General features: G+C 44.8%; 2 protein-coding genes across 3 annotated transcripts; both read left to right on the top strand.

Moving 5' to 3' along the window:
- Positions 1 to 10992: 10992 nt before the first annotated feature.
- LOC120926855 (cell cycle control protein 50B-like) lies at positions 10993 to 66562 on the top strand. 2 transcript variants are annotated; one of them, XM_040337122.1, is made up of 8 exons: positions 10993 to 11122; positions 44771 to 45000; positions 47633 to 47740; positions 49455 to 49562; positions 59812 to 59902; positions 60140 to 60286; positions 60639 to 60848; positions 66319 to 66562. In XM_040337122.1, exons 2-8 carry the CDS (start codon positions 44788 to 44790, stop codon positions 66498 to 66500), a joined length of 1059 nt encoding a protein of 352 aa, XP_040193056.1. In that variant the 5' UTR covers positions 10993 to 11122; positions 44771 to 44787; the 3' UTR covers positions 66501 to 66562. The 2 variants fall into 2 exon arrangements, with proteins under 2 accessions (XP_040193056.1, XP_040193055.1); XM_040337121.1 differs by lacking the exon at positions 10993 to 11122 and adding an exon at positions 11143 to 11350 and having other exon boundaries at positions 44767 to 45000.
- Positions 66563 to 82849: 16287 nt separating this feature from the next.
- Positions 82850 to 121057, top strand: ZMPSTE24 (zinc metallopeptidase STE24). The gene is made up of 10 exons (XM_040337119.1): positions 82850 to 83084; positions 87868 to 88014; positions 89643 to 89729; positions 89940 to 90056; positions 92832 to 92984; positions 93065 to 93206; positions 102463 to 102626; positions 105196 to 105306; positions 118854 to 118997; positions 120377 to 121057. The coding sequence occupies exons 1-10, from the start codon at positions 82983 to 82985 to the stop codon at positions 120599 to 120601; spliced, it is 1392 nt and encodes a 463-aa protein (XP_040193053.1). The 5' UTR covers positions 82850 to 82982; the 3' UTR covers positions 120602 to 121057.
- Positions 121058 to 130184: the final 9127 nt, after the last annotated feature.

Below are 130184 nucleotides of genomic sequence, written 5' to 3'. Positions count from 1 at the left end.
AGGCTGCAAAGCCGCGGCCTAAATTACTGGGCTGCCGCGATCACATGGGGGTGCACGGAGACACAGGATCCTGTGCCTCCGTGCGCCCCCACCTCCCGCGACGGCTGGTTATTAAAGCCCGCGGCCTCAACCACCGGCGGGCGCCAGGTCACAATTTTCTTGTCGCAATTGCAACCTGGCGTGCGGATTTTGTCGAGGCCTGATGTACACACCAACAAAATCAACCAAATTACCGAAGTTGGACGTCAAGATGGGTAGGCCTCGTCTGTAGTGGTATACAAGCCATCTAATCCTCCAAGAAGTCCTACCTCGATTTCAGTGCACACCAACTGACAATTTTACATTATAAATAAAGGCTGGGATGGGAAAGATGACACCCCATGGTGTCTGAGAGGTGGTGACCCCACAACAAAGAATAACCTGCATGTTAGCAAAAGGATACCTATTCATCTTAAAGCGGAGGTTCACCCTAAATCTAAAGTTTTGCTTAATAAATCTTTCTAAGTGTACTTTAAAATACTTTAAAAAAGCATTGCAATACCTTTCTCTGGAGTCTGTAACAGACACTTCCTGCTTTGCCTCCCACGGGAGTGGGCGTGTCCCTTCATCTCCCAGCGCAATGTCTCCTGGGAGCACGATTCAGAAGACAAAACGAGGATGATTTGCATGTCGTCACAACGGGGCGTGAACTTTTCGACGCCAGCCGTTGTGATGGCAACGGAGAAGTGTTGACGGCGCTGCTCGCCGTCAACACTGCAGAGCAGTGAATGCTGGGATATCCACATTCCGCTCCCGGACGCATTTGCTTGTGGGCTTCACGCTGCAATTCGAACGTTCTGGTGCGAACCGAACCCGGGTATGTTCGGCTCATCCCTACTGGTGATTATACATGGCAGCACACAATCCATGCATGAAGGCACCAGGAAAGGAGCTTTGAGACAAAAATCACACCTGTTTTGCCAATCAGCCTATTTCAGCTGCAGCTGTCAAAATCTGTCGCATGAAAAAGTAACAAAAAACAAACTTCAAAATTTGAAAGTAATTTTATTGGTCAACAAAAGAAGGAAAGCGAAAACAAACAAAAAAAAATCAAACAAAAATAAATAAATATAAAAAATAAAAATAAACATAGGTTCATTTGAGACAGTAAACAGAATATGGTTTAGGCTTTGGAAATATAACAGGATAAATAGACCCACAGACATCTATTAAGGATTGAAACTTTAATTAGTCACGGTCTTCTCCTGCGCTGTGTTCTCTGTTGCCTCTTCTGCCGGGCTCCACCACGGGGCCCGGTGTTCTCCTGCGCTGTCTTCTCTGGTGCCTCTTCTGCCAGCCCCTACCGCAGGGTCCGGTCTTCTCCTGCGCTGTATTCTCTGTTGCCTCTTCTGCCGGCCTCCACCGCGGGGGGCGGTCTTCTCTTCCAGCGATGTTGACACGACGAACTCTCCCGCTGTAATGCTGTGTAAGCGATGCGCAACGACTTATATAGGCATGGGGTGTGGTCACCGGATGATGCCACCCGGCGACCCCACCCCTTGTTACATCAGATTCCCTGGACATGATGGGAATGTGATGTAACAAAGGGTGGGGTCGCCGGGTGGCATCACCCGGTGACCACGCCCCATGCCTATATAAGTATTTGCGGAACGCTCACACGGCATTACAGCGGGAGAGCTCGTTGTGTCAACATCGCTAGAAGAGAAGACCCGGCCCCCACGGTGGAGCCCGGCAGAAGAGGCAACAGAGAAGACAGCGCAGGAAAAGACCGGACCCTGCTGTGGAGGCCGGCAGAAGAGGCAACAGAGAAGACAGTGCAGGCGAAGACCGGACCCCGCGGTGGAGCCCATCAGAAGAGACAACAGAGAAGACAGCGCAGGAGAAGATCGGATCCCGTGGTGGAGGCCGACAGAAGAGGCAACAGAGAAGACTGCCCCCCCCAGAAAACGACGAAGACCGGGCCTACCCCCCCTTGTAAAAGAGCTTAAAGAAGAAAGGGGGGGCCCCGGCAGAAGACCCCCCAGCTGACTAATACAGTAAATTACTTCAAAAATCTGTGTAGTGTGTTTTTTTAACTTAACACTTTTCCCCCAGTTGAATGGGTAGGGGTACGATGTACCCCATACTCATTCACATAGGGTGGGGGGCCACCTTATAAAAGGGGGCTCCCAGATTCTGATAAGCCCCCGCCCACATACCCCGACAACCAACGGCCAGGGTTGTCGGGAAGAGGCCTTTGTCCCCATCGACATGGGGATAAGAGTGCTTTGGGGTGGGGGTGCCCCCCTGCCCCAAAGCACACATTCCCCCATGTTGAGGGCATGCGGCCTGGTACAGCTCAGGAGGGGGTGGCGCTCGCTCGTCCCCACCCCCATTCCTGTCCGGCCAGGCAGCGTGCTCGGATAAGTGTTTGGTATGGATCTTGGGGGAACCGCCACGCCAGTTTTTCGGCGTAGGTTTTCCCCCTTACTATCCAGACCAAACCTAAGGGCCTGATGTGCCCCTGGAGGGGAACCCACGCCATTTAAAAAAAAAAAATTGAAGCGGAGTTCCCCTTCATGGTCAGCGTAAGCTGAAAACGATTCGGGCATTCACATGCGCCGCTTCAAGCCGTGCAAAGGCAGCTACGCCGCTTGGTATTTACCAATATTTTGCCAACGTAGTGAAGCAGCGTGCGTAAGTCCCCTAATTTGCCGCTCACGCATGCGTAGTACTCAAATAAAACTCCCGCAGGTTTACATGTACTTGCCGGCGTAGCCGCTTGTTTTCACAAAAAACACTTTGGCCCGGATTCACAAAGCACTTGCGCTGACGCATAGTGGGCGCATATTTACGCTGGTCGCATGTGGCGCTCCCATTGATCTTCTATTCAAATATGCAAATGAGGGACATACGGCGATTCACGAACGTACGTGCGCCCGGCGCAGTGCGCGTAAAGTCATACGTCCATCGTAAAGTTATGCCCCATAAAGGAGGTGTAACTCAGCAGCATCCATGCAAAGGGCTGCACCAGGGAACACAAGCCGGCGTATTTTACGTAGTTTACGTTGGACGTGTGTCTGGCTGGGCGTAGGTTACGTTCACGCCGTAAACAGTGATCCGACGTATATTAGGCAGTTGTTCCGACGTGATTCTGAGCATGCGCACAGGGATGCGTCCACGGGACGCCGCATGCTCCGTTCGTTATAAGTATCTGTCTGACACTCAGCCCATCATTTGCATTGGGTTCACGCCTCATTTGCATGGCTCACGCCCACTTTCACCTACGCCTGAGAAACCCAGCGCAGTTTTGGGAACAATGGCTTTGTGAATTCCATACTTGCCTCTCTGCGCTGCGTCGGTGAGCGTATCTTATTTGCGCTACGGCGGCGTAATGTGTGCCCGCTCTCTGTGAATCCGTGCCTTTCACTTTAAATTCGGCGCGTAAAAGTTAAACAAACACATGTCACTACACTTCCCCCCCCCCCCCCCCCCCCTAATAAACTCCCTCCCAAACACTTTTTATTTACATTTCTAAATGCCGTGTGCCAGGTCCATAGAGGCGCACCATGCGCCCCCTCCTGAGCGCACTCGGCATTATAGTAAATAAAGAATTGTGCTGCATTGGCAGCACATTTCTTTAGTAAATGTCAAAACGGCTGTTGCTCCAGCCTTTGCTCCATGAATCATGGTTTCTTGGTATTTACTACAGAGGGAGGAACTGTGAGCGAAGAAAAGAATACAGGCCTTTTGGCCCGCCTAAGACGTAATGTCCAGATCCCTTTTCCATTTATGATGACACTGCATCTGTCTCTTCGGCAATAAAATCTATTCTGCCTGCATGCAATATTTCGTCCCCTGAAGTGCGTTGTTAAAACAGTTCTATTGTTAGTTGCTTGCCACCAACAGTAAAACTAGTACTCAATTATCAAAAAAAGATTGTTGTTTAAATACTCATAACGTTGGCTTAAAATCCTTTCAATGGCAAAACTGATATTCGCTGTACTGCCCTCCCCACAATGGCCTGGATTCACAAAGCACTTACGCCGACGTATCTCGAGATACGCTGCTTAAGTGTAAATATGCGCCGTCGTATCTATGCGCCGGACTCTGAAACCAAGATATGCCTGAAAATTGGCTTCATTCGACCGACGTAACTTTCCTACGCCGGCGTAGAGTGGGCGCATATTTACGCTGGACGTATTTGGCGCTCCCATTGATTTTCTATTCACATATGCAAATGAGGGAGATACGCCGATTCACGAACGTACGTCCGTCCGGCGCAGTGCACGTAAAGTCATACGTCCGGCGTAGTTATGCCCCATAAAGCAGGTGTAAGTCAGCAGCATCCATGCAAAGGGCTGCACCAGGGAACACAGCCGTCGTATTTTACGTTGTTTACGTAGTACGTGAATAGGGCTGGGCGTAGGTTACGTTCACGCCGTAGGCAGTGATCCGTCGTATTATAGGGAGTAGTTCCGACGTGATTCTGAGCATGCGCACAGGGATACGTCCACGGGACGGCGCATGCGCCGTTCGTTTTAAGTACTTGTATGGCACTCGGCCCATCATTTGCATGGGGTCACGCCTCATTAGCATGGCTCACGCCCACTTCCACTTACGCCGAGGGAACCCAGCGCAGTTTGGGAGGCAAGGGCTTCGTGAATTCGGTGCTTGCCTCTCTGCGCTACGTCGGGGTAGCGTATATTGGATACGCTACGCCGGCATTAAATATGCACCAATGTATGTGAATCTGTGCCATTGTATTCTTCTGTATCTTCACAGCCAACCAGTGCACCCCCTAAGACCCCATTCACACTTGAGCGTTTTGTAGCCTGAAGCAAAAATGTTACCATCTTTGTCCCTTTCAAAAGTTTTCCCTTCACTTCCCTAGAGATTTAAAAAGTTTGTATTTTCCCCTCACTTAGTTTTAGTGATAATGGCTGCCAGAACTACAAAAGATTGTTTGATCTCTAGGGACATGTACAATAATAAAAGGGTTTTAAAGCTCATTATACACTGTTTTGTTGGGCTGAAAAAAAAAAAAAATTGGAACAGCTTCCTCTATTTACAAAAAAGGGGTTGGATTAACAGCTTGCTGACCGCCACACGAGTATTTACGTCGACAGAATGGCACAGCTGCGCAAATGGACGTGTATATATATGCGCACGCAACTCGATGTCCGCTGAAAAACGGGGAGATGTCAGTGTAAACACAACATCTCCCCGTTCTTCCTAGTGACATGTCACTGATCGTCTGTTCCCTGTCATCAGGAACAGCGATCAGTGATGTGTCACGGCAAGCCACGCCCCCTAACAGTTAAAAGCACTCCCTAGGTCACACTTAACCCCTACAGGTTAACTCCTTCCCTGCCAGGGTCATTTTTACAGTAATCAGTGCATTTTTATAGCACTGATCGCTGTAAAAATGACAATGGTCCCAAAATGGTGTAAAAAGTGTCCGATGTGTCCACCATAATGTCGTAGTCACGATAAAAAAATCGCTGATCGCCGCCATTACTAGTAAAAAATATATATATATTTTTGTAGGCGCAAACCAATCAATAAAGGCTTATTGCGTTTTTTTTACCAAAAATATGTACAAGAATACTTATCGGCCTAAACTGAGGAAATGATTTTTATATATATATTTTTGTGGATATTTATTATAGAAAAAAGTAAAAAATATTGAATTTTTTTCAAAATTGTCGCTCTATTTTTGTTTATAGAGCAAAAAATAAAAACCGCAGAGGTGATCAAATACCACCAAAAGAAAGCTCTATTTGTGGGAAAAAAGGATGTCAATTTTGTTTGGGAGCCACGTCGCACGACCGCGCAATTGTCAGTTAAAGCGACGCAGTGCCGAATCGCAAAAAGTGCCCTGGTCTTTGGCCAGCCTAATCGTCCGGGGCTGAAGTGGTTAAGGAATCTCACCCGTCAGGACATTGTGTTCTAACAACAGTACCCGAAGCTGACAAAATATATTGATCAGCTGTAGCCACTGATTGAGAATTTTCCTGAATGTTCCTTCAACAGGGACAAATGAACGACTTCTGTCAAGCGTGACAGTGATCAAACTTCAGCTGGTCTCTGTTGAACCAGACACTGTCCGATTCTGTCAATCAGTGTATGGCCAGTTTAAGCCTGTAGATACACTTTAATTGTTCCTAAAAAAGTATTAAATCTATACAGCTAAAATAAGTACTGTACCTACATTTGCCTTGGTATCAAGTCAACTTAGTCTGGCCATACATTACACAATCTTCTTGTACAATTTTCCTTTAGGGCCCTTTCACACAGGCTTTCCAATAAGGTCCACCTGTCAGTTTTTTTGGCGGACCTGATAGGACCATCTATTAACCCCCATGGAGCGGCGGACATCAGCGGTGACACGTCTGCTGACACCTGCTGCTATTCGATCCAATCCTGTCTGCAAAATCCAGACGGATAGTGGTCCCTTTTTCACTTCCTTCTGGTGAATTGGATATTATCTAGTGCAAATGGACAGGCGGACAGTTTTCACCCGATCTCCCCATAGAGGAGAGCGGGACTGTGTCCGTCTCTGCTCTATACAGTGAGCGCAGACGGACCTGTCATCTGCCTGCTCAGTGGGGGTTATCATCACACCCCCCCCCCCCTGCTAAGCAAGTGGATTCCGTCCCACAGAGGCGCCCGTGTGAAAGGGAACATAGATTTAATACCTACAAATAAAAAAAATATGAGGTCAAACCTAAACACTTTTAATATGTATGTTGTCAGGCAAGCCCTTGCACTAAAGAGTTGAAGGTAAATCCAAAGGAAATTGAATAAGAACGTTGTATAATCTTTGACCAGCCTTAAGCTGGATACACACTATACAATTTTCTTTAGATTTACCAAAACCATATAATATAGTTACATAGTTAGTCAGATTTTAAGTACATCTAGTTCAACAAAAATAAATAAATACAATCCTATATACACAATCCTTTACCCACAGTTGATCCAGAGGAAGTTAGAAAAACCCCATCAAAGCATGATCCACTTTGCTATAGCATGGGAAGAAATTCCTTCTTGATCCCCCGTGAGACAATCGGATTTTCCCTGGATCAACTTTACCTATAAATGTTAGTACCAGTGACGGTTGGTGCTCCAATTTTTTTTTGGGGGGGGGGGCAAACAAACGAAAAAAAACAATTGCAGTCTCACTGTGCCCATCAAATGCAGCTACTGTGCCCATCAATTGTCGCCACTGTGCCATGCCAATTGTCGCCACTGTGCCATCAACTGTTGCCACTGTGCCATGCCATCAATTATCACCACTGTGCCATGCCATCAAATGCAGCCACTGTACCATGCGATCAAACGCAGCCACTGTGCCATCAATTGTCACCCCTGTGCCATGCCATGAAACGCAGCCACTGTGCCATCAATTGTCGCCACTGTGCCATCCATTGTCACCACTGTGCCCATCAATTGTCACCACTGTGCCATGCCAAATGCAGCCACCGTGCCATCAAACGCAGCCACTGTGCCATGCCATCAAACGCAGCCACTGTGCCATCAATTGTTGCCACTGTGCCATCAATTGTCACCACTGTGCCCATCAATTGTTGCCACTGTGCCTGGTAAAATGCTGCCAGATTGCCCCCGCCCGGCACTTACCTTTCTGGGGTCAGCCATCCTCCTTCCACCGTCCCTCGATGTCTTCTTCCGCCCTTGATGACGCTTCAGCCTATCAGGCTACCGGTAACCAGAACGGGCGAACCTGATTGGCTGAGATGCTGACTCTGATAGGCACTTCCAAAGCCAACCAGCTGCCGTTATTCAGATGGCCGGTGCTCACCCGGGGGCCGATGTAATGTCACATTTTGCTCCCTATCACAGATTGCTACGGAAGTGACGTTCCATCGCCGCCATCTTGCTACACCCCACACCATTGCACAGTAATGATAGAGTGTGAAGGGGGCAAGCGGACATCTTGTTCCACCCACCGGAGTTTTAGATTTCACAGTTATTTTTAACACAAAACGAAGCTTATATGTTTAAATACAGTATTTGTAAATCCGACGGACTGTTTACATGTTAAATGTGAAAATCTGAGGTGTTCTGTCACATTAGCAAGCATGTAAGGTCAGCAGGTTTGCTGCTGCTTTAAGAATTTAACATGTAAACAGTCCGTCGGATTTCCAAATACTGTAGTTAAATATATAAGCCCCATTTTGTGTTGAAAATAACTGTAAAATCTAAAACTCTGGTGGGTGGAACAAGATGTTCGCTTGCCCCCTTCACACTCTATCATTACTGTGCAATGGTGTGGGGTGTAGAAATATGGCGGTGACGAAACGTCACTTCCTGAGCAATCTGTGATGGGGAGCCGAATGTGACAACACCCCGGCCATATGAATAGTGGGCGGCACCAACAATACATGGATTCATGTGTGGATTAGTGTATTTTGGTTATATGAATCAAACATATTTCTATATTTTTTTGTGGATCAAGTTAGCACAACCCCATTGCGCAACATGTCTGCTTGACGAACGGACGCTCAGAAACGAACAAAATTGCACGAAACTGAAAATCGCGAGTGCACACAGACGAAACCTCTACTAACTCTCGATTAGCAGAAGGAGCCCAAAGGGTGACGCCGGAGAATTGAACTTCCTCTTTTCGTCTTTTAAACTCTCGTCAGTACGTTGAAACGTCACTACGTTCGTGTTTGTTGCCGAAAAAATCAGAGCGTGTGTATGCTATGGGTGTGACCGGACAACTTCCTTTGGACAAAAATCCAAGGGAAAGTTTGTTTGAAGTCCGATCGTGTGTACGAGGCTTAAAGCGGGGGTTCACCCTATGAACGGAATTTTTTTTTTTTTTTTTTCTACTACCATAAAATCAGGCATTGTAGCGCGAGCTACAGTATGCCTGTCCCGATTTTTTTACCCCCGTACTCACCTTGTACTCGTACATCGAAGATACCGGGGAATGGGCGTGCCTATGGAGACGGAGAATGATTGACGGCCGGCTCTGGCGCGTCACGCTTCTCCGGAAATAGCCGAAATAGGCTTGGCTCTTCACGGCGCCTGCGCATAGCCTGTGCGCAGGCGCCGTGAAGAGCCGAGACCTACTCCGGCTGTCTTCGGGGAGAGTGACGTGCCAGGGCCGGCCGTCAATCATCCTCCCTCTCCATAGGCACGCCCATTCCCCGCGGGAGCCGAAATCTACAATGTACGATTACAAGGTGAGTCCGGGGTTAAAAAAATCGGGACAGGCATACTGTAGCTCGCGCTACAATGCCTGTCTCGATGGTAAAATCATGTGGGTGAGGGTGAACTACCGCTTTAAGAAGAAGAGTGGCTTTTTTTTTCAGTAGGTAACCGGCAGCAAGAAAGAATACAGCTTCGGGAGAAGACAGCACAAAGAGAAGACAGCACAAGGAGAAGACAGCTCAGGTCTTAACATTTCACTGCTTTTTGGGGTAAATGGTACAATGTACCCGATACCCATTCACAAAGGGGGGCCTAGGATCTGGGGGTCCCCTTGTTAAATGGGGCTTTCAGATTCCGATAAGCCCCCCGCCCACAGACCTGACAACCACAGCCCAGGGTTGTTGGGAAGATGCCCTTGTCCCCATCAACAAGGGGGCAAGGTGCATAGGAGGGGAGCAGACCCACCAAAGCACCCATCCCCCATGCTGAGGCCATGAGGCCTGATATGGTTCAGGAGGGGGGATGCCCGCTCGTCCCCTCCCTTTTCTGACCTGCCGGGCTGCATGCTCAGATTACAGTCTGGTATGGGTTTTTTCCACGCCCAAAAAATTGGAATGGGGGTCCTCTTCCGAATCGATACTAGATCCAAAAAACCACCCCATTTTTCGTGAGACATTTTTTATGGCAATTTTTTTATTTATGTTTTTCATTCAGCTGTCAGTGGGGAACCCTGCTGATAACCAATGACTCATCGGTTGTTAAGGATGTGGCGACAGTCTTCCCTGGCCCCCTCTATAGTAACCAGTCATGTAATGTAGAGAAAAAAACAACCCGTAAAATTCAAAATGCATGAAAACTGCATGCAAAAATGCATAAAAAAATGCAAAACGTGCCTAAAAAACGCATCAAGCACAGCTGCATAGACGTGAAGCTAGACTTGCCCTGATCATCAGTGCCTCCTCGTCAGTGCAGCCCCATCAGTGAAGAAAAAAAAATTACTATTTTGTAAAATTGTTTAACAAAAATGAGGAAAAAGTTTTTTTTTTATTTTTTACATTTGATTCGTTTTTTTATTTAGCAAAAAAAAAAAAAAAACCCAGTGGTAATTAAATACCACCAAAAGAAATCTCTGTCTCAAAAAAATTATACAAATGTCGTATGGGTACAGTGTTGCATGGTCGCGCAATTGTCATTCAAAGTGCAACACCGCTGAAAGCTGAAAATTGGCCTGGTCAGGAAAGGGGTGAAAGTGCCCAATAGGCACGTGGTTAAAAATAAAAGTTACACGTGGTCTAGCTCGTGGAGGAGGTGAACTACAGTATGTACAATGATGTCGAGGTCTCTGTATCACTGTATTCCTTATCTAAATAAAGAATTTACAAAAAAATGTAATAGAAGTTAAATAAATAAAACAAGCATAGATAAACAATTGCAAGATTTAGTAGTGTAAACCCCTGTGCTACCAAAAAAAATCTTAAAGTGAATATAAAAAATACTTACAAAAGAGAAGTATAAGTGCCTTCTGATTGTCTGTCAGCCACTGCTATACCACCCTCTGAAATATAATCCACCGCAGATCACTTTTCAGAGAGCAGTAAACAACACTTTGGTAGATAACAATATTTTCTTATCTATTCATTTAATTTGTTTGGTGCATTCCCTGTGTGTTCCCTTTGGCTCACACATAGCGTAAATAGCTTATTGATGAGTTTCCTTGTCGCCTTTGATAATCATATTTATTATAAGGTTTTGTGGTGTTTACATTGTTAGACACACGGCATGTGTTTCTGGGTGGGGTTTAATGAGCTGAACATGTTTAGCCTGTGACTGAGCAGCCACTATGGAAGTATGAGTAGTAGGTAAGACAATCTGAGTGGGATAACTGGTTTCTCTAGGTGTCTACATATAGGAGTGGCTCCACCAGACTTCTCTCATCCTGTGTCTGCGGGTCTATGTGGTAAGTACAGGAAAACATCTTGCTGTATTTCTTTTGCCTTTTTCGGGTCTTTGCTATGTGGAATGGCAGGGTTTTATTTTTCAGAATAGACCTGACTGGAAATGGTATCTTTAAACGGCTGATTTCTAGAGAGCAAAGTCCAGGGCTGACGCCTTTTTCCTGAGCGGATATATCAAGCACGTAAAGTCATTTCATCTGGTGTGATTAAAGGAAGCCTAACTAGAACAAGAAAAGTATTTAAACCAGATCTAAAAGTACAAAAAAATGAGTTGCTCGCTAAAATAAAGAGTATTTGTGTGATAGAGACTTTATGGCAGGAAATAGGCTGCATTATGTGAGCAAACCTATATTCATGCAATCACTTTGCAGTGTGTGTGTGTGCGCGCACACGCATAAATGGATATGAAACTTAGTAACACTGTCAAAGTAGATCAATAGTCAGACTTTTTATCAGAGTAAAACACTAAAAAGCATTGCTTGGTTACTGCGTTTTTGACTGCTGAAGTTCTAAGCGTCATCACAGGAGTCAAAGGCGATATATCTGATACCTACTCGATCGTTTAGACGCAGGATGAAACTGGAAAGTTAGGGTTACTGGTAACGACTGTCCTAGAGGCACCAAACATTTTGAAAAATGTAGTTGACGGACCCCAGTTTTGAGGAACCATGTTGTCTAGTGAACAAGCCTCCTGCCGTTTACTTAGCACTAAAAGCGGACTATTTGTCAGTAACCGGTTAGAATTAAGCCTAGGGATACGCTGGTGATGAAACCGCTAATGAGAGCTTGTTAGATGACGGTTATATCATTATCATTCCTTTGATTTTTAGCATTTCACAAAGAAGATGTCACAAGCAGCAGCAATGAGGTTTAACCAGTGTCCAAAATTCTTGGTACTGATAGATTTAACACTTAACCACTTAAGGACCGGACCAATATGCTGCTAAATGACCCAAGGGGTTTTTACAATTCGGCACTGCGTTGCTTTAACAGACAATTGCGCGGTCGTGCGACGTGGCTCCCAAACAAAATGTGCGTCCTTTTCTTTCCACAAATAGAGCTTTCTTATGGTGGTATTTGATCGCCTCTGCGATTTTTATTTTTTGCGCTATATACAAAAATAGAGCGACATTTTTAAAAAAAAAAACAATATTTTTTACTTTTTGTTATAAAAAAAATATCAAATAAACTAAATTTTAGTCAAACATTTAGGCCAAAATGTATTCAGCCACATGTCTTTAGTAAAAAAAAAATCGCAATAAAAAAAATAGCTACCTAGCGAGAACAGCGACACTAATACAGCGATCAGAAAAATGATTGCTTAGTGACACTGGCAATAGGGAGTGAAAGGGTTAACTAGGGCGGTGATCAAGGGGTTAAAACTTTATTTGGGGGAGTACGGGGGCTACCCTAAACCTAACACTAACTGCCTGTCACACTGACACTAAATGCAGTGATCAGTACATATATGATCACTGCATTCAGTGACACTGTGACAGGGGGGGTGGGGGGTTAATGTGCCTATGTGTAGTGTGTGTCAGTGTAGTGTTGTGCAGACTCACTGTGTGATGTGATCTCTCCTCAGCGGCGGTTGAAAATACCGCTGAGAGGAGAGATCACATCACTTCCCTCTTCCTGTGTTTACACAGGCAGAGGAAGTGACACACGGGGGAGCGCGCGGATTGGCTGGAAGCGATCCGGAGGGGGCGGACAAAACAAACAGCCGCCCCCTCATCTGGGATCGCTCGGACAGCCACGGGAACCGCCGCATGTACCGGGGGGGGGGGTCCTGATCGGACCCCCGACCCACGTCTAGGCAGGGACGTACAGGTACGTGGATGTGCCTGTCCGTGCCATTCTGCCGACGTAAATGTACATGCGGCGGTCCTTAAGTGGTTAATGACAGTCACCACATTAAAGTAGAACTATGGGCAAAACATTTTGGATAGAGTATTATAACCCCTGTCAGATCATTTATTTATTTTTTGCCACCTGTGTCCTGTTACGAAGATTTTACTTCCTGTCCCATTGCCAAACAGGAAGTCCCTTCAAATTGAGGGAATTTCTTGGGGACCAGAACTAGTGTCCCCATTGGAACAATTCCCCTTTATTACTTTTCTGGAGACAACCCAAAATATGGGATTTTCTTTCAATGATAATGGTTAACAGGATAAATAGAGAGGGTAACAGTTCTAAACAGGCGCACAGACAGCAATAAAAACTGACAAATGTTCTAATCCCTCTCCACTCCAATCCAAAACTAAAAAAAAAGTTTTGTCTTTTAGTTATACTTTTAAGAAGGTTTCTTTGTGCCCACCCTGAAGCCTGAAACCGTATGGCATGCTTTGTGTGGCTCTCAGGGATCCTGAAAGCAGCAATGCATTGAGCTCAGGTTCACACTGTGCTGCAGGAATGAAGCTGTGCGAGTTCAGCTGCTTTCTGCACAGATGTCAATGGAAATCTCACCCCAAAATCGCAAAAAGTAGTACAGAAACTACTTTTTGAAATCGGTGTGACGCCGCAAATGCGGTGTCTCACCGATTAGGATGGTTCCATTGCCGCCTATTTGACATGTGAAATCGCATGTCAAAACGCACCAATGTGAACGAGGGCTCAAGGCATCAAAAAAAAATATCTTTTACACTGACCACTAGTATTGGTAAATGGCTTGGTTTATTTCTTTCGCACTACCTTATTTTTTGTGCTGTGTATACTTTTCCCCCCCTATGTTTCTTTCATTCCCCTCTGCTGATTTTATTCATTTTTTTTTATAAACTTGCAGAGAGAAATATCAAATGTGGAAAAAGTAATTTTGTGTGAGCTTTAAGGAGTACAAATGTGTGGACGTTGATTTGTAAATGAGCGGTATTAGCCATGATATCTAGTTCACATCAGAACGCTGTGCAGGAAACCCGTGTTCCATGCCAGTTTCTCACATCGCACTGCCCTTGCAATTTGCAGTGGGTGTCAAAGTAACCGACGCTACAAATGCAAGGTCGCAGACCACTGCATTTGCCTGCACTGGATCGCATGGTAAAAAAATGCCATGTGATCCAGATTTCAGCCCATTCATTTTAAATCTGCACTGCATAGAGCTGTATGTGAATTGCACAGTGTTTCACATGTAATTTCTTGTGTGAATGGGCCCTTAAGTGGTAACCTTAATCTGATTTTTAAAACCTCAAGTATGTCCCAGTCTCTCCAACACGTTCAGTAGCAAGTGATTTGATTGCTAGTAGTAATTTATTGTTAAACAAATATTGATGTATGTTAATTGCTACAAGATGCTACTTGCATACCCGGTTTGCCAACCACCAGAAAATTTACTGACAGTTTGTAAAAATCTGTGATTTTTTTTTTTACAACTGCCAGTAAATATCAAAGGCTGATAATTTCATGCTGTGTTGACTTTTTAAGTGTAGATCAAGCAAATGACTTTGTATTAGGTATTGTCAGTGTTTCCATATCATGTTTATACTGTTCAAACTTCAAATATTCACTGTGTTAATTTTCAATAGGAGTTCTGTAATTTCTTAAGTTGCCAGTAAAAAATGTGCTCGCCAGTAAATTTTCCATGTTTGTCAGTAAAAAATGCTGCTGGAGGTTGGCAACCCTGCTACATACTACTCGTGTAGCTAATTCTACAGCCATTTGTTTCATCTGTCTAGTAATCAACTGCTTTTCCTAGCAACTAATTGCTAGAGATTGTATTTGCAAAATTGAGCTACTAATAATCTTTTGTGTAACTCTAATCTAATGATATGGCTGCTAGCAAGTGGTTAAATAGACTAGACGTATTTTTTGTTTTTGTTTTGCTAACTATCTCAAAAGTGTGCCTGGAGGGAGAGACTCCCTTGCATTGTTTTGTTTAGTGCCCTGCCCTTTTGCACGTCTCTCCTTTTTTTGCTAGCTTCAAACTCGGCTGCGTTGTAAAGGTGTTGTCTAGGCTTCTACTGTGTTGTACCCTTTAAAGTGGAACTTTTGCTTATCCGTCTCCCCCACCCCCCCTTTCTCCGGTGCTACATTTGGCACCTTTCTGGGGGAGAACAGGTACCTGTTTTTGACGGGTACCATTCCGTTCCCCAGTCTCCTGGAAGTTCGCCCCCCCCCCTCCTCCGCCGCCGGACCAATTACAAAGCGCAGTGCGCATGCGCAGTAGGGAGCCGGTTGTGAATCCAAAAGTTGGACTAACATTGTCTCATTGTTGGTAATTTTAGGGGAAGAAATGGTGCCCCATCATTGGAAGGAATAGAGCCTTGCAGTTGGTGTCAGTGGGAGCAATGGTGTCTCATTATTGGTGTCAGTGGGAAGAATAGTGCCCCATCATTGGGGTGATTGGTAGTAATAGTATCCTATTGTTGGTATCAGTTGCAGGAATTTTGTCCCACTGTTGTTGTAGAAGGAATAGTGCCTTGTATCTGTGGCAGGAATAGTGTCCCGGGGGCCTGATAAAGACAAGCAAAGGCCACATCCGGTCCTCGGGCTGCAGTTTAGAGACCACGGCTCTAGGACTTTCACACAGACTAAATAATATACACAGATTTGGGTTCTTTTTACCCATGAAATACAGCAGTATAAATGTTGTACTAACTTTAATGAAGAAAAATTATTATTTGCAAAAATGTTTAACATCTAAGAAAAACATCTTGTGATGTGTGGTGTTTTTTTATTTTATTTTTTTTATCAAGATTTCTTTAAATTTTTATATAGTAAAAAATCCAAAAACGAATGCGTAAATAACAATATTCAGCGAGTAGAAGCCAACATTAAAAAATGTGTCCCCACAAAACAGACTAAATATAATAAATGTGGTGCCATCTCAAACAAATGACAGTGCAATAATAAGATGGTCAAAATTACACATATGAAAAGGCTTAATTCAATCAAGTCCAAAACTGGGATCCAATCCAATCAGTAAAATCAGTCCAAAAAAGTGCAACATAGAGCATGTGCAAAGATTCCTCAAAATGTAAAGCTAAAAAAAAGCACATGTGCAGACAATATATTTCAATATTGAAAGTAGAAGTGAAGCAATCTTGTGCAGAAAAAACATACATTTTTAAAAGTGTAGTCCCACTTGCATCCACAATCCACCAGGAGTGTACCCCGCTTCTGGTAAATATAATGGTAATCTCTGCTCCTTTCTTCTTCGTTGGAGCACCAGGAAAAAGTGTAAGGCAGTAGTTGGGGATGGTAGATAAACAATAATATCCCACTGTGCCAAGTACATCCTCAGCCTCCCCCATTCTCCTCCCAATCAAGGGTCATATAAGATAAAGGAGATCTCCATAGTGCAGTAATTTTGTATAAAGACATTTTATGAAAAGCAGCAACTTGCATATAAAATCAGACAATTCAGCATCGATAATTCAAGGACTTCCAGTCTCGGCCACGTCCGGAAGTGACGTCACCTGGCTCCTCTCAATTCGTTGCATCAATGATCAAGTTTTTCAAAGGGACCTTGAGAGATTATATATATATATATATATAATGTGTGTGTGTGTATATATTGATTTGGTTTGTGCAAAAGTTTTAGCGTTTACAAAGATTGTGATATTTTTTATTTTACTAGTAATGGCGGTGATCAGTGACTTTTATAGCGGGACTGTGATATTGCGGCACACATTTGGGCATGGACTGACTCTTTTGACACTTTTTGACACTAATACGTGGATCAGTGCTAAAAAAATATTCATTGTCACTGTACTAATGACACTGGCTGGGCAGGGGGTTAACATCAGGGGCGATCAAAAGGTTAACTGTGTGCCTAACCAGTGTTTTTTAATATACTGTGGGAGGTGCTTTTACTAGGGGAAGAGATGGAATTTGATCCCTGCTTTAGGCTCGATTCACACCTATGCATGTTGCTTTTGAGCGTTTTTGCAGTGCTTTTTGCGGTGCTTGCTGCATTTTTTGACTTGCGTTTTTACCGCAATTTGCATTTTAATTTTTTTTTTTTTACATCAATTTAATATTTTTTACATTTCTTTTAACAACCAGCTATAAACAGGTTAAAAAAAAACGCAAATCGCAGTAAAAACGCGGTACTTGCGTTTTGGATGCGGGTCTATTGAATTCTATTACATGCAAAACGCTGCTTTTTTGCAGGAAAAAAAGTCCCCGACCTTTTCCAAAACCGCAGAGGCACAAAAAAGCATTGATGTGAACATGTTCCATAGGAACCCATGTTAAAAAATTTCCCTGCTTTTCTGCAAAATGCACCAAAAAACGCATTAGTGTGAATCGAGCCTAACAGGAAGCAAATCCCATCCCTTCCCTCCTGTCAGAACGGCGATCTGTCTTGTCTACATAGACAGACTGCCATTCTGCCTCTCTGCCTAATGATTGGCGCGTGCTGGTGGACATAGAGTCCATGGTATCTGCCGATTGGCTCCCGCTGTGATTACATACAGCGGGAGCCTTTCGTCGGTGCGCATGCACGTCCCCTACCCAGAAGAGTCGGATCACATGTACAGTAAGGGGAAAAAATATTTGATCCCCTGCTGATTTTGTACATTTGCCCACTCTATAATTTTAATGGGAGGTTTATTTTAACAGTAAGAGACAGAATAACAAAAAATATCCAGAAAAATGCATTTAAAAAAGTTATAAATTGATTTGCATTTTAATGAGTGAAATAAATATTTGACCCCTTCACAAAACATGACTTGGTGGCAAAACCCTTGTTGGCAATCAGCGGTCAGACGTTTTCTTTTAGTTGGCTACCAAGTTTGCCCACATCTCAGGAGGGAGTTTTTTCCCCACTACTATTTGCAGACCCTCTCCAAGTCATTAATGTTTCGAGGCTGACGCTGATGTTTGGTAACTCGAACCTTCAGCCCCCTCCACATTTTCTGTGGGATTAGTGCCGGTGACTTGTCGGTATGGTTCCCCTATCGAGATGGTTCCTGTAAGGACTGCGCAGGCGCAATCCTTGCCAACGGAAATCTCCGAACCTCGGCCGGCATCCAGGCTCATTCCTTTACATCCCTGTGGATTGGAGGATGTAAAAAAAAAAAAAAAGGAGCCAGGAGGCCGAGCGAGAGTAGCGAGCCATCCGAGCGAAGCGAGGCCGACTGGCCACTTACCTCAAATTCCACGTCGCCCTGGAGGTTCGGTGATTTCCGTCGGCAAGGATTGCGCCTGTGCAATCCTTACAGGAACCATATCGATAGCAGGAACCATATCGTCAGATCACCGGTACACACTACAGCAACATGAAAGTTGGCACGACTTTGCGATGCAACTTTGAGTCACCTCCAGGACAGGCAACTAAACAATAATCGGCTCTGTGGGAGGGAGGGGTTTGCCTGAGAAAATTATTTTCTCTTTCTGTAAAGTTGCTTCATTTAAAACACTGATCCGACTTTGGAGGCAACTTCCATTGAAATCAATGGGTACAAGTTGCCTAGAAGTCGCCTTGAAGTAGTACAGAAACCTTTTCTGAAGTCGGAGCGACTTTAGTAGTGTACATTAAGACGCCTCTAATTCACTTTAATTTCTCATGTGGGGCGACACAAGTCAGATCCCAAGTCGCGGTAGTGTGAACGGGCACTCACGGCCTGAAAAATACCTAGGCCACTCCAGGACCTTAATGTGCTTCTTCTTGAGCCATTACAATGTTGCCTTGGCTGTGTGTTTTGGGTCATTGTCATGCTGGAATGTCCTGGCTGAGGAAAGGAGGTTCTCACCCAAGATTTTACAGTACATGGCCCCATCTATTGTCCCTTTTGATGCAGTGAAGTTGTCCTGTCCCCTTGGCAAAAGAACACCGCCAAAGCATAATGTTTCTATCTCCATGTTTTATGGTGGGAATGGTGATCTTGGGGGGCCATAGGCAGCATTCCTCCTCCTCCCCCAAACACGCTAAGTTGAGTTGATGCCAAAGAGCTTGATTTTGGTCTCAACCTACCACATCACTTTCACCCAGTTCTCTGAATCATTTAGATGTTCATTAGTACACTTCAGATGGGCCTGTACATGTGCTTTCTTGAGCAGGGGGACCTTGGAGGCAGTGCAGGATTCAGTCCTTCACAGCGTGTTAACAATTTGTTTTCTTGGTGACTATGGTCCCAGCTGCCTTGAGATCATTGAAACGATTCTCCTGTGTAGTTCTGGGCTGATTCCTCACCGTTCTCATGATCATTGAAACTCCACGAGGTGAGATCTTTCATTGAGCCCCAGACAGAGGGAGATTGACAGTTTATTTGTGTTTTATTTCCTTTGGGAAAAATCGCACCAACTGTTGTCAATCTCTCACCAAGCTGCTTGGTGAAGGTCTTGTAGCCCATTCCAGCCTTGTGTAGGTCTACAATCTTGTCCCTGACATCATTGAACAGCTCTTTGGTCTTGGCCATGGTGGAGCGATTGGAATCTGCCTCTGTGAACAGGTGTCTTTCACACAGGTAACAAGCTGAGATTATGACCACTCCCTTTAGGCTGGGTTCACACTTGTCCTACAACGGTCCTACATTGGGAGCTCATGTAGCATGACGTGTGAAAATCAATGTTTCCCTATGAAAGCCGTCTTAACTGGTCTGACACAAGTCGGTCCGACTTTGAAACTACTCCCTGTACTACTTTGGTCCTACTTTGATCCTACATCAGCCCATTGAATATCATTAAAGTAGGATCAAAGTAGGAGCCTTGTCCTAACCATCCGACTTTTGACATCCGACTTGTGATTACAGCAGCAGTAAAAGGAATTTATCTCACTCTGGGATTGTTTTGATTGGTCAAAGAACAAGTCAGACTATCACAAAGTCGGATCAAAGTAGTATCCTGTTCATGAAAGTAGGATGGATGTAGGACCAATGTAGGATCAATGTAGGACCAATGTAGGATCAGTGTAGGACCAATGTAGCAGAGCAAAGTAGGATCAAAGTAGTGTAGTAGTGTGAACTCAGGCTGGGTTCACACTACTACACTACTTTCATCCTACTTTGCTCTGTGTTCAATGTTTCCCTATGAGAGCGTCTTGTAGCGTCCTACACAAGTCGGTCCGACTTTGAATGCTCCCTGTACTACTTTTGGTCCTACATTGATCCTACTTTAGGCCCATTGAATATCATTGAAGTCGGACCAAAGTAGTATCCTGTTCATGAAAGTAGGATGGATGTAGGACCAATGTAGGATAAATGTAGGACCAATGTAGCAGAGCAAAGTAGGATGAAAGTAGTGTAGTAGTGTGAACCCAGCCCGAGGCTGGGTTCACACTACTTTCATCCTACTTTGCTCTGCTACATTGGTCCTACATTTATCCTACATTGGTCCTACATCCATCCTACTTTCATGAACAGCATACTACTTTGGTCCGACTTCAATGATATTCAATGGGCCTGAAGTAGGATCAATGTAGGACCAAAAGTAGTACAGGGAGCATTTTCAAAGTCGGACCGACTTGTGTAGGACCAGTTAAGACAGCTCTCATAGGGAAACATTGATTTTCACACGTCATGCTACATGAGGCTCCCAATGTAGGACCGTTTGTCGGACAAGTGTGAACCCAGCCTCAGGCTGGGTTCACACTACTACACTACTTTCATCCTACTTTGCTCTGCTACATTGGTCCTACATTTATCCTACATTGGTCCTACATCCATCCTACTTTCATGAACAGGATACTACTTTGGTCCGACTTCAATGATATTCAATAGGCCTGAAGTAGGATCAATGTAGGACCAAAAGTAGTACAGGGAGCATTTTCAAAGTCGGACCGACTTGTGTAGGACGCTACAAGACGCTCTCATAGGGAAACATTGAACACAGAGCAAAGTAGGATGAAAGTAGTGTAGTAGTGTGAACCCAGCCTTAAGCCCACATTCACATTGGACAGATTTTAGCAAGCGTTTTGACATGTCAAATCGCATGCCAAATCGGCAGCTATTGCTGGCAATGACCGAATCGGAGCAGTGCCACACAGATTTCCAAAAGTAGTTTCTGTACTAATTTTTGGGGGCGATTTGAATAGACACCTGTGCAGGAACCCACACAGATGTCGGTTAAATCGCCCCTGAAGTCAGACTACATTGCCGATTTTTGAAATCATGAGAGTTCAGCTGAACTTGCACGATTTCAAACCCGCATTAGTGTGAACCTGGGCTTGGAGAGTGCTCAGCTTGTTACCTGTATAAAAGACACCTGGGAGCCAGAAATCTTGCTGATTGATAGGGCATCAAATACTTATTTCACTCATTTAAAATGCAAATTGATTTTCTAACTTTTTTGAACTGCGTTTTTCGGGATTTTTTTTGTTGTTGTTCTGTCTCTCACTGTTAAAGTGGTTGTAAACCCACTATTTGGACTTTTACCTACAGGTAAGCCTACAACATGGCTTACCTGTAGGTAAGGATAATATCTCCTAAACCTGCACGGTTTAGGAGATATTACCCCCGCAATGCGGGCGGCGCATGCGCAGGGGGGACTCCACGGCTGAAGGACCGGCATCGCCGGACCCTGCCGATTTTAAATCTCCCGCGCGCACGCGCGGGAGTGACGTCATCGCCGCTCCAGCCAATCACAGCGCTGGAGCGGCGATACCCGGAAGACACGCCGGAGCAAGATGACATCCTGCTCGGCGTGGACCAGGTAAGTGGTACACACCTCGTTCCGAGGTAAGTATTTCATAATAGGCTAGTATGCGATGCATACTAGCCTATTATGCCTTTTGCATTGCAGGTTTGGGGGGAAAAAAAAAAAGTTTATGCGGTTTACAACCGCTTTAAAATAAACCTACCATTTAAATTCTAGACTGATCATTTCTTGGTCAGTGGGCAAACGTACAAAATAATCAGGGGATCAAATATTTTTTTTTCCCTCGCTGTACATATGTGATCCAGCACAGACGTGCCGCCCTGTAGCAATAAGCGGCTATAGGGTGGACCTTAAGTGGTTAAAGAATAATGGTGCATTAAAACAAAGTGCCCTTATCCCCTCTTCCCCCCTAACCGTACCCACCCTCAACCTCCAGACGCACACTTGCCTTGATCCAATGGCCACGGTTCCTTTATTTGATAAAAGTCTAGTAGTGCAAGTGTTTACACTCCTAAAGCTTTCTATGGGACCATCTCCAGCCTCAAGACAGTCGATGGCAGTGGTTCTCAACATCAGTTCTCAAGTACCCCCCCCCCAACGATCCCCATGTTTTCAGGTTTTCCTTTACTTTGCTGCTTTAAATCAATATCAATGACCTGGTATTGGAGCGCTATTTAATCTAAGGGAAGTTCCCAAAACATGGCCCGTTTGGGGGTACTTGAGGACTGAGGTTGAGAACCAATGGTCACTAATGCGCATGTACGGCTAGGACAGTGAAGTCTTGTGCCACTGAATGCAAACAAAAAGTGGAAGAGTGGCCACTGGACTGAGGCAAGTATATATATTTGGTTGGGGGTGTTGGTGAGGTTATGTCAGAGGAAGGGGGTAAAAGAAGATAAATAGATTTTGTTTTAAGGTACCCTTCTCCTCTAATGGGGTGGTTCATCTTTACCAAAAACTGCTTCTGCAGCTAAGGGGCATCTGTAGACTGTGACCAAATTTGAAAAATGGCTTTGTTGTAGGTGTAAGCTATTTTTGTACTTCGTAAAGCATGGTGTTGCGGTTCATCTTCACCATTACAGGAGCAAACTCTCAAATGCTAAAGCCCAGAGCTACTGCATCGGGGGAGAGAAACTGGTGGTGAAGGTGAACAGTAACACTGGGTGTCTCTTGGAAACCTCCTAGAATCTTTTAAAGCAGACCTTTACTTCCTCAATCAACACAGGCTATTTTTAATCTTTATGTTGCTAGCATTAGTGAATAGATAGGGAAGTGTATCATATTGTTTTAAAGCAGGGGTCTCCATACTTTTCAAGCAAAGGGCCAGTTTACGGTCTTTCAGACTTCAGGGGAGCCGGATGGAGTAGAAAATGCCCCAGGGCCGAGCATCAGTGAGAATAAACATGGCCCCAGTGCTGGTGGGCAGGAGGAAGAGGAATAGTGCTCCATCATTGCTATTAGTCTAAGAAATAGTGCCCCATCGTTGGTGCCATTGAAAGGAATAGTGCCTCATATCATTGGAAGCAATATTGCCCCAAGGGCCGGATGAAGGCTAGCAAAGGGCCACCTCTAGCCCTCGGGCCGCAGTTTGGAGACCCCTGTTTTAAAGGGATTGCAAAGACTCATGGTTTTTAACCTTAAAGGGGTTGTAATGGTTAAATAAAAAAACAAACAAACATGTCATACTTGTCTCCAGGGCCGCTGATAGGCTGTACGGGGTCCCATGATTTCTATCTGGTGGGGCCCCCTTCGCAGTCCCACCCTCAACTTCGCCCCTGGCCCCTCCCCTCCTTGAAACAAAGTGCAGGAACAGGCTGTATGAAGTACATATATGTGATCCAGTCTGCCCGTGCCACCTTGCTGCAGTAAATGTACTGAGGGTGGGCAGCAAGCAGTTAAAAGGAAAAGGTTGGGTCTGTTCTGAGCCTCCCATCACTACTATAGAGCGATGGATCTAAACCAGGCGTCTCAAACTGGCGGCCCTCCAGCTGTTGCAAAACTACAAGTCCAATGAGGCATTGCAAGAATGACAGTTACCAGCATGACTCCCACAGGCAGAGGCATGATGGGACTTGTAGTTTTACAACAGCTGGAGGGCCACCAGTTTGAGACCCTTGATCTAAACGGACCTGTGTCCATTTACACCTGCCTACCTCTAATCCGATCTGCTTAAAGTGGAGATTCCACCAAAAATCTAAAAAAAAAAAAGTTTTTTTTTTTTTTTTTTACTCACCCTAAATAGCTGTTGCAATGCAAGTGCCGAATCTGCCTCTTCATCCACCGCGGTGGATTCTCTTCCTCCTCCTACACTGGGTGTCTTCTTGTGAATGGGGCACGCTGCATTCTGGGAACTGTGTGTCCCCCAGAAAGCAGCCGGCCCATTCATAAAGCGCCGCGCTGCTCACGCATACGCAGTAGCGCTTCACTGCCTGTTTCCCTTACTGTGGATGGCGGCGCTTGGAGCTGCTTGGATCAAGGATCGGCCTCGGCGGGGGCAGACATCGCTTGTGACTAGGACGGGTAAGTGTCCTTATTAAAAGTCAGCAGCTACAGTGTTAGTAGCTGCTGACTTTTAATTTTTTTATTTTTTTTTGTAATGGAACATCCGCTTTAACAAAACGGAAAGGGATGTATTCCCTCTGCCTAGATCGGATTGGAAGGCAGTCGGGTGTAAGTGGACAGCTAGTTTGTTTACACCAACCTCCCTTAGAGTAGAGTGGGCTGTGTTCATGTCTGCTCTGCATAAGCTGAGTGGACATGGACCTGTCAGCCCACTCATCTCAGTGGGGGAGCAGTGGACAGATTCCCCGCTGAACAAGCAGATTCTACTCAGTGTGAAAGCCTTCATCGCAAACAGCAACACAGGGAGCTTAAAATCATCAGCATTATAACACTCAGGCACACTCTATCATGGTTGGCACTGTTACAGTGTGTTACATGACATGGCTTTTGGGTGCTGACCTTGTTAACTTATGACCAATAAGCTACAAAATCGGCACCCAACAGCCATGTCATGTAACACACTGTGAGAGAGAACCTGCTGTCTGCGTGTGTTATACATGGTGATATGGATGGTGACATTTAAGGAATGTAGAGTGCACTGCAGTATATCGTTATATTCACCCACCCCCTGCAGGAGCCACGAATTCTGGCTTCCTCCTCTGCCTCTGGACCCTGTCAGCTGCCTGCCTCTGCCCGCCTCACACTCCCTGTCTCTTACGGGAGGGGGAGCTGAACAGACGAAGATCACTCGGCAGGAAGGAAACGAGCAAACGCATCGGCAGGCTGATGGCTAATACTTTAACCACTTCCCGACGGCCGTACGACTTTGTACGGCCGCAGCGTGGCTCTACATCTCTGGGAGGCCGTGTTTTTATGGCCTGCGCGTGCAGCCAGCGGCGCGCGCGCGTCCGGCGGAGGCGTGCGCGCGCTCGCCGCATCGCTGAGATGCCGATGCGAGTGCCTGGCGGCCGCGATGTCAGCCAGGGACTCGCGATCGGCGGCTACAGGGACAAGACATGGAGCTCTGTGTGTAAACACAGAGCTCCACGTCCTGTCAGGGGAGAGAGGAGACCGATCTGTGTCCCTTGTACATAGGGACACGGCATCGGTCACCTCCCCCAGTCACCCCCCTTCCCCCACAGTTAGTAACACAATTCAGGGTACACATTAACCCCTTCCTCACCCCCTAGTGTTAACCCCTTCAATGCCAGTCACATTTATACAGTAATTAGTGCATATTTATTGCACTGATCGCTGTATAAATGTGAATGGCGCCAAAAATGTGTCAAAAGTGTCCGATGTCTCCGCCATAATGTCGCAGTCACGAAAAAAAATGCTGATCGCCGCCATTAGTAGTAAAAAAAAATAATAAAAAATAATAATTCTGTCCCCTATTTTGTAAGCGCAATAACTTTTGCGCAAACCAGACGCTTCTTGCGATTTTTTAATTTTTTTTTAACAAAAATATGTAGAACAATACGTATCCCCTAGACTGAGAAAAAAATTATTTTTTTAAAAAAAATTGGGCAATTTATTATAGTAACAAGTAAAAAATATTGTTTTTTTTTCAAAATTGTCGCTCTATTTTTGTTTATAGCGCAAAAAATAAAAACCGCAGAGGTGATCAAATACCACCAAAATAAAGCTCTATTTGTGGGGAAAAAGGACGTCAATTTTGTTTGGGAGCCACGTCGCATGACCGCGCAATTGTCAGTTAAAGCGACGCAGTGCCGGAAGCTGAAATTTCACCTGGTCAGGAAGGGGTATATGTGCCCAGTAAGGAAGTGGTTAAGCAGTGCGCATGCGCCCGAATGTGAGAAAAAAGTCCCTCCACTCCCACATGAGAGAAAAGGGGCCCAGAAGATCATAACAATTTTACACCCCCCTAAGTTAATGGGAGCGGCTTAGCGGGGGTGTAATTCAGCGGGTTTTTTTTTGTTTTTTTTTTATCTGTGAGGCTGCCTGGGCCCCCTTTGCAGAGCTGAGGACGTCGGGCCCGGTACAACAGGGCTGGTTGTACTGGTCTATCAGCGGCCCTGCTTGCCTCCACTGTGCAGTTTGTTTTGCACAGAGTGGCTCCCAATCCTCGTCTTCGCGGCTGTCCCCTTCTGGGATGCACTCTCCCAAGGGGGTGAGCTTGCGGGCGCACTCCCATGTGATACACTTGGCGGCTATGGCCTCCACTGTATCAATCGGCCCTGCCCCCTGGTGCGCCGCGTCATTGATTTGATTAACAGCAACTGGAGCCAATGGCTGCGCTGCTATCAATCTCCAATCAAGAACCACCTCAAGCTGGGGCAAACCATCAAGGCCTCACGCCCGTGGAGTTTTGTGGCTCAGGTAAGTAAAACGGGGGGGCCTGAGAGTGCAAGGTGTTTTTTCACCTTAATGTATGCATTAAGGTGAAAAAACACAAAGCTTTACAACCTCTTTAATGCATATGCATTAAGGTGAAAAAAACATCTATGCTGCAGTTGCCCCCCAGACCCCCCCTTTTTCTTGCCTGAACCTATTTGTTATAGTGACGTGCACAAGCTTATAATCTCCAACCGCTGTCTCTATAATAATTTCTTTAGTTGCTTCCTGGTTTCCAGGCCTAGGAAAATTATTTCCTACATCACAGGAGTCTTCAGTAAGGGTTTTCCCAGTGAAGCACACCCTCCTGCCTACATGCCTGAGCTAAGGGCAGTTGGATTCCAGAAAGTAAATGGTACATGAATCATCTGTGTTTGCCTAAGATGGCAGCAGACTGAAATGCTAGGGGGGCATTTTACAAAGTGAGTTCTCCACAAAATAAAGCATGGAGGGATGTTTGAGTTTGTTTTGAATATTAAAAATGAATTAAATGGCATTTTTAGATTTGTGGTGCTCGGATGCAGTGTAGTGCTGTTTTAAGTCAGCCTTCATCAGGTATGTAAATTGCCTACACCTATAGCAAGGGAATTTTTCAAGTTTGGACAAAGCTGCTTGTTTTGATCTACAAGTGTCCCTTATATGCATAGACTGGTTTTTGGTATATGTGAACTAAAGGTGGCCATAGATGGTCCGATTTTCTTCCCAGCAACCACGGGTTGCACAAAGTAAAGTCACTTTTGGTTTCCCCATCAACAGTCAGTGATGGTGGAATCCCTCCTACGAAGCTATTGTGGACACTGGCAATAATCACATGAAAATCCGACAGGCTGGTTTTATTCAGCCTGCCAATACGTGGTCCCTGCTGAACCGGCCGAGATTCAATTCTGTCTATGGCCAGCGCTGCCCTGCATACTAGCTCATTATGCCTTTGCCTTGCAGGGTGTTTTTTTTTTTGAGTGGGGGAGGAAACACGTTGATCAGTGTATGTCTAGGTTTAAGATTACTGTTCAAAGTAGATGTGATTACAAGTTGAAACCTGCGTCATCAAGGCATCTCAAGTATGTAAACGAGGTATAAATAGCATAGGAAGGACAAGTTTACAAGGAAGTTGTGTTAAATTGTTATTATTTAAGTGACAAAGTGTAAAATATGTTTCATTTAGGACGGGAAAACATTGCTTGTAACACACACACACACACACACACACACACACACACACACACACACACACGCGCTACTTGAACATTAGTGGAAAAATCAATATATTCCTTTCTCTGAAATACACGTTCTACTTCAGACAAGTCCTTTAACCTGGGGTTAGGCCCCATGCACACAAGACGCTGGTAAACGCGTGTTCAGAGGCATTTGGACAGCTTTTATAGGCGTTCTTAAAGTTGACCTATTTTTTTTTACATTCGAAATCTAAAAAATTATGGCAAATGATGAAAAACCATTAAAAAACCTGTAATTGGGGGCGTGACCGGAAGCCAGCCTGGAAGGAAGCATCCCCTGAGAGCTCCTCTCCAGCCCGCAGCTTACAGGCAAAAAACCGGGGGTAATCGCCGCCATCCATGGGCGGATCGCGGACCACCAGATCCAGCAAGACAAGGGGATCGTCCCAACCCCCGCCAGGCTCCGCTGCGACCCTCAAGGACTACTTTAAACCGCCCGACATGCCGCCGGGCGGAGGAGACAAGATGGCGCCGGACGCGGCCACCAACAGAACGGAGGTCTCTCCGCCTCGCTCCCTCCTGCCTCACCATCCGGAGCCATCCCCGACGCGAGGGCAGTCCACCGCTCCATCCCTGAGCCAGGATGGCTCGCAGCCGTGGGTGAGTGAATCTGTGCACCCCCACCCCCCCGCAGCGGACCACGAGTCACAGGCCCCAGCCCTCACTGCCTCTCTGGAGCGGGACACGCAATGCACAGGGGCCTTCCCCCGCCTGCTACGAACGGCCCCGGACCCCGAACAGCACGGCGGATCACAGCTCTCCCCCTCCTTCACGCTTGAGGAGGATTTTCCGGCCCTGCAGGCCTCCGCATGCTCCCAGGCCTCCATGGGCCTTCCAGAACGCAGCAGCTCCTCTGCTACTACTAGGCCGGGTTCCACCTCCCCGGCAGCTCAGAGACAGACCCAAACACCTACTCACCTGGAGCCTGGGGTTCAGCTGGGGATCTCTCCCCCCTCATATGCCTCCATGACCAGCACCAGCGCTCCCTGGCACGGGAGGGCCCACACCCCACCCGGGGATCAGGCTGAGGCCTGGTCCAACCCATGGGAATTACCCCAGCAACCCCCCCGAGAGGCTAGACAGCACAGGGACCCAGCTTCCGCTCGCCACCTATCCCCCACTGACCCACTACAGCCCACCTATGATGCCAGGGGACCCCCCTACCACCCCCCCCCACCATGGCAGTCCTACTTGCAAGCCATCCCCACTAAAGATGATTTCAAACAGCTTGTGGAGGACGTTAAGGCGACATGCCGCGCTGAAATTCAAGTCCTCCAAACGGGCCTCAAACATTTGAACGACAGAATGGAAATGGCAGAGGAGGAGATCCAAGAGACTAAACTAGCAGTACATCGCACCCAGACTCAGGCGTCAGACCACCGTCTCATGTTAAGGGACATGCAGCGGCATGTTGAAGACCTGGACAACAGGGGGCGCCGCAACAACATCCGCATACGCGGCCTCCCTGAGGCAGACGGGGCAGAAGATCTGCAGCTCACCCTTCAGAATTTATTTAACGAAATATTGGGGGAACCAACAGACAAGACCATTGAGATGGACAGAGCCCACCGAGCCCTTAAACCAAAGGGCCCAGCCTCCAAACCACGGGACGTCATATGCCGCATAAACTCCTACCCGCTGAAGGAAAACATAATGCGCAAAGCCCGTCCCATGCGCAACCTCCGCTTTGACAACAACCCTCTACAGCTCTACCCGGATCTATCTTGGATCACATTGCAGAAACGACGCCTACTACAACCCCTGCTCCGCACCTTGCAAGACAAGGACATTGTGTACCGATGGGGCTTCCCCTTTAGCCTGTCCGCCAACCACCAGGGGACCTCAGCCACCCTACGCTACCCAGAAGACCTGGATGACTTCTGCAAAACTCTGGACATTCCCGTCCCCCGGCTACCGGATTGGGACCTCGTGGCCACACCGCCCCCCCCACCAGTAGTCTGGCAGAGAGTCCCGCCGCCTAAACGTCCCAGGGGCCGGGATCCTGCCCGCAACTCCCCCAGGCACAAGCACTCCTAAGTTGGTCGCCCCGGCCACGAAATTCGCCTCGAACACTGCTGGAGACTCTCCGGTCCTGTTGCTGTTTTTGGACTTTTGCTTTTTTCTGTGCTCTTATCCCACCATTCACCCCCGGTTGCCCTAGCCTTACCCCTACGCCACACATCGGGCCTATCTCGGATGAGAAGTCGAAGAGGCTGTCCTTTTGATCACGGACCCCCCCATGGCTGATAGCCTAAGAGTTCCTATTCCCCTAACCCCCACAGTGGAGTTCCTCCACGCCACCCCCCTGCCCCCCCGACCTATGCCTTCGGACTTTTTGGTCGGGAGGTCCTTAAGGAACTGTTGGGACCTGAGGGCCCTCGGGCCATTCGGGCCCCCATTGTTGATTGTTGAAGTGTTATGTTTTGTCTTTGTTCTCACTCTTTTCTCTCTTTTCAGACACCTATCTCTCCTCTCCCGTGCAGGCAGCACCCGACAGCACGCCTTGGTTGCTGTCGTCCCGGCGGTCTCCCCACTCGCCCTCCCAGAACCAGATGCAGCTCGACCAACTCCAGCTAAGTACAAACCACGATCTCTCCACCCACAGTATGGCTAAGTTGCTATCTCTAAACGTACACGGGCTTAACTCTAACAGAAAACGTCACCTAGCACTTAGGGAATTCAGGCAAACAGGGGCAGAGATTATAATGGTACAGGAGTCGCACTTTTCCAAGGGCGATTCCTTTACCTTTGCATCCAGGTATTTCCCCTTAATATACCAGGCCTTCAGTCCACGCAAACGGGCAGGGGTTGCAATCCTGATCAAACGGGGCACTCCCTTCACTTGCACAGACTCCTACATCGACCCCCTGGGCCACTTCATCATTCTGAGGGGGACATGGCACTCTCGAGACATAACTTTATGCACCTTGTATGCCCCCAACGCACATCAGCATAGATTTCTAAGCCGGGTTCTGACCCGCCTGGCTAAATCCCCCCATGACCTACTGGTAGTGGGGGGGGACTTCAACTTGCCCCATTCGGCGACCTGGGACCGCCTGGTGGTGAACCCCCGAGCCTCTCAAACAAAAGCCCTACGGGACTCTAAACTATTCCGTCAGCTGACGAGGAAACATGCTCTATTCGATGCATGGAGGGCGCTTCACCCAGGGGATCGCCAGTTCACCTTCTATTCATCCCCCCACCATACGCACTCACGTATAGATTACTTCTTAGTCAACAATACTACATTGCGTGTTACTGACTCCGCACAGATCCTGCCCATCTCCTGGTCCGACCATGCCCCCATAACCTTGACCATTGACCTCAACACCCCCACCCGCAGGCCCTATAACTGGCGCCTGAATGACTTTCTCCTAAAACACACCCCCTCCAAAATGGAAATAGACTCCACCCTGCAACTTTACTTCAGTGAAAATGACACACAGGACGTCTCCACTACCACACTGTGGGCCGCCCACAAGGCGGTAATTAGGGGACGGTGCATGGCCATATCCTCGGCCCTTAAGAGGAATGTCGAGTCGGCTAGAAAACAGGCGGAAGCGCAGCTCCGGGCCCTAGAGATTCGCTTACAGTCTTCCCCCTCCCTGACGCTACTTAAACGTATCGCCCTGGTACGCTCAACACTCCGGGACCTTGCGTTGGGTCGAGTCGAGAAAGCTCTAGTACGCCTCCGCCAGGTATACTATGACAAGGGTAACAAGGCACAGGCGCTACTGGCGAGGAAACTAGCGGACCGCTCACTCGCGTCCACCCCACACCAGGTCCAGGACGGCTCGGGCAATATTATATCACACCCACAGAGTATTGCGGATACTTTCGCAGCATTTTATGCCGACCTGTATAACAAGCCAGAAATCCCACATGACCCACCCCCCCCCGACCTGCTAGACAGGATGACACAATACCTAACTCGGGCGGGCATTTCCCGGCTACAACCGGACGACCTAACCTCCCTTAACGCTCCCATTACAGGAGAGGAACTGACCGCGGCCATTAAGTCCCTACCCGCCCACAAATCCCCAGGCCCTGACGGGTTTCCATACGAATACTATAAGACCTTCCTCCCCACACTCCTCCCTCACATGACGAAGCTCTTCAATGCCTTCCTACAGCAGACCCCCATCCCGCAAGACATGCAGCGCTCATTCATCACCCTCATCCCCAAACCAGACAAGGACCCCTCACTATGCGCTAGCTACAGGCCGATAGCCCTGCTGAACTCTGATCTCAAGATCTTCACAAAGGTCCTCTCCCTCCGCCTAAATGTAGTTTTACCCTCTCTGGTCCATAAAGACCAAGTGGGCTTTGTCCCCCTCCGCCAAGCGGGGGACAACACGAGGAAGGTGATTGACCTAATTGACGTGGCGAGCAGGGAGGGACCGGAGTCTTTGCTCCTGAGTCTGGACGCAGAAAAGGCGTTTGACCGCCTTGGCTGGCCCTTCATGCTCGCCACGTTAAGGCATATGGGATTTAGGGGACCTTTCCTCCGGGCGGTCCGACACCTCTATACCAACCCGATATCGCAGGTGAAAACGCCCTTTGCCACTTCATCCACCTTCCCCGTTACTAATGGAACACGCCAGGGGTGCCCCCTATCCCCCCTCCTCTTTGCTCTCTGCGTCGAGCCCTTAGCAGCGACGATCCGAGGCAACCCGGACATCCGAGGAATCCCAGTAAGGGGGAGGGAATTTAAGATCTCCCTCTTTGCCGATGACATCATCCTGACACTAACGCGCCCCCGCATCTCCCTGCCTAACTTACACAGGGAACTAGAGCGCTACGGGGCCCTCTCGGGATATAAGACTAATACGTCTAAGTCTATGGCCATGCCGATCAATATGCCCGAACCAGAGGCCCTACACCTGCAGTCTGTCTTCCCGTACCACTGGGAGAGCACCTCCCTGAAATACCTGGGGGTCCAATTGACCCCAAGCTTTGCATCCCTGTACCAGGCCAATTTCCCCCCCCTATACAGCTCAATAAGGGCGCTGATCCACAAATGGAAGCCCCACCAGATATCCCTATTGGGCCGGATAGCGGCAATAAAGATGGTTGTCCTCCCAAAACTACTATACCTCTTCCAGACCCTCCCTGTCCCGGTCCCCTGCGCACATCTGCGAACCCTACAAGCTGACCTCCTCCGGTACGTGTGGAACTACAAACGCCACAGGATCCCACGTTCGGTTATGACGGCATCACGAGCCGAGGGAGGTCTGGCCTTCCCAGACCTGGTCAAATACTACCAGGCCTCGCAGCTCCGGGCGGTGGCATCATGGTTCCCCCAAAAGTCTTACAATAGATGGACGGAGGTGGAAAAGATCTGGCTGGCGCCGATACACCCCAACAACCTCCTGTGGAACGCAGATGCGGCAGTGGAGCCCGTACGCTTACTGGGCTCCATGCGGCAGCTTCAAAGTACATGGAGGAGGCTAGCCCGAGACGGTCGACTTAGGTCCGATAGCTCCCTACTGACCTCTTTCCTCTACAACCCTAAAGTACCGACCAGTCTCACCCACCAGATGTCCTGGCCCTGGGCTTCACGAGGCCTATTCCACTTTGGTCATTTAGTAGACCCCAGATCCCGCACCTTACACTCCTTCACTGATCTCCAAGCCAAACATGACATTCCACGGCAAGCTTTTTTCAGTTACCTACAGATCAGGCACTACGCCCAAACAATCGCTCCCCGGCTCCTATTCTCGAAACCGACCCCATTTGAGCGAATCATTCTCGAGGGCACTGCCCGAAGGGGTCTCATATCAGACATTTACCAAATCCTTAATGAATACCCCATACAAACCAAAGGTAAACATACATATATGCTCCGATGGGAGAGGGAGCTGGGGGAGGTACTCTCGGAGGACGAGTGGGGGGCAGTTTGGAGGCAGGCGGCCAAGAGTTCAATCTGCACCCTTTATAAGGAAAACATGTATAAAGTGCTGTTCTTTTGGTACCTGACACCGGACGTCCTCCATAGGATCTACCCCTCCACCTCTGACCGATGCTGGCGCTGTGGCCAAGCCAAGGGCACACTGTTCCATATCTACTGGACGTGCCCCCTGATTGTCCCATTCTGGACTCAAACGCAAGAGCTCCTATCTCGCCTCCTGGAGGCGCCCATACCCTTCTCCCCGAAGCTGTTCTTGCTAGGCCTATCCCTCCCTCGCATAGCTAAACCCTACAAGAAACTGCTGAGACACATAACCACAGCTGCGAGGTGCTTGATAGCGCTTCATTGGAAGAAACCAACCCCCCCATCACAAGAAGCCCTCTACGCTAGGGTCAAAGATGTAGAACTCATGGAAAAAATGACGGCTAGGATCCAGGATAGGTTGGATGCCCACGATCTGGTCTGGGAGAGGTGGCATGTGGTGGAGGACCCGCCGTGAGTCGACAATGGGCCGCCAAGGTACACTGCTCACCCTGACAATCTTGCCTGCCTCCCCCCCCCCCCCCCGTCTCTCCTGTCCCTTCTCCTCTTTACCTTTTTCCTTCTCGCTTCCCTCTCCGTCCTGTCCCCCCCTCCTCACCCCACTCCCTCCTTACATCCACCCCCTCTCTTTCCCTATTTCTTCTTTTCTTTACTCTTTCTTTTAGATCTCCAATTGGGCTACATGTCACTGATAGCAGACATAGATACGGAGCCACTGTGTAAGCCCACCTAGCTGGAATTTTGTATCTCCGCTCCTCTTCTATACTTGAACTGCTGCTATACTCTGTACTGAAATTTTTTTTGAAAAATAAAAAATTGTTATTTGAAAAAAAAAAAAAAACCTGTAATTGCTTGCATTGCATTGTGGACAATCCACAACTTGTGGTAGGTGACGTGGCCAGGTGACGTGACCAGGTGACATGGCCAGTGGACAATCCACAACTTGTGGCCAGGTGATGTGAACAGGTGACGTGGCAGATGACGTGACCAGGTTAAGTGGCAAGTGGACAATCCACAACTTGTGGCAGGTGACGTGGCCAGATGACATTGCCAGGTGATGTGGCCAGTGGACAATCCACAACTTGTGGCAAGTGGACAATCCACAACTTGTGGCCAGGTGACGTGGCCAGGTGATGTGGCAAGTGGACAATCCACAACTTGTGGCCGGTGATGTGGCCAGGTGACATGGCCTGGTGACGTGGCAAGTGGACAATCCACAACTTGTGGCAGGTGACGTGGCCAGGTGATTTGGCAAGTGGATAATCCACAACTTGTGGCAGGTGATGTGGCAAGTGGACAATCCACAACTTGTGGCAGGTTACGTGGCCAGGTGACATTGCCAGGTGACGTGGCAAGTGGACAATCCACAACTTGTGGCAGGTGACATGGCCAGGTGACGTGGCAAGTGGACAATCCGCAACTTGTGGCAAGTGGACAATCCACAACTTGTGGCAGGTGACGTGGCCAGGTGATTTGGCATGTGGATAATCCACAACTTGTGGCAGGTGACGTGGCAAGTGGACAATCCACAACTTGTGGCAGGTGACGTGGCCAGTTGACGTGGCAGGCGACGTGGCCAGTGGACAATCCACAACTTGTGGCAGGTGACGTGGCCTGGTGACATGGCCAGGTGACGTGGCCAGTGAACAATCCACAACTTGTGGCAGGTGACGTGGCAGGTGGACAATCCACAACTTGTGCCAGGTGACATGGCCAGGTGACGTGGCCAGTGGACAATCCACAACTTGTGGCAGGTGGCGTGGCCAGGTGATGTGGCAAATTACGTGGCAAGTGGACATATCACAACTTTGTGGCAAGTGGACAATCCGCAGCTTGTGGCACGTGATATGGCAAGTGACACGCTAAATACAAGTACACTGCTGCTCTCTCAGCTGCTACTCACTCTGGTCTCACAAAATGGCTGAAATGGTTAAATAATACTGTTTTTTTTTTTGAGCTGAGGGAGGGTCTTATGATGTTTCTTAACTAAACGCTTATAAATGCAAACGCGACATTCGCGGCAAAACGGGCGTTTTAAACGCCGTTTTTTGCGTTTGAAAACGTGTGTTTAGATGAGTTTGCATCTGCGTCTCGTGTGCATGGGGCCTTAATAATGTAAATTCAAATTTCAGATGGAGATTGTAGCATTTTGGATTGCACTCAAAATGTAAATAACCACAGGGCAAAAAGTGTCCTAATCCTTATTCACTATGTAAGATTACTATATGTATAAAAGTATTTATTACAGTTAGATAAGAATAATGGTAGGTGTAATGGCGCTAAAAACACTAAAAAACTTAAATACAATAAATAATCCTCATCACTAGACCCATAAAATAATTAAGAAAGTTTCGTGGTGAATCCTCCAATGGATGTGAATAAAATGTGTTCCACTCTGGGTCAATCCTGGAATACCATCCGACATCAACAAAAAATGTGGAGGGTATTAGTAGTGGTAGATAATAATACGTAACTAATGATTAGTGAACAGCTGTGCCAAACCACTGCACAATGTTGCATCAATACAATAAAAAATGAATACTTGGTAGCATAGTGAACATAGATGATAGTGAAAAACAAATCCAGTATAATTAAAATCACCAAAAGCAGTAGTCCATTAAAGTGCAGCGTGCAATGATTAAAGTGCAAAAATTACAAAGTGATCCGAAGTAATTTAAATGACATGCACCAATGAGCATGAAAATGAAATCTATATGTGAAAAAATGTCCAGTGAAAAAACAATATTGAGATGGTAACAATGTCTCAAATAATCCACCAATTGAGGTTAAAGTAAAAACAAGGTGATATTGGTAAAGTGTCCCAGTGCATATAATAATGAAAAATAAACAATCATGAATGAATGTTCAGTGAAAAAAATGTGCTCCAAATCACAGATCCTTATATCCAAAGCGTTCAGTGATCAATGCTGGATGTGCATGCATGCTTATACTTCCACCATCAGGCTTCCCAGAAGTGTCCGACAGACTAGGTGTTCCAGCCCCTTACCTCAGAGCGGCTTGTAATCAAGCCTAAATGGATATCTCACAGGCAGTCTGCTGCTCATCCACTCCCTCAATCCCACGACTCGGTCACAGATGATTGCAGTCTCTCAGAGGAAATATAAAGCAAGGGGAGCCTCCATAGTGTAGCAACATTAAAACATTTTATTTAAGAAACAAGTAGTCACTCACATTTCAAGTAGTAAAAAGTCGGCGTGTACGATCTTTGTGTCCCCCGTTCTGCGGCCGCGAGCGGGTGACGTCACCAGCAGCTCCTCCACGTCCTCACGCGTATCGCAACTGTTTCACGTTGCTTACTCATAGGATGGCTGGGAAGCCTGATGGTGGAAGTATAAGCATGCATGCACATCCAGCATTGATCACTGAACGCTTTGGATATAAGGATTTGGAGCACATTTTTTTCACTGAACATTCATTCATGATTGTTTATTTTTCATTATTATATGCACTGGGACACTTTACCAATATCACCTTGTTTTTACTTTAACCTCAATTGGTGGATTATTTGAGACATTGTTACCATCTCAATATTGTTTTTTCACTGGACATTTTTTCACATATAGATTTCATTTTCATGCTCATTGGTGCATGTCATTTAAATTACTTCGGATCACTTTGTAATTTTTGCACTTTAATCATTGCACGCTGCACTTTAATGGACTACTGCTTTTGGTGATTTTAATTATACTGGATTTGTTTTTCACTATCATCTATGTTCACTATGCTACCAAGTATTCATTTTTGATTGTATTGATGCAACATTGTGCAGTGGTTTGGCACAGCTGTTCACTAATCATTAGTTACGTATTATTATCTACCACTACTAATACCCTCCACATTTTTTGTTGATGTCGGATGGTATTCCAGGATTGACCCAGAGTGGAACACATTTTATTCACATCCATTGGAGGATTCACCACGAAACTTTCTTAATTATTTTATGGGTCTAGTGATGAGGATTATTTATTGTATTTAAGTTTTTTAGTGTTTTTAGCGCCATTACACCTACCATTATTCTTATCTATCTTGAGTGTGAGAACACTTTCCGTCGTGGCTGCTATTTATTAATTTTAGCTTCCTTTTAGTTTAGAAATACCCTTGATTAGGTGGATTTGCGCATTGGTTCCCCCTCTTATCACATTTATTACAGTTAGTAATTGACAGAGTATAGGATATATACTATTGATGGTCCTAATCTTGATCCTAATCTTGGCTTGTATTTGGCAGTTGCAGTATATATGCTGTGTCTCCTTGTAGGAGGGTAGGCTCATCCTTAAGCCTGCCAATGGAAGGCTAGAAAAGACAGTCTATAGCAGTGATGGCGAACCTTTCTGAGCCTGAGTGCCCAAACAGTGATACAAAACCAACTTATTTATTTCAAAGTGCCAACACAGAATTAAACATACCAGCGGCTCTGTACAGAGGATGGGACTGATCATCCCTCTGAAAGGGACCAAAAACCTACAATTATGCCAGTTTCGCTCAGAATGCTGGGTTTCAGGAATGCGCTGTGCTCATAACGCAACATGCGCTGGCCTACCTGACCATTGCGCTGGCCTACCTGACCATTGCGCTGGCCTACCTGACCATTGCGCTGGCCTACCTGACCATTGCGCTGGCCTACCTGACCATTGCGCTGGCCTACCTGACCATTGCACTGGCCTACCTGACCATTGCACTGGCCTACCTGACCATTGCACTGGCTTACCTGACACATACTTCCTGCACTACTCACCCCCCACACACAGTACAATGTAGATTGGAGGATCCATTACCCTCCATGGCCTCATCGTCCAGCTCTCCCCAGCACCGGGCAGGCAGCATTGCAAGAGTCCCTGCCATCCAGCCGCTCCTTGGTATCCCCTAGTCGGCTAGCAACCACTGCACCTCCCCATGGCTCCAAGCAATACCCCTCCACTGTTCCACAGGTCGCAGTGCCAGAAGGACAGGCTGGACCAAAGTAGTCTTGGGGCAGGGGTAGCTGGAATAGGTTGCCGCAGAGAGGAATGCCCTAAATGTCTCACCGGAGGTGTAGGGGTCCGGGGGAGGCAATAAGCTGCAGCACAGACCCTTGGGATGGCGGAGGAATAATTTTCCAACCCCCCAAATGTCCCACTTGGGGCAAGATGACTGGCTGCCCACCACCCCTGCCGACGCCACTGGCACTGATGCAAGGAAGGTGTAATTGACTGCCTGGCTGGTGGTTTCCCCCCCTATTCTGGCGGCGTTGGCTCGGTAAGCTGGCGTGCCCACAGAGGGCACGCCAGAGAGGGCTCTGAGTGCCAGCTGTGGCACGCGTGCCATAGGTTCGCCATCACTGGTCTATAGGAATGTTTTTGACCATTCTTTCAGAAGCACATTTGTGAGCTCAGGCACTGATGTGGATGAGAAGGCCTGGCTAGTAGTCTCTGCTCAAGTTCACCCCAAAGGTGTTCTATTGGGTTGAGGTCAGGAGAAATAGAACTTCTTGATATTATGTTTTGAATATGAGCTTCTCTGCATATAGCATAGACTAAGGAATACATTTATTTTGTTTAGGTAGGATGACTGGATCTGTTTTCATCCAAAGTGGCTTTGCTGTTTTGCTAACATGGAATGTGTATAGGGATTATGGCAATAAGCAAGGTTTGCGTTAGCTCACTGTAACATAGTTTAGCTCCAGGGAAAGGAAACCTCCTCCCTTCCCAGTCTTTTCTTCCTTGCGCTCAGGCGGTCTCAGATATTCTGATGTTATAAAGTCCAATGCAATAACATTAGACATGAGGATGGCTAGGGATCGTCAATCACCAGAGCATAGAGGAGAGTGCCAGCTGCTGGGAGAGAGAAGGATCAGGCAAGTAAAAGTGCTTGTGGCTATTTAGACCTAAACTAGCACTTACCCTTTGCAGTTTGGGGGGCAGCCTGGAGATGGGTTTTAACCACTCTCCGCCCAGCCAATGTACATACATTGCTGGGTTGTTGCTCTCTAGTTCTGGGAGGACGCACCAGTACAGCCTCCCAGAAGCGCGTGCTGTGATCTGTGATCAATATGTCCACCAGACACAGTGGATTACCAATCCTGGTAGCAAGCCGCTGTGAGCAGCCCTGGTACCCTGTGATTGCTGTGACCAATCGCAGTGATCATAGATATAGTAGTAAACAAGGCTGTATTGTGTTCCAATATGTGATTGGTTACAGTGATCACATGGTACCATTGCCAATCACAACAACCATGTATCATGTGATAGCTGTGACCATTTGCATGAATGAAACCTTTCAACAGTGTTACTGATTGATTACAGTGATGAACACTATATAAGTGTGACGGAATGGCCCGTGATATCCAGAGACTTTTGAAGGATGCAGGGTACTCCTGTGCCAGCTTCACCAATGACTCTTGTGTCTAGGGTCATCCTATGTCCAATAGGGGCATAGGATGACTGAGAAATGATATCTCAGATTACATGAGATGGGACAGTAACGTTAATTCATGTATTGCAGGATATCTTGAAATATTACAGGTGGTTAATTCTGACCCCAATAGGTCAATAGCAGAGTGACTCATTCATGCGGGGACACAGACTGCTGAGGTGCTAATTAAGTCTACCTGGCTGTAGTGATAAAAGCTTGCTGTGTTTGCATTCTATTGTCTATTGTGCTAATTAAGTTTGACTCTCAAGAACCTTTCATTGTGTATGCTAATGACACTGTATTGTGTGAAAGTTCTATTGATGATAGATATGTGTTGGCAGTCTGAAAGGTCAGATGTCTGACCTTTCAGGTGTAGTGGATTAGCATGTCAATTATGTTTACTAAAGGAATGTGCATTATGTAGCAGGTAAGAATAACTTATCGTGGAGTCAGAAAGTCTGTCTAAGATGTCGATTGAGGGGGACTCAATGGCACCCCTTTGTGTGATGTGGGTGGAGTTGGGTCATTGTCCAGATTTGGTTTCTAACTGTATATAACAAGCTGAGTTTACCATTAAAATGTTCATTCATTTTGGAACCAGAGACAGAGCTGTGTGTGTCTCGTTTCTGGGAAAAATCCAATGGGTCCTGTCTGCTGGATTGTGGATTGTCAATAAGCTGTCTTGGGTGGAATGGAATATCGTAAACGGTGTTAACCCCTGACCGTTACAATAAGCAATCAGAGTGTAATAAAAAAAAATCCCTGATCACCTGTCTGTATGGAAAAACGTCTCAATTACTTCTTGGATGGACCTTAGGTTATTATGACACAGGAAGTATTTAACCAGCTGACCTCATTAGCACACACCCTGCATTATCTGCCCTCCTACTCCAGTACATCACTACCACCCCTTATCTGGTGCATGTTTTTTTTTTTTCTTTCTATGTAATCAGTGAATATTGTTCTCACTAAATACACAGCCATAGATCATTTATTTGGCAGAGTGTGTGGAAGCTAGTGATCAGATAACGGCCTATATGGATATAGCTGTAAAACTGAAAACAAGAAAGTATATCCTGGGCTTTGTACAGCTCACTATACAATCTCCTTTAGATCTAACATCAACTATGTAGTGCAAGAGCCTGCCTGATTGTATAGATGATGCCTTCTATTCTAAAGTTTTGGTAAAGCTAAAGGGGATTGTACTGTATAGTGTACACCCACCTTTTATACTCCTAAAATTAACAGCACACCAAACACAGAAGCAAATATTGTATTTATCGGCATATAACACGCACAGGTTTAAGAGGCACCCTTACTTTAAGAGGGAAGTTTCAGGAAAAAAACTTTCCACAGCTCCCTACGTATAACACGCAGGCACAGTTTACCTTCTATTTTCAGGGTAAAAAAGTGAGTGTTATACTCCAATAAATAGAGTAAATTTTGCCACGTGAAAAAAAATGAAAAAATTGCTAATTTGCCATGTGTAGGGAAGCCCACTGAACTCAACGGGCTGCCCTATGTGTGTCACAGGAAAAACGTGCAAAAAAAATGTGCACTCCCCCGAAGGTAGGCACGAATGGGGCCTGAAAGTGAAATTGGTTTGTTTACAAAAGAGGCATATTTGCAAGTATTGCCCTACTGGGATTCCCTGTTTTCAAGACTTTAGGTGTTGCCATTATTGTTTTTGGAGTGTGCATTAGAGTGTTTGCTGCAGTTTATTTTCTATGATTTTCGGTTACTATGTCGGCATCTTCAAATACAGGGATGATATTTCTTTGAAATATGCTGTGTAGGTGAGTTTTTAATATTACGATCGTTGTGATTTAATTTGACATAGAACTCCTCCAGAAGGTTCATATTGTCTCTCCACAGGACGAATATGTCATCGATGTACCTCCAGCCATTTTTTTTGTCCATGCAGTCTGTAGTAAATCCATTATAAACTTGTTTTGTGCTCCTAGCTCACTAAAGTGGGGATTGATGGATGGACAGGTTGGGATCTCTCTTGATTCGTAGGCCCCAGTCAGCATAACTGGGCCTACTGGTAGAAATGGAGCCTCGGGTCAAAGTGGTCCCAGGGCTGGAAATCGCGCAACACATACCTCGCGCCAGGAGGGCCACGAGGCGAAGGACCCCAAAATATGGCATCTGACCCTTAAGTATCCCTTCCCGGCATGCACAGCAGGGCACCACTCCCACTGGGCTGTTCCCGAGGAAAGATGCTCAGTAATCTATGGCCTGCCCGTGTTCCAACACTGGCCTGTAGTGGTACCGCCACCTACAGGCAACAGTGGGAAAATGCTATCGGCACTGCCAGAACAGAGGCTAATTTAGTATAAATCATCACAGTCTGAGCCATATTATCAGCTCAGACACCCACTAAATTTAAACTGGACCGCCCAGTCATTTGGGAGCAGGGTGCTACAGCTATAATTGTAAAGACAATTTATTGTAGCGCAAGAGTAAAATGGTGTTTTTCTAAATAATGAAAAAATGTATGCTTTATTGTCTTGACTTGCACTTTGGCATTCATGTCAACTGAATGGAAGTCTTTTTATTATACAACATGCCAGCACACAGGATCACTCATTTTTGGTGTAAAACAAGCCATCACACCTGAATAGAGTGATTTTATGGCATTTTTTATTTTAGTCAATGGAAAACCTTTAGGATTAGGAGACCAGTTCTTACAGGCTTAAAAATGTCAAACACCGGAAAACAAATGCTTGAAACCGCTTAATTTGAGCATTTATCAGCATTCCCATAGACATCTATTGGACCAGAAATGCTTAAAATGAGCTGATGTAGCATTTGGAGCGTCACCCTTTAGGCCGGGTTCACACCTTTGCAAATTGAGTGCGGCTTAAACTGCATCCAATACGCAGAACATTTCTAAATGCAGTGGCCGGGATTCAGAAAGGACTTAAGGCAGCGTATCTCCAGATACGCCGTAAGTCCAAATGAGCGCCGTCGTATCTATGCACTTATTTGGAAAGGCAGTTACGCCTGAATTTGGCCAAGATACGACCGACGTAAGTCTCTTACACCGTATCTTGGGTGCATTTTTACGCTGGCCGCTAGGGGCGCTTCCGTAGATTTACGCGTCGAATATGCAAATGACCTAGATACGCCGATTCACAAACGTACTTGCGCCCGTCAGATTTAGCTACGCCGTTTACGTAAGATGTATGTCCGGCGTAAGTTTATCCCTCATAAAGCAGGGGTAAGTCACGTTAAGGTCTGGACGTCGGAACAGCGTCGTATTTTACGTTGTTTGCGTAAGTCGTACGTGAATGGGGCTGGGCATAGGTTACGTTCACGTAGACAAAACATTGAGCCAACCTATCTTGGAGTATTTGCGACGTGATTCCGAGCATGCGCGCACATGCGCCGTTCGATCGGACATGCATTTACATGGGGTCACGCTTCATTACAATACAACACGCCCACTGCCTTGCTAAAAAAGGGAGAAAGAAAGGCGCACCAGCCTTGTGTACTACCGTTTGGCAAATTTTAATGAAAAATTAAAATAATGAAAACTACTCACAAACAAAGAATGATAAAAGGCTTGTCAAACGATAATTGAAATACCCCTCAAACCACACTCCAGAATGTAGAGGGGGGGGGGGGTGGCGAGGTGCGTTGCTGCTTGGCTGCTTCGCCTTTCTTTCTCCCTTTTTTGTCTTCTTTGTCTTCTATCAGGATTCCCCCATCCATGAAGGGCAGCAAGGCCTCTGATACTACGGGTTTTTTTGACATCTAAAGAGAACTGTATGTAGACATTTGATCAATCATCAAGGATCCCACTTGTGCGCAGGAGTTTGTGTGTTTTTTATTCCACTGCCTTGCTACTTTGAATTACGCGGGATTATGCCGGCCCATTTACGATACGCTGACGTAACTTTGGGAGCAAGTGCTTTCTGAATACAGTACTTGCCTCTCAATGTTACGTCGGCGTAACGCCTAGGAGATGCGTTACGTCCGCTCAAAGATACGTCAGTGTATCTGAATCGCGGCCATTGTTTTCAATGAGGCTGGTTCACATATGTGCGATGCATTCCCGAAAAAACGTGTGCGTATTTTAGGCCTTGCGGCTCAGGTGCAAATTCAGGCCCATTATCTTCTATGGGTACGCAGCTGATTCGTAGATGTGTTAATTTCTCTTCAGGATTTGTCTCATTCAGCTCAATACACTTCCCCCCCCCCCCCTCCCCTCTCCCAGGTCTCCAAATTCGCAGCTAATCTGCAGCTAAAACGCAGTGGATCTGCTGAACAGTTCTCTTATCTCTCTGCAGAGCACGCACAAGTGTGAATCCGGCCTTAAGGTATCTTGGTGCTCATATGTGAACTGTCACCATTGTAATACATGGGATTTTTGCTGTTGAGCACTTTGAGCTCCAAAATGCTCAAGTGTAAATGAGGCCTTGGCATGTACATTTATTCCACGTCGCAGAACTCCAATATAGTTTAAAGAAACGTGTTAAAAATTACTCTAATAAATACAAAATGGACACCCGTACTGTGTTAGACCTTACTTTGTATACATATACAAGTTATTGTGTCACTAAATTGTCTGGCTATGTAAAATATTTGAATATCTGTAAAAAAAAAAAAATTGTTCACATTTTTATAAATTTTTTTTATTTTTTTTTTCCCCCAAGATCTGTACAGGGAGAAAATGGCACCTGCTGCCAGAGACTTTACTAGCCGACATGAACCGCTCCCATCTCAGAGACCAGACAACACTGCCTTCACTCAACAGAGGCTTCCTGCCTGGCAGCCACTCCTTTCTGCTAGCATTATCTTGCCACTGTTCTTCTTAGTAGGGTTATCTTTTATAGGCATTGGCATTGGATTATATTATTCATCCAACAGTATTACAGAGTATGAGGTAAGAAAAGACTATAGAGAATCCAGCAGCATGGTCACAATGGGGTTGATTTACTAAAACTGGATAGTGAAAAATCTAGTGCAGCTGTGCATGGTAGCCAATCGGCTTCTAACTCCAGCTTGTTCAATAAAGCTTTGACCTGAAAGCTGATTGGTTTCAGTGCAGAGCTGCACCAGATTTTGCACTCTCCAATTTTATTAAATCAACCCCAATGTTGGTAAAACAATAAGTCTTAGTTTAAATCCAGTATGTGTTGTACTTTCTCTCCATTTATTTCCTTTATTATCCTTTTTACTTCACGTTGCACTTTACAAAAAGCTTTGCCTCGGGTAAAACGATAAAGGGTTTCATGGCTACCATGTCTTTATCCCTGCCCATAAGCCAGGCGGTCAGATGCTCCTTCACCCCTATGTTACTAGGGAGAATTTAGCAGTGTGGTTATAATGTTAGTCTAGCAATGGAAGTCTTTGCTTAAATCTAGTATGTTGTTGTTGGTTGTTGTTTTTGGTTGGGGTTAAATGATGAAAGGTTTCATGGCTCACTGACCTTTATCCCTGCCCATAACCAAACAGTGAAATCCACCTTCACTCCCTATGTTTCTATTGAAAATCCAGCAGCATGGCCATAAAGGTCATAAAACAATAGAAGTCTTTGCTTGTATGCTGGAGCCAGTCCCTCATGTACAGTTGCAATAAAAAGTATGTGAACCCTTTTGAAATTATATGGATTTCTGCACAAATTGGTCAAAAAATGTGATCTGATCTTCATCTAAGTCACAACAATAGACAATCGGAGCCGGTTCACACTGGGGCGACTTGCGATCTGACTTCATGTCGCCTCAAGTCGTCCCAAGTCGCACTGTAGAGAAAAACAATGGAAGTGAATGGGAGCGGTGTTAATACACACGACTCAAGGCGATCCGACTTCAGAAAAGGTTCCTGTACTACTTCAATCTGACTTGTAGGCGATTTGTACCCATTGATTTCAATGGAAGTCGCCTCAGAAGTCGGATCACTGTCTTAACTGAAGCGATTTTCCAGGAAGATAACATACATTTCTCAGGCAAACCCCTCCCTCCCCTCCCTCTCCCAGAGCTGATTGTTGTTTTATTGGCCACTGGAAAGTCTCCTGTCCTGGAGATGACTTCAAGTTGTGTTGTAAATCTCCCCAGATCGACCTGTGGTATCATGTTCAAGTCGTGTCGGAGTCGCCTCTGAAAGTCGCGCTGGAAGTCGTGTCGCCCTAGTGTGAACTGACTCTCACAGTCTGCTTAAACTAATAAAACACAAAGAATTAAATGTTACCATGTTTTTATTGAACACACCATGTAACATTTGTGTGTTATTAGTTTAAGCAGACTCTGATTGTCTGTCTATTGTTGTGACTTGGTTAAGGATCAGATCACATTTTATGACCAATTTGTGCAGAAATCTATATCATTTAAAAAGGGTTTACATACTTTTTATTGCAACTGGTTGCGAATGGGTCGGAGAGGGATCACTTTGAGCTGGATTGAGCATATGTTATATATATATATATATATATATATATATATATATATATATATATATATATATATATATATATATATATATATATATATACCCCCAGATCAATGCTTTTGTGCAAAATTTGATACAAGCCTATGCAGTAACTGCATGAATTTGTTAACTGAGAATAGTAGCTGTTGCATATTATATAACCCTAGTAGCACTAGTATCTGGTTTAAAGGAGAAGTCCAGCCTAAAGCTTGTTTGGCTGGGCTTCTCCTATGGGTCACAGGAGTGCAATTCATTTTGTACTCCTGTGACCCGTTTTCAGCAGAGAGCGGTCTGAAGTCCACTCTCTGCTGACATCACACAGATCAGTCCAGGCACCGCATCATCCCGACTCCTCTTCCCTATTGACTTCTAGATTGTAAAAGCATGCCGATCACAGGATTCTGGGGTTTGATTTCCTGCCTCCGACTTTTATATATTTCCTTATTAGCCACTGCTTTATTAAAAAAAAAAAATAGTACAAGGGGCAAAAAATTCCACAATTCTGCTACAAAATAAAATAATGGATGTCCTTCCCACTAATAGACTGGGGGCAGGGAACTCACCCCCCCCCCCCCAATCATAGTGACCAAGTCAAGTGTATGTGAACCAGAGCTGGACCATGGAACAGGTGAGTGACAATACATACACTTTGAGAAGTCTAAACCTGGCCTCTTTACTAGTTGAGCACTTGCAGATATAAATAATTTTAATATAAAACAATCATTATTTTAAGCTATGAAAGTTTGCATTGATCACTGGAGGATCCAAAGGATTCAGGATTATGATCTTCAGCAGTCTCCTCACTTTGCTGTTTGTATTCTTGCCCATCAGCATTATGGTTCACAGTACTACAGTAGCAGCAGGAACAGCAAGGGGAAGAGAAGTCAGCATGAACTTCATAACACGACATTTCTAAAATTTAAATAAAGGGCAATACAGCTGACAATAAAATTAACGGACATTTTGAATCTATTGTAAAAAAAAATAATTAATGCATCTAGAGCTAAGGAAATGTGTAATTTTTTATTTTTGTTTTATTTTTTACTTTTATACAATCTAACTCTACTAAACTTTTTTTTTTTTTTTTTTAGTACGACTATACTGGTACGAGCACAAATAATTCCTGTTACCTATGTGCTACCAACGGCTCAAAACCTTGCAACTGCAGTATCCCTTTTACCTTAAATTCGTTGTTTTCGGTAAGTCCAACAACCTGACTTCTTTGTGGTAGCACTTTTATGTCCTTTTCTTATCAGTTAACTGATCTGTGTATTACAACCGTATAAATTCAGAGCAGCTGAGACAAAGCATGATCGATGTAGACACATGTACCTAGATCCTAATGAAGGCCCCTTGACCTGCCCTGCACTAAGGAAAGGGAGCCTTGACTGCTGGATGCTTGGCAACTAAGCGGGGCGTCAACCTAATCAGTGAGTCGGAGTGGCCCCTTGGCACGAGGTGACTGGGTGGAGCGGGAACTTTAGAAAACTTTAGTGAGGCATGCCCCACTACTCTCGAAGATTTGACGTTACACGAGTTGACCACCCGCCCGTTGTGTGTTTTCGTTACAGATTCTTTGCAGTTTTTACCTTGCCAGCAGTTGGCATTACTTTATGGGCTATGCCCTCCAAGTTTAATTACGGGTATAACCATGACCGGCATGGTTACTGGTATGTTGAAGGTTTTATACTTATGTTCAATAAAGCTGTGGCCTTGCCCTACTTCCAATTTAAAGTGGTCCACGTGTCTTCTTTGGGGGCAAGGTTTTTTTGGTTGGGGTTTGAATAAAAGGGGTGTTAAGACAAGCCTAAGCTTCTCAGCAGTCATGTTCAGTTGCTAGATGCCTGTCTGACTTGGGCTAGTATGCATAGCATACTAGCACATTATGCTATTGTCTTGCTTGTTTTTTTATTATTTTTTTCTGTGATTTACTACCGCTTTAAACACCAGGTAGTGTTACTTTTGCCAGTTCATATACATATTATAATTGGGGAGCTGTTATTAAGCTAATAAGATATGGCAGAAAAGAGATTTGATCTTCTTCTGGGGTTCTTAACTGAGATTAGATGAAATTTTAAGGTAATGTAAAGCTGCCCATAGTCAACAGAGGGTAGCTCAATAACCTAGCATGATCCAACTACCCTTTAGTGGAAATCTAGTGAGGGTTGTAGAGAAGGATCAGCTCTGACAATCTAGTAGGTTTATGTGGCTGGGAGGAGAACAGTACAGGCTGATACTGCCAGAGCCACTTGGGAAAGACCAACAGAGGTGATAACAAGCTTGCCTTAGATTGTTCTACTGGAAGCATGAAGGAAGACCCATAAACCTGACATAATCACCTGAAATAACATGCATAGCTAATTTTATGACCCCAAAGTGGTTTGAATAGATCACACCTATACATCACAAATTATTTCATATTTTGTTGAGGTCGCCTAAACAAATCAAATGGCACGTTGTTATATTTGTGAATGCTTGTTTCTTGGTAGACATTGCAAAAATCCATTGCTCAATAGTAGTTGCGAAGTATAGTTAGATTAATTCCAGGTATGACAATTTTTACATTGTTACACTGGTCTATCTTGGATGAGTTTAAGGATGCATGTGGCATATCAGTGGGATCCCCTTGGAAGCTGGAGATAACTGTAGCGGGCACCACTACTATAGTAATCTCTACTTGCTTCTGGGTCGATACAGGGAACACTTTGCATTTTCTCAATGGGATTGGTGGAGGCAGGGAAGTAATATGGTCACCACCAAATCGTAATCTTCTAATATCTGTTTTTTAATACATGTGCTTTAGCATGTTCTGAAACATTAACATACCAGTAGTACAAGTTATTGAAGAGTTGAGCAGGGGGTGACAGCGTTAAGAATCCAACATCTTAATCTCTCTCTTTCATTTTCAAATAGGGTCCAGTCTTTATGTACTATGAGCTATCCAATTTCTATCAGAATCACTATCGTTACATGATATCTAGAGACGATACTCAGTTGAGTGGATTCCTGGATAATCTAAAGGTAAGCATTCCAGGCTGTCATTACTGTTACCACTGTGAATTTATTTTCACAAATTAAAATTGATGTTGATATTTAATTAAAGGCTAACCTAACTAACTCTAAACTGCGATTGCAGAATAGGTAATTATGATATTTACCTTCATGCATTGTATGCCGTGGCTCTGTGTCTTATGGACGCATAGAGCAGAGCTTGGAAGCGAGCATGCACCAGTGCCTCAAAGAGAAAACTGCTTGCTATTGGGGGCGCTGGTTGAAGAGGAGGAGCCCAGAAGTGCCGGTGGGGGACCAAAAGAGGATCGGGGCTGCTCTGTGCAAAACCACTGCACAGAGCAGGTAAGTATGACATATTATTATTTTTTTTTTTTCTCTGGGTATTACCTTATTTTGCATAGTTTCTGAAATAATAATTTGGAAGGACTATCTCCCTTTTTTCTCCTAGGTGCGTTTTTTTTTTTCTTCACTTTTCCCTAATTGAACAGGTTATAAATGAACAAAGTGAAACCGCTTACAGACTTTTATTTCCATCACAAACTTTGTATGTATTTGTTTGGCTAAAGATCCATCCCAGAACTCCTCAGCCACCGCTACTAATGCAAAACATAGGATAGCCTAGACCAGTACCTTTCATCTGCCAGGTCCTGGCTTCCTTTCTACTCTGAGCTAAATTTTAGCTGTTGGAGCAGATAAGGGCAGCTGGAGTGAATGATACCACCTCTCCTTGTCTAAAAAGCATTCTCTGAATAGCGTACATGCCTAAAAGCTGACCTCCAGTGTTCAGTATGCAGAAGTGCAGCTGATCGGCACAGGACTTGGGGGAAAAAAATACATCACTGAAGTAGCAGTATCTATTACATACAGCTTCCGGGGCATCAGTCGGGTATGGTATATGCTGGTGAGGGGGATATTTAGTATAGCAAAAAGTAAAAATTGTCGCTTTTTATTTTTTTTTTCATAGCACAAAAAAATGTATTCGCAGATGTGGGTGCAACGTTGCACGATTGCGCAATTGTTGCTTTAATTGTTGGTTAAAGTGAAGCAGGGACGTATCGCAAAAAAGTGCTCTGGTCAGGAAGGGTGTAAATTCTTCTGGGGCTGAAGTGGCTAAAGGAATTTGTGTATTGGGGATGAGAAGGTAGCACAGAAGTTATTGTATCCTGTTCCAGGATAGATCCAGATACTTCACCGACACCGACAATTTGGGCGCTGAGATGAAGAGGAGATTATTATTATTATTATTATTATATTTATATATTTTCCTCCCTTCCATCAAATTACTTGATTCTCCATCAGCACAGTCAGTGTTGATGGGGGGCAGCCCTCCTGCAGCCCTATTGTGTTCTGCCGGCAGGGAGCCCTCCTAGCTGACAACACAATGTTTACTGCTAGCGTCTATAGCTGTTGGCAGTAATCTCATGTGTAGCACCCTCCTAGATAGGTGCTAGGTTTAGTGCTGGCTCACTGTGTTCAGTGGAGCGCTGTGTGTATTTTTATTAGTAGCTTTTCTCACTGTAACCAGTGTGGCTGTAACCATTGTGTTGGGTAAATTTTGTTCCGCTGACTTTAGCCAGTGCAGCTGATTTAAGTAAGTTCAGTGTTTTCAGCTGCTGCCAGTCTAACTCCCCCCTGCTTTCCAGAGTGCTGTGGGAATTCTCTGGATACAGTGGCGGTGCGTCCATAGAGGGTGCCGGAGCTCCGCCCCCCCTCTCGCTCCCGCACCGCCACTGAATACAATACACAGATTCATGCATTGCATAAATCTGTGTATTGTTGCTGCCGCCAACTATTCAGATGGCCGGCCCCCTGGCGAGCGCCGGCCATCTGAAAAACGGCAGCCGGTTGGCTTTGGAAGTGCCTATCGGAGCCAGCGTCTCTGATAGGCTTTCTGATTACAGCCCACAGGCTGTAATCGGCTTCCAAATGGTTATCCAGGGGACGCACGGGGTGCGTTCCTTGGATAAGACTGACAGGCGTCTTAGCCAATCGGGTTCACCGGTTCTGATTACCAGTAACCTGTTTGGCTGAAGCGTCATCGAGGGCGGGAGAGGACATCGAGGAACCGTGGAAGGAGGATGGCTGACCCCAGAAAGGTAAGTGCCGGGAGGGGGGGGGCAAGGGGCAGCATTTTACAGGGCACAGTGGTAGCAATTGATGTGGGCACAGTGGTAGCAATTGATGTGGGCACAGTGGTAGCAATTGATGTGGGCACAGTGGTAGCAATTGATGTGGGCACAGTGGTAACAATTGATGGCATGGCACAGTGGCTGCATGTGATGGGCACAGTATGGCTGCAATTGTGTTTTTTTGTTTTGTTTTTTCGTTTTGTTTGCACCCCCCAAAAATGTTGAGCACCAGCTGCCACTGCTCTGGAACATAGGTGTGGAGCTATGCAGATTGCAGTATGAATAGTTATGTAGCCCTGTTCAATCCCAGGGAGCAGGGCCCTAAAGGCTCCTGGGACACTGGGCTTTGTTTTTTTTTGTTTTTTTTGGAAAGGATCAGTCCAGCCTGGAGGGCTTGTTGCCCTGCAGAGTAAATGCCATGTGCCACAAGGGTAGTACAAGAACATTAAGGGGGTTATTTACAAAAGGCAAATCCACTCTGCTCTACAAGTGCAAAGTGCACTTGAAATTGCACTGAAAGTACACTTGGAAGTGCAGTCGCTGTAAATCTGAGGCGTTGATCTGAAACGAGGGGAAGCTCTGCTGATTGTATCATCCAATCATGTGCAAGCTAAAATGCTGTTTTTTATTCTCCTTGCATGTCCCCCTCGGATCTACAGCGACTGCACTTTCAGTGCAATTTCAAGTGCACTTTTAGTTTGCACTTGTAGTGCAAAGTGGATTTTCCTTTCGTAAATAAACCCCTGAGGCCTTGTACACATGACTGGATCTGTCCGCTGATACTTGTCCGCGGACCAGTTTCAGCAGACAAGTTCGGTCGTGTGTACGGCCGACCGGACAGGTTCCCAGCGGACATTTGTCCAGCCGACCGTTTTTCAGCGGACAAAAATTTCTTAGCATGCTAAGAAACCTGTCCGCTGGAAACCTGTCCGTCGGACATGTTCGGTCGTCTGTACAGACTCACCGGACATGTCTGATCAGCCGCCATCCCTCGCATGCAGCGAAACATTGACCTTCCAGGGTCGCGCACGTCGCAGCATTATCGTCGCGGCGACGGCGCGAAACGTCACCGCGTTTGTTTTCCGCGGGGATTTTGGTCTGATGGTGTGTACAACCATCAGACCAAAATCCGGCAGCGGACATGTCCGATGAAAACGGTCCGCAGACCGTTTTCATCAGGCAGATCCGCTGGTGTGTACGGGGCCTAAGTGTCAAGAGAGCCAACCTGTTGTGATCCATACTTCATGATATGGAAGATATTCTAGAAGCAATAACCATGGGGGGAAATATTGTTTGGAAGTTGGAAGGAGTTAATCAGCTGGACATTTTGGGAGTACAGACTGATGAAAGATCTTACCGATTTTTGGGTTGCTGCCACCCCTCTTGTGCTAGAGAGTCAGCTGTGTGTTTGCTAAAGGGGATATCGGCTGGTGTCATGAAGAACTCCATCTATCTAGTTCATTGTGAAGTCCCATCATGCCTCAGTGTCATGCTTGTGGTTGTCGGAGTCTTGCTATGCCTCATGGGACTTGTAGTTTTGAAACAGCTGGAGGTCTGCTAATTGCATATCCCCGCTCTAAATGAAAAAGCTTGTGTGCTGTTAACTGTTTCTTTTACAAAGTCCACCGTTTGCTATATGCAAGGACTTCTTCTGCTTAAGCTTTACATAAAGTCCACTGTTCTCCACCTGTACATAGTTTCTGTTTTTGGAGTATCTTGCTCAATTTCCTCAACACTATCCAAGGTCTCCAAAAATAAAAAGAACAAAAACACCCCTAGACTGGTTGAGGAAAGGTGTGGCTGTGACTGGGGAAGAACCTGGGCAAATTTCAAGCGGCTCCTATGGGAATAAGCGCTACACATATAAAAAATCAGACAGACTGGTTGTATCAATCGACCTGGGTACAACCAGCCTTCCTGCAGATGGATTGAATTTCCACTGGTCCCTTCGATGAGATTCGATTCATTTATTTGTAACATGTTACCTGAAAATGTGACAAAAGGTGCATTTATGCTTTAACTTTGTGTGCTGAACCTAACCCTTGCTGTGCCACATTGCTGTTTACCCTTGCTGTGTCCAAAAATACTGCCCTGTGTGCTGGACCCTAATGCTTGCTATGCCACATTGTTGCCTACCCTCCCATGCCCGGATTATGGTCCTGTGTGCTGGACTTGAACCTTGCTGTCCCACATCGCTGCCTACCCTGCTGTGCAAAGATTACTGCCCTGCAGGGGCGGACTGACCATTGAGTCACTCGGGCACTGCCCGAGGGCCCCATGTCACTAGGGGGCCCCATCAGGGTTGCCAGGCTTAGTAAAACCAGGGACAGTATGTAAAAATCTTTTTTTTTTACATCTGTCCCTGATATGTCTGAAACCAACATGCTTCTGATGTGAAAATCCTGAGATTTTAGCTGCCCCGCCTCTGCACTGCCTCCTGGCGTGGTGGCCATCTGTAAGCCCAGGGGCCCCATAGTCTTCTATTGCCCGGGGGCCCCATGAGTTGTCAGTCTGCCCCTGCTGCCCTGTGACATTAAACCTGACCCTTGTGCCAGATTGCCCTGATTTCCTGTCTGTGCCCATATGACCCTTGTGTACCCATCCTTGCCCAACTTTCTGCCCAATTTCTCAACAAAGAGAGAACTCGCTGCGTGTGTTCTGTTCTGCCTACACCTTTGTCAAAATTGAACTTTTTTAAGTTTCCTAAAAAAGACCCTCTTTGCTGAACAATACATTTTAGGCGCTTTTTTTTTGCATAGTTGCACGTCCCCAGCACACTGCCCAGCAACCCCTGTGCTTTGTCTGACAACCCCCTCACCTATTGTCCCAGAAAATGGCCACTACTAGTTCCGCTCAGATTGACTTAAAAAAGGGTTCAGATTCAGCATCTGAACATTCATTAGAATAGTCGTTAAGGGGAAAAAGAGGTCTGCGCAGCTCTCCAAAGGGGACACTTGTTCTGGGGACAGCCGTTTAACAGGAGGGTTCTGCTTATTAACTAGCTGCTGACTGCCCTATAGCAGTTTTGCTGCTACAGGGCGACAGCTGTGCGCCAGATAATTTCCGCCTGCAGAGCGCACACTGTTTCTGCTGTGAATATTCACAACAGAAGCTGATTTGTGGGTCCCCCCGATGTCCTTTGGTACCCACTGATCATCGTAAAGAACAACGATCTGCCTATGTAAACCAACTATTCCGACGGGGAAGGGATGCATTATGTGTTCCTGCAAAGCAGGGACTAGAATCCATTTATTCCCCTAGTGAAAGCAGCACACTGTGTACACTCAAACATGTTGGGTTCACATTTAACCCTTTGATCGCCCTAGATGTTACACCCCTTCCCAGCCAGTGTCATTCATACAGTGACATATTTTTAGCACTGGTCACTGTATTGGTGTCACTGGTCCCCCAAAAAGTGTAAGTGTCTGCTGCAATATCACAGTCCCGCTATAAGTGGCTGATCGCTGCCATTACTAGTAAAATAAATAAAAAAATCAAGTATATATCCCATAGTTTATAGACGCTATAACGTTTGCGTAAACCAATCAATATACACTTATTGGGATTTTTTTTACCAAAAATATCTAGCAGAATACATTTTGGCCTAAATTTTATGAAGAAATGTTTAGATTTTTGATTTTTTTTTTTTTTTTTAGATATGTTTTATAGCAGAAAGTGAAAAGATAATTTTATTTTTTTGTGTGGTCAGTCTTTTTTATATTTTGTGCTAAAAAAAAAAAAAAAAAAAAAATGCAGTGGCAATCAAATGGCACCAAAAAGCTCTATTTGTGGGTAAAAAGGGACATCCTTTTTGGGTACAGTATTGCATGACCGTGCAATCGCAAAAAAAAAAAACCTGGTCATGAAGGTGCCTTACAGACGCCAAGTGGTTAAGAGTTATTCTTTAATGGAGACATCCAGCCAAAGATTGTTTGGCTGGGCTTCTCCTATGGGTCATAGGAGTGTAATTAGTTTTGCACTCCTGTGGCCCGTTTTCAGCAGAGAGCGGACCGAAGTCCGCTCTCTGACATCACAGAAATCAGTCCAAGCACCGCATCATTCCAACAATAAAGTCTGGATCCGCCAGGTGTCTGGACTGATGTCCGTCGCTGAGACGACCGCCCCCACCTCTCTACAGCTCAGCACTCCAGTGAGCGTAGAGGAGCAAAGCGGAGTATCTGCTGATTGACAGTCACAAGCTCTCTGCTCGGGGAGCTGTGATGTTTGGTGGCTGTGAGGTTCTCGGTACAGAGGCAGCGGGGGGACCGATGCTGCATCCAACTAGATAAGTATGGAACTGGGGGGGGGGGACATTTACTTTTAATTTCCTGTTCTGTCTCTGGGACAGGATGCAAAGAGAAAATACCCTCCCCCAAAAAAAAAGTTTTAACCCTTCCCTCCGATGCAAAATTAAAAATTCTAAATAACTATAACAATTAAATTATTAAATTACTATTATCCTATTCTAATGGATGGAATTTAGGTAAAATAATTCTACCTGCCTAGGAATAAATCTACAATGTACAGTCAGTGTGTGTGTGAGTGATATATATATATATATATATATATATATATATATATATATATATATATATATATATATATATATATATATATTATATATATATATATATATATATATATATATATATATATATATATATATATATATATATATATATATATATATATATATATATATTTTTTTTTTTTTTTACCCCCCTAACACTGCATCGATTTTAAACCGTTTCTCACTGTCTATGTACAGAAAGAGAGGTGCAGTGGCACCTTTTTTTTACAAATGTATATTTGCAAGCTAACTTGGAAACAAACTTCCAGTGATCACCAGGGTTGCTGTCATGACAATCATGTGATTTGGTTCCTGATTAATAGTCGGAGACCTTCAGGCACTGATGACGGCAGGATGGAAGAATTAACCGCATCCTAGTACTCAGCAGGATCATTAATTAACCATATCTGGGGAACTGTATGTGAGATTTTTAATATACAGACTGCTGTCACCTAGATCGTAAAGCAAAGTATGGTGTATACCCAGTGACAATATATTTTGAGGTGTGTGTGTTTTTATTTGCATATAGCGTAATACATTTTTACTCGTTTTAACAAGAAAAATACAAGGTTGTATTAGTTGGTTCTAGCAAGGAATAGATATATCTGAGACATACATTTAAAAACATATTCCAGAGGGCCAGACTGCATTGAGTAACAGTACAGTTAACCTGAGGAGTATCCTGACACATTTGGACTATACAATAAGTGTCAAAAAAAAAAAATGGCATAGGAGTAAAAAGTAATAAAGGGGGAGCTGGGAGGGAAGAAAATACCATTGAACAGTGTTTTAAATATTTTATTTTGAGGCATATCACTCCACCATAACGACAATCCCTGGACATGAGGATAAAAGAACCACCATGGGGATTTTTATTATACAAGCATGGAGTCCTCATTCGGTTTTCAAAAGTTTTTAAAGTTCTTGAAAAAAAAACACAACCCATGAGGTCTGATGTTTGACCTCTACAAAGGGTTGGAAAGGGAGTTTTCCATGCCTGTTCTAAACCTCTCTTATTTTTGGCTTCAGTCAAAATATGGGTGACCAACTTGTACTGTTCACCAGTTTAAAGGGGTTGTAAAGGTAAAAATATTTTCCCTAAATAGCTTCCTTTACCTTAGTGCAGTCCTCCTTCACTTACCTTATCCTTCGATTTTGCTTTTAAATGTCCTTATTTCTTCTGAGAAATGCTCACTTCCTGTTCTTCAGTCTGTAACTACACACCGTAATGTGAGGCTTTCTTGTTGGTGTGGAGAAAGCCTCTTGGGGGGAGGGGGCGAGCAGGAGTGTCAGGACGCCCACTAACGCACAGCTCCTTTCTCTATCTGCAAAGTAGAGAGTGTCCTGACACTCCTGCTCGTCCTCTCCTCCCTCAAGAGGCTTTCTCCACACCAGGAAGAAAGCCTTGCATTACTGTGTGGAGTTAGAAGAACAGGAAGTGAGGATTTCTCAGAAGAAATAAGGACATTTAAAAGCAAAATGGAAGGATGAGGAAAGTGAGGGAGGACTGCACTAAGGTAAAGGAAGCTATTTTGGGGGAAAAAAAATTACCTTTACAAACCCTTTAAGCATCAGGCTTATGGTATAACTATAAAGTGTTGTGTGTTTTTTGTTTTTTCATATTTTTACAAACTTGCTATCCCATGGTTTTGTTAATATATTTATAGATTTTGACGCAGGGTAGTTTTGTTTAAAAACAGTTTGAGGTGCATGAGCCGCTCGGGATTTGCTCTTTTGACTTTTCTCGTCCCTATTAGCTAGATTCATAAAAGAGTTAGGTTGGCGTATCAGTAGATACGCCGACCTAACTCGGAATTTGCGCTGTCCTAAGTTTAAGTGTATTCTCAAACAGAGATACACTTAAACATATCTAAGATACGACGGCTTGCGCCGTCCTATCTTAGGGTGCAATATTTAGGCTGACCGCTAGGTGGCGCTTCCATTGCGGTCGGCGTAGAATATTTAAATCACTAGATACGCCTATTCACGAACGTACGTCCGCCCGTCGCAGTAAAGATACGCCGTTTCCGTAAGAGATAGGCCGCCTAAAGATAAACATGCCCCCAAGGTGGCGTAGCCAATGTTAAGTATGGCCGTCGTTCCCGCGTAGAAATTTGAAAATGTTACGTTGTTTGCGCAAGTCGTCCGTGAATAGGGATTTACGTCCACGTCGAAACCAATAGGCTCGTGCTGCGTACTTTGCCGCAATGCACACTGGGATATGTAAGCGGACGGCGCATGCGCCGTTCCAAAAAAACGTCAATCACGTCAGGTCAACACAAATTCGCATAGAACACGCCCCCTCAGCCAATTTCAAATTGGGCGCCCTTACGCCCGCTCGCTTTAGGCTACGCCGCCTTAACTTAGCAGGCAAGTACTTTGTGAATCATGTACTTGCCTCGCTAACTTACGGTGGCGTAGTGTAAACACGATACACTACGCCGCCACAAAGTTAGGGCGGGCTATGTGAATCTAGCCCTTCGTTTCCGAGAGGCCCTGGAAGATAAAAGAGAAGGCGCTATGGTATAGATAGATCTACTTTAGGCACATGTTTTAGAGGATGGACCCTACTATGTACCCATACATGTATTAATGTATTAATGTATTATTGTATGTTTTTATAAATGTATTTATGTGTACTTTATAATTGCTTGTAATCTTAAATTTTTTTTTGTAAAGTCTCTTATGTTTTTATTGTTTTCCACATAAAAAAAAATAATAATTAAATCAAAAACAGTTTAATGTATGATATCGGCCACATGGGCAGTTTTTTTTTTTTTTTGTTTCAAAATCTCTAAGAGCTGGTTCACACAGGGGCAACACGACTTACAGCGCATCTTTTCAAGGCAACTTCAGCGCGACTTCGAGCAACTTACAACGCGACTTGGTTGCCTCCAGGAGAGGAGACTTTGGCTGTGGTCAATCACAGAATAATCAGCTCTGTGGGAGGGAGGGGTTTGCCTGAGTAAACTATTTTCTCTTCCTGTAAAGTTGCTTCAGTTAAGACAGAGATCCGACTTTGGAGGCAACTTCCATTGAAATCAATGGGTACAAGTTGCCTAGAAGTCGCCTTGAAGTAGTACAGGAACCTTTTTAAAGTCGGAGCAAATTCAGTAGTGTACATTAAGACGGCTCTCATTCACTTTAATTGAATTTCTCATGTCACGCGACTTGGGGTGACACAAGTTGGATCCCAAGTCACGGAAGTGTGAACCGGCACTTAGATTTGAAGTATAGTATAACGCAACTATTGTGTAGCAACTCAATATGGTTTCCCAATGTCCATATAGAATTACAAAGTGTACACTAAAACAGTGTGTGTGTGTGTGTGTGTGTGTGTGTGTGTGTGTGTGTATTTTTTTTTTTTTTTTTAATTCTTTTTTTGTCACAGACGAACAATAATCTGAAATAGGTTCTACCCTTCCCCACTGCATTCAAAGCTAAATTTAACATTGTGGCTAGGATTAGGCTTTAAAGTTTATTTTGTATATTGTCGTTTTTACTATTAGTATGATGTGTGAATAGTAATTTGATTATTTTTTTTTTTTTATCATTTTAGAACCCATCTAATGACTGTTTCCCATATAGAGTGAATTCTGAGCAAAAACCAATTGCTCCATGTGGTGCTATTGCTAACAGCATGTTTAATGGTAAGAATTTTTTTTTTACAGTGCAAAACCCACAAATTACAGCCTACTGCGTCCTAATGTGAACAGGCCCTAATGTTGGTGGCTATATATATATATATATATATATATATATATATATATATATATATATATATATATATATATATATATATATATATATATATATATATATATATATATATATATATATATATATATATTTATATTTATTATTATTATTTTTTCCTCACATTTCAGATTCTATTACCTTGTATTACTTCAACAGTACTGGAATGTATGAGGAAGTGCCATTAAATGGAAAAGGGATTGCATGGTGGACCGATTACAACATTAAATTCCAGAATCCGAAAGATGGCAATAAAACCTTAGCTCAGATCTTTGAAGGTGATGTGAAAAACAAAAAATGGCGTAAACATAAATTAATATATGCAGTATACTGTATAATTCAGTCTTGGCGCATGAACACACTTCTTTTAGTATGTAGTATTGGGTTCAGCAAGGAATATAAACATTTAAATATACTGTAAAAGGACAGCGTGTATGCTGTTTTTATTTAATAGAATAGTTTTTTTATTTTATGGGAGCTGATTTCCTTTCTGCTCTTTACATAATTAAATGTATACATGTAATTCCTTTACTAACACAGATACAACACACTTCTTTTTATATTGTATTGGATGCAGTGATTTTATACCCAAGTAAACCTGATTTGGCAAATTTTGTGTTTTTCTTAAAGGTTATGGGACAGCAAAGCCCATGAATTGGTCACAGCCTGTATATGAACTATCAACTGACCAGACTAATAACGGCTTCCAAAATGAAGACTTTATCGTATGGATGAGAACAGCAGCCCTGCCTACTTTTCGGAAGTTATACCGTAGAATTGACAGTGGCAAGTTTTCAGCTGGTCTGCCCCCAGGAAATTACAAACTTGAGATTCAGTACAGTATCCTTTTCACAGAAACTGAAAAAATGTGCATGTATTTTTATTACTCTGTTCAGATTTAAAGCTGTTCAGCTGTTTGTGTTTTTTGATAGTGGCAAAGGTTAAAGCCTCTTTTAGGTGTTTATTGCTGAGAATATGAAGTCATGAGAAATCTCCAACAGGGACACAGACCAAAATCATTTTTGGAAGAGCTAGGAAGGGTTGCAATGTGTGACTGTTTTTTTTTTGCTGTCAATGCTTTCCTGTCTTGGTAACAGCCCCTTCCTCACTTTTTTTTTTGTTTCCCCCTAATCTAGAAAGTGAGAGATGGAGATAGTCTCCCCCATGGTGTTGGACAAAAAAAAAAACATCCTTGCTTCAAAACAAAAATTTTAATAAAATCGTTATTCTACTACAAAAAAAAGCCCTTTTAGGTCCATGGGTAATAGAAATGTTTGACCAGACCAAATTGTGAAGTAAATTTTTTTTTTTTTTTTACGTGGAACTTATTTACTAATTGATACTACTCCAAAAGTGTGTGTGTGTGTGTGTGTGTATGTATGTGTATATGTGGTGTCCCAGTACAGGTATTTGCTGTAGGCCCTGTCAGATTGAGGCCCTCGGCTTGTGGGGTCTCCCCTGCAGGGACTCAGTTAGTTATGATGTGATTTTATACTGTTATGGTTGATAATACGTTTATTAGGTGTGTATAGCTTTAAGAGGTTTAGTCAGCCATCTCATGTTCAGTCAGAGTGTATTACCATCTCATGTTCAGTCAGAGTGTATTAGAGTCGGGAGGACTAAGTGCTAGACAAGACCTTATTGTGTTGTGTTATACTACAGGTCAGTCTCTATGATCCACAGCTCTCAACCAATGGGCTTCAGTCTCATCAGGCCCTTATAAGGGATTGTACTTCCTGTTTAAGCCAGTCTAGACTACACACAGTTCCTGGCAGAGCAGAGCAAAACACAGTCAGGGAAGCAGTGCAGGCCAGAAGCCTCCAGTTCAGGAGAAAATACAGCAAGGAGTGGAGTATCCCTAAACATTACAGAACCAGTACTTCAGCTCATTTATCGGATCAATCCGTTATTCCGGCGAAAAGCCTCAAGTCTACAGACACTTCAGTAAGTGTATCTATTTTTCAGCCTAGTTAAGCATAGGCCCTGAATTACTAATCCGGCTTTTGCAGCCGAGTGTGTATATATATATGATCAGCTAAGCTCAAGCATTATCAGCCGTGTGATCCTCTAGAGACTGCCTGCAGAACATTTTGACACTCTGTTTAAATGCTGTGAAGATTTTGACACCTGCCTTCATGCCAGTAAAGCCTTCGTTGTATTAACCCCTGTTGTGGACTGTGTTATTACCATCCTAACTAGCGGGGATACGGAGGCCCCCGGAGCTGTAGTTTCCCGGGGTATACCAAGACTACAGTGGCGTCACGTGACAGAGAGGGTTAATACCATCTGGCCCTCACTAAGGGTTAATACCACCTGACCCTGGGCTCCTAGCCCCAAGAACCAAGTAGCTAACCATCAAGCGCATGTGTGTGGCCGTGGGGCTCACCCTCCCCGGTCACTATATATATATATATATATATATATATATATATATATATTAGTTTGAGCTCATCGCTAGTGACTGTGTTCCGTAACTAGCACTTAGAGGGAGGTCAAGTCCATTATGTCTTGGGTCCAGAAAAACCTATCCTGCATGTCAACGGCTTACATCCCGGAGTCCAGAAAGCCCCAGTGGTCTTCCTGACATGTATTCGGCTGGTCACCAACGAGTGGTCCCTTCAAGCAAATTCTGCCCCTGGGAAGTCCTTCCGAAGTGGTCCTGCTCTCTAGTCTTTACCGGCAACGTTAAGCTTAAGAGGTATTACACTCTGGGTCGTGCAGCTAGGACTCTGGAATGGATGCCCTGACAGATCGATTGGTTTCTAGAAGACATACGCCTTTTTTCCTTTGATCGACTCAAATCTATGATTGCCTCAAGGTCCCATAAGAGCCAGTGAATCATCCTACCTCAACTTTTGGACCTACCAGTCCACTAGAATTCATCCTCTGGACATAGATGAAATTTCGGGGGCATGCTTGTGAGCTACTTCCTCCGTCTCAGACACTCTGTCTAGTTGTTCGTCCTGCATGCTGGCAGTTGAGCCTCGAGCGGAATGATTGTGGCCGGGATTGTCCAGTCTGTCCAACAAGCTTATAAAGCAGAGGACCCGGTTCCTCCGGAGTCGGCGAGAGCACATTCCACTAGGCGTATATCAGTTTAATGAGCAAGAGTCCAGCTTATGGTTCCAGATGTCTTCTGTAGGATGGCCTTGTGGGCCTACATTATTACCTTTTGTCACTTTCTGTAGTGAGCCTGCTCCGTTACCTTCTATGGTCTTGTGTTTGTAAAACTTGTCAGTTGACAGGTCAAATCAAATGTATTTCTGTTCATTATACCCACCCGTGTGTATTGGCTAGTTATTTCCCACATGTAGGCTGCCATGGAGTCTGTCAGGAAAACGGAAAATTTATTATCAGTACTTACCGTAATTTTCCTTTCCTGATGGACTCCATGGCAGCCGGAGTCCCCCCCCCCCCCATCGGTCTAGAGTAGGCTAGTTACGGAACACAGTCTCTACCGGTGAGCTCAAACTTATAGGGTAGGGGGTCCTATAGCATTGGAGAGGAGGCGGGGTTAACCCACATGTAGGCTGCCATGGAGTCCATCAGGAAAGGAAAATTACGGTAAGTACTGATAATAAATTTTCCATATATATATAATATACACAGGGCTTTTTTTTTTCTCAGGGAATAGGTGCAGGTACTCCCTTCTTCCAGTACCATCCCTTAAAGAGAATACAGAACCAAGTAATTTGTATGTAAATTGATACCGATAACAAGAAAATAGACCCCCAGCAACAATAGATCTGCCCAGCAACATTAGAGCCACCACTAAAAAATACCCCTCAACCCAGAAAGAATAGATGCCCTCTAGCAACAATAGATCCCCCCCCCAGTAGCCAGAAACAATAGACCCCTCCCAAAACAGTAGATCTCTCCCAGCTAAAATTAACCCCACTCCTGCAACAATAGATCCTCCACCAGTGACACTAGATCCCCCACAGCGACCATAGATCACCTAGAGGCCAGCATCGGTAGACCCTCCAGCACACTCTAGTAGCCCTTGCCATTACATATATATTCTGTCCTGGAGGTGCCGAAACTGCGTTCCCCCGCGTTCCTGCAGGGAAAAAAAGCTGTGTGTGTGTGTGTGTGTGTGTGTGTGTGTATGTATATGTGTGTGTGTATGTGTGTATATGTATGTATGTATGTGTGTGTGTGTGTGTGTGTATATATATATATATATATATATATATATATATATATATATATATGTGTATATATGTATATATGTATATATATATATATGTGTATATATGTATATATGTATATGTATATATATGTGTATATATATATATATATATATATATATATATATATATATATATATATATATATATATATATATATATATATATATATATATATATATATATATATATATATATAAAAAATTCTTTTATCCTAAATATACAGTATTCGTTTGTATAGACCCACACCGAGGTCTTCTAAGCCTCTCCCTTCCTATAACTGTTATCAATTTACAGTATATATCTTCTTAAAGCGGAGGTTCACCCTTTAAAACATTTTTTGACATCACACAAACCATCACAATGCCGTTTTTTTTTTTTTTTTTTGTCAGCACATACCTCTTAATCCCGATTTTCACCTCACGGCGATCCCGCGGGAGTGGGCGTTCCCAAGCACTGCCTGTGATTGACAGGCTTCCGAACGGCGCATACTGCGCGTCACAGGTTGCCGAAAAAAAACGAACGTCGGTGCGGCTCTATACGGCGCCTGCGCACCGACGTTCTGGGGGGTGGGGGTGTGCTAACAAATCTGATCATTGGAGGAGAGCAGGCCGAGATACCAGCACAGCTAGAGAACTGACCACGGTGTGCTCTCCTGTGTGGTCAGCTTTAATTAAGAAAGCAAATGGAATGACAGGAAGAGATTTCACACAAAGCAAGCAATGCAAAGAGAACAGAATACGTTCTCATACAAGTACATGCTACAGCAGGCACTTATCAGGAATGTGAAGTGTTGGGGTAACAAAAGACTTTAAATCATCCAAATGTATCGCAGCACGTCGCCTGTCAAACATATTCAAATCAATGAGGCTGTGCTGCAACCACAAGCCAAAAGCTCAGTTTGCAGTTACAGCATGTTGGTCCCTTTTTTTTTATTTTATTTTTTTATAAAGGTTGCCATTCAGCAAAATATAAACAAACAAAAAAAAAGTGGCAGCAGGATCGCCTCCTGAGCACCGACAGTGGCTGCTTGGCTGCACCAAGGATGGCTTTTAAGCGAAAACACAACTTGTCCTAAGAAATGTGATATTCACTGGTTTTCACCAAAAGTAAATGATCAGTAGATTTGGTTATAAGCTGAATTATAGCAAATGCTGACCTTTCTGTAAGCTTTGATACGATTTGGCATGCGATTTGCACCATCTGAATTTTGGTGCAGCGCTGCACCGAGTGCCAAAAGTAGTTCCTAAACTGCTTTTGGTGACTTCGCTGCTGAAGTTGGACTGCATTGCTGAGTTCAATTCGTACAAGTTCAGCTGAACTAGCACAATTTCTAACCTGCAGCAATGTGAACCTAAGCTTAAAGCTGATCCTTCCTATGAGCCTCTGTAATTGCTTAATGGGTGACTTCACTGGCAAATAGGAAGGCGCAGGAGGAAGGAGGGGTATGTTCTGAATCTATTTTGGGGGGGGGGGGGGGAAGTATGCATGTAACTTCAGCTGCCTCTAGCTCTGATAGTTTTGAGATTTGTTTTTACTGATGCATATGTATTATTTTTATCGGATGGTCAACTGTATTATCAAGGGTTTTCACTGGACTATCTGCCACTAGTTGAAATTTTTTTTTTTTTTTTTTTATTAAAGCAGTTTCACCCTAAAGTGGAAATTTTGCTCCCACTTCCGGGCATAGATAGCCACAGTATCTGCGGCTATCTATGCCATATACGGCCCCCCCCCCCCAGAAGACAGCAGGGACCATTCAGATCGCGCAACTCGTGCATGCGCAGTAGGGATTCCCTTACCGAAGATGGCAGCGGCAGCACCCGAGAGCCGCGGGACAGATCGGCTTCGGGGGCCGACATTGTGTGCGCCCTGGACAGGTAAGTGTCCATAGTCCACAGTTGCAGTATTTCTAGCCGATTACTTTTTTTTTATTATTATTTTTAATTTAATTTTAAATATCGTACAGCAAATAATGGATCGTTTGCCCCATTTGCTGCCCAGCTAAGCTTTCTGAAAACTCTACTTACCTATTCTGTAATTTGTTTTTTAACTAGCAACAGTCTCTTTATGAAAAATAAAACTTTGTTGAATAGGAAACCTTAACCATTTCTTAACAGATTATCAAGTTATAAGTTTTGGAGGAAAAAAGAAAATTGTCTTCAGCACCGTATCTTGGATGGGAGGGAAGAACCCCTTTCTGGGCATAGCGTATCTTGTATTTGGTTCCTTATGTACATTATTTGCAATCATAATGCTCATTGTGTTTATAAAGTATCAGGGGAAGAATGATGATATCTAACACAACCTAAACCTTAACACTGGAAATGATTTCAGATTTGCCTAATGTTTACATGTCAAAATGCACACATTACAGTACAGTCCTATAATAAATATTTCATGAACTTGATCCTTAATGGACTGATTCAAACTTAATCATAATGGAATTTATTAAAATTTCATTTGATACCTCATTTGCAGGACCTTACTGGTGCAAGACAATTCTTTGTAGGTGTGTTATATGAAAATACCACACTTCAAGAACTGAGAAACCCCCTTCTGATTCTTGATGGTAATGGTTTCTGCTCTGTCTCATTAACATTTCTTTACACTCCCTGGACTTTCACTTACTGACTTTATGACATTTGTTAAGTAAATGAATGTGATGACACTGAAAAGTTACATTGCCATATGTAAATAATCCTATGTTCTTTCTGTAGGAAATAAAATGCAGTTAGTGCATAAAATGTATTTTCGGAAAAATGCTAGAACAAAAATCGAATTGAAAATCCATATACTTTTCTATTTTACTGATCTGAGACCATACAAAACAGAGGGGGAGGTGTGTATAGATCGAGGGGAGTGAATTATGGTACAAAATATAAACTGATAAACATGTTTTAATGTGCATATTGTTTTTTTTTTTTTTTAATTTTATGTGTAATACAATAAAATTATACTTTTTTTTTAATATTCTGTCTCTGATGTTTTGTTACTTGTTACACAGCCACCCAGCTTAAAGGAGATATATGGTTACAGCATAAGCGTATTGTGTACATTAGCATTGTAATAAAAATACTTATTTTTGACAATCCAATATAAGCTTACTTGAAAAACCTACTTTCATGCTGTGAGTTCTCCCTGTCTGCTAGCCATCTTTCCATAACTTCCTGCATTCCCTGCATATTTTTCAGCTCCTCATTTGCGGTTTACTTTAAATTCCTAAGGACTACATATCCCATGGTACCTTGCTACCTGGAAGCAATGATTTCTGTGCTGATTCCACCACCTAAAACTCCTCCCCTTAGCACTTCTGCAGTTCAGCCGGTAGCCTCTGTAAAATGTGTGATACAGCAGTGTATACTCACGGATATAATGAATGTGTGTCACAGAATTTAAAAGGTTACTAAAGGAATTTTTTTTTTTTAGCTAAATAGCTTCCTTTACCTTACTGCAGTCCTGGTTTCATGTCCTCATTGTTCATTTTTGCTTTGATGTTGCTGTTATTCCTCTCTGTTCTAGACACTTCCTGGTTGTCTGTTTCCTGATCACCACAGTCATGGGAGCTTTCTCTCTGTGGTCCCTAATCAAGGAGGTGTGATTACTGTGTGTCTAAAACCAGGGCCGGCGCTAGCGCAAGGCAACATGGGCACTTGCCTTACAGGGCCTACCCTGGGAACAGGGCGGAAAAATTCACTGGGTCACCTCCGCCGCCGGGACAGTCGCCTGCACGTAGAGAGTCGCCCGCCCGAAGAGAGAGTGCCGCTGCGCCTGTGGGCAGCATCTGAAGGGGGACTCGGTCTCTGAGTAAGCCCCCCTCCCCGCAGCGGCGCTGACCTGCGTGCAGTGAGTCAGTGTGTGAGGCGGCTACGCGGCGGCTACGCTAGTGACAGAGGCTGACAGTTCCCATAAGTTTCCAGCGGCTCTGTTATCTCCGGTGATTCAGTGATAACAGCAGCGGCTGCGTGGATCAGAGGGGAGAATGGGACAGCCGACTTCAGACACTGACATATACAGCTCTAACATGAACAGTGAGTGGATTGTATTTAAGCATTTATTTTATTAAAAACTTCCGTACCAGCAACTGCCTATCGCCTCTCTCTCTTCCTATGTTTGGACTCTGTATTCCCCCTCCTCTGTATTTTCACCCCCCCTCCTCCTCCTCTGTATTTTCACCCCCCCTCCTCCTCCTCTGTATTTTCACCCCCCCTCCTCCTCCTCTGTATTTTCACCCCCCCCTCCTCCTCCTCTGTATTTTCACCCCCCCCTCCTCTCCCCACTCTTCTGTATTCCCCCCTCTGTATTTTCGCCCCCCTCTTCTGTATTTTCACCCTCTCCTCTGTAATTACCCCCTCCTCTGTAATTTCACCTCCCTCCTTCAATTGCCCCCTTATCTCTGTATTTGCACCCCCTTCCTCTGTATTTGCACCCCATCTATGTAATTACCTCCCCTCCTCTGTAATTGCCCCTAATCTCTTTAATTGCCCCCCCACTCCAAACCCCCTGCTGTCGGACCCTCCTGTGTGCTGGTGCCCGTGATTTCCCCTGTCAGCTGCCATGGAGGGAGGGGTCTGTACTGAAGGGGGATGTCTGCACTATGGGGGGGGGGGGTATCTATACTGTGGGGGTCTGCACGAAGGGGGATTCTATACTAGTGGGGGATCTGCACTAAAGAGGGGAAATCTATACTGATGGGGGAGGGGGGGTCTGCACTAAGAGGGGGGATTCTACACTGAGGGGGTCTATACTAACGGAGGGTGGTCTGTACTTAGTGTGGGGTCTATACTGACGGAGGGTGGTCTGTACTGAGGAAGGGGGGTCTGTAGTTAGTGGAGGGGGGTCTGATATATATACATATATAATGTATGGTGTGTGTGTGTGTGCGCGCGCATGTGCGTGCCGGGGGGCGTCAAAATGCACCTTCGCCTGAGTTGGCAAAAATCCTTGCACCGGCCCTGTCTAAAACCCCTCAGCACCAATCCAGTTTCGTTTTACAAACCATCACTGCCCTCTATTGGCTCTCTGGCTCTGTACATCAGAGAGACATGAAGCAACATGCAAAAACGGAACTAGAACTGTAGGTACATTATGATTGATTTTTCTCTATTTTTAAAAGGAATCCGTTAACTATTATGTCTCTATACCCTGTAAACAGTCATTTCAGCAAAAACAATTCTTTTCTTTACAACTCCTTTTAAGTGTAGCACTTACCCCTGGAGGAGCTGCATAGTATGATGGGTTCTCTGTTTATTGCCAGGATTGAGCACTGCCTCTGCCCCTCTGACACAGCTGGCTAGGTAGTGAGATGCTGCAAACACCTATGAACTAGGTTATTATAACACTACCCACAACTGTCTTAGAAAATAAGAAATGGGCACCAGGCTAAGCAATAGTAACTGAAATAAAGTATATCGCCAAGCAAAAATAAATGGCTATGCCAAAGATACAATGAACAAATGGAGTCAGTTTGAATGCAATAAATTAGCTTATGAGTATATTAGGCTATAATATGGCAATTAATATGAATGACTGTGGTACTAAGCAACTAACCTAGAATCTGCAACACTGGTAAAGAGCATGTAAGGGTAGGGTGAGTATGATAGACAACATTTCATTCATATGTTTCCCCTTTAAATTGTTGGGTGCTAAGTCCAGGGGTAACACAGGAGGCCTACCCTAGAGTTAGTTCTTTTGGGCTGCGCCTGGTGAAAGAAGGGTCAGTGGCTCCAACACTAGGAATACACCTTCCACAAAGTTGTGCTCATCAGTACCGGACTGTGGTCATGTGAAAGTTAACACCTTACTGCCCGGCCATCATTCTGCTTTAGATGGCGCTTTACCATCTTGACTGGACTTCATATGATGTCCTTCGCAACACTCACCCTTGGGGGCGATAGCATGGTGAGCTGTGTCCCTCAGACACAGCGCATCACCAATCAGAGTAATGACATAGGTGCTTTACCATGTGATCAGCTGTGTCCAATCATGTAAAACAAATGCCGGTTATTCGCATTTCCTTTCCTCAGCGCTGGGGAAAGGATAGCAAATGACCGGCTTTCCAATTACAAGGGACATTTACACTGATAATCGGTGCAGCCTCATCAGTGAAGAAGAAAAATTACTTATTTGCAAAAGAGGGTTTTATTTTCTACATTTTCGGTCACTTTTCTTTTAAATGTATTTATTTTTTGTTTAGCAAATCCAGTGGGTGATTAAATACCACAAAAAAAAGCGCTCTATCTGTTTCCAAAAAAATATGACCACGCAATTGTCATTGTAAGTGTTACAGCGCTGAAAGTTGAAAATTGGCCTGGGCAAGAAGGGGGGAAAGTGTCCAGTGAGCAAGTTAAACATTAGACAGGGCGCAGAGCCAGTGCCCAGCATGTGAGGACCGCATGGACAAAGCTCCATCTGCAGGCTTTTGATTCTGCCTTGATCCTGTGAGCAGAATGCGTGCTCCTGACCCAGACTGTTGGAGTATGTGTGCAGGGACATCGTGAGCACCCCCTGAGGATGGTCAAATATGGGCAACCTCCGCCCAAAACACTGATTTGCCTGGGGATCCCAAGATGGCACCGATGGCTGGGAGGAGGACAAAGAATGGCTTCCGCTGGTGAGAAATGTGGAGGCTGCTCAGGACCAGGTAAGTCCCAGACCGCAGAGGGCCCACCTTAAACTCAGAGGGATATTTCTGAACAGGCTGGTGGCCAGCATGGGGGGGGGGGGAGATGCTGAAAATGAGCCGTCCCTTACACAGATCATGGCAGCCATACAGGGATGTCGGAACAAACGCGTTGATCATTTTGGGGAGCGTAAACTGGAGTTCTAACACATGAAGAATGATACGCAGAAGACCAGAGAAAAGGCTCAGGCTGCAGATCAATGTATTGCGTCCTTGGAGGATACTGTCAGGTCTATGGATACTGCTGTCCAGGTAGCAAAGAAGACCTTATCTGAGCATACTTTAAAAATGACCAGGGCTTTCAGCGATGGGAATGAGTGGGGATTGTTATCCTCTTATCAACTTTATCAGAGGGATGTACTCGTCTTCTCCTGTTTTAGGCCCCTTTCACACTGGGGTGGGAGCCGCGGTGGCGGTATAGCGCCGCTACTTATGGATAGCATTGCGCTCAGAGTCCGCCCAGGTGTGTTAGAAAAGCAAATGAATATTCAGTTTTCTAACACTGAACCGCCAATCAGGAAGCATGGGTCTGTTACTCGTTACCTGAAAGGACAGGTGGTGTGATCGCTGCTGCCTGACTTACCATCAAGACAGGGTAAGTGCTGGGCAGATGGTGGGGGGGGGGGGGGCTCAGTGGCAACTTTTGATGGGCACAGTGGCACTATTTGGGCACAGTGGCAGCATTTGATTGGGCACAGTGGCAGTGTTTGATGGGCCACAGTGGCTGCGTTTGTTTGTTTTTCTCAGACTTTTTTAGTTTTTTTGCGCTCCCCCAAAAAATGTTGAGCACCAGCCGCCACTGCTTCTGGCGTACTTGGCTAGACTGGAATATGTCCCTGTCTATATAAAAAGTGTTTACAATAGGGAACACTCTGAGGTATGTGACTTGGCTGAAATCCTACATGTTTTTACTCAATTCTATAGGATTATAGCTTTATATGTAGTGTACCTCTGTGGGAGGAGATGCATTGGGGAGACCTATTTAGCTAATATTGATCTACCTGTATTGACAAATGAAGACCGTGCTGTTCTGGAAAAGGTAATTACTGTGGAAGAGGCAATTTCTTCTTTTGCTCCCCAAAAATCTCTTGGTCTTGATGGTCTCCCCTCAGAGTGGTACCACATATTTAGGAATAGTTTAGTGCCTTGCCTCCTATGTGGGTTTGCTTCGGTCAGATTGGATGGTAGATTGCCACCTTCCATGAGAGAAGCTTTGGTGATTCTGATCCCTAAAGGGGCGAAAGATCCTAGGGAGTGTGACTCATACCATCCAATCTCATTAATAAATGTAGATACCAAAATTCTGGCTAAGAGACTGCAAACTGTTATCCTAAAACTGATTAATGCGGATCAAACAGGATTTATCCCTGGTAGATGTGCTCAGATGAATGTCAGGAGGCTTTTTGTGAACCTTCAGACTAAACATGACAACTCCAGGACAGGGATAGTGGCTTCTTTAGACACCAAGAAGGCTTTTGATTCAGTGGAGTGGTCTTATTTGCTTCCTCTCTAGGAATCCTATGGGTCTCTGTCTTTATCTCCTGGGTGAGGCTACTGTATACTGAACCGCTGGCAAGATTACGGGTTAATGGTATTATATCGGAACCCTTTCCTATTTTCCATGGAACTAGGCAGGGTTGCATACTGTCTCCCCTCCTGTTTGCTCTGGCCATATAGCCCCCTGCGACTAGGCTGAGATCTAGTACTAACCTGTCTGGTCTGCGTTTGGGGCAGTTGAAGAAATGCATCTCCCTATATGCAGATAACATGCTATTGTATCTGCAGAATCCAAGTCCTTCACGCTCTGCAGCTTTCGGGCTGATACAGGAGTTTGGACACTATTTTGGGTTCAGAATTAACTGAACAAAGTCATCCCTATTTCCCATCGATAACACTGCCCCATTCTTCTGTTGAGATTGTTTAAATATTTGGGGTACAGCTCCCTATTTCTAAGTTCTGGGAACTAAATGTGACACCAGTTATGGGGGCTTTTCGAGAGGGTACAGAAATGGCAGACTCCCACCTCTTACAGTGGTGGGTCGCATAAACCTGTTTAACCACTTCCCGCCCGGCCTAAAGCAGAATGACGTCCAGCAAGATAACATGCCAGCCCGCGGGTGAGTGAGCAGCGTGGAGGTCAGTGGTGCTGTGTGTCGCTCTGACACACCGCATCTCTGATTGTAGTAAGGATCCCCCGACGGCTTCTTACCACGTGATCAGTTGCGGCCAATCAGTGCCATCTATTAGTGTCAATCAGTGTCACCAGTCAGCGCCCATCAGTTCTACATATGGGTGCCAACTTATCAGTGCCTGTCAGTGAAGGAGAAAACAAAATTGTATAACAACTTAATTTTTTATTCTGTTTTTTTTTTGTCTGTTTAGCAAAAAAACTCCAGTGGTGATTAAATACCATCAAAAGAAAGCTGTATTTGTAGGAAAAAAATTATAAAAAATAGGATTTTATGCTCACCATAAAATCTTTCTCTAAGTTCATGGATGGACACAGCCTTAATCTTGATATAGTGGGAGATAGCCTACCTTAGGAGTGACTAGGCAAAAAGTGTTAACTTCAAAGCTGAACCGCCCCGCCCAGGGTGCGGTCCCACTGACTATATCCTCTCAGCCTGCACCAAGCAGTTCAGTTCGTAGCAAGCAGTACAAACCATAAAAAAAGAGAGGGATGGGTGCTGTGTCCATCCATGAACTCAGAGAAAGAGATTTTACGGTGAGCATAAAATCCTATTTTCTCTTTCGTTCATGGATGGACACAGCCTTAATCTTGAAATAGTTGGACATCCCAAAGCAGTGTCAAAATGAAGGGTGGGAACAGCATAAAAATAAACTTCACCCCAAAACAGAGCTCCTCAACTGAGGAGTTGTAACTCTAAACAGCCGCCTGCAAAACTTTGCGGCCGAAGAAGTATCCGAAGATGCACTCACATCAACTTGTAAAGTTTAGTGAAAGTGTGACCGGGCGACCAGGTCGCCGCCTTACACAACTGGGAAACAGACACTGGATGTCAGAATGCTCAAGAGGCACCATTGCCCTAGTCAAATACATTGTGATAGGGGGGGCGCCCGTCCCCTTATGGCGTAAGCCTGATCAGGATTTGTCGGGTCCACCTCGAAATGGTGGCCGAAGAAACCTGAACTGAGTCTGAACTCCGGGAACAGAGCAGTAACAGACAAGTATATTCTCGGAGCTCGGACAATGTCCAAGGGATGCCCCGTCGTCTCCTTAGGATTCGACGGATGAGGACACAAGTATGGCAGTACAATGTCTTCCTTGAGATGAAAGGTCGAAATTACCTTGGGAAGAAAAAAGGCTGCGGATGCAGCACCACCTTATCCTTGTGGAAGATCAGATAGGGAGCCTTTCATGACAAGGCTGCCAGCTCAGAACCTATCTTAACTGACCTAACCAAAAGGACCACTTTCTAAAAAAGTGTCAACAAGGGAACTTCCCTATGTTCTCAAACGGTTGTTTCTGAGGCACCTAGAGGTCATGCCGTTAAAGCCATTGACTGTAAAGCAGGATGATCTATTGGACCTTGCCACAGCAGGTCCTCTAGTAGCGGTAGACGCCAAGGTGCGTCTGCTATTCAAATCCCCACGGAGGTAGTGGAGGACGGGCCGGAGGGGCCACATGCTGAACCCCCTGCAGCGACTGTAAAGCAGGATACAGTATGGGACCTTGTGACAGCAGGTCCTCTCTCAGCGGTAGACGCCAAGGGACGTCTGCTACTAGCCGCACTAGATCGGCATACCAAGGACGCAGAGGCCGAACCGGAGCAATTAGGTATAATAGGAATCCCCTCTGCCTCCACTCTGCGAAGCAGAAGAGGCAGGAGCTTTAGAGGAGGAAAGGCATAGATTAGCCGGTACTGACTCCACGGCGCCACTAATGCATCCGTCGCGTCCGCCCATGGGTCTCTTGACCTGGCCACAAACCTCAATACCTTCCGATTGAGTCGAGACGCCAGGAGATCTACGTCTGACGTGCCCCATCTTTGGCAAAGGAGCTGAAACACCTCCGGGTGCAGAGACTATTCTCCTTGGTCCAGCATCTGGCGACTCAGGTTTCCACACCCGGAATGTATATGGCCGACAGGGCCGGTGCGCTCCTTTCTGCCCACCTTAGGCTGTGAGCGACTTCTGATGCTGCAGCCGAGCTTTTTGTTCCTCCTTGATGGTTGACATATGCCACCGCCGTGGCGTTGTCCGACTGGATCCTGACTGGACGCCCTCGTAGCCTCTGAGTCCCTGTGGAGAGGCACAGCCTGATCGCTCGAAGATTCTGGACATCGGCAAATGGGAATCCTCTGGAGACCAGCGACCCTGGGTCGACTGAACCCCCCAGACCCCCCCCCCCCAACCGGGAAGGCTGGCGTCCGTCGTGATGACTACCCAGTGATGAGGAAGGAACGACTTCCCGGACAGAAGTGCTGGTGAGGTCAGCCACCAAACTAGGGAGGTCCTGACCAGGTGGCTCACCCGGATTTGATAATCCAGGGATGATGGGCACTTGTCCCATCTGGACAGAATTTCCTTCTGTAGCACTCGCGTGTGAGATTGCGCATATGGTACCGCCTAAAAGGAGGCCACCATGAGGCCCAGGACTCGCATGCAAAAGCAGAGTGACAACCATTTCTGGGATGTCAACTGCCGCACCGCAGCCCAAAGGGTCTGCCACAGGGAAGAAAACCTTTGCCTCTGAGGAGTCCAGAATCAATCCCAGATATACTAGGCATTGAGTCGGTTCCTTACTGACTTCTGAATGTTCAGTAGCCACCCAAAGTGTCTGAGGGTCTGACAGGTTATAGACATGCTCCCCTCTAATTCTAAGGCTGAAGCGGCCCTCAGAAGCAGGTTGTCCAAGTAGCCTACGATAGCGACGCCCCGTTGTCTTAGTAGGGCGAGAATTGGGGCAAGCACCTTGGTGAACATCCTTGGTGCCGATGCCAAGCCAAAGGGGAGAGCCACAAATTGATAGTGGTCTTCCCCGACCACAAAGCGCAAAAGTCTCTGATGCTTTGTGCATATGGGGACATGTAAATAGGCATCCCTGATGTCCAAGGATGCCAGAGAGTCCCCCAGCTGGAGGGCAGTGACGACAGAGCGAACCGATTCCATCCGGAATCCTTGTACCTTCACAAAGCAATTGTTTGGTGGGCAAGATAGAAGTTCTATCTTGTACCCTGAAGACACTACTTTGCAAACCCACCAGTCGGGGGACCCGAGATGTCCAACAGGTCGCGAATACGTCCCCCCACCCGAGAGATGGGTGGGGGAAAACCTTCATGCGGACGTAGCTTTGTCTGCAGGTTTGTTGGGTTTGGGAAACCAGGGACGTCTCAGTCTCTGAGCAGGCGCTTTATCGACCTGTGGTCTTTTACCCGCCGTACTGGGCGGACGAAAAAAACTTTGTGTGCGTAAAGAAGGGCCCTTGCTTACGGCATGGCTCCTTCCCCTTTTTGGACTGTGGGAGCGGTGTGCTCTTACCTCCTGTAGCATCTTTAATAATGTCATCTAGGGAAGTTCCAAAAAGTCTGTTGCCCTTAAAGGGCAAGTCCATCAGGGCTTTCTTGGAAGATTGGTTGACGGATCAAATCTTAACCAAAGTAGACGGCGTAACGCCACTGCCTGACCTGGAGCTCTGGCCAGCAGCGGAATAGTGTCCAAGGCTGATTCACAAATGAATTTTAGGCCTTGTACTAGTAGGTCAGCTAGGGCTACCTCGTATGAGGAAGCCTGACGCTTGTAACCCATTGAGCAGCATCTTTGCCCCTTCCGTGAGTGTCTGAGACACCAGGGCCTCAACTATGGTTGGGCATACCGTCAAACACACTACCATGTACAGGTTGCGGGTGATCGCCTCAGCCTTTTCGTCCACAGGGTCTTGGAAGGCGGGAACCCCCTCCACTGGTATGGTGGAGCTTGTTTAATCTGGACACAGGAGGGTCCACTATCGGGGGCGAGGTCCATCTTTTCAAGAAACTCTCTTCAAGAGGGTTCTTGGTCCGCATCTTCAGATACCTCAGGGCCAAGGTCATGAGCGCTAGATGGACCCGGCAACGCATCTGAGTTGTCCCCAGCAGATGGCGGGGGGAGGGGGCGCTTTTTTTTATTTTTTCGATGGGGCCACATGAGAAACTAAAAATATTTTGGAGGGCCGGGCCAAAAGGCTAAACTCAATACTGCATAAAATCAATTGTATTTCTTTATAAAAAGCAGTAAATATCATTGTTGGACAACTGGTACGAGTACTTGTTATAGACATGGCACAGGAGGGGGACAGAGGCTGGGGACATGGCACAGGAGGGGGACAGAGGCTGGGGACATGGCACAGGAGGGGGACAGAGGCTGGGGACATGGCACAGGAGGGGGACAGAGGCTGGGGACATGGCACAGGAGGGGGACAGAGGCTGGGGACATGGCACAGGAGGGGGACAGAGGCTGGGGACATGACACAGGAGGGGGACAGACGCTGGGGACATGACACAGGAGGGGGACAGACGCTGGGGACATGACACAGGAGGGGGACAGACGCTGGGGACAGGCAGCCACTGTTTAATCAATAACAATTGATTAAACAGTGGCTGCATGTGATGGCACAGTGGCTGCGTGTGATGGCACAGTGGTTGCGTTTGATGGGCACAGTGGCGACAATTGATGGCACAGTGGCTGCGTTTGATGGCATGGCACAGTGGCGACAATTGATGGCACAGTGGCTGTGTTTGATTGCACAGTGGCTGCGTTTGATGGCATGTCACAGTGGTGACAATTGATGGCACAGTGGCTGCGTTTGATGGCATGGCACAGTGGCGACAATTGATGGCATGGCACAGTGGCGACAATTGATGGCACAGTGGCTGCGTTTGATGGCATGGCACAGTGGCGACAATTGAAGGCACAGTGGCTGCGTTTGATGGCATGGCACAGTGGCTGCGTTTGATGGCATGGCACAGTGGCGACAATTGATGGCACAGTGGCTGCGTTTGATGGCATGGCACAGTGGCTGTGTTTTATTGCACAGTGGCTGCGTTTGATGGCATGTCATAGTGGTGACAATTGATGGGCCCAGTGGCTGCCTGCATATGATGGGCACAGTGAGGCTTCAATTTTTTTGTTTGTTTTTTCGTTTGCGCCCCCCCCCCAAAAAAAAAATGTGAGCACCAGCCGCAGGCCACTGGACAAACTAATGCAGACAGACAGTGCACAGTACCATGAGGAAGTAAAAGCTGCCCAGGCCCCAGCACACATGCCACAGCTATACTTACTTTTCTTTCAGTGTCTGAGAGGCTGGCTCACAGTCAGTCAGGTCGGTGGTCGGCCACACTCAGCACTGCAGCTCTCTCACCTCCTTGTCCACTCCTCAACCCCACACTTCCCTGAGTTCCCTCACGCTGTGGACTCGAGATGGGCGGACGCAATTTGCAATTTGGCGCGGAGGCGCGCTGTGAATGCTGGGGCGGCCGCGGCGTCCTCCTCCTGATCACTCTGCTTGCTAGGTGCCGGTCGCCATCGCTCTGCTCTCCGCCGCAGCGCTAGTATTATAACTTTCTGCCGCCGGAATTTGCCGCTCCCTCCTAGGTGCCGCCTGGTACCAATGGTCCCATTGGGTCCCATGGACGGGCCGGCTCTGGCCCGGAGCACTCGCCCCTGCCTTCTGTTATCACCGCGGCGGGGAACATTACAAACAGCGTTTGAACAGCTGTTTTCCCCGCTGCGCATAGACACTCCCCCTTGGACGGATCTGTCCAATCACGAGCAAGGGGGAGTGTCTATGTGACTCCCCCTTGCTCGCGATTGGACAGATCCGTCCAAGGGGGAGTGTCTATGCGCGGCGGGGAAAACAGCAGTTCAAACGAACGCTGTCTGTAATGTTCCCCGCCGCGGTGATTAGCGTGGCAGCGGCGGGGGGGCCGGATTAAAAGGTCTGCCGGGCCGTATACGGCCCGCGGGCCGTAGTTTGCCCAGGTCTGCCCTGGAGTGTATAGCTCACCGACCACCTGTAGAGCGACGGGCATGTCGTGGACGACCCAGCGCACAGCAATGGTCAGCACACACTCGATGGCCGAAACTGGGAAGAATACAAGGATCTGGGATCCAGCCTGTCACCCAGTCAGCAGTTGATCGAAGATTGCAGGAAAACTTAAATAAATAAATAATAAAAAAATTAATTAAAAGCCTCCAAGCCTTGGGCCTGAAGGGAGCCATGTCTTTTCCTAGACTAGGCAGAAAAAAACTGAACTGCTTAGTGCAGGCTGAGAGGATATAGTCAGTGGGACCGCACCCTGGGCGGGGCGGTTCAGCTTTGAAGTTAACACTTTCTGCCTAGTCACTCCTAAGATAGGCTATCCCCCACTATGTCAAGATTAGGGCTGTGTCCATCCATGAACGAAAGAGAAATGTAGTTTAGGTACAGTGTTACATGACCGCACAATTGTCATTCAAATTGCGACAGCGTTAAAAGCTGGAAATTGTCCTGGGCAGGAAGGGGGGAAATGCCCTGTATTGAAGTGGTTAAAATTATTTTTCTTCCTAAATTGTTATACATTCTTTCGAACGCTCTTGTCAATGTGTCACTACGGGTCTCTAGGATTAGGAGCATAGACTACATTGTAGTGGGATTTCTGTGGGGATCTCTCTCCCCCAAAGTCTCCCTGGCTGTACTGAAATTGCCTGTTACGATGGGGGGGGGAATAGCCCTCCCGGACTTGTGTTCATTTTTTTTGCTTACTAACTGTCTTTTTTTACATTGGCAGTGTTTTCCCCAGATTCCTAATGCGACTACATTGCTGGTGGCTGCTGTAGATACTTCCCAGGAAACTCTCCTGAATATGATGTATAGGAGGAAGGTACCGGATAAAAAGTTGGGTTCCAATATGGCACTTCGTGGCAGGATATTTCATCTCTGAGCCGAGCGGGCAGGGGATAAGCCCTTAAGGTTGTCCCCTAAGGCTGGGTTCACACTACTACACTACTTTCATCCTACTTTGCTCTGCTACATTGGTCCTACATTTATCCTACATTGGTCCTACATCCATCCTACTTTCATGAACAGGATACTACTTTGGTCCGACTTCAATGATATTCAATGGGCCTGAAGTAGGATCAATGTAGGACCAAAAGTAGTACAGGGAGCATTTTCAAAGTCGGACTGACTTGTGTAGGACGCTACAAGACGCTCTCATAGGGAAACATTGAACACAGAGCAAAGTAGGATGAAAGTAGTGTAGTAGTGTGAACCCAGCCTAATAGTCCGCTGTGGTATAATCAATCGTTGGGAGAGTTCTTTAAACTGGAAGACGTATGCGTATGGGCTAAATATGGGGTAAAGTATTTACATCAAATATACCAACGGCACAATATCCATCTTTGCTCAATTACGGGAACAGTTTGGCACACCCAGGACTTGGCATTTCCGTTATGCTCAGTTACGTCTGTCCTGCCTTCCATCGCGGCTGATGAACTTCTCAATGAAACACACATGTGCAGTGATCACTGCACTGATAGTTCTTCGACATTTCTGCTGTTTCTCTACAGGTTCATTCACACGTGTGACAGCCCTTGCCACCCCTCTGAAAAGTGATCCATGGTGGAATGTGTTGACTCCTGAAGATAACAGCTAGAACCTTGGTATTGTTTTTAGTAGCCGGCGGCTGGCTTTCTCATGAAAGCGTTTCGAGCAGCTCAAGAGAACGCTTTCCAAAGAGGCAGGGGGATACGCCTTTGCTGATGTTTCTCTGGCTTGCCGTATTTGCCGGTTTGCCCATCAAACAATCTGATGGTGCCCCCGGCTGACCACACATGCAATCAAAGTGTAGATCTGCTTTGATATGACATTTTTTAACCACTTAAGGACTACCCCTCGTACATATACTGCGGCAAGGCGTATCACGTATCTGAAGGTGATTTCTTGCACTGGCTCTGGGGGCGCTTACCCCCGGAGCTGCGCTCCCCTTGTGATTGGACACAGTGGGATTCAATCAGCAGGTCCGGTGACCATCACAACCGTTCGCTGGAGAGGGGGAACGGTGGTCTGCATATGTAAACGAGACAGACCGTCGTTCGGTCAGACAGGAAGAGAGGGATCTGTGATTCCTGCTTATTAGGAACACAGATGTGTCTCTTACTAGTCAGTCCATCCCCCGCACACTCAGGGAACACAGATAACACTTTGATTGTCCCTGATGTTAACCCCTTCCCTGCCAGTGTCATTTATAGAGCGACAGTCCATTTATTTTAGCACTGATCACTGTATTGATGTCACTGGTCCCCAAAAAGTGTCACTTAGTGTCAGATTTGTCCGCTGCAGTCCTGCTAAAAATTGATGATCGTCACCATTATTAGTAAAAACAAACAAAATAAAAAGTTCATAAATCTATCCCATAGTTTGTAGACACTATAACGTTTGTGCAAATAAATCAATATACACTTATTTGGATTTTTTTTACCAAAAATATGTAGCAGAATACAAATTGGCCTAAACTAATGAAGAAATTTGATTTTTTACAGGATGTGTTTCATAGCAGAAAGTAAAAAATATGTTTGTTTAATTTTTTTTTGTTTATAGCGCAAAAAATAAAAAAACGTTCATCAAAGACCACCAAACAAAGCTCTACTTGTGGGAAAAAAAGGACATCAATTTTATTTGGGTACAGTGTTGTACGACCGTGCAACTGTCAGTTAAAGTTATGCAGTGCCGTATTGCAAAAAAATGGCCTGGTCATTAAAGTGGTGTTCTGCCCACCACTGCAAAAATTAAAAGCCAACAGCTACACATATCGCAGCTGCTGGCTTTTAATAATAGGACACTTACCTGTCCCGGAGTCCAGCGATGTCGGCACCGCAGCTGATGTTTCCATCAGCTGTCGGGTGCTGCCACCACCATTGTGGGTAAGGGAACACGGCTTCACGCCGGGAACTTTACTGCGCATGCACGAGGCTCCGCTCCTCTCTCCTACTGGCCCGGCGACATGGGGAGGAGGAGGGAGCTAAGCCGTGATGTCAATGGCCGCAGCTCCAGAAGGTGGGGACAGGATACCTGTCAAAGATCCGCTCCCCCCTGAAAGGTGCCAAATGTGGGGTGAAGGTAAAGGAGATATTTGAGGTCTTTTTGACCCTAGATCTCTCCATAAAGAGGACTTATTTCTAATACAAGAGATGTTTTCATCCCTTGTAATAGTTATAAGAGAAATTAACGGGACAGTGTAAAAAAAAAATATATATATTAAAGCGGTATTCGCACCACATGCATGGGGTATCATGGTAAATGTTAGAGCGAGAGCAATAATTCTAGCACTCCCCTGTAACTCTAAACAGGTAACTTGTATATGCGTTTAAAGCGTCACCTATAGAGATTTTAGTACTGTAGTTTGTCACCATTCCACAAACGTGCGCAATTTTAAGTACCGTGTGACATAAAAAAATTGCAACGATCCCTGTTTTATTCCCTAGGGTCTCTCTGCTAAAAGAAAAATATATAATGTTTGGGGGTTCTAAGTAATTTTCTAGAAAAAAAATACAGATTCAAACTTGTAAATAAAAAGTGCCAGAAAAATCCTGGTCTTCAAGAGGTTATTGTGTGCATTGTTTTAGTGCATGTTGCCACAATGCATAACATTCCAATAGTAGGTAAAGCGGGTCATATTCCATGTAACCTATTAGGTTATTTATTTCCCTACGCTTCCTTATTATGACTCTCAGGACTGAAGACACTGGCAGACATTCCCCCACTAATCACCCATGCAGGTCCACCTGCCCCCTTTATTATACAGCAACACCGCTTCTTCTCTATTGTCCCTGTGCTTGTATATCAACTGCAGTTCCTGTGCCACGAGAGTGCAATCATGTGACCTTCCACCAATCGCGGCTCCCGAATGTTCAGAGCGACCGGAAAGCCCCAAAGGCGGAAGTGTTCTTCACCAATCAGAACTGGCGCTTTCTAAGATGATAACCAATGAGCGTTTTCCTGTGGGAAGGACCACGCTATGAAGACTTCGGTTTTAGTCTACGTCAGCCCTGGACCAATCACCGTTCGGCTGTGTTGGTTTCGGTTGTGAGCCGGTTGCTGGTGCTGCTCGTACGGGTGGCAACATGGTGCTGTCTGAGCTGGCTGTGGAGGGGCAGATATTCTACGCCGTGCTGCTCTTCTCATGGGTGGTGTATGTGTGGGAGGCCTATCTGGCCAGCAGGCAGGTGAGTGACTGAATGAATGACTGCTGAGGGAGAGTCGGGGATGTGTCATGCTTTGTCACTCATGGAGGCGTCAGTGAGAAGGAGAAGCATGACGTCCTTATTGCTCACTTTGTACTGGGTTAGGAGCTGCTGTGCTCTGCCTGGGATTACAGGGGAGACCAGGCAACGAGCACAGTACAATATAAGGTCCTCCATTGAAATCTGAGCCCCCTCCCTCCCTGTACAAATGGCTGCAGAATAGTAGAGGAGATGTGAACCTGTGAGGGGAAAATGGAGGACCTCAAATCTTTTCAGAAGACACAAATCCACTAGACTTCTGAGATCTGGGGGGGCTCACTGTTCCCTAAGAATCTCACTGGAAGGATAGCAACCATGCACCCTACAATGCAGAAGATATATGGGGGGGGGGGTATATATTCCTTAAGTGGAATGTATCACTTGCCTAAACCCCCTTCCTGCCCAGGCTAATTTTCAGCTTTAAAGCGGGGGTTCACCCCAAAAAAAAATTCTAACATTACATTGAGCCGACTTGTTAGAATGACATTAGGCTGTTTTTTTTTTTTTATCTCCTTGCTGTACATACCGTTTTATCTATATATTTTCACCGCGGCTTCCGGGTATGTATTCTGCGGGACTGGGTGTTCCTATTCACATGTTAATTGATTGACATGCTTCTGACTGGCGCATACAGCGCATCACGAGTTGCCGAAAGAAGCCGGACTGCGAGTCGGGTCTATACGGCGCCTGTGCACCGACGTTCGGCTTCTTTCGGCAACTCGTGACGCGCTGTATGCGCTGGTGGGGAAGCATGACAATCAATTTATCATGTGAATAGGAACGCCCAGTCCCGCAGATTACATACCCTGAAGCCGCGGTGAAAATATAGCTAAAACGGTATGTACGGCAAGGAGATAGAATGACATTAGGCTGTTTTTTTTTTTTTTTTTTTTTTTTTTAACAAGTCGGCTCAATGTAATGTTAGAATTTTTTTTTTTTTTTTGGGTGAACCCCCGATTTAACAATTGCTCGGTCATGCAAAAATGTACACATGACTTTTTTTTTGTTATAAAACTTTGCAAACAGGTAATTTTTCAGCTGCACTGATGTGCACTTGCTGTGAGAAAAGGAATGGCAAGTGTGTGTTTACATTGTGATTGGACACAGCTGATCGTGTGGTAAAGAGCCGCTGCGGTTGGCTCTTTACCCCAATCTGTGATCAGCTGTGTCGGAGGGACACAGCAATTACAGGGCTCGCTGGGTGCACTCTGCAGTAGGGGTGTAACGGATCGTCACCGATCCGTGATCCGAACGGGCCACCCCGTTTGGATCGGCACACCCCGCGATCCGCGGAGCGCTCCGGAGCCTAGGCCTAGGAAAGTCCCCGGCTTCGGCCTAGCTCCGGAGCGATCTTGCTCCACCCAGTCTGCTTGCCAGAGCCCAGCGTGACACGCCTCCCCGCCTCCCCGGGGAGGCGTGTCACGCTGTGCACTGGGCTCTGGCAAGCCGACATGGAGAGGGAATAGTAGCAGAGAAGCACTAGTGTGAGAGGAGGAGGGGGGGGGGGGGGGAGAGCACATTTCACGGGTGGATTAAAGAGGAAGCAGGTGAGGCTGTTTGGGACTTGTTAAAAGTACAATCTTGATGTTTTTACAGCTATATATATATATATATATATAATATATATATATATCTGTAAAAACATCAAGATTGTACTTTTAACAAGTCCCAAACAGCCTCACCTGCTTCCTCTTTAATCCACCCGTGAAATGTATGTGTGTGTGTGTATATATATATATATATATATATATATATATATATATATATATATATATATATATATATATATATATATATATATATATATATATTACACACACACACATTTTTTTTTTTTTGCGCTGATCCGAAAATGATCCGATCCGTGACTCCTGATCCGAGGATCGATCCGATCCGTGAGTTTTTTGATCCGTTACACCCCTACTCTGCAGTAGGTGCGGTTCTGGGAGGACGTCAATAGATGCCCTCCTAGAACTGGATGACTGTGCTGTAGCCATCAGTTGGGTGGCCTTGGCAGGATCAGGAAGTGATTAAACTCCACTTTTGACCTTGTACCTACGGGTAAATTACACACGATATGAAAATCGGAAGTAACATTTTTATTTATTTTTTCCAAACAGTCTACCGATTTTTGGATCGTTGGTATTTTATTTTTTTACGTGAACTTAACATCCAAATGATCAAATTCCCTTTTAGCATTTGACAGTCAAATGTTGCCTAAGGCTTGGTTCGCAATAGTGCTCCAAAGTCGCATGTTTTCTGGATTTGAATAGATGCCTTTGAAATCAATGGGTGGTGACTTTGTGTCCAAAGTCGTACTATTGTGAATTGAGCCCAATAACACTTCAGTAGGGAAATTATTTAAGCCAGATTCACACTGGGCCAGATTGAAACCGTGCGAGTTTAGCTGAACTCTCACAATTTCACTCCCGCCTGTCAGTCCTATTTCAGCTGCGATTACAGGTTTCTGCATAAATGTCAATGTAAATTGCGGGCTGAAATCGCAAAAAGTAGTACAGAAATGTATTTTTGAAATTGGTGTGGCGTTGCACTGATTAGGACAGTGCCATTGCTGACAAATGCTGCTTTTTTGACATGCGATTTGACATGTCAAAATGCACCAGTGTGATCCAGGGCTAAAGGAGAAATGCAGCCAAAGGTCGTTTGGCTGTACTTCTCCTGCGGATCACAATAGTGCAGTTTATTTTGCACTACTGTGACCCGTTTTCAGCAGAAAGCGGGCTGAAATCCACAGTCTGTCACAGAGTTGGTCTAGGCTCGGGCAAATCGTAACACTGGGGTCGGGATCCAACCACATGCCTGGACCGACACCCAGCTCGGCCTCTCTGCAAGAGCCTGAGCCGGCTGCTGCTAGCGCTCCAGAGAGCGAAAAGGGGGCAGAGCAGACAGTGGTGACTGACAGTCGCCAGCTCTCTGCTTTGGATGCTGTGCGAACCAAGCAATCTGCGGTGTTGGCTCGCTCGGTTCTCAGTTTTTGCCCTGGTTCACACTGGGTACGATTTGGAACGATTTGAGATGCGATTTGACATGTCAAATCGCATCTCAAATCGGCGGCAATTGTCGGCAATGGCACTGTCCTAATCAGTGCGACGCCGCATCTGCGATTTCAAAAAGTAGTTCCTGCACTACTTTTTGCGATTTACATTAAATTGCGGGCAAAATCGCGGTAAAATCGCAGCCGCGAAATCGCGGTAAAATCACGCATTTTACAGCGATTTTGAATTCGCAGCAGTGTGAACCTAGGCTTAGAGCCGGTGGGGGACAGATGCAGCATCCACTTGGGTAAGTATATATCTGCAAAAACACCATACTTCTCTTTTAAAAATAAAAATGATCCCAGCAAAATGGTCCGTTTACAAGTATTTGTTTGGAGCATGTTCTCAAATCTTCAGGCCTCCACAGTAGTGTAAGTCTTATTGAGCACCAGGGCCGTTAATTATTAAGCAGTACCCCAGGCAAACTGCAGAAACACAGTTGACTTGGATACGTGTACAGTTTTGCTTGTCAGAATTTTGTACTACTGTACAGCTGGTCTTCTTTCCATACACTGACCATACTGCTCTTATATGCAGGTGACACCTTTTGTATACATGAAAAATGAAACCTGATATTACAAAGGACAGTGAGCGTGTGACAAATGCCTAGCTTCAGTTGTGGCCATCAATTAATAAATAATTAATCTTTATTCTCGTCCAAAAGCAGTGTCTGAAGAAGTATTCAACATACTTTTGGGGCTGTGCTGATTTTCCTAAATTCTTCTTTTTTTTTTTTTTTTTTGTTCCACCCACCTGACAGACGAGACCGTTGGTCACCACATTTTACATGAGAGTAGCAGAGCGAACCGACAACTGACAGAGATTTTATTGTGGTCTTGTGTAAAGATATAGCTGGAAACTAAAGGAAAGGGTTGATTCCTTGTTGTTAGTATTCTTGTTTTTTTTTTCAACATGAAATGTTCCTTGAATTCAAATGCCTAAGAAAGATAAACCATTATCCAAGTGTTCCCAGTACATCTCATAAAATAGACCAATATGACATGCAGTAGTTTTGCCTCTAAACTTAGCCTGCCTCCTAGTGGATACGCTTTTCTTTAAGCATATGCTCCAACTTTGGTATATATACTCTCTGCATTCTGCCGAGTTGGGATTATACGATGGGGGGGGCCCCCCCCTTTTTTTTTATTATATATATTCTCACACCCCCCCCACTTTTAAGTACACAATGGGGTTTATTTACTAAAGCTGGAAAGTGCAAAATCAGTCTCGCTTCTGCATAGAAACCAATGAGCTTCCAGGTTTTATTACCAAAGATTAATTGAACAAGCTGGGGTTAGAAGCTCATTGGTTTCTATGCAGAAGTGAGCCTGATTTTGCACTTACCAGCTTTAGTAAATAAAGCCTGTTGTGCACTTAAAAGTGGGGGGTGTATATATATTGCATTACTTTTTTTTTTGCTTTATTGTATTATATAAACCTGCATACTTTTTAAAGTATTTGCTATGGATGCATAATAAGACATGGTTCAAGTGCACATTTTATTGTCTTGGCTATGGGGGCTCATACTGACAATAGAAATCCCTGTGTTTTGATCGGTCTTTGGTGCTGTATTACTTTAAATCGTGTTGGCTGGCTAATGGATAACTGCTTTATTATGTGTTCTTGCCTTTAAACTTTTTTTATTAAATAATTTTTGTTTTCTATTGCAGAGAAAGGTATATCGGACTACAACACATGTGCCTTCTGAACTTGGTAATATTATGGATTCAGAAACGTTTGAGAAATCTCGCCTTTATCAGCTTGATAAAAGTACCTTCAGTTTTTGGTCTGGATTGTACTCTGAAATAGAAGGCACAGTAAGTGTTTTTTTTTTTTTGTGAGTAATTAAAAAGGGGTTATTTTGGGGTTGTTTGTATTATCTTGGCACTTTTATTCAATATGTTTTTTAAAGTATGGGGAAATGTTTTTTACTAAAACAAAATTGTATTGCATGCCACCAAAAGAGAGCTTGATAAAAATGTTTATAAAGCTCACTTGAGTGAGTGACCGAGTAATTGTCAAACTATCACAGCAATGAAAACTGAAATTGCTTGATGCTAGTATATTTATATGGATAAACAAGCTGCTGGCAGGTTTTCAACAAGCTCTGAGAACTTCTGAAGTTTACTGAAGCCTGGTAGCAGCTTGTTTTAACACTTGCTGACCAGTGATAAACTTGTATGTTGCTGGACTTCAAGCAGTTTGTGTGATCAGCTCTTGTAAAAGCCACCTTCCATTGGCCAGACAGCTGAACAAAGCTAGGATTGGCTCTGATCAGCTCTCTGCTATAGTAACCCTGAAGCGATGACCTGACATCACTCCCAGTTTACCCAGAAGGCACCATTTAAAAAACAAAACAAACATTCAAAAACCCTGATATTGGTGGTTTGAATGCATTTAAGGGCAGAAAAGAAACTTGGGGTCTAAAGCCTCGCGCGCACACACACGACTTCCAACTGACTTTTCTGTGGATTTTGCTCCGAATGGGCATTGGCCGTGAAATTTGGTATGCATACACACGGCAGGCTTTTTCAGCCAACAAAAACGAACGTAGTGACACAATAGACGTACTACGTGGTTTTTCTGCTCTTTACCGCCACCCTTTGGTCAACTTCTGCTATTGTTTGATCTTTAGCATTTGGTTCTGAGCATGCGTGTTTGTACTTTAAACAAGTCCATCGGACTAAAATCCAAACACAATCGGATTAGCCGACGTAGGACATTTGTTGCTGGAAAGTTTGTCTGTTCTCACAGCAAACATTTGTCCGATGAAAAAGTTTGTTCAATGGAGTGTACTCAGTCGGATTGTCTGCAAAAACAGGTCTTTTGGACAATTGTTAAAAAGTCAGATCATGTATACAGGCTTTTAGACTCCAAATCTCTCCATAACAAGTATCCGTCACATGCCTGTTGCTGTCACAAGTATATTTACATTTCTTGTGACAGTGATGTGGGGGTGCAATGCCGGGCTCTTGCAGACTGTGGAAGCTGCAGCAATTACATGTTGCGCCCTGATTACGGGAGTAACGTGTTATAAAAGGTAAACTTATCCGTGTATATGAATAAAGTCAGCTCATTTTCAAAATGAATGCAGGGACTCATGCTTATGGGGGTGAAGAGATCACAATCAAAACCTGATTAGTATTTGTTGCTACCTATAGCGGTTTTGAAGGGGCAGCATTCTTTGTGTCCAGCTGTAGCTAGAACCTGGTGTTTCAGCCTGTCTAATATGGATATGGCTCTTTCCTCCTGTTAGCATGGTTTTTATTCGGCTGTACATGGGATAAGAGGCTTTTTTTAAGTCGAACGTAAATGTTACTGTATTTGTTTTTTATGTTATATATATATATATATATATATATATTTTTTTTTTTCAGTATTGTTTATATCTGGTGATCTAGCCACTCTGAATTGGTGTTGTACCTTACCCTTGTCTTTTGTGCAGCTCATTCTTGTTTTAGGAGGGATTCCTTTCCTGTGGAATGTGTCAGAACATGTACTGTTTCGTGGAGGCTTCACTTCAGAGTATGAGGTGGGTTTGAAATGGATTTATATTATGTGTGTGTATATATGTGTGTATGTGTGTGTGTATGTGTATATATATATATATATATATATATATATATATATATATATATATATATATAATGCTGTATGCGCAAATGTTCCTCCTTGGGACCAGTAAAAAAACATTTAAGTAGTTCTTTTGTTTGTAATAATTTTTTTTTTTTCTTTATCATAGATTACTCACTCGCTGATGTTCCTGTTACTTTCCACACTGTTCAGTTCCCTGACTGGTCTCCCATGGAGCTTATACAGTACCTTTGTTATTGAAGAAAGGCATGGCTTCAACCAACAGGTAATCCTAGTTTAAAGGCCAAGTCCACCTTCTGGAATAAATAAATGCATATAATATTATTATTATTTTCTGCATAGGAGCCTGGAAAGTGTAACCACAATCAGTTGATTGGGGTTACAATGCTCTGGCTCCTGCAGCTGCATGATCATACCAAGGTACAGATCTTCAAGAAATGGCTAGAGGAAGTGTCAATGGACTACAAGTACAGTGATGTCGCCACACTGTGCTCTAGTTGAGAACCAAGTCCCTTTGCCACACTGTCAGTTGGAGCCCATAATTGTTCCATTGATAGTCCTATGAAGGAATGATGCAGCTGGGCAGACACAGCTATTGATTTTAAATTGAAATGGAGCCGGGCTGGTGGGAAGATGAACCCCTGGCATCTTTGGGGGGGGGGGGGTATTGATGGTGGGTGGCTGGCTGGCTATGCAGACTTTTTAAATATGGGTGTAACGCATGCACAGAAAAGTAGACTTTGGTGTGCTGGTAATTATTGGAGTATAGCTCATAAAGTCTTTGATAATCGCTTGTTGACCACCTCACATACGAGTGCGGTGGCAGAGCGTCTCTCCTGTGCTGGATCACGTACATAGTACATGACTTGGCACCTCCAGGAAGGGTGCGGCTGTGCTGTGACTAGACACAGCACAAGCCGATCAGCGGATGCCGGACAATTTGACTGCTGGCCCCCACTGATTGTAGAGACACAGAACAGAGCTCTGCCTATGTAAACAAGGCAGGGATGTGGTGATATTTTTTTCCTTGTAACACAGAGAATAATATCCAGCACATCCCTTACAAATTGATTGGTTTGCACAAAAGTTAGTGTCTACAAATGATGGTGTGTGTGTTGGGATTTCTTTTTATACTAATAATGGCGGCAATCAGCGATACTGCAGTATTGCGGTGGACAATTGGACACTGACACTTTGTGGGAACCAGTAACAAGAATTTGAGAGGAAATTGCCAATATATAGCCTATATATCGGCTACAATATACACATAGCTTTTATTTTCGCTTTTATACAGCAATAGTTAGAGTTCCTCTGTAAGTAGGAAAATTACTGGTATAGTCTTTTAAAGGTATCTTAAACGAGAGAGATGTTTTGCAGATGTTATGTGACCACACGTTAATATCAAGATAGCACGGTCTGAGGTGCATACAGCTAAGTTGTAGAACTCGTCTGCAAAATGCACAAACACCTGCCAATTTTAGGCTACACATCCTGGGATAAAAGAGATGACATTTGCTATAGCAAGAATTGTGGTAGATGTGTTTGTTATTGGCTATTGTTTGCGCCACAAATGTGACATGTACTTTGTATGTATCGGGGGTAGATTTGGTAAACTCGTTAATTGATTGGGCAATGGGGTGTTGGGAGGGTGTTAAGCTAAGGGGAGGTTTTGGGAGGTATAGGGAAATTTTGTGGTTTAAGGTTATAAATTGTCTACGATGTCAAAACGCAATACACAATAATTTTGAACCCATCACTGTGTATTGGTCATTTTTGATTGTCCGGCTAGCCGAAGGTTCACACACAGAACAAACCAAGGGTGCACCCGAGCTAAGGACCCTTACAGAATTCAGTGCTAAAAATATACACGGTCACTGTACTAATGACACTGGCTGGAAAGGGGTTAATAGTTTAGGGCAATCAAAGGGATAAATGTGTGCCTAACCAGTGTTTTTGTTTACTGGTTAGGCACACATTTAACCCTTTGATTGCCCTAAATGTTTAACCCCTTCCCAACCAGTGTCATTTGATGCTCTATATGTACACAGCTTGGATAAATACCAGTAACCAGATCGCCAATGCACCTACAAAAATGTTTGAGAGGGCTTGTAATCTTCATCTAAAAGAATGGGTATATATTTGGGATTGTTTTCCCTAGTGTATATACCAATGCTGCTGTCCTGTAGTATCTGAGGATCATCATGTAAACTTAGCCCTGGTCTGGACATACACTGAGCTGAGAAGGCAGAAGATGAGCAACATCTTCATGATGGGTGAGAGCCCATCATATTGATCTTGTTCCTCTCGGGTGTTAATCTTGATAAGAAAGTTTTAGTCATCGAGGCTGGGGATGCATATATTTTTATGTGACCTTGTTTAATTTTTCATCTGGGTGTTGCAGTCTATTCTAGTTCATTTGTCCTTTTTGTTGATTGACCTGATGATCTGAAAACGCCTGCTTGGAGGTCTATTGCCAAACACTGGTACAGCCGCTTTGGTTAAAGAAAAGTGTACATTGGGTTTCTTTCAACCTCCTCCAGTAATTTTTTTTTTTTTTTTTTTCTTTCATGCTCTGGAAGTTTGTCTAACACACCCTGATGCATTTTGCCCTGCCCAATGGGGCTTTGTCATAGGAGCTCCAGTGGGCAGGGCAAAAATGCATCAGAGTATGTGGTTGTGTTGGAGACTTGTAGGCCGCTTTTTATAGTTCACCTGGGCTGGTCAGTAGTAGCAGCGATCATTTACTAGATGTCTGTATTGGTATCAGGATAAGCCTGCACCCCCATGCTCCGGGACGCATGGATAAACTTTCACCTCTACTTTTGAGCGGTGACAAAAAAATTATATAACAGGTCACATTCTGTAAAATCTATACTTCTTTCTTTCTGTATTTCTTTCTGTATTTAATGTATATGAGATCTAAAATGCTGCACATTATTCTTTTAATGCGCTGGGAATAATGTTTTTAGAATATTAGGCCATTAATGAATCGTTTAACCACAGCAGTGTTTTATGTATTCTGTGTGTTTTGTAAATTCAGACCCTTGGATTCTTCTTCAAAGATGCCGTAAAGAAATTCTTGGTCACTCAGTGCATTCTTCTTCCTGTTACATCTCTTTTGCTGTATATAATCAAGATTGGCGGTGACTATTTCTTTGTCTATGCATGGCTCTTCACTCTAGTGGTGTCTCTGGTAAGAATATATCTGTACCTATATCCTGATATTAGTATCTTGATGTGCAAGATTTATTCATATATTTCCTTTAATTTTAGGTACTTGTAACAATATATGCAGACTATATTGCACCCTTGTTTGATAAATTCACCCCACTTCCTGACGGAGAGCTAAAGGATGCTATTGAAACAATGGCAAAAAGTATTTCCTTTCCACTGACCAAAGTTTATGTTGTTGAAGGTAAGGGGCACCTTCTGAAAGTAAATGTACTAGCGACTATATTCTCTTCCAACTGCCAAGATGATATGTTCGTGGTTTTGCCTAAATGTGATTTATCAAAACCACGTTAAACAAGAAATGATTTTTGGGAGACATAGATTTGGGGAAAGAAATATTTACATGCTAGATATCGATTTGGGGCCCCTGGAAATGTAGGGCCACAGTTTACAGCTTCTTAAAGCTTGTAAAAGCCACCAGCTACAAATACTGCAGCTGCTGACTTTTTTTTTTTTTTTTAATGGACACTTACCCGTCTAGGGTGCCGTCAGCAGCTGAAGCCGATCAATCTCTCGGCTGCCCCCCGCCGCCATCCTCGGTGAGGGAATCGGGAAGTGAAACGTTGCGGCTTCATTTCCCAGTTCAGTGCTAACTGGGGGGGGGGGGGGGGGGTTTATTAAAGGCAAATACACAATGCAGTTGGGAGTGCGGTCAATTTGGATTTAAGGGGAAGATCTGAAATGAGGGGAAGCTGCTGATTTTTATCATCCAATCATGTACAAGCAAAAATGCTCTTATTTTCATTGCATGTCCCTGAGATCTACAGCGACTGCACTTCCAAGTGCGCTTGCAGTGCAAAGTGGATTTGTCTTTAGTAAACCCCTTGGTGTTGTAAACAGAATTTCCAACTTGGAAAATCTATCAGATGGGATTAAATGAAACATCTATTCACAAGCTACAGTGCATCTGGTCCTGACAGGTGTGAGGAGAGATGTTGTCGCAGATGAGTATCTGAGATACCTCCCCAGTCTTGGAACATGTTAGCGGTCACATTTTCTATTTCTAAACACTAAAGCTAGCCATAGATTGTTTTGTTTTCCTGCAACCGTGGGTTGCAGGAAAGAAAACGTACTTGCTTTCCCCACCAACACCGTTAGTGTTGATGGGTGAATCCCTCCTGTGGAGCTTTTGTGTTCTCCCAGTAGGGGCAGAAGGAGCACGGGGAGTTGTCCCAGCTGGGAGAACATAGTGGTTATTGCTAGTGGCTATAGCCACTGTCGATTTGCATGTAAAAATCCAGCATGCTGGTCGTACCCAAGTCGATTGACTTGGGTACAATCAACCTGTCCATGGATGACTTGTATCTTTGCTGAGATTCGAACAATCTATGGCTGGATTAGCATCAAAGGAAACCTGTATTGACTAAATATAAATGCTGTCATTTCTTACCACCTCCACGTTTAAGAATGAGTTTGCCAATCTAATCCAATGGCTTCAATGCTTTGAGTCACCGACCCTAAACAAGTATGCAGAGTTGTAGTTTTGACTTCATGCTGTATCTGGATTTGCATGCTTGTCTCTTGTTTTTTTTTATATATTCTTTATTTTACATTTTTCACCTTTACATTGTCTTGAACTCAGTTTAGTATCATTACACACAATATAAACAGTTTTCTCTTGCTGTGTTTCTTACATTTCCAAGAACTGTTATTCCTTTCTATCCCATTTCATCCTATCGTATCGTCCCCTTACTCGGGTTCTCCCCTGGTTCAAAATCTCACATCCCCCCCTCCCCCCCTTGCCCCCAAGCTCTTCTTCCGGGCTTAGAGAAAAAGAAAAAAAAAAAAAAAAAAAAAAAAAAATTCCTCTCTCTCTCTCCTGTCCCCCTCCTCCCACACCCCGTCATCCCTCCCTAGTCCTCTCCCCGCTCCCATCTCACATAGGGTTCCCATGTCTCCCTCACTATCTCCTCCCTCTCCCCTAGAGATGCCGTAAGGTTCTCCATGCATTGCATTTCCTTAATTTTAGCTAACCATTGTGCCTTACTTGGATAGCATGTGCTCTTCCAAAGTATCGGGATACACGATCTAGCTGTAACCACTAAATGTCTCACAAGAGATTTTTTGTATTTCTCTATTGACATAGGTATGTCTAATAGCAGATAAGTCGCCGGTTCCTCTCCTAGTGCTGTCTCCGTTATTTCTTCTATCACTTCAGCTACCATTTTCCAGAAATCTTTAACCCCCTCACAGTTCCAGAAAATATGTAAGAGTGTTCCCTCTTCTTTTTGACATCGCCAGCAGGTATTTGACACCTGAGGGTAAATCTGGTTTAATACCTCAGGTGTCCTATACCATCGGCTCAGTATCTTATATCCTCCTTCTTGAAATTTGGACGCTATTGAAGCTTTATGGTTAAATTGGAAGATTTTTTTTTTCTGAATTTCCGTAAATCTAACTCCTAAGTCTGTTTCCCACTTCTGAATAAAGCCTATCTCTCGCGGTGCTTTCATTTCATTTATCAAGGAGTAGAATATGGAAAGTGAATGCCTTACCGATTCTCCCCTAAGACACATTTTCTCAAACTCTGTTGGTATTTCTCTCATCCTAATGTGTCCCCGTATAGATCGAAGAAATCCCCCTAACTGTCTCCTCCTGTAGGGATCAATGTACTCTGATAGATCTCTTTCTATTTCTTCATTTGTCATTATCCGATTCTCTTTCTGGAAATGTATCAGTCTGGTTTGTCCGCTATTTTTTAAATTCGCGAACCCTAAGTCCTTCATACCCGGTACAAACGCTGGGTTTCCTAGGATTGGAGTCATCGGGTTCGCTCCATTTTCATCTGTTACGTTTTTAAATATTTTTTTCACAATGTTAATTGTCGTCCCTATCATCGGATGTCTTTTCACTGTCTGAGATATCACCGATTTCGAGAGCCATATTAGTCCCTCAAGTGGGATCTCTGTCACTTCTTGTTCTAGTAGAATCCAAGGTTTATTTTTTGGCCTTACACACCAGTCTAACACTCTCGATAAATGTACTGCCTCGTAGTAGGCTAGCGGATCTGGAAATCCTACTCCCCCCTTTCCCTTAGATAATGTAAGGATATCTCTTCTTACTCTAGCTGGTTTCCCTGCCCATATGAATCCTACAAACTTCCCTCTGATTTCTTTGAGGACTCCCTGAGATATTTTTGTTGGTAGTGTCTGTAATAAATATAGCACTCTCGGCATTGCATTCATCTTAATAATGTTTATCCTACCAAACCAGGTAAACACCTCCTTATCCCATTTCTGTAGGTCTTTTTTCAATTGTCTTACCAAAGGTGCTAGGTTTAACTCATGTATTCTGCTTAATTTCTTTGGAATATTAGTCCCCAAGTAACCTATATGCGAGTTTGTCCATCTAAATGGGAAAAAGTTAGTCAATTGTTGTTGTTGTATAATGCTTATCTCTACCCCCATCGCTTCCGATTTGTTGTAGTTCACCCTGAAATTTGAAAGTTTGCCATACTTATCTATCTCGGCTAACAGTGGGGGTAGAGATAGTGCTGGTTCCGAGACAAAAAACATTAAGTCATCAGCAAATGCCGCGAGTTTCTGTTCTCCCCCCTTCACTTTTATACCTCTAATATCTGTACATAATCTTATTGTCCTCAAAAAAGGTTCTAACGTCAAAATAAAAATCAATGGTGACAAGGGGCATCCCTGCCGCGTTCCGTTTCGTATTTCGAAGGGTTTGGACATCATACTGTTTATCTTAATTTTCGCTTTGGGTCTGGAATAAAGGCTCGTGATCCATCTTTGCATCCCCTCTCGCAGACCTATATGTTGTATAATTGCTTTTAAAAATTTCCAATCTACCCTATCGAATGCTTTTTCAGCATCGGTAGATACTAGTACTAAGGGCATTTTATATGTCTGCGAGAGGTGGATAGCATTTATTACTCTTTGGGTGTTTTCCCTGCCTTCTCTTCCTGGCGTGAAGCCCACCTGATCTTGGTGTACCAGCCCCGGAATGTATGGTATTATTCTATTAGCAAGAATCTTTGCAAAGATTTTTAGATCGACGTTCAGCAATGAAATTGGGCGATAGTTGGCACATTGCGCTGGGTCTTTACCCTCTTTCTTTATGACCGCTATGTGTGCCATTAACGTTTCCTCTGGCATCTCCTGTCCCTCCCGTATCGAATTAAATGCATCTAAGAATCTCGGCATCAGTTCTTCTACATATGTCTTATAGTACAGGAGGTTGAAACCGTCTGGTCCTGGGGCTTTACCTGGTTTTAACTGCTTTAGCGTATTTTTAACTTCTTCCGCTGTTATTGGGTTTTCTAAACTTCTTCCTATTTCTTCTGATAGCTTTGGCATTTCCGACTTCTCTATATACTCTTTTATTTTTCTCTCCCTCTCCCCAGTTTTTTCTGACTCCTGCTCCCCCTTCAACTGGTATAAATCCACATAATAGTTCCTAAATACTTCCGCCATTTCCTGTGGGGATTTTATTATCTTATCTCCTGTTGATTTTATACCCTCTATATGGTTTTGCGCTCTTACCTCTCCTAAAGCTCTTGCTAACATTTTACTTGGTTTGTTGCCAAATTCGTAGAAAGCTTGTCTACACCTTCTCAGCGATGCTTTTGCTTTATCCGTTAACAATAAGTTCAGTTCCTCTCGTGTCTTCCTCAACTTCTTCTCTACCTGTATAGCTAATGATTTTTTATGCATTTTTTCCAATCTTCGAATTTCTCCTAGCAAGGTTTCCATCTGTGCTTCTGTCTTACGTTTCCTATGGGACCCCAAAGATATCAGGATACCTCTAACAAAACACTTATGTGTTTCCCAAATACACATTGGGGACACCTCTCCTGCAACATTGTTGGAGAAAAACATCTTCATCTCCTGGATTATCTTTCCTTCATATTCTGGGTCTTTTATGAGGGACTCATTAATTTTCCATTGCCATTCCCGTGCTTCAGTACTCCCCCATTTTAATGTACATTTTGTCGGTGCGTGATCTGATATTGAAAATGACCCAATGGAAGCCTCTTCTATACTTTGTAGGGAATTTTGTGAAATAAATATATAGTCTATTCTAGAATAGCTTCTATATTTAGCTGAAAAGAAGGTGTAATCTTTCTCATAGGGATGATTGGTTCTCCAACAATCTACTACCTGTATCTCTTGCAAGAGTCTATTAGCTTTGCTTAGTTTACTGTATGCCAGGTGTGAGGATCCCCTCGATGTATCTAGAATTGGATCCAAGGCAATATTTAGGTCTCCTGCCATTATTAAAATCCCCTCCATATTCTGTTGTATCCTGTTTATGTATTTCTCTAATGCCCCAACTTGTCCCTCATTGGGCAAGTATACATTTACCAGGGTCACCTTCCGGTCGTCAATGTATCCTTTCACAATAAGGAGCCTTCCTTCCTCTTCCTGTATTACGCTTAATTCTTTCCATGAGATGTTTTTAGAGAGCAGTATTGATACTCCCTTTGTTTTTGTTAGAGTTGAAGAACTATGATACACCTTTGGGAATCTATAATTTTCTAGTTTTGGTGTTTTGTTTTTTTTAAAGTGAGTCTCTTGGAGAAATACTATTTGTGCCTTCGCTCTCCATAATTCTGCCCTTAGTTTAGATCGTTTCTCCGGACTATTCAGTCCTTTGACATTATAGGACATTACTGTGATTGACATTTTTCCCCCTTTTTTCTTTCTTTCTTCTCTTCTCCCTTTCCTCTCTTCTCCCTTTAAATTTTACTGTGTTCCCCCTAAGCTTGAGATCGAGGGAGAGGAGGCTCCCCTCGGTCCCCTCAGTTGCGAGAACGCCCGACCCACAAGGGGGGTAGGGGACGGGGAGAGGAGGGGGGGGCGCCGTATGCGCGCAGGGAGAGAGAGCAAAGGAGGAGAGATAGAGAAAAAAAAAAAAACCACCGGAACAAAAAGGCCCGCACCGAATAATCCCCTAGGATCTCGGACGAACAAAAAAAAAAAAAAAAAAACAAAAAAAAAAAAAAAAAAAAAAAAAATAAAAAAAAAAATAAAAAAAAAAAAACTCCTAGCGTCTCTGACTTCCCTCCACACGGAGGAGAGGCGCTAAAAATGGGGATCAGTACATGAGCACTGAGGCGAGTCACGCCTTCGCATAGGACCGGGTGCACCTCATCTAATTATCTCTTATAAACCCCCCCCCCTCTAATCTATCCGGTGGGAAAGGAGTAGGGCCCAAACAGGAAATGGGGAGGAGCCGGGTGCTGGAGGGAGCATACCCCCCCTCCCAATTGCCCCCCCCCCCCCCCCCCCCCCCCCCCGCTCGTCCACCCACAGCAACCTCCGCTTCTCCATAATCACAGTATTATACAATATTATACATAAAAAATTTTTTTTTTTTTTTTTTTTTTACATAACGTTCCCCTCCCCCCCCCATTCTTCCCCTCTCTCTCCTCCCTCCACTCTTTAGCTCCCATTAATCCCGTCCTCTCCTTTCATTCGCTTTGGTGATTGCTTATTACCCCCTCCTTGCCCATCGATCCCCCCCCCCCCCTACCCTCCTATCCCAGTCCCCCATCCTCCCCCTCCCTCCAGGTTTAACATTCCCTATCCCCCCTCCCTGTTACTTCAGTGCATTGTGAATTGGCCCTGTGAAGGCCTTATATACCCCTTGTCTTTAGTGTCTTTAGTGTCTTTAAATAATACTGAACAATCCCCATATCCCTCTAATTAGTACCCTTATGAGGGGTTACTCTCATGTACCCCTGCATCCCTTCTACCTTAATCATATAGTGTTAGCCCCCCTTATGATTGAATTAGTGTCATAGTGAAATAGTGACCTCCCCTCACCCCCCCCGCCCTAGCCCACCCATCCACCCCCCCCTTATCCTCGCCCCCCTACATAAAGAAATACCACACATAAACCCCCCCAAAAAAGAAAATTACAACCGCCCAAAAAAAAAAAAAAAAAAAAAAAAAAAATCCTAAAAATAATGAGAGAAAAACCCATAAATATCCCACCCTCCCCCCCCAAACCCCAAAATATACCAAACCCTCACCTCCTTCCCACCCCTTCCCACCCATCCCTCCCCCTTTCCCTCCCTACAGTGGACAAGAAGACCAATCATATCCGCAACTCTTAAACCCAAAACGCATGCATATCATTATTACATATCATTATTACGCCATCAATAGCACTTCTTATTCAATGACTATGCAAAAATCACAAAATTATGCCCTTTCCGGGTTAAAGGGTGAGAAGAGATAGAAGAGAAAAAAAAAAAAAGAAAAAAGAAAAAGGGTTTCCTAATCCAAGACCAGCGACTTCCAGCTTTCAGGTTTCAGGTTTTACCCTTCTCTACTCAGAATATGAAATATCTCTCTCAGAAAAAGAAGAAAAAACTTTTGTATAAGGAAAAGAGTCCTAAAAAGAAAAGAAAAAGGACCCTTCCCTTGGAGAAAGGAGAAAAAGAGAGAGAGAGGTCCAGGGTCTGCGACTTAAGGAAGAGGGAAGGGGGAATGCACACTGTTCTTCTCCTCTCATCTTATATCTTATATCCTTTCGAAGCCACTCTCGGCTGGCGTCAAGTCCAACCAGTTTGGTACCTCTATGGGCATTGTACCAAGGAATTCAAAAAGTGCTGGAAGCTGTGATGGTTCTCTTAGATTAAAATTTCTGCCACCCCTTTTAATATTGATAGCCAGCGGGTACCCCCATCTGTATGTGGCCTCTTGGGAGCGTATGTGCTCAAGCAACGGCCGTAACAAGCGGCGTCTTGCCTTTGTTTGCCAACATAAATCTGGGAACAACTGAATATTCGACCCCTCCCATTCCACAGTTCCAGCTTTCCAGGTCTCCCTCATAATATCCTCCTTTATTCCAAAAAAATGTATCCGACACAGTACATCTCGAGGGTCACTCTGATCCAGATTCCTTGCTGCGGGAATCCTATGTACTCTATCCAGCTCTATTGGTGATCCTGGGCTTTTTTTTAAGATTTTATTAAAGATTGCTGGGACAGCCTCCCTTAATGCCAGCCCCTCGCAGCTTTCCGGTATGCCTCTTATGCGAACATTGTTTCTCCTGCTTCTATTGTCAGCTTCTTCTGTCTTTAATTGCAATCTGATCAGCTGCTGTTGCTGTATTTGGACTTTTCTTTCCAGTGCTTCCAGTCTACAGTCCCCTGTGGCTTGCTGCCTCTCTAAGACCGATATTTTTTGTTCACCGGCGGATACTCTTACCCGCACCTCCTCCATCTCCTCCTTCAACATGCCAGTTATATCCATCAGCATTTTTTGTATGTCCTCTTTTGATGGGAGGGCCTGGATAAGCCTACTTAGTTGTTTCATATCAGGGGGTAACCCTTGCTCACATACCTCCGTCATCCCCCCTACCCTCTGGGGGTCCGGCTGTATGTTCCCCCCCACCAAACCATCATCCTGCTTTAATTTATCCACTTTGTTGTCCATACCCCCACTCCTGGCTTCAAGTGTTTTTATTACAGGATGTGTTTCAATAGGCATTACAATATAGTCCCCTGCCAGGTCTCGTGTATCTTGTACAGTTAATGCTTTACTTATTGATACTATCTGTACCTCTACAGAGGGGTGTGGGGTTCCTCTGAGCTGTTGCTCCGTCTCTGTCTCCACCTCAGGGGGTACTGTAGGGCTTCCTGTTGCGACTGTCTCTCTCAGCGTCTCCCGGCTCTGCGCTGTAACCCCTGGAGCTGTAGTTGAGGCTATAGATGTTATGGACCTCACCGCTCCGGCGTCCAGCCTTTTTCCTTCAGCTCTCACCTCTGCCGCTACTCCGGGTGTCACAACGGCGGCTTGGTAGGAGCTTTCTATGAGGGATTTCCTTCTTAGAGTGCTGTATCCACCAGCGTCTGCCCGCTCTGTGCTCTCCCTCCTCACCGTCATATACCTTGTTATGTACGTGTGACTCGGCGTCTGTATGCTTCCCGAGCTTCCAGCTCTCCTTCCCCGCCGCGGCATCAGCTGTTCAGGTGAAGCTACTGCAGCCGCTCTCAGCTGACGCTACGGAAGCCGCTCTCCCTGTCTGTCGTCTCCAGTGCTGGTCGGGGTTTCAAATCCTCCGCTCTCCTATCGAGGTGCACCACGGACCTATGCTGAGCTAGCGCGCTCTCACTCCTCCATGCTCACGCTACCGTCCCCGGAAACGGAAGTGCTTGTCTCTTGTTTGACCTAAAATAATGACGTCATTGGACCTGGCTTGCAGTTGGCAAAATATGCCGGCCTGTATTATACCACCAGCTAGTCTGGAACTGTAGCATCACTGCATACATTGTAATGTTTCACAGGGGACAACATTCCTACTACATACATGCGGATAATGCGATTCCCACTAAGAAAACTGGGTCCACTCCTTTGCACTCCCACCCCATGACATTCACCAAATAAAGAGCTATTTAATCTTATGGGAGGCAAGCTTTTTATTTCAGTCTTCTCTAATATGTAATTTTATTATACAATTGTGTTATCTAGGCTCAAAACGGTCCTCTCACAGCAATGCATATTTTTATGGATTCTTTAAAAACAAGAGGATTGTTTTGTTTGACACACTCCTGGAGGACTACTCGCCACTAAACAAAGACAACGCAGAAGAGACCTTAGACGATGAAACTGCTGAAATGAAGTTGAAAGCCAAGGTGAATTAAAAGTGAAATTCCTTAATTTGGGATGCACAACTGAAATGCTGAGGGCTGTTTACTCAGACAGGAATATTCAGTCACGGGAATTGCTATTAGTTGCATACCAAGTTGTTTTTGGCTGTTTTACTTTTATGTAAGTTTTGCAGCCATCTTCACCACAGTGTGACAACTTTTATACTAAACTGCAAGGTCAGCCTGCAGACACGCTATTTGATTAACATGACACTGTACATGTGTTTACTTTGCAAAGATTTCAAACAAACTTATTTTTGGGGTATTTGTAAAACCCAACCCCCACTCCCCCGCTAGTGGCCGAATAGTGGTGCGAAATTGACGGTAAAGCGCCGCTAAAAATAGCAGCGCTTTACCGCCAATGCCGCCCCAGTGTGAAAGGAGCCCAAGTGTCAAACTTGGCTATGAAAATCTCTCATTACATGAATTGACCACTTGGAGCCCAGAGGCAGTCATATGATGTCCTGGGCTTTGTGGTGGTATATCTGCAGCTACAGGCATCATTCAGATATCAGCATTTTCAGCTGACGATTCCCTACACCATAAAAACGATCATAGTGGCTGTTCTGCTGCTTGATCGTTCTTACGGGCGGCGAAAGGGGATGTCGCCCCCGCCGCCCTCTGGTGCTTCTATCGACTCACCGCTGCGATCGGTGAGTCGGAGAACGGATCCGCCGGCCCCAGGTGCTGATCATAGAGATTTCTGGCGGACCAGATGGTCGCCAGAGTCTCTATGATCATCGGATCAAAAGTGTCAAATAAAAAAATTTAAGTAAAATTTAACAATCATAAAAAAAAAAAAAAAAAAAAAATTATAGTGCCCCTGTTCTACGCAGAAGCGAATGCATGCGTAGGTCCCGCCCACATATGAAAACGATGTTAAAATGACACGTGAGGTTCTGCTGCGAACGTTGGAGCGAGAGCAATAATTCTAGCACTAGACCTCCTCTGTAATGCAAAACATGTAACCAGTAAAAGAAATTGAAAGCGTCGCCTATGGGGATTTTTTAAGTACCAAAGTTTGACGCCATTCACGAGCGTGTTCAATTTTGAAGCGTGACATGTTGGGTATCTATTTACTCAACGTAACTTCATCTTTCACATTATGCAAGAACATTAAGCTAACTAAACGGTCATTTTGGGGGGGAAAACAGCCATTGTATTCTCTAGGGTGTCTGCTAAAAAAAAAAAACATAGTGTTTGGGGGTTCTATGTAATTTTCTAGCAAAAAAAAAAATATGATTTTTACATATAGGAGCGAAGTGTCATAATTGGCCTGGGCCTAAAGTGGTTAAAGCAGTGGTTCTCAACTCCTCTCATGGAGACCCACTAACAGGTCAGGTTTGCAAGATAACTGAAATACATCACAGATAATATAATTTGCTGCTCAGTGATTGCAGTATTCTAGTCTGCATCTCCCCAAGGTAATACTTAAAATCTGACCTGTTAGTGGGTCCTGAGGACAGGAGCTGAGAACCACTGGGTTAAAAAGTGTGCATACTCTCAAACCTATTAAGCCGTTTGTTTTGTGTATAGTGAAATGTATTTGGTTAAACCTGCCTTCAGCTGTCGCTCCCATCTTCACTTGTGTCCCCATTGCAGGCTGGAATGGAGCATGCTTGTATTTCAGTTCCCTTCTAAAAAAAAAGGGAACTAATATTTTATTTTTATTTTCTGTGCTGCCTATAGGACTATAGAGTCACACATGTTGGCGTAGAGAGTGGTAAATGACACTCCCTTCCCTTCTCCTTGATAAACACTATGGGGGCTGGATAGTATGCTGATTGATCACATTCTCTGGGACTCATAAAAAAGCTTAGTTGTAATATACATCAGTATTATATGTAATTGCTCCTTGGATGCTGACTGAAACAGCTTTCACTTAGTTCAGACATCTGACTCCGCCTACACCATATTAAAGAAGTACAGTCAAAGCCTGGATCACAGGAGTGCAGTTCGCTGTCAGCTGACGTCAGAGCTGGTCCACAAATTTGATGTTCAATAAAGATTTTATAGACCTATTAAACAGTTTTGGTAATTTGATTTTCTCTTTTAAAACTTTTTTTTTTTTTTTTTTTTTTTTCCTGTCATGTGACTCGCACAGCACCAATCAAAGCTGGCCAGACACTGACTCGCACTGTAGAGGGCATACATTAGTAGAGTAATAGACGCACAAAGACTGTTCCCTGAAGGTGCCAAGGAACAGGTAAAGATCACACAGCAGCAATGCAGAAATTATTTACTTGGAGGATTTAAAATACAGTGCCATGATTTATGTGAATGAAGTTACTGGATAGGTAGGTGGGGAAGAGCCATCCTAGTTGAAATAAATTAACAGTCAACAGATAAACCGTCTTCTAAGTGAGTTTAAATGTGACAATTTTTAATCTTTGTTTAATTGAGTGAATGATTTGACTTGCGTTTGTTTTTTGGATAGCTTTGGCTGTGTCTGAATACGTTTTTATGAGGGGTACAGTGAGAGTGCATCTTCTCCAATCAGTGTTTTGATTATGTTTTTTTTTTTTTTTTTTTTTTTTTCCCTCTTCAAATCTAGAATGCTAATAAGAAGCAAGGCTGCAACAATCCTGAAGTTCTGGCTGTTCTGGGACATGAGCTGGGCCACTGGAAGTTGGGCCACACAGTAAAGAACATAGTCATTAGTCAGGTGACTACACATTTTACAGTATCTTGTTTTTGAGATAACGGATATATGTTCAAAGGCAAATGTAAACTTTACTGAAAGGAAAACCACTTGTAACCTTTTCTTTTTTTTTTTTTTTTTCATTTGCTTGTGTGTTTTGTGTATTTCTAGCACATTTTCAAGTAGTTATCTGTATTTCATAGTGCCCTTGGTATTCTTAAAGTGGTTGTTAACCTCAGACATGAAATATTAACAAAGCATATCCCTATAGTGTGTGTGTGTGTGTGTGTGTGTGTGTACTTGTCTCTATCCAGAGCACAATGTGTAATTTCTGTCTGCTACTTTTTTCTTTCTCGTACATCACGGGACACAGAGCGGCATATTCATTACTATACGGGTTATATGGAGTAACTTCAGGTGATGGACACTGGCAATCTCAAACAGGAAGTCCCCTCCCTATATAACCCCCTCGCCAGTGTCTTAGGTGTTGGTCACGAGATAGTTTGCCTCTAGGTCCTTGGGATCAGGGCAGGCTATACCGGATCTATTCAAAGTGCCAAAGTGGATAGTACCCGGGCCCCAAGCCGTGGGGTTTCGCCTATAATGCCTCTCCTTGGAGGGCTGGATCCTGGGCCCAGAACTTTGATCCTTTCAAGGGTCCAAAGGTGCTGTTGCCAGGATGCTATATAGGTCCAGGACAGTGGTGTTCCTTCCAGGACCCGAGTCCCTGAAGGTCTAGCACAAAACCCACGGAGATGGGGGAAGATTGGGCCTCTTGTTTTGCAATACCCTGCGGCATGGAGCAGGTAAGAGGGAGGGGGGGGGGCCTGCAGAACTTGGTTTGACAGTGGGATATTTTGTGGTGGCCTGGGTATGCTCTGCATTGGCAAATTTTCCACTATGTCTGCTAGATAGGATGGTTAAACTTCCACAAGTAAGTTTCCCCCTGACAGTGTTAAAATTATAGAAACATTTGTTTTCCCGAGGCGTCTTTCAGGACAGCACCTTGAGAGATATGGTGACTCCTCCCACTCCATCAGGAAACACCTTCTTTCCAATCTTTAAAAGGGAGGTCCCTCCTTGTACCATCAGTTTTTGTGTTTCCTCCTCCGGAGGGGGCATCTTTTTAGGAGGGAGTCTGATATCTCAGGGAGCTCCTGAAAGTCGGACTCTTTTTTTTGTACTCCTACCTTTCTTTTTTCTTTTGCGGCGATTCGTCGCGGAGACTGTCCGCTCTCCTGTGCCACCCGCGCGGCGGTGATGGTATTCAGGCTCCTCTCTTCTCCGTGCTCAGTGGAGCCAGCAAATCTGGGGCCTGGCATTTGATTCTCCGCGTGTGCGCGGGGCGCCGCCATTTTGGCGGAGCCAGGCTCCGGAGACGCGCGTCACTTCCGGCGCGCCGGGAGGAGGGGCAGGGCGGACGCTGGGGCCTATTTCCGCTTCCTGGTCCGGCGCAGCGGCGCTTTAGGAATCCAGGAAGCGCTACACATGCCACATGAGTAGCGCTGTCGTCTCTACTATGGACAACACAGAAGACACAGCGAGTGGAGCAGGCACTGGCACCAGCAGGACCTCGGCGGGAAGCAGTAACGTGAGTCTGTCTTCCTTAGGGGTGAGGGGGTCTTATTTCTCTCTCTCTCGGTCTCCTTATTTTTTTCCCCCCAGTGGCATGGGGGCCTGTCAGGACGCAGGCAGTGGTCACTTTCCTTCCTGGCGCACCTGGTGAATGGGGGGGGGTTTCCGTTTTCTTGTCTGAGACCGGGTCTCATTCCGGACCCCTTTTTATTGTTTTTTTCTTCTCGCCCGTTTCCTTAGGTCAAAACGGATACTAAGAGAAGGTGTCCTGCGTGCAGGACTAGATTGGGGGAGGACTGGAAGAAACCTTGGTGCAAAGCATGCATTGCGGCAGTAGTGCAGGAAGAGTCAGCTTCTATTAGAGAGGAGTTAGTCTCTTCCGTTAAAAACGAGTTACTGGCCCAATTCCAGTCAGTTAGGGGATCCCTAGCTTCTACCCCCTCTACTCAGCCGTCCATCTCTCAGTCCTCCCAGGAGGCAGTAGTATTATCTTCTGGGCCCTCGGTCTTCGAGGAGGTATCTTTAGGGCAACCTCAGGACCCCTCTAGTGGGGAATCGGAGACTGAGGAGGAAACGGGGTCTCCCGCAAAGTTTAAACTTTCCTTAGAGGAGGTGGACAATCTCCTTATAGCCGTTTACGCTACCTTAGGACTGGGTGAGGAGAAGGAGGACCTAAGTTTGCACGATCGAATGTATGCTGGTCTCTGCGAACCCAAGGGTCGTACCTTCCCGGTACATTCGGTTATTTCCGAGACTATTCTACGGGAATGGCAGGAGCCGGAGAAAAAACCCTTTTTTTCCAAGTCCCACAAGAGACTCTTTCCTTTTGGAGAGGATCCATCAGCTATCTGGAACAAGGTTCCAAAGCTGGATGCAGCCTTTTCGCAGGTCTCGCGTTCCACGGACTTGTCCTTTGAGGACATGGGTCTGCTCAAAGATCCTATGGATAAGCGTATGGATCTTCTCCTTAAGAAAGCCTGGCAGTCTATTTTGATCAATCTGAAACCAGCCATGGCTACCACTTGCGTGGCTCGTAACCTGGAATATTGGGTGGATCAGCTTAAAGCACATATTGAGGCTGATTCCCCGAAACAGGATATTTTGGATTCTTTTTCCACTATAGCTGCAGCAGTTGCCTATATGGCAGATGCCTCGGCCGAGGCGATTACATTTTCTGCCAGGTCCGCAGCCTTAGCCAACTCAGCCAGGAGGGCCCTTTGGCTCAAGACCTGGCCAGGAGACGCAGCGTCCAAAAGTAAATTATGTGGAATCCCGTTCTCGGGAGACCTACTGTTCGGCCCTGAACTAGATAGTATTCTGGACAGGACGGCAGATAAGAAAAAGGCTTTCCCAGTAAAAGCGAAAAATCCTCCCCCTAAGCGTTTTTTTCGGGCCCATAAGCAGCAAAATAAGGGTAAAGGGCCACAGGGAAAGAGAGGTTGGTCAGCGCAGAAGGGTAAAGGTAAGGGAGTCCTTTTTCAATCCTCCTGCGCAAACCAACAAGCCGCAATGACTCAGCCCTTCGGGTAGGCGGAAGGTTGGAGAATTTCCTTCCGCAGTGGTCGGCAGTATCAGACAACCGGTACATTCTGACCACTATCGCCCAGGGTTACACTATAGAGTTCTCGGAGGTCCCACCAACAAGATTTTTGGTAACTCAGACCCCAAGAGATCCAGTGAAGGCATTGGCTTTAAAGTCCTCCCTGTCGGAGCTTCGACAGCAGGGAGTATTAATCCAGGTCCCTCTAGTAGACCAGGGCAGGGGGTTTTACTCTCATGTCTTCCTAATAAGATCCTGAACTTAAAACCTCTAAACAGATGTGTGAAGTACAGAAGATTCAGGATGGATTCGATATTTTCCATCAGGAATCTTCTGACGCCAGGTTGCTTCATGGCTTCGATAGACCTGAGGGACGCGTACTTACACATTCCTATATCCCCAAATTCGCAGAAGTTTCTCAGGCTAGCTGTAGAGTTGGAGGGCACAGTACAGCATTTCCAATACAGGGCCCTCCCCTTCGGGCTCTCATCATCACCTCGGATCTTCACCAAGGTGCTGCCAGAAGCCTTAGCACCTTTGCGGCTTCAGGGGATACAGGTCATCCCCTACCTGGACGACCTCCTCTTCTTTGCCCCCTCGAAAGAGGTTGTTGGCAGATCTGTCTCGGGCACGAAGTCACTTGGAATCCCTGGGCTGGATCTTAAATCTTCAGAAGTCCGCCCTAGTACCCTCCCAGGAGATTCGTTTTCTGGGATTCCAGGTGAATTCACTATGCCGGAGAATATTTCTCCCTTTGGACAAGGCAACCAAGGTCTTAGATTCCGTTCGGTTGTTGCAGGCCCACCAGACACTAACAGTCAGGCAGGTTATGGCAGCTCTGGGAGTCTTGACTTCCACCATGCCAGCCGTCCAGTGGGCGAGATTGCATTTCAGACCCCTGCAGGCTTTTTTGTTGAAAGCATGGGATCACAAGCCCAATTCCCTGGACTCCCAGGTGAAGATTCCAGCCAGTGTAAAGAGATCCCTATACTGGTGGAAAAATCAGAGAGTGCTTGTGGAAGGTCTGGAATGGTTCTTCCCAGTGGAAAAGAGGCTTACCACGGATGCCAGCGCCTGGGGATGGGGAGCCCACTTAGACGAAAGGTTCACTCAGGGAAATTGGCTAAAGGAGGAATCCCTGCGTTCCTCAAATTGGAGGGAACTAAAAGCAGTCGCCCTGGCCCTAGTGGACTTTGCTCCACACCTACGGGGTCACCATGTTCAGGTTTTGACAGACAACTCCACGGTGGTAGCCTACTTAAACAGACAGGGGGGTACGAGAAGCCGGATGCTTCAGTCCCTTACCACAGAAATCCTGCTCTGGGTAGAAAGCAACTTACTTTCCCTGACGGCCTTACATCTGAAAGGATCACTAAACCGGGTGGCGGACTTTCTAAGCAGACACCAGATTCGGGAATCAGAGTGGTCCCTGAATCCAGAGGTTTTCCTACAGATCACCGACAGATGGGGTCTACCAGAGGTGGACTTGTTCGCCTCGAAGGAGAACTCCCAGGTAGGAAAGTTCTTTTCCCTGAGCCAGGGGGATGGCTCCCTAGGGGTGGATGCTCTGGCGAATCCCTGGGAATTTCGCCTTTGCTTTGCCTTCCCCCCGTTTCAGCTAATTCCCTTGGTTCTGAGAAAGGTCCAGAAGGAAAGGGTCCCGGTCATCCTCATCGCCCCGTTTTGGCCCAGAAGAGCATGGTTCGCGACGCTCCTGACGATGGCAGCCGAACCTTGTTGGCACCTGCCCCTCAGGCGGGATCTTCTAGCACAGGGCCCGGTCTCTCACCCGGAAGTGGCACGACTTTCCTTGGCAGCGTGGCTTCTGAGAGAGAAATCTTAAAAAATAAAGGGTTTTCTGACCGTCTAGTTTCCACCTTACTTAACAGTAGGAAAAAAGTGACCCGAGCTATCTATGCCAAGGTTTGGAAGGTATTTTCCACATGGTGTAGCTCAGCGGGCCAGGACCCTAGAGATTTAAGTTCCATCTTGGAGTTTTTACAGGCAGGGGCAGATAAAGGCTTAGCTATCAGTACCCTAAAGGTGCAGGTATCCGCACTCGCAGTGTTCTTGGAGAGGCCTGTGGCCACAGAACCCTTAGTGGGTAGGTTTTTTAGGTCTCTCACGAGATCCAGACCACTTCGGTTACAGGGGTTCCCGAAGTGGGAGCTCTCAGTGGTACTTAGATCCCTGGCAAACAAGCCGTTTGAACCCTTAGGGGAAGCATCGCTTAGGAATGTTACCCTAAAAACTTTGTTTTTGATCGCTATTACCTCGGCACGTAGGATCAGCGAATTACAGGCCCTGTCTATTAAGGAGCCTTATTTATGTTTATTTACGGATAGGGTAGTGCTTAAAACTGACCCAACATTTTTGCCAAAGGTAGCTTCTAAGGCAAATCGTTTACAGGACATTGTCCTTCCCAGCTTTTGTTCTAGTCCTTCGGGAGAGAAGGAATTATTTTTTCACATGTTGGATGTCAGAAGGACTTTATTAGGTTATTTGGAGATAACAGGTCCGTTCAGACGCTCGGATGCTCTATTTGTCCTCTTTGGGGGTATCAAGAAGGGCCAACAGGCATCTAAGGGGACCCTAGCTAGGTGGCTGAAGCTGGCTATCCGGGAGGCTTATTTACAGGCAGACCTGACCCCACCAGAAGGGGTTAATGCCCATTCAACCAGAGCTCTTGCAACTTCATGGGCAGAAAGAGCTGGTGCCACGCCAGAGCAAATCTGCAGGGCAGCGACGTGGACAAGTTTTCACACGTTTGTGCGACATTATAGATTGGACCTCACCTCGGCCAGTGATCAGGCATTTGGCAGGAAGGTCTTACAAGCTGTCGTCCCGCCCTAAGGTAGTAAGTCTCTGTTATCCTCTCAAGGTGCTGTCCTGAAAGACGCCTCGGGAAAATTCAAGTTAGTCTTACCGGTAACTTGTTTTCCAGAAGTCTTTCAGGACAGCAACGACCCGCCCTATGAGTGTTAAATGAACTATGCTGTGACTAACGTATGTGTTTATGTGTTCCAGCCGGGGCCGGAGGTTTTTCTCTATTACAACTGATGGTACAAGGAGGGACCTCCCTTTTAAAGATTGGAAAGAAGGTGTTTCCTGATGGAGTGGGAGGAGTCACCATATCTCTCAAGGTGCTGTCCTGAAAGACTTCTGGAAAACAAGTTACCGGTAAGACTAACTTGAATTTTTTATTACACTGTGACCCACTGGGTTTTAGGCATTAGTGGTCCTATTGTCCTCTAAAACCCTGTTGTACTCTTGGCTATAACAGTCTGTTGTTCTATGCGGAGTCCCTCAGTATTGTATCATGGCTCCCAAAGGTTCAGGATCAAGAGGTACAAAGAATGCCAAAAAACAGGGTTCCCCCTCTGATTCTGATGTCAGTCAGGCTATGCCAGTACTCTCCCCTCCTGTTAATCCAGTGGGGGTCGCTTTGGATGAGCCGTTAGGGGGGTCTGGTGCTGTGGCTGGCCCAGATCCGCCCAACCCTGTGTTCGTCAGAGGAGATGCTAGCTGTCACCCTAGGGGGGCTAGAGAAGAGGTTAGACGCTATGATCGCTAACTCTATTCCAGGCAAAAAGCGGACTAGATCCCCCATCGCCTAAGTGTGTATCCTCGGATGCTGAATTTCTCTCTCCGGAGGATCAGTTGGACCGGAAACCTGGAAGGTTCAGAGATTGAAGAATCTACCACTGAGGAACCATTTTCAGCCTCCCAAGCGGAGAGCTTGTGGGTCCAGTCTTTAACAGACATGGTCCGCTCGGCATTTAAGTTGCCCTTACCAGAGCCTCAGGCTCCGGCGGTGTCCTCTTTGAAGGCGCCTTTAAGTAACGCAATTTTTCCGGTCTATCCTCTGTTAGAGGAATTGATCTTCCAGGATTGGGTACGACCGGACAGAATTTTTCTGCCGCCTAAGATTTTCTGTTATCTACCCTATGGAAGAGAAATGGACGCAGCCATATCCTGTGTAAATAAGTCATTGACTTGCCCGGTGGAAAACATACAAATGTTTAAAGATCCGGTTGATAAACGTTTAGAGACACTTTTAAAAGCTTCCTTTGCTACGGCAGGAGCAGTGGTGCAGCCAGCAGTGGCTGCAATTGGGGTCTGTCGGGCGTTAAAAGACCAGACAAAACAGATGCTTAAGGACATTCCTGCCCAGCAGGCAGAGGACTTAGCTGATATACCCAGAGCTCTGTGTTTGCGGTGGATGCTATAAAAGATTCCATCCAACAGGCGTCTCGTTTGTCACTGTTTTTAGTGCATATGAGAAGGCTCTTATGGTTGAAGAACTGGTCGGCCGAGCCCCCATGCAAGAAACTGCTGGCAGGCTTTCCCTTCCATGGTGGAAGACTCTTCGGAGAGGATCTGGATAAATACATTCAGACTTTATCGAGCGGCAAAAGTACTCGCCACAGGCTACAGATTAGAATTTCAAGAGTTTCCCCTTCCTCATTTTCAGGAATCGAGGGTACCAAACGATCCAATAAAGAAGGCCTCGTTGCTGGCGGCATTAGATCATCTGCTTTGCCAGGGCGTGATGGAGGTACCAGCCCAAGAGCAAGGGCTAGGTTTCTACTCCAATCTGTTTCATACCAAAGCCCAACGGCGATGTCAGACCAATTTTGGACCTAAAGGGTTTAAACGTTTACCTAAAGGTTCGGTCATTCCGGATGGAATCCATTCGGTCGGCAGCCGCCGCCCTCCAGAAAGATTATTTTCTAGCCTCTATAGACATAAAGGATGCTTACCTTCACGTACCAATCTTTCAGCCACATCAAAGATTTTTACGCTTCGCGGTGGCTCAGCGTCACTTCCAATTTGTGGCTCTCCCCTTCGGGCTAGCTACAGCCCCCCGGGTGTTCACGAAGGTCCTAGCTCCAGTTCTAGCCAATCTAAGGATCCAAGGGGTCACTGTCTTGGCATACTTGGATGATCTCTTAATCATAGATGACTCGCCTCCTTGCCTGGAGCGAGCAGTAGCCATCACGGTTCAGTGCCTCGAGAGGTTCGGCTGGGTTCTAAACCGAGAAAAATCTGCATTTCAACCCACAAGGCAGTTGGAATATCTCGGCATGAGGTTGGATACGGAACGACAAAAGGTGTTCCTGCCCCTGGTAAAGATCGAGGCTATCAAGGAATTGATTCAGGTGGTTCTAAGGAAAAAAGAACCAACTGTTTGCCTATGTATGCGACTACTAGGCAAGTTAGTGGCCACGTTCGAGGCGGTACTATACGCACAGAGCCACACTCGCATCCTACAGGCAGCCATTCTGGCAGCTTGGAGCAGGAGAGCACAGGCCTTGAATTTTCCGTTGACACTATCGTCAAAAGTCTGTGCTGGTGGTTAAACTCTCAGAATCTTCTGAAGGGAAAGTCTTTCAGCCCCGTAGCCTGAAAGGTAGTGACCACAGACGCCAGTCTGAAAGGCTGGGGCGCGGTCTTGGATGGGTACACTCGCCAGGGAATTTGGGCAGAGGCGGAAGGTCGGCTGCCCATCAATGTCTTGGCGATCAGAGCTGCTCGGCTAGCCCTCCTGGCATGGACATCCAAATTGCAGCGGTCCCCGGTGAGAATACAGTCAGACAATGCCACAGCTGTGGCACAGCTGTGGCAAGTATACCATTGATAGAGTGTTAAGTCTTATTCTGCATAAGGACAGGGTGGTTCTCCATCCTCATCCTTCCTTCCTTCCTTCCTACCAAAGGTTATATCCAGTTTTCACCTAAACCAGGATTTGGTACTACCATCCTTCTTTCCGAAACCCACTTCTAGAAAGGAAGGGTTGCTGCATACCTTGGATATTGTCAGGGCCATGAGGGCCTATCTCAAAGCTAGAGAGAAGATTCGGAAAACAGATGTGTTGTTCATTTTACCGGATGGGCCCAAGAAGGGACAGGCAGCTGCAAAATCCACCATATCGAGATGGATTAAACAATTAATCACTCAGGCCTACGGCTTGAAGAGCTTGCCTCCTCCTTTGTCAATAAAGGCTCATTCTACCAGGGCCATGGGCGCTTCCTGGGCAGCACACCATCAGATCTCTATGGCTCAAGTATGCAAGGCGGCAACCTGGTCGTCAGTCCACACGTTTACAAAATTTTACCAGTTGGACGTAAGAAGGAGTGCAGATGCAGCCTTTGGGCAGGCAGTACTGCAGGCTGCGATTTAAGATCCTCAGGATCGGGGGCACCCTTGAGTTAAATTTTGAAAATGTATTTTCTTGACTAAGTTGGATTTATTATTATTATTATTATTATTATTATTATTATTATTATTTGAGTCTACATCTAAATTAAATCCTGGTGTCTTGTAGAGATATCTCTCCCCCCCCCCCCCCTTTCATTAAAGCATTGCTTTCGGACATCCCGTATAGCAGGGATATGCAATTAGCGGACCTCCAGCTATTGCAAAACTACAAGTCCCATCATGCCTCTGCCTCTGGGTGTCATGCTTGTGGCTGTCAGAATCTTGCTATGCCTCATGGGAGTTGTAGTTCTGCAACAGCTGGAGGTCCGCTAATTGCATATCCCTGCCGTATAGTAATGAATATGCAGCTCTGTGTCCCGTGATGAAAGAAAAAGGGATTTTTAATACAGCTTACCTGTAAAATCCTTTTCTTGGAGTACATCACGGGACACAGAGCTCCCACCCCTCTTATGGGGAACATTTTGGGAGGCATACTGCTTGCTACAAAACTGAGGTACTCCCTCTATGGGAGAGGGTTATATAGGGAGGGGACTTCCTGTTTGAGATTGCCAGTGTCCATCACCTGAAGGTACTCCATATAACCCGTATAGTAATGAATATGCCGCTCTGTGTCCCGTGATGTACTCCAAGAAAAGGATTTTACAGGTAAGCTGTATTAAAAATCCCTTTATTTCCTCTGCTATTGGCATGAGTCGCTTCTGACAAGTTTTCCTGACCCCAAGATAAAAATGGTGAGAGGGGAGGGACCATCAGCTGACTGACAGCTATTTTTACCGTGTGCTGTATGAAGGGGGTGTGTACTTTTCTCCAATCGGCTTTCAGAGGTTCGCCCTAAAATATCAACTTTGTCTCACTCATAGCAGCAGCATACATAGATGTGCAATCCATCTTTTTTTTTTTTTTTGGTAGGTCAATGTTTACCTTTTAGAATCGTGCATTTTATGTGGCTTCCGGGTTTCATTCCCCGCAGGAGTGGGCGTGTCTTTAGATTTCCCTGGCCGTGTGCAATGTCTCCTGGGAGTGATGTGTTGAGACTCCCAGGAGACGATCTATACTGTAATCCCGCGGTATCTCGCGGGTCATGTGACGAGGGCGACTGTAGTGTTGACCGCGCCGCTCGCCGTCAACACTGCACATGCGCGCGATAGAGCAGTGAATGCTGGGACATCAACTGTAAAGTGTTTATTTTCACCCTGAGCAGAGTTGGGAGTAAGGTACTGAATTTAACAAATATGGTTGTTCCCATGTATTCAACTACTGTATATTTATGAATGTTTTTTTAAAACCTTCATAGACTGTTGGCAATAAGCTGGCTGACTACCTTTTTTAAAGATCTAGATTCTCGTCCACTATTTTGCAGTATTTCTAATGAAAGTAATTGGTTGGATTTAACAGTAGAAGGTTGGCGTACCGTACTCCTTCTTTTTTTTTTTTTTTTTTTTTTTTTTTATCCATAAAGATTTTATTGAGAGCAAACCGGTATGGACAATTTTACAAATATAACCGTAATATCAACAGATAATACAAGTCCTCACAAGAGGATACACAACAAAATGTATACATGAGGGAAGAAAAGCATGAATTAAGCATGGAAGACGGATATCATAAGACAGATACATACACCGTGTAAGTCATCTCAACCATACATGTCTCACAAGGGAGATGCGTAGTTAATCGCTCCAGAAGCAGTATACTCACTGGCTATTACACAAGATGCCCCTTATGTCCTTCTAGAGACAACCGCCTACCCAGATCCCCTGACTACTTTTACGAAGTCCCATATTCACCCTTTGGATCCTCTTTGTACAAGTGGTATGGGTGAGGGGTCGACCCGGGATACCGCGTCCACCCCCAGCACCCAGCCTCGACATACATGTCAAAGAGAAGAGAAAGAGAGATAAGGAGAAAAGAGTGGGAAGAAGGAAAGAAGAGAGAGAGAGAGAGAAAAAAATATGAGGGGGGGGGGGGGGGGAGGGTGGAGGAGGTAAGTGGGAAGGCCCCTTACCCCCGCCGTCCACATCACAAGAAAAAGCGCCACATAGTAATAGTGTCATAAACCAGACTTCATTCAGCCGTATCCTTCAGGATCTTATTTAGCCTGTACTCTGTATAAGGGCTTGGTACTCTGCTGAGTTCCGATATTCAAACCACTCGTTCCAGACAGAAGTGAAGTTAGAAATTCTATCATGTGCAGTACTTATCAGCTCCTCAATCGCTGCAATACGGTCGATGCGTGCCATCCATTCCTTGACAGTGGGAGGCTCTGTGGCTCTCCAGTGAACAGGAACACATAGTCTGGCCGCATTAATCATATGAATTGCTACAGAGTTGCGATACCGCTGTTTGGCAATTTTTGAAAGATGAAGAAGATACTGTGCTGATAAACTCCAGGGGGAGCGTAGAGACCGTTGTCGTCACGTCATGCACCGTTTGCCAATACGGCTGGATCAGAGGACATTCCCACCAAATGTGAAGGAAGGTGCCCAGGGCCTTTCCACACCTCCAGCACCTATCCGGTACGGAGGGGGAAAACTTGTGTACAACATCTGGTGTCCTATACCACCGCGTCCTAATCTTGTATCCACTTTCTTGAATGTTCACACTCAGTGAGCCTTTAAAGATAAACCAATTGATCTTCTCCCAATCTTTCATCCCAACTGTTCTACCCAGCCGGGTTTCCCAGGAGGTTTGTTCCGCCTGCATAGACACAAAGGGTGCCCTGTACATAGATGCGTATAGCATCGAAATCACATGCCTCTGAGGCGACTTACTAGAGCAAAGTGACTCAAGCACCGTGGGCGATTTCGTAAAACTGCCCCTGATCTTTGGATCATCCAAAAAGTGTCTCAGCTGGAGATAAGCAAACATAGGAAATTTCTTTGCGTACTCTTCTTTTTAAATGGTATAGTACATTTCTGAATATTCTTATTTTAAATGTAAAATACATCAGTTGTTAACACTGTCCTCTATATTGGTGGTGAATGTTCAGTCTATAACCAAGTTGCTGTCTGCTTGTCCTACCCATGTTTTAAATAGGTTTGTTTACAGTCAAAGCTGAAATTGTAGGAATTTGTATTCAATAGGTACATTGGTCAACTTGGAACAATGCAAGTATGCATATGTCGTCTCACTTCCTGTGGAAGCTGCAGTGATGGCAGTTTTTCCTGGTCCAGTGCTCCCTCTGCACACTGACCACAGTGAGCTGCTCACTCGGGGGGGGGGGGGGGTGTGTGTGTGTGTGTGTGTGTGTGTGTGTGTGTGTGTGTGTGTGTGTGTGTACCGTGGTGTCATTTCCTGCCTCGTCCAGTCAATGCTTTGTATTTGTTGGTAAAAAAAAAAAAAAAATGCCAAGTGTTCTGTGAATGGAAGCAGTGCCAAGCAATCTACTTCCTGTAGTTGCTCTGCAAAAGGCAGGGGACCCAGAAAACGGCTGCTATCACTGTAGTAGCAGCGACTACTAAAGTGACTTTCAGCTTCCACAGGGATCACTTGGGTATGAGATATGCATACATGGACCAATGTAGCTATGGAATAAAATTCATACCAAACTTTAAAGGACCTACTTGTCTCTCCTGCATCCAGGGAATCAAATCTTTGTTCTCAGAGATATAGATGCCACTGGTCTCCCATTACACTCTGACTTCTCCTGACAGATGCTACATAACAAAAGGAAACCGTATTGATGTAGCAGCCAGTGAGAGGAAAAAGAGTACAGCATTGAACTAGAAAGCATATATACAGTTCCTATTGGAGCTACAAACTATCAGTCATATAACTGGGCATATGCAATCTGGACAATATATAAAATGTGCTGATTCCCAGTGCAGCTACCAACCACTGGAAGGAATGGATAACAAAATACAGCATTGAACTAGATACCAGCAGCACCTGTAGCTTTTCAAGATTTTTAAATTGTCCTTTTTTACAGGCTGCATTGCTTTCAGCCTAACGTAATTTTGAAAATATAATATATATATATATATATATATATATATATATATATATATATATATATATATATATATATATATATATATATATATATATATATATATATATATATATTAAAAATGTAAGCTTTAATGATGTGGTTTTGAGTCCTACAATATTGGCTGTCTAACCTAAATTGAGCTGATACCTAGAGCTCAACAAGGGTCACCTACAAACATGATACATTTATAACAGTGTATTTGATATCAATTTAATATTTTTCTTTTTCTATTTTCTCCATCAGATGAATTCGTTTCTCTGTTTTTCTTTATTTGCCGTGCTCAGTGGCCGAAAAGAACTTTTTGCTGCATTTGGATTCCACACAGCACAACCCACTCTCATAGGCCTGATGATAATCTTTCAGTTCATCTTTTCTCCATACAATGAGGTATTGCAGAAAGCTCTGTGTAAATTTAATTTAAAAGCAACAACTTGTCTTTACTGCTGAATTATTTGGTTGATGGGCAGTTCATCATATTATTGCAATGTGGAAGTGATGGTCTTCTAAAAATGAATAGCGGATAATAAAAATGAAGGTTGTGAGTTTATCTATGCCTAGCATGTGCAATTTTTAAGATGCTGAAAATGTAAATGGTTGTGGTTTTCTAGTTCTCTTGCCCTCTTCAGAAGGAAGCATGAGAAGTGTTGTTGCCACTCCTACAGTGCTGAATCGGCAGGCTGTAAGATTGTGACCTAATTTCCTAACTCTGACCGAAAAATTGCAGTCACCCTTCTGGCTGTGTTAAAGGATCACTAAAGGAAATTTTAATTTTTTTAGCTAAATAGCTTCCTTTACCTTACTGCAGTAATGGTTTCATGTCCTCATTGTTCGTTTTTGCTCTGATGTTGCTGTAATTCTGCTGTGATCTCCACACTTCCTGCTTGTCTGGCTCCTTATGAAAAATCTCATGGCAGCTTTTCACTGTGGTCCAAGCTGTGTGTCTAAAACTCCTCAGAACCAATCAGATTCATTTTAAAAACAAAACATTGCCCCGGATTTGTTTGTTTTTGTTCTGTGGGTCTCTTTACTTCACAGAAACATGAAACCAGTTTAAAAACGAAAGTGAAACTACAGGCACATTATATGATTGAATTTAATCTATTTTTAAAAGCAATCAGTTTACTTGTATGTCTCTATACCCTGTAAACGGTCATTTCAGCAAAAAAAAAAATTCCTTTAGTGATCCTTTAAGTTAATCACAAAAGTGAGGTGGCTGGACTGGGGGGAATTTTTTTTTTTATATATATATATATATATATATATATATATATATATATATATATATATATATATAAATATAAATATAAATATAAATATAAATATAAATATAAATATATATTATATATTTTTTTTTTTTAGATAAAATTGTTCCTATATTTTAGAATGGCTGTTTGCCCAGAATTTAGCTTTAACAGTGTGTCAGTCAGGTTTAAGTGGTGTGACTAGAAGTGCGTTGGTCAGATCTCCCAATTACATGTCGACTATGGATAGTCTTGGGGTTGATTTGCTAAAACTAGACCATGCAAAATCTGGTGCAGCCAAAAACCAATTGGCTTACAGGTGTGTTTTTTTTTTTTTTTTTGGTCTCTGCCCAATTGAAGAAGCTGAAGTTAGAAGCTAATTGGCTACCATGCACAGCTGCACCAGATTTTGCACACTCCCACTTTAGTACATCAACTCCCCCCTTTTTTTTTCTTTTTTTTTTTATTAATTGTTCACCTTATTATGAGGGGTGTTTTCTAATTGTATTTATTTTTTCCCTCTAGGTTCTCTCATTTTGTTTGACTGTGCTGAGCCGAAGGTTTGAGTTCCAAGCTGATGCATTTGCTAAGAATCTTGGAAAAGCTAAAGATTTGTATTCTTCCCTAATTAAACTAAATAAGGATAATTTGGGATTCCCAGTTTCAGATCAGATGTTTTCAATGTGGCATTATTCTCACCCTCCCCTGTTGGAAAGACTACAAGCTCTGAAAGGTGACAAGCAAAACTGACAGTATTTGCAATCACCAAAAAATAAAACAAGAAGAAAACTTACACAAGTATCATTAGGTTTCTTTTGTCCCCCTTTGTCAGTTTGAAATTCGACATAGTTCTATACCAAGTTATGATTCTAAATGTATCTGTGATACATTGAATAAGGGGACATTTTAAGGACCTGAGACGTGTATAAAATGTAAATGACATGTTTTTTCCTAAAATGAATTTATGCTTTTAATTGACATGTTTAAAAAGCCTTATGTTGCCTTTTTATTAATTTAAATGGACTTTGTTTGCTTCAGACTTTTTTCCCCAGCGATTTATTGTGGTTCTTGTGGCGTTGAACAAGGGCATTTTACTGTAATATATGTGAAGTTCATTTATTTTTTTTCCTTGCAGCAGTTATTCCAGAAAAAACATTTTGTCAGTAAAGCTGCAATTCAAATAAAAACTTTATATGAAACCATAAAGCTGTTTTCTCAGGTGTTTTATAGCACATTTTTTATAGCACTGCAGCTCTATCATGGACCCCTTACCAAGTTCACCTGGATGCATTAATAACGAGGGTATCTTTTAAAACCTGTTGGCTTTTCTTAAAGCTGAACTTCCAAATATATTTCTCAATAGCAACAAAGCATAAAAATCAACTTTGTGCCCATCAAATGCCTTTACAAAACCAGTTATTACTTTGTGCTGCACATAGCTTGTGCAGAGAGCAGTCTCTGCTACTTTACAAAGTTGTGAGAGGGATCCAGCAGACCTACTCACTAAAGGCTTCCTGCTGAAAACTGCATGGGGGGTGGATACAGGACCAGTCACCCTGCACAAGAACAAGCATTTGCATTTATCTGATATGCACATGGCTTGTTCTGGGTTAGTGGTTGGCTTGGCTCCCAGCTGTGGTCCTGAGCATCCTGGTTCATCGTTTTGGGTCCAATTTCAGCCCCAATTGTTGGCTGAATTTGGACCTGAAACTGAATAAAGGGCGCCTGTGCAAATTCGCACCAGAGCCTCATTGGAGATGGGTGAACCGGCTCCATAGAGAGCCGTTACAATCTCTTGCTATTTGGATGTGGAGATGCCGCATCCAATTCGCAATAGTGTGAACCCAGCCTAAATGGGGTCACAAGGATACGATGTCCTACTACCTCACATAATCTTAGTAATGCATGTTGCCCCATGCTTTTTCTCATTTAAAAAAGACTGCAAGCACATTTTAAAATACACAACGTGTTGAAACCGTGTTTCTCAACTCCAGTCCTCAAGGCACCTCAACAAGTCATGTTTTCAGGATTTCCTTCAGATGAAACGGCTGTGGTAATTACTAAGGCAGTGAAACGGATGAAAATCATCCATGCAAAGTAATGGAGAGCCTGAAAACATGACCTGTTGAGGCGCCTTGAGGACTGGATTTGAGAAACGCTGTTAGAAATGCAGTGGGCTCGAGAACCCTACCTCCGAAACACGCCACATGGATATGTGAAATTAACAATACTTTGCCATATAAAATTTTTATACAATCACAGGGATGTCCCTCCTAAATACAACATTTGGGACAGTTGGTTACAATCCTCCGACACCTTTTTGTTTAAATGTTTTGCTTCTTAAACCTCACCCTGTTGTCTTCACACTACAAACCTGTATATTGACAACCATGTTACAGGTTATATACTGAATACATTTCTGCATGTAACTAATAAGACCCTCTCTGGTCTATTTCAGTGGTTCTCAACTCTGTCCTCGAGTACCCCCAACAGGCCATGTTTTGGGAATTTCTCTTGATAAAATGGCTGTCCAAAATACCAAACCACTCTGATTTAAAGCATCTGTGTATGATAAAGGAAAATCTGCAAACATGGCCTGTTGGGGGTACTTTGAGGACAGGGTTGAGAACCACTGCTCTATTTGATCACTTATGTTGTGCCTGGTAACTATTGACTTCAATAGGTGGATGAACAACCCAATTTTTCTTGAGATTGATGTATAATCTAGTGAGATTTTGTTTAGTTAGACCAGGGATCTTCAAACTACGGCCCTCCAGTTGTTCAGGAACTACAATTCCCATCATGCCTAGTCATGTCTGTGAATGTCAGTGTGTTACAATGCCTCATGGGATGTGTAGTTCCACAACAGCTGGAGGGCCGTAGTTTGAAGATCCCTGAGTTAGACCCTTTGTATGACCATTTTCTTTAACCACTTGCCGACCTCCTCATGTAAATATACGTCAGCAGAATGGCACGGACAGGCACATGTACGTCCTCTGCTTGACGTGGGTCGGGGGTCCGATCGGGACCCCCCCCCCCAGTACATGCGGCGGTCGGTAAGCCTCGGGGAGCGATCTGGGACGATGGCGCGGCTATTCGTTTATAGCCGCTCCGTCGCGATCGCTCCCCGGAGCTGAAGAACGGGGAGAGCCGTATGTAAACACGGCTTCCCCGTGCTTCACTATGGCAGCGCATCGATCGAGTGATCCCTTTTATTAGGGAGACTCGATCGATGTCAGTCCTACAGCCACACCCCCCTACAGTTGTAAACACACACTAAGTGAACCCTAAATGTTACAGCGCCCCCTGTGTTTAACTCCCAAACTGCAACTGTCATTTTCACAATAAACAATGCAATTTAAATGAATTTTTTGCTGTGAAAATGACAATGGTCCCAAAAATGTGTCAAAATTGTCCGAAGTGTCTGCCATAATGTCGCAGTCACGAAAAAAATCGCTGATCGCCGCCATTAGTAGTAAAAAAAATAAAAATGCAATAAAACTATCCCCTATTTTGTAAACGCTATAAATTTTGCGCAAACCAACCGATAAACGATTATTACCACCAAAAGAAAGCTCTATTTGTGGGGGAAAAAGGACGCCAATTTTGTTTGGGAGCCACGTCGCACGACCGCGCAATTGTCTGTTAAAGCGACGCAGTCCCGAACTGTAAAAACCCCTTGGGTCTTTAGGCAGCATATTGGTCCGGGGCTTAAGTGGTTAAAGTTAATGTTTTGGGGGGGTTTTGCTGACAACCCTGTAAGATCTGCAAATGGTGTTGTCAGCCCTGAATTGTCTTCTGATGGGTTACAGAATACATGTACCATATTTTATGGAGGGGAGAGTTCAGAACTGGGCAGGGCTAATAACCCTGCTATTTAGCTTGGCATAAGCACCATTGTCGGCCTAATGCAGGAAGCCAGGAGCTTGTTGGATTTCTGACATGGCATGGTAATGTGCATCAATTGCAGAGATGCACTGGGGTTTGAATGGCCCAAACTAGGGACTGGTTTCTATGCAGAGCTGCATCAGATTTTACAATATCCGCTTCCTTTGTCAAAGCTTAATTGAACAAGCTGAAGTTGCCAGCTGTGCATGGTAGCCAGATTTTGCACTCTCCAGTTTTAATAAATCAACCCTATTTTATGTTGGTGCTGGGAATCAACTTATCTTTGGTCCTGGACAAGATTGTTGGCTGCAAATCTAAGCTATCCCTGACAGACTGCATCAAGCATAAACTGAAGCATTCCTCTCCTGGGCTTCTGATCTAGCTACACTGTGTTCCATAAAAAACCTTTGTAGAAGATCAATGCAAACATTATCCCTCTGTAGATCTCAAACTTAAGATAACTTTTATCTTTAGGCTGCTTTCACACTGATTCATTTTTACCTTGCTAAAAATGCAACTAACGCCATGGAATGCTTCACACCACTGCGCTGCGGGTGCTGTGCATTTTGAAAAGTATAGTATGCTGCATCTTTGGTGTGGTTTTTAAAACCATTCAGGTTCCCAATGAACAGAAAATGCACCTGCATTGTGTTTTTTGAGTCACATGTCCACGTTTCACAGGTGCATGCTGGATAACATTCACACATGTGTTTTTGGTGGCTGCTTTTTTTTTTTTTTGTAAATTTCTTCAGGACTATAAGCATGTTGCCACCATCAAAGGCACAGCACATAGGTACTCTGTCACACAGCACTCAACAGCAGCCCAAAACTCCTTGGCTACCTAGCAATCAAAAAAAAGGTGGCTGGATATTGTGAGTAACGCCAACATTCTGCCAATGTGCCCAGGTAAATTTTGGACAACTTTTCTGGTGTGTAATATATCCCGTGTAGGAACTTAAATTAAGCGGTCTCTAGCTGACACCAAGTAAGTGAAAGGAATACGCCACATATCGTCCCACTCCTCTCCTCCCAAATTTGTAACCTTCCGCTACCCATTGCTCCCTGCACCTGGTTATCAAGGGTGGAGAGACAGGAAAAAGTTCTTTATATAGTCCTGATAGATAATTTTTTTTTTTTTTTAATTCATGGATTTGTCCAGTCTAATAGTCTCCAGAATTGAAGACTGAATTTCCAGCTTTGTAGAGCCAAACTGGGAGATGAAAGCATGTCTCAGTGGGAGGTAGTGAAAGAAATCTGGATTAGGTAGGTCAAATGTCAATTTTAATTTTGCAAATTGTAACAACTCGCCCCATCCCGTGACCTCACCCAAGGTTTTAATCCTCTTTGACACCCATATTATTGGATCTGGTATAGTGAGTAAATGGGGGAAATAAGGATTCCTCCACAGTGGTGAAGCCGGTGACAGGGTAGTAGAAGCAGGCACCAATAAGTCCTGAACACTGTCCGAGGCCTCAATGGTGGCTGGCATTGTACCCGTCAGTGGAAAGTTGGCCCCAGAGCCTCTGTAGATGAAGAGACACAGGCTCTCATAGGAGCCCAAATCTGCTGCTTCAAAGACTGTGGCATTGTGGATGAGTCCCCATCATCCACAAGAAGCCATCCACGTGCAAAAAAAATATTTATAAAGATCAGGGAGAGCTAAGGTTCCTATTCTGGGAGGGGAATTGCGTAGAAAATCTAAAAAAAACCCGCAGTATCTTCATTTTCAGAAGGTGTATATGTCCTAGCATCGATAGGGGGAGATTCTTTCATATCTCAGTTTTCAAATGGGTAAACTGAGTGACCCACTGTAGTGGCAATCCAGGGTTCGCTGCCACCCTCATACCAGAGTCTAGTGGGAAAATGAATTGACTTTTAGGCCTGAAAATCTTGCAAAGTTTAACAAAATGGTGAGGACTGCTTGAAGAGATTTACCCAGATCCCTCAAAAATAGCAACATATCGTTTAAGGGGCTGATGTTCACAACTCTTGCTAGGAATTGTGATTGATCCATGAATGCTATATGAGAAGGATTCCTTGAGCCCTATAAGATGTATAATGTTTAACTCCCTTACTGTATTGTATATGATCCGATGTACAGATATCTTGCCAGCAGATGGCAGGGTGATCCCAGAAAAACATTTGCTTTCGGAGAGAACTGAGAGAGGCTGTGGCCAATAACAAAGGTAACATATTTTGCTTCAGCACTTCTTTGTCTCAAACCAGGAAGTAGTTGCTTGAGCTGTATGGTTTATAATAGTTAAAGTGTAAGTTCACCCTTACAGAAAAATCTGTAAGGTGAACTTACACAGGATGCCCTCCCCCAGTCCCGCTGACCTGTTGCATGGCGATCTCCTGTTCTGAGCCCCAGCATAGTTGTAGCTGTGCTGCAAAGTGTCCCTGGACAAATGTTGGCAACTATGCCCCAGTATAGCCACCTCAGGGGTCCCCTCACCATTCATGCGTCTTCTTCCCCGCTGACAGGATGGGCTACGCGGGTTCTCATTGGTCGATTCCACCCATGTGATGGCGATGACCAATTGGAATGTTCCGAAACGTCCCTGCTGACGGGGTACATTTTGGAGATTCAGCTGTGGGGATTTCCAAGCCCTGGACCCCTGACGCGGCTATCCCGGGTCTCAGGGAGATCGCCTAATCCAGGCCAGCAGGAATGGGGGTTTGGGGGGGTGTTTGAGGAGGGGGTCCTGTGTAAGTTCACCTTACAGATTTTTTCTGTAAAGGTGAGCTTACCCTTTAAAGACAAACTTCCTCTGCAAACTTTTACCTATAGGTAAGCCTATAATAAGGCTTACCTATAGGTATTGAAAATATCCCCTAAACCTGTACAGTTTAGGAGATATTTCCAGTTGCAACAGCCAGTGACATCACTGGCGCATGCGTATTAAAGGAATGTCCCACAAGTGCCATTCCTTCCAAGCCCATCCCGTGAATGGCGGCTCCCGCGCATGCATGGGAGTGATGTCATCGCGGCTCCGGCCAATAACAGCTTTGGAGCCTGTAAACCCGGAAGAAGCTTTGGGAAGCGCTGCAACAGCTTAGTTTAAGGGCCAGTTCACACCATAAAAACGCAATCCGGATGCGTTCCAGGTGCTTTTTTGAATGCGCGTTTTTGATGCGTTCCAGTGCGTTTTTGGTAAGTTTTTAATGCAGTCCAGTGCTTTTTTTTCCACCCCTCTTTTTTATTGTCCTTATCTAAGGTTAATAAAAAAGAAGTGTGTTCCTGTGCTTTTTGGTGCATTTAGGTGCGTTCCAGTGCGTTTATGATGCGTTTTACAGTGTTCTAGTGCAGGAAAAATGCAGCATGTTCTACTTTGTTTTCTGGAACTGGGTTTCAGAGGTTTATAACCTCTTTAAGGCCCAAAATTGGCATAAAGGTTAGCTTTTTGATATGTCTATACTTATTCCCATCCAATCAAAATGTCTCATTGTATACAGTATAATGCCGTGTACACACGATCAGATATCTGATGGAATCTAATCCGATGTTTTTTTTTGTCGGATATCCGATGAAGCTGACTTTTATCAGTCTTGCCTACACACCATCAGTCAAAAATCCAACCGTGTCCAACGCGGTGACGTAAAACACTACAGCGTGCTGAGAAAAATGAGGTTCAATGCTTCCGAGCATGCGTCGACTTGATTCTGAGCATGCATGGATTTTTCTCCGATGGAGTTCCACACAGACGATCTTTTTTTTTTTTTTTTTTTTTATCCATAGGAAAATTTTAATACAGGTTCTATTTTTTTTCACTGATAGAAAAAAAAACGATGGGGGCCCACACACACAAATGGTTTGTCCGATGAAAATGGTCCGTTTTCATCAGACAATCCGATCGTGTGTACAGGGCTTAAGAGAGATGAAAGTTATTTAAAAAAAAAAAAGCACTTAAAGGTAAAGCGAAACTAAACTTGTCTTTGTTAAAGCTGAAATTTCAGGGCCTCCAGGAGCTTTTGCCACAAAACTATATGATTGTGAGCTCCAATATTTTTCAAGATCCGGAGTCATCAGCTGTCTTGATTGGGCAGGATGCCATCACTTCCACATGAGAGATACTGTACCTCAAAAATAAAGAGACAAACAGTCAAACATAGCCTCTTTTGCCATAAAAAGCTACCTGTTAGTATTTTTTTTTTTCACAAATATAGACCAGCAATGGAAAAAAATAAGTTGGTTTACGATTAGTCTGTGAATTCAAACGTACCTATTTGTTATTTTGCCACTGTCAGCGCGTATAACACTGTACAGGGCTGGTGCTACCACTAGGCAAACTAGGCAGCAGCCTAGGGCGCACTGCTACTTAGGGCGTCCGGCCACTGGTGTTCCTACTCTCTTCTCTCTGCACCAAGCAACTAAGTCTCAGCATCAGCAGGCAGCCGCCGCTCCATTCGCAACATAGTGTCAAGAGGTGCAGCTGCAGTGGAGGACTGTGTCTGTTTCCCGTCTCCCGAATGAATGGGAGCAAACAAGCATTTATTGATGGGCGCTGGTGAGTCTGCATTTGATGGGCGCTGGTGAGTCTGCATTTGATGGGCGCTGGTGAGGCTGCATTTGATGGGCACTGGTGAGTCTGCATTTGATGGGTGCTGGTGAGGCTACATTTGATGGGCGCTGGTGAGGCTACATTGATGGGCGCTGGTGAGTCTGCATTTGATGGGCGCTGGTGAGGCTACATTTTTAGGGCACTTCATTAAAAAAGGCGGTATATACATGGGCAGGGCAAAGGGGTGGGGTCAGGGGTGGAGCCAAGGGGGGCAGCAAAATAAGGTTTTCGTGTCAAAAATCTTTGCACCAGCCCTGACACTGTAGTAGCATCAACTACATACAGTATGCAGAGCTGTGTTGTGGTAGCATCACAGATGACTTCCCATCTCCTGGCAGAACTAAATTTGAGTTGGGCTGAGTGCTTCTTAGCCATTCAGAGAAAGGGTGTTTTTTTTTATTGAATACAAGGCTTCCTCCGATTGGCCAAGGTGGAAATTTGTGAATTGTGATGTTCGTTGGCAGAATAACTTTGTTATGGAAGTAGTTCGTTTAGGCCAGCTTAGCCCAAACAAACTATTAAGTGAGAAGAAATCTGGACTAAAGATTTATGTTAGCCTAAATCTTTTCAAAAGGTCAGCAATGATAGCCCATGTGTCTCAATAAGGCTGCATTCACACCTAGGCGTAGGCGATTTGCGGCGTTTTTTACTGCGACAAATTGCAGCGTTTTTCCCCGCGATTTGCCGCGACAAAACGCAGCGTTTTTCCCCACGCTTTTGTACAGGTCATTGGCATCAATGTAAAACGCCCAAGCCGTCCGATTTGCGCATCAAAAAAGGGTCCGGGACTTGTTTGAAATTCAGGCGTTCTGCGTTTTGCGTTGGAGATGTGAACCATCTCCATAGAGAATAATGTTATTTTTCCCCTCTAGCGTCTTTGAGCGTCGCGCTTCAGGCGACAAAACGCTCAGGTGTGAATGCAGCCTAAATGTGTGATTTAGGCTGGGTTCACACCATCACTGGATCCGTCGCACAGCAGGGGTCCGGTGCATCCTGGTTCACCGTTTCAGCCCAAATTTTGGACTGAATTTGTACCTGAAACGTACCAAAGAAGGCACACGTTTTTCCAGCAAATCCCACCGGACCTGCTGCGGAGATATGTGAATCGGCTCCATAGAGAGCCAGTCACATTCTCCTGCTATGAGAATTGGATGCAGAGAAATCCGCATCCAATTTGCATAGGTGTGAACCCAGCCTTGAAGTTATAAACTACAAATTGGGTACCAGCTTTAATTCTGTTAAAAAAATGCACATACCCTATTTGCCGGCGTATAAGACGACTCGGCATATAAGACGACCCCCTAATAGTCTGCTGAAAACTGTGGTTTTGTGGTCTACTCACCGTATTAGATGACCCCCTTGTGCGGTAGTAATGCCTTTTAAATTAAACAAAGAGGCCGCCGCCGGGTGCTTTGTAAGGCTGTATGTAGTCTGTATATGCGCCGCTCAGCCAATCGCGATGCACTGTGTTGATGACAGAGGATGCTAAGCCTGCTCGGATTGGCAGAGGTTATTACTCCAATCCGAGCAGGCTTAGCATCCTCTGTCATCAACAGAGTGCATCGGGATTGGCTGAGCAGCGCAGAATACAGAATACATACAGCCTTATAGAGCACCTGGCGGGCTGATATCGATAGAGCAGCTTCTTCACTCGGCGTATAAGACGACCCCCGGTTTTTGGCTGTGTAATTCCGGTGTAAAAGGTTGTCTTATACGCCGGAAAATACGGTACATCTTTATTGTCAAATTTTGCAGAAGGGCAACCATTAAAAGCATCCAGGGTATATTTAGTCCAAATTTCTATACAGTAGCTAATGTAAATGTGGATTAAAAAAAAAGGCATGCAGAGGAAGATTTTAGGAATAATAAATATTAGTAGAAGA

Source organism: Rana temporaria, chromosome 2, assembly GCF_905171775.1.
Source record: "Rana temporaria chromosome 2, aRanTem1.1, whole genome shotgun sequence".
Classification (NCBI taxonomy): Eukaryota; Metazoa; Chordata; class Amphibia; order Anura; family Ranidae; genus Rana; species Rana temporaria.
Note: the sequence above shows the minus strand (reverse complement) of the source record. Positions and strands in the feature narration are given on the sequence as shown.

Excerpts from the sequence above, each read along its gene's own strand:
- ZMPSTE24 (XM_040337119.1), top strand. The coding sequence starts at position 82,983 with ATGGTGCTGTCTGAGCTGGCTGTGGAGGGGCAGATATTCTACGCCGTG. Across the intron at positions 105,307-118,853 it reads AGAACATAGTCATTAGTCAG|ATGAATTCGTTTCTCTGTTT; the intron begins GTGACTACACAT and ends TTTCTCCATCAG. Across the intron at positions 118,998-120,376 it reads TCTTTTCTCCATACAATGAG|GTTCTCTCATTTTGTTTGAC; the intron begins GTATTGCAGAAA and ends TTTTCCCTCTAG.
- LOC120926855 (XM_040337122.1), top strand. The coding sequence starts at position 44,788 with ATGGCACCTGCTGCCAGAGACTTTACTAGCCGACATGAACCGCTCCCA. Across the intron at positions 45,001-47,632 it reads ACAGTATTACAGAGTATGAG|TACGACTATACTGGTACGAG; the intron begins GTAAGAAAAGAC and ends TTTTTTTTTTAG. Across the intron at positions 60,287-60,638 it reads CTTAGCTCAGATCTTTGAAG|GTTATGGGACAGCAAAGCCC; the intron begins GTGATGTGAAAA and ends TTTTTCTTAAAG.